Source organism: Colossoma macropomum, unplaced genomic scaffold (assembly GCF_904425465.1).
Source record: "Colossoma macropomum unplaced genomic scaffold, Colossoma_macropomum, whole genome shotgun sequence".
Lineage (NCBI taxonomy): Eukaryota > Metazoa > Chordata > Actinopteri > Characiformes > Serrasalmidae > Colossoma > Colossoma macropomum.
In genome coordinates this window covers 20,635,145-20,779,323 of record NW_023494794.1, presented here as the reverse complement: position 1 = coordinate 20,779,323, position 144,179 = coordinate 20,635,145, and the positions used below count along the sequence as shown (strand labels likewise).

General features: G+C 38.8%; 5 protein-coding genes and 1 long non-coding RNA gene across 7 annotated transcripts in view; 3 read left to right on the top strand and 3 right to left on the bottom strand.

The window, feature by feature from the left end:
- The first annotated feature begins 8,260 nt into the window (after positions 1-8,260).
- Positions 8,261-16,389, top strand: eral1 (Era-like 12S mitochondrial rRNA chaperone 1). The gene is made up of 11 exons (XM_036580543.1): positions 8,261-8,504; positions 9,434-9,583; positions 9,715-9,842; positions 9,920-9,997; positions 10,186-10,232; positions 10,447-10,508; positions 10,643-10,755; positions 12,612-12,929; positions 14,278-14,427; positions 15,153-15,233; positions 15,606-16,389. The coding sequence occupies exons 1-11, from the start codon at positions 8,408-8,410 to the stop codon at positions 15,726-15,728; spliced, it is 1,347 nt and encodes a 448-aa protein (XP_036436436.1). The 5' UTR covers positions 8,261-8,407; the 3' UTR covers positions 15,729-16,389.
- A 1,303-nt stretch (positions 16,390-17,692) lies between these two features.
- Positions 17,693-18,736, bottom strand: LOC118814778. The gene is made up of 2 exons (XR_005007759.1): positions 18,551-18,736; positions 17,693-18,149 (listed from the first exon to the last, which is right to left on the bottom strand). It is a non-coding gene; the product is annotated as an uncharacterized LOC118814778 (long non-coding RNA).
- Positions 18,737-25,705: 6,969 nt separating this feature from the next.
- On the top strand, positions 25,706-36,496 carry tbx16l (T-box transcription factor 16, like). The gene is made up of 9 exons (XM_036581028.1): positions 25,706-25,793; positions 26,712-26,877; positions 28,639-28,741; positions 29,668-29,832; positions 30,777-30,923; positions 32,882-32,952; positions 33,038-33,108; positions 34,615-34,840; positions 35,893-36,496. Exons 1-9 carry the CDS (start codon positions 25,709-25,711, stop codon positions 36,494-36,496), a joined length of 1,638 nt encoding a protein of 545 aa, XP_036436921.1. The 5' UTR covers positions 25,706-25,708.
- A 1,404-nt stretch (positions 36,497-37,900) lies between these two features.
- LOC118814777 (flotillin-2a) lies at positions 37,901-82,357 on the bottom strand. Of its 2 annotated transcripts, XM_036580540.1 has the most exons (11): positions 82,185-82,357; positions 70,718-70,799; positions 58,184-58,274; positions 49,237-49,360; positions 47,436-47,554; positions 45,745-45,858; positions 44,846-44,965; positions 44,020-44,234; positions 43,736-43,919; positions 42,135-42,284; positions 37,901-41,876 (listed from the first exon to the last, which is right to left on the bottom strand). In XM_036580540.1, the coding sequence occupies exons 1-11, from the start codon at positions 82,231-82,233 to the stop codon at positions 41,838-41,840; spliced, it is 1,287 nt and encodes a 428-aa protein (XP_036436433.1). In that variant the 5' UTR covers positions 82,234-82,357; the 3' UTR covers positions 37,901-41,837. The 2 variants fall into 2 exon arrangements, with proteins under 2 accessions (XP_036436433.1, XP_036436434.1); XM_036580541.1 differs by lacking the exons at positions 58,184-58,274; positions 70,718-70,799; positions 82,185-82,357 and adding exons at positions 59,599-59,689; positions 67,098-67,311.
- A 3,177-nt stretch (positions 82,358-85,534) lies between these two features.
- si:ch211-283g2.1 (sodium- and chloride-dependent GABA transporter ine) lies at positions 85,535-105,445 on the top strand. Its single transcript, XM_036580538.1, has 13 exons — positions 85,535-85,740; positions 89,238-89,372; positions 89,787-89,991; positions 90,975-91,107; positions 91,979-92,113; positions 93,502-93,605; positions 95,888-96,012; positions 96,158-96,270; positions 98,550-98,690; positions 99,749-99,848; positions 101,452-101,552; positions 102,954-103,121; positions 104,370-105,445. Exons 1-13 carry the CDS (start codon positions 85,608-85,610, stop codon positions 104,526-104,528), a joined length of 1,752 nt encoding a protein of 583 aa, XP_036436431.1. The 5' UTR covers positions 85,535-85,607; the 3' UTR covers positions 104,529-105,445.
- A 4,756-nt stretch (positions 105,446-110,201) lies between these two features.
- Positions 110,202-144,179, bottom strand: part of dhrs11a (dehydrogenase/reductase (SDR family) member 11a) — a 53,815-nt gene continuing 19,837 nt past the window's right edge. The window contains exons 2-7 of the mRNA XM_036580539.1: positions 118,819-119,028; positions 115,113-115,207; positions 114,842-114,971; positions 112,295-112,387; positions 111,700-111,765; positions 110,202-110,486 (exon numbers count right to left, since the gene is read on the bottom strand). Coding sequence (XP_036436432.1) covers positions 110,445-110,486; positions 111,700-111,765; positions 112,295-112,387; positions 114,842-114,971; positions 115,113-115,207; positions 118,819-119,028 — 636 coding nt within the window. The 3' untranslated portion in view covers positions 110,202-110,444. The remainder of the gene's footprint in view (positions 110,487-111,699; positions 111,766-112,294; positions 112,388-114,841; positions 114,972-115,112; positions 115,208-118,818; positions 119,029-144,179) is intronic.

Below are 144,179 nucleotides of genomic sequence, written 5' to 3'. Positions count from 1 at the left end.
CAAAAATATCCAGCCAACAGCATCCTGTGACCACTCATGAAGGACTAGAGGATGACCAACACAAACTGCAGCAGCAGATGCGCTATCGTCTCTGACTTTACATCTACAAGGTAGGAGTGTCTAATAGAGTGGACAGTGAGTGGACACAGTGTTTAAAAACTCCAGCAGCACTGCTGTGGTCATAATGTTATGCCTGATCAGTGTATGTCTCCATTTTCAACTAACAAACTGAAATATTAACATAAACATGTCTCAAAAGCACATTTAAAATATGTTCAAAATATATGTTGAGTCTGACACTAAGCATTATCTACAATTAATATTAAAGGCCATATATCATTGAATGACAAAAGTTTGAGATAGAATGTAAACATTGTTAAAGTTACAAAGTGTACCTTTCGCTGCCCAGTCCACACCTGGAAACTAAGCTGCAGTTTAGTTTTAGATTCATTGTTTCTGTAATGTCACAAAAAACCATTACATTTACCATAAGCATGGCTGGGCAGGGTGAGGAACATCATCAAGGATGTTTCTCATCCTAACCATAGACTTTTTACTCTCCTCCCATCTGGCAGGCGTTACAGGAGCCTCCGCTCCTGCACCAGCAGGCTCAGGAAGAGCTTCTTCCCTGAGGCTGTGACCCTGCTGAACTCCACACCGCCACTTTAACCGCATCGCTGCACTCACTGCACTGTTAGTGTACTTTATGTCCGAGTATTATTGCACTGTTTATATTTGTACAGTCTATTACTGCACTATTCAAATTTGCACAGTTACTGTACATGTTTTTACTCTGCATACTTGGCATTTTGCATATGCTGCTCCCAAATGTAGGTAATATGTGAGTACATATTACCTACATTTGCATTCTCTCCATTCACTCTGTATATGTGTATATTTTATTTATACTTGCAATATCTATATCTTTACCACTCTACCGTACTTAATGGTACATATGTAACCACAGCATCACTTACCATATTTACTTTCCTGCACTTTATATGTAATTATTACTGTATTACTGTATTTCTGATTAGATGCTAACTGCATTTCATTGGCTCTGTACCCATACTTTGCACAATCACAATAAAATTGAATCTAATCTAATCTAATTTGAATCTAATCTAATCTAATCTAATATGTCCACAGTTTCAGCCTACAACAGTTAAACCCTGCCCCCCTCACAATGAAGTTATAAAAAGCTGCGTTCCAAAGCCTTGGCTGCAGCTGAGGTAGGCTGCATTTCTCGGCCACTACGTCATAGCAGGCTGTTCCAAAGTGAAGGACCCTTCGTACACAGCCTAGAAATGCAGCCTATGTTCTAAGTGATTTTGAGGATGCAACTGATGTATGTTTCCAGGCCTTTGGTTACCCACACATGAATGACACAAAGGAATAAAAAAAATTGCATCACAAAAATAGCAGAAAACAAAGCCGTTGGAGCAGAGCTTGTTTTAAAATGCACATTGTTCCCGTACTTGAATTCGTCTTCATGACCTTAAGTGTAAAATGATTGATTAATTAATGCATTCATCCATATATTGTATTTTAGTATTTGTATATATGTAGAAGTAGTTGTATATATATTTGTATGTATATAGTTTATCGTACTACCCAAGCTTGTTGGCATATTAGCTACCATAGCAACAAACACAATGCAACAGGCTCCATTTTCTCTCAACAGTTCCCTTATGAGTTTCGTGCCGTTCTGGTGACGTCACCACACAGCCTCGTTAGGACTGGTCCATTTGTGTGACCAATAGGCTACTAAGGAGGAGTCTTCATAGGACAGTCCTACCGAGGACCCGCACTACCTCAGCTGCAGCCTAGGCTTTGGAACGCAGCTAAAGTGTATCAGCTCGGAATGTTTTTTTGAACAAGACACAGTACAGGGCAGCCAATTAAAGCAGAGATCAATTACATGCATTACTCTTAAAGGCACAGTAACCTGAATGTAGAGGTTAAAAATGTAAAAACAAATTTTGACTGTTTCTGGTGCATAAACCTACACAAATGTTAAAAATGGACCTCAGGGAAAAACAAATACAAAGCTAATACTGAGATTCGGGTCTTTTAACTATAACTAAGTCACTGTTTTAGTGTTTTCACATTTCTTTCCACAGAAGACGGCAAATGAAAGATGTTCAGAGGACAGAGAGGCAAGCATCAACAACAGTTTAAACTTCTACACTGTTCTACTATTTCGCAAATTCGTTTATCACCTGTTTCTATACAGTATCCACCATTATTGTATAGAAAACGCTGAACTAGTGAACAGTGAGTGAGATAACTAGTGAACCATTCTGAACACAGCATTCAGCAGGCTTAATATCAGCCCACAAAGTAAGGAATTTTGCCTTATTCACCCACATGACAGCAATTTTCCTGAAAGCGTGGCATGCAAGTTGGTGTTGCACAAAAATGGTGTGGCGTATTTGTGAAGGGGGGGAGGGAGGCTTTTTTTTGCACAGATGTATTTTTAATCCTGAGCACCTAAGTAATCTAGCCCTGAAATGGCCACTGCACCATGAGATGATTAAATGGTCCCCTGAAATAGTCGTTTGGAGAGAGAGAGAGAGAGAGAGAGAGAGAGAGAGAGCGAGAGAGAGAGAGAGAGAGAGAGAGAGAGAGCTGTTTCCACTGGTTTAAAGGGGAAAGTTAATGCATTCAAACGGTTCACCAAAAGCACTTTTGTACTCTCCACTTTTTTCCTACATGGAGTGGGCATGTTGAGTGAGAAACCTACCTTGTATCTATACATATTGTCCAGTTTATCAGCTCCACTTGCCATATAGGTGATATAGGATAAAGGAATTGTAAAATTACAGATTGCCTTCCTTTATCTTATTCTTCAATGGTCAGGACCCCCACAGGACCACCACAGAGCAGGTATTATGCGGGTGGTGGATCATTCTCAGCACTGCAGTGACACCGACGTGGTGGTGGTGTGTTAGCGTGTTGTGCTGGTGCGAGTGGATCAGACACAGCAGTGCTGGTGGAGTTTTTTAAACACCTTAGTGTCACGGCTGGACTGAGAATAGTCCACCAACCAAAAATATCTAGCCAACAGTTTCATGTGACCACTGATGAAGGACTGGATCATGACAACAAATGAGCTACTGCCTCTAACTTTACATCTACAAGGTGGACCAACAAGGTAAGAGTGGACAGTGAGTGGACACAGTGTTTAAAAACTCCAACAGCACTGCTGTGTCTGATCAACTCGTACCAGCACAACACACATGAACACACCACCACCATGTCAGAGTCACTGCAGTGCTGAGAATGATCCACCACCCAAATAGTACATGCTCTGTGGTGGTCCTGTGGGGGTCCTGAAGAACAGGGTGAAAGGGGGCTGACAAAGTATGCAGAGAAATAGATGGACTTCAGCCTGTAATTGTAGATCTATAAGCATTTCACATCATACCCCTCTGAATCTTAAGCATAAACTTATGCAGAAATTTTGAAAAATCAGCAGAATTTCCTTTGAACTCCTGCTTCAGTTGAAACCTCCTAGCTGCACTACAGTCTGAATGTTCAGCTTTTTTTCCTGCTGTGCTTGGAGCCTCTCTGTTGCCGCAGCAGAGTCTCCATGATGACAGATTGCGAGCCACCTGATATCCTTCATCCTCCCCAGCGGAGATGTGTGTTCCGCCCCGCGCTGCTCCTGGTGGACCAGGCGAGCAGCCGGCGCGTTTGATGGGCGATAGGAAAACACATCTGCTCTCCCTGGCTTCGCTCTCGCGCACCAAAACAACATAAACAACCTGCACTCGCCTTCCTCTGATCACGTCCCAGCAACTCTCCCAAAGCCTGAAACTTCTGATCGCCCCCAAAAACCCAGCAAGAACTGGCTTCCCATCATCACTTGAACCCGCTGAGGTTCTGCCACGGGAGTCACCGGAGAGACAACTGACTGAAATGCTTCGATAAACATGTTTAAGTAATCTGACACTGATGGGAATAGGATGATGTACCTGTTCCTTTCTCCATGCCAATGAGCTCAAACATGTTTTATGTCTGAGCTTTTTAAAATGTCTGCAGAATTCATCATTGTTGAGATGTAAACAAACTCATTCAGAGGGTTTTATGTGAAATGGTTCACTGTAGAGAAACTTACCAGCTTTCTTTACAGTGGTGGTGACAGGAACCAGGGGTTGTGATGTATTTAGCCATTTAGCCATTTTATTTATGTCCAAAATGACCTGTGAACCTACATATGTCTTTATGTGTGATGTTGATAATGGTAAAACAGTGGAAAGTAAGTTTTCTTTGGGGACTATTGTACTTCACATAACTCTGCATTTAAAGTTATGTTTTTGTACAAAATCTATCTCAAAACCATCATAAAACAGTGTTGAAGGAATCAAGCAATGTATTCATAGCCAGTTTGTGTACTAGCTTTCTATGATGTCACTTTTAAAAAACATGAAATGATAGGTTGTCTGGTTCCTATCACCACCACTGCACAATTCTGACTTAACCCCCTAAATGGCCAGGGCCCACAGGTGAGCCAAAACCTAACCTAAGAATAGCTCAACCAGTTTGCACTGAAGTCCCAATAGTTAGTGAAAAATAAGCCTTAGTATGTAAAAAGCCTTAAATTTTGAGGGGTTAACAAACTGTTAACTGTTTGAAAGAGATCAATAATACAGCCTGACTTGCTGCAGTGACCGATGCTAGTTTTATTACCATGTTATGTATAGCTATACAGTCATTTTGCTATTTTTATAGTGATTAATGACTTAAATGGCAAAGTTTTATTTATCTTCTCTAACCTACAAATTGATCAGCCAGTTTGCATTGAAGTCCCTGAAGTTACTGAATAATAAGCCTTGGTATGTAAAAAGCCTGGGACTTTAAGAGGTTAAGTTTCTTACATCAAAACAAATCTGAATAACTTTGTTTACATCCAAACGGTTTATTCATTTAACATCTAAGCCGCTTATCTTCCTGGGTCACGGGGTGGGGGCGGTTGGGGAATTGCTGGAGCCTATTCCAGCAGACATTGGGTGGAAGGCAAGAAACACCCTGGACAGGTCGCCAGTCCATCACAGGGCAGACGCACAGACATACACAATCACACACACATACACATTCACACCTAGGGGCAATTTAGTGTGTCCAATTTGCCTGACCGCATGTCTTTGGACTGTGGGAGGAAACCAGAGCACCCAGAGGAAACCCACAAAGAAATTCAAAATGTAGAATTTTTTAGAATTCCCCTTTTCAGTTCCTACACACTTATGAATATGATTCTTCAAGGTTTCTTTAGTAACGGCAATGGTTCTTTTTAGAACCGTCAGTTCTACATAGAACAATTTCATGCTTAATGGCTCTTTGCATGGTGAAATGTTTCTTCAGATTGCTGGAGAATGTGTTGTACATTGTTTTATATCGAACCTTTTTGAAAATGGTTCTATGTAGCATGAAAAAGTGTTCTGCTATTGTTAAGATGTCAAGCTTGTAACAATAGAAGAACCCTTTTTTGGTGCTATATAGAACCATATAAAACACATTCTCCATCAATCTAAAGAACCATTCCATTATATCCCTCTTGTCACTGGGGTGGTACCCTCAAGGGTACATCTCAGTACCTTTAGTCAGGGAACATAACTGCACCATAATCCATTGAAATTATATTTTCTAAGTTGTACTGACTCCACACACCCCGTCTCGCCTCCAGGCCTTTTATTTTATTGTTCTGTTTTAAAACATTAGGTTATAAAAAAGGTACAAATACGTACTTTTCACCTGGAAAAATGTATTTAAGGCACACAACTGGACCTTAAAACCACTGCTGTACCTTTGAGGGAACATTTACATTGTTTGTACCTTGATGAACGAAAAATGACAGTGTTCTATCAGTCTTCATAGAACTCATATTGCTGAAAAGAACCACTGCTTTTACCAAAGAACCTTGAAGTGTGTATAAATAAGCCTCAAGTGTGTATGCTGATAGATGGTTGATATGATGATGTGTTACTATTATTGTGATCAATTTTGTCATGATACATTTTTCTGAGTATATCGTGGGTAAACACTGCACTTCTAGAACATTAAACAACTACATGAATCACAAAAAAAATTGATTTAGACCAATTAAAGAGAGCCTGTAAACAACAACAATCAGTGCATAGTAACTGCATAAACTGCATAGTAACACGTAGCTGACTGGATGTTAGCCTATCATCTCAAAAGTCATTATTATTATTATTATTATTATTTTACAAATTATTAGAATTTCCTCCTGTACCTTTTAAGTTAATTCTTGCAAACACTGAAAGAAAATAAATGCTTTAGTACTTAAAAATAGTTTTTATTGCCATTTAAAAATGCCTTACTGTTGCGGTTTGTCCACTCCAAATTGCTTGCAAAGCTCAGAAGAGTTAAATATCATGATGCATATTGTAAATAGTGTCTTCAAGTATCACAATGTTATATTTTTTGCCGTATCGTCCGAGTACCCGAGGAAGTTTTCATACCTTTTTTATTTACTCACATTCTTTCTGCACTTTCTGAACTACTTCTACTTCATTGAAGTACCTATACTTTTACCTCAGTATGATTTACTCTGCCCACTTCTGACTGTATGAACATCCCTCACAGTTAATGCATAATCCTAGCACACAGCTGCATTGGTTACATTTAAAGCACTTCAAGCTGATCTTGCCCACAAATCCATCTCTCCAACCCATCAGCTACACCTGCGCTCTGCCCAAAATTAAAAGCAGCCCACAGATTTTGTGTTAAAAGTGTCATTGCATTTTATATTCATGCCATTTTATATGTGTTTTCCCTCATTTCCAGGAATATTTCCATCTCTTATAAAGATATCAATCATACTGCACGTTGTCAAAACCTATATCGCCACATCTTTACACTTGGTTTGCAAATGGAGAGTTTAATATCCTGCTTCTGTGATATCAGGCAGGCACATCAAGTGGGACCTTTTTTTTTCTTCACCACAGCAATTTCAAGAATGTCCCAATGAATTTTGTGCCAGCAGTGAAAAAAGGGAAGTCTGAGATAAGTGATAAGCACATCCATTGCCATCTTAAGGAAGCCTTTAGCTTTTAATTCAGAGTTTCTCAATGTCAGAAGTATGATTAAGTATGATTCTTATTAGTAATAGTAAAATGTACAAACGTATAAAATGTTTGTAAATTCAAATTTCATTGTAAGACCTGTATTTAAGCATGTGAGATTTCAGTTCTTAATAGGGCAAATTTGTGGTTTTTCACAGTTAACTTGAATGGATGGAGCATTTTTTGCTGGTGTGTAATTCAAACCTGTAATGACTACAATTGAAACTTGACAATTATAATATTTTTACTTAAAATGCAACCAATGCTAACAGTAATTGTTAGTAGGTGCTCTCATTAAAAGGGGACTCAACTGACTTTTCCAAATCTCTGCATAATTAAATGATTAACATGTCAACAAAGTCATTCAGAGCAGTCTGGTGTGAAATGCTCTGCTCTAGAGAAACTTACTGAGTCAGAATTGTTCATAGTGGGGGTGATAGGAACCAGACGTCCACCTCTAGAAGCTCCCTCACAGAAAGTTACTACATGAAATGGTTATAAATACATTGCCTGATGTCTGAGACATTGTTTTATGGTAGTTTTGGTCTAAGACATATTTTAATGCTTTTATTTTAATTTATTCATGGTGGAGGGATACAAGGGTGTTCTAAGGCAAAATAGTCCCCAAAGAAAATTTATTTATTTATTTATTTATTTATTTATTTTATTGACAATTATTTTACCGTCATCAGCATTACATATGAAAACTCAGAAGATTCGTTGCTGGTTTTGGACAGTAAATGAACTGGCTATATTTGCATTGTAGACATTGTGACCCCTGGTTCCCATCACCACCACTGTAAGGAAAGTGTCAGTCAGTAAGTTTCTCTACAAATGAACCATTTCGCATCGAACCAATGACTTTCTTTATATCTCAGCCACTGAACTATGTAGAAATTTTGAAAAATCGGTGGATTCCCCCTTTTAGATGAATTGGGGAAAATCCACGAATTCTTACTAGTGAGAAGAGTAATCCCTCCTAGTAAACACGGGCTGCGTCCAAAACCGCATACTACCGTACTAAATAGGATGTCAAAACATTAGCAGTACACTCATTAGTATAGCATGTAGAGCTTGGCAGGCTGTGGTTTGGGACGCAGCCTCCAACTGAAGTCCGTTCGTCCACTAGAGGGAGAGAGAGTTTCAGCTCCTTCTTCTCTCGGCTCCTCTTTTCCGTCTCACCTGCTCTCTTTGACTGAAATAACATGGCTGCGTCCTGAAAACACGCGTCAACAAACACAGCACGCTCGTCGGGAGTGATTTTTAGAGAAATACCTCTTCTTCCAGCGGCTGATAACGTCGGTCGGTCATACCGGATGGCTCTTCGTGTGAGCGAGTCCTTTCTGAGGAGATGTCTGCGCTCTTCTGCCCGACCGTTACTACTGGAAACCGCGTCACTGCGTCCGCGAGCAGGTCACGAGCGCTAACGCTGTCGCTAGTGCTAATGCTAACAAGCCCCGTACATTCACATAACATTCAGAATATGTGCAGCTCAGCGTCGTATATCTGATTTAACCACTTGACTAACCGGACTCTTAGGTCAGGATTAATATTAACCTGGTGTAGGCTGGGTTTACGTGGTTTAACATGTTGTAGAAAGTTTAAAGATAAGCTTTAATCGTAGCTTAGATTCGTTTGTGTCTATAAAGGAGAAGGACAATTCCAGCAGTTTTTCAAAATTTTCAAAAGTCCTTGAGATGTAAAGTCATTCAGATTGGTTTGACGTGTTCATTGTGGAGAAACTCTGTTTTCTTTACAGTGGTGGGGATAAGAACCAAGGGTCACGATGTTTACAACACAAATACAGCATTTCATTTACTATCCAAAACCACTAGTTTTGATATCGTTGATAATGGAAAAATAGTCATGAATCTGAAAAAAATGTTTTCTTCAGGGACTGTTTTGCATCACAATGCCCTGCCTGTATCTCCCTGCCATGAATGGGTTAAAATAAATGGATTCAAACATATTTTAAGCCAAAACATTATCAAAATGCTATCATAAACAATGTCTCAGGCATCAGGCAGTGAATTCATAACCATTTAATGTGATAACTTTCTGTGAGGGAGCTTTTAGAGGTGGACGTCTGGTTCCTATCACCTCCACTATGAACGATTCTGACTCAGCAAACCACTTTGCTTACATCTCAACCATTTATTTAAGTAGAATTTTTGAAAAGTCAGTGGAGTTCCCCTTTAAATTTTGGCTTTGCTAACTGGTAAACTGACAGACTGTCAGATGTTTTGGAGACTTGATGTTTACTATGGCATTGCTGGTTGCTTTAAGTTACCTGTGAGGCAGGTCTGGTTGCTGAAACCTCTCTTTAACTTCTTATCCTTCAGCCCTTCATCCTGGAGCACTAAGCGGAGGTGGTTTTCTTGTCACTCCAGCCCGTTCTGTGTCCTCCAGCGCATTTTTGGACAGGCTGCTAAAAGGAAAAATGCCTGGTGTGGATCAGGGACCCTGCCAGCAACCTGTGCCTCCGGATAGAGGTAATGAATTTCTATGTGCACTGTAAAGTGCAATTTACAGTCTTTAGAAACAGGTGTTTGGATGTTGAGATGTTACCTTGGCACTGTGTTGTGGTCATAAAGCTTGATTTCCCTTCTTGTTTTGCTCCCAGCTGGGCAGCTTTCTCTGTTACTGAGGGCCCCAGATCAACCAGAAAATCCAAAGTCTCTGAGAGTGGCTGTTATTGGGGCTCCAAATGCAGGGAAGTCAACACTAACCAACCAGCTCCTTGGCAGGAAGGTACTGTTTCAGTTGTTCAGAATTCTTAAAGTTTGTGATGGTGGTTTTGATTTTAACCTTTTAAATTTTTTCAACAGTTGTTTGCAGTCTCCAAAAAAGTGCATACAACAAGGTCACGTGCACTTGGAGTGATCACGGAGGACGATACCCAAATTGTAAGTGTTTGTGTTGCACTCAAGAAGACACTTGTTATTGTTGGTTTATACAAGACTGAGTAGTTTCAGAATGTAACCAGCAGTACTGGATATTTTCTTAATGTTTACCAGAGCTTAATGTATGACTATATGATATTGAAGTGGGACAGCTAGTGATAAATATCATCTTTCTGTCTCCAAATGATCAGATTCTGCTGGATACGCCTGGTCTTACTACTCCCTTCAAAGTTCAAAGGTGCGTTGCTTGATAATAAGGGAAAAGCCTTGAAAACGTATTGATTTATTTTATTAGGAAAGGGCAAGAACCTTGTTCAGAGGTTAGAAGTAAAAGCTGGGTATAGTCACAGCTCTTTGAATAAATGTATAATTAGTATAATTCGTAAATATTATTATGTACACCACTAATAACTTCTGAAAAAATCTGATAATCTCCAGTTTCTTCTCTGCAGGCATCAGTTGGAGAAATCCCTTCTAGTGGATCCACTGAAATCATTGCGAGAAGCTGATTTAGGTAGCTATATCTACGCTGAGTTCTACAGATTAGGGGATGGTTTTAATATACATGGCATATATATTTTTCAGTGGTCGATGGTTGAGTAAGTGGCAGGTAGCTCTCTATTAACTGCTGGGATCTTTCATTGGCAGTGGTGGTGTTGGTGGACATCTCTGACAAGTGGACCCGCGATAGGCTGGACTTTGAGGTGCTGAAGTGTCTGGCCCTGAATCCACATATTCCTGCTGTCCTTGTCCTCAATAAGGTAAACTATATTACACATACCCACAGTCAGGTGACAGAATAAAGACTTTGATAAATGAGTGAAGAAGCAAAACAAGTGCAGACAAGTGTACCTGCCAGGCCCAGTTGATGTCAGTTTTGGATCAATGTCATAAAAGGAAAACATCTAAATGGCTTCGAAAAAGGGTTCAGTCATTGGGGCATGGATGGCAGGAGCTTTCAGTCACAAAGACTGCTAAACTCATTGGTGTTTCAGTAGGAACGGTAAGAAATTAAGGTTCTGTGCAGGTACATTTTTTGTTCGTCAAGGTACAAACAATGTAAATGTTCCCTCAAAGGTACAACAGTGGTTTTAAGGTCCAACTGTGTATCTTAAATAAGTTTTCTAGGTGAAAAGTATGTATTTATTCCTTTTTAAAATCGAATGTTTTAAAACAGAACAATAAAATAAAAAGCCTGGAGACGAGACGGGGTGTGTGGAGTCAGTACAACTTAGAAAATATCATTTCAATAGATTATGGTACAATTATGTTCCCTGACTAAAGGTACTGAGATGTACTCTTGAGGGTACCACCTCAGCGACAAGAGGGGTACAGCCCCAGTGACAATTTACTACCTTTATTTCTGGGAGTGTAGGAAAGACATCAGCAAATACGTTAGTAATTGTGAAACCTGAAGAGCAGCTGTTCCTCAGGTGACTGAGAACGTCAGTGCAGGACATGATCAGACGGTCAGCAAGAACAGTCCATCCACAGCTACATAAAGAGGGATATAATAGTAGGACTGCAGCAAATTATCATTACAAGGAAAAATGCAGATTTGAGAGTATAACGGTGTAAAAACCATAGATACTGATCTGCATAGGTGTGAGTGAAATGGTCAGATGAGTTATTCATGATCATATTCACAAGTAGGATAGTGCATGTGTGTATACCAAGGGAACAGTACAGGTCTGAATGCTTGAGTGAAGAGGTCTGGTGGCTCTATCATGCTGTGGGGGGGCATTTTGCTGGCATGCTTTGGATCCATTTGTCCCTTAAGACTACAAAGAAACATTTCTATCATGATCAGAGCGTTCTCTTCCAGGATGACATTGTCATGCATGAGTGAATGGTTTGATAAGTATGAAAACGATGTAAATAATATGGCCTTTACAGTCAACAGATCTCAATGCAGTTGATCATCTCTGGAGATTTTGGACAACCTTGTTAGCCAGTGCTCTTTACTGCCATTATCTAAACACCAGCTGAAGGGAGATCTTTCGTATGAATGGTTTTCTGTCCCTCCAGTACAGTTTTAGAGACTTGTGGAATGTATCCCAAAGCGCCACTGTTCTGGTGGTTTGTGGGGGCACATACCTTTGATCTGTTGTCAAAAACCACATAAGCAAGTCTGTTTGAGATTAATTAACGACTCCGCATGGTTTGAGGCAAGTGTGCAATGATTTAGGCATGCAGTTTGCACATTGCTAAGTGGTGGTACTAAATTAGTCTCTTAGTTCCAGTGCAAAGCTAGAGAAACACACCTCAGATACTGAATATGTCTTGGCTGATTGACAGCATTTAGAGTAAATGCAAACTGTGGGAACTGTGTACATTTGATTTTTGAATCATTTTTTTAAGTAGATACAATAGATACCAGGTTTCAGTTGTAACTGATGCATCATCTGTTGTAACCATGGCACTTTAATCTTATATTATCAGAATTTGTATTTGTTGTAAATTTAAAATTATTGTAATCTATTTTTATTTAGTAAACCTGAAGTGGAGTTTAGATTTTCACTCAGAACAAGTCTGTGAGTAAACTGGTGTGGTCAGATATTCAGCATTTAAATATTTGTTCCGTATTTGACCGTGTCTCACGTGCGCATACACACAGGTGGACCTCCTGAAGAACAAAACCTTGCTGCTGGACATCACAGCCAGGCTGACCGAGGGTGTTGTGAATGGTCAGAGACTGAGAGTCCGCGATGTGGTGAAGAAGTCGCAGAAGGAAACAGATGAGATGCAGATCAAGCACAAAGCAGCCCTGGAGGCCCAAGCTGGAGGGGAGCCATGCCCAACCCCAGACACTCAAGCCCAGAGAGGCCTGAGCAGAGAGCAGCTGAGAACCCTGAAGAGCCGCAAAGGATGGCCCCACTTCAAGGATGTGTTCATGCTGTGTGCTGCAGATGGGGAGGACGTGGAGACACTGAAGGTAGAAGGCAGCATGGCGCTGTAGAGCCGGGTTCTTCATGCATATTGGAACACATTTTATCTTTGCTATCATTCAAAGTTTGGAATCAGTTGTTATATTAATAATTGAATTCATTCTGTAACCAGTTTTACAGTGTTCAGAGCTGTACATTTTTTTAGGTTTTTGAGAACATGAAGAACAATAGTAGTGGGCTAATGACCAAAAATGGCCAGTAGCCAAAATTGTATATCCTTGTATAATAAAAAAAATACTGTGTGTGATGTATACATACACTATATGGACAAAAGGATTGAGACACGCCTATTAATCATTGAATTCATGTGTTTTATTCAGTTTTATTGCCACAGGTGTATAAGATCAAGCACCTAGCTATGCAGTCTGCCTTTAAAAACATTTGTGAAAGAATGGGTCGTTCTAAAGAGCTCACTGCATTAGAGCGTGGTACTGTAACAGTTCGCGAAGTTTTTTCCCTCCTAGATATTCCACGATCAACTGTGAGTGGTGTCATTGAAAAGTGGAAGCATTTAGGAACCACAGCAACTCGGCCACGATGTGGCAGACCACGTAATGCAACGCAGCTGCATGCCAGCCTTACATCACCAAGCGTAGGATGAATTGGTGTAAAGCGCCGCCACTGGACTCTGGAGCAGTGGAAACATATTCTGTGGAGTGATCAATTACACTTCTCTGTCTTCCAGTCTGATGGATGAGTCTGGTTTTGTGAATGCCAGGAGAACATTACCTGCCTGACTGCATTGTGCCACCTCTAAAGGCCCTTTTTGTTCCAGCATGACTGTGACCCAGTGCACAAAGCAAGGTCCATAAAGGCGTGATTGGGTGAGTTTGGTGTGGATTAACTTGACTGGCCTACACAGCTCTGACCTCAACCCCTTTGAATATTTTTGGGATGAACTAGAACAGAGATTGTGAGCCAGACCCTCTCGTCCAACATCAGTGTCTGACCTCACAGATGCTCTTCTGGATGAATGGGCAAAAATTCCCAAAGACACACTGCAAAATCCCAGAAGAAGCTTTCTACAAGTAGAAAGCTGTTACAGCTGCAAAGGGGGACGAACTCCATATTAATGGCTATGATTTTTGAATGGGATGTCATAAAAACTCCTGTAGGTGTAATGTGTAGGTGTCCCAATACTTTTGTCCACATAGTGTGTGAGTGAGTGTATGTATATATTTTGTTTTTGTTTTTGTTTTTTTGTATGGATTGCTCTAGATCATGTGTTGGCTTCTGTTATGGATGACTTGAAAAACCTATGAGCTGGATTAGTTACCACTTTCTTTGTCACGTCTGCTAAATGACAATGTAAATCTATGCCTGTTGGTTTGACAGAGATATCTGATGGTGGCTGCAAAGCCAGGCCCATGGCATTACCACAGTGACGTACTGACAGATCAGAGCCCAGAGGACGTCTGCGTCAATGCAGTCCGAGAGAAGCTTCTGGAATACCTTCCTCAGGAGGTGCCTTACACCATGTCTCAGGTAATGCCTTTCTCGGCCCTCCTGATAATGACGTTTTCACACAAACTCACTCTGTCACAGTCCTAACTGCCTTTAGTCCAAAGATTTGTGGACACCTGTTCATCTAACATTTGTTCTGAAATCAAGGGTATTAAAATTAATCTTTTGGGAAGGCTTTACACTAGATGTTGGAACATTGCTGTGAAGATCTGATTGTATTCAGCCACAAGATTTTTAGAGAGGTCAGGTACTGATGTTGGATGATAAGTTCTGGATCACAAACGCCATTTAAACTTATGCCAAAGGTACTGGAAGGAGCTCCATCACTCTAGAGAACGCAGTTCTAGCTGATACTTGGCATTGGGCATGGTGACCTTAGGCTCATGGATGGCTGCTTTAAAGCCTCGCATTCTTATAGTAAGGCATAAGTTATGAGTGCCTATTTCAGCCGTGGGTGCAACCCTAAAGTAGCAGAGCTCACTAATTAAAAGCGATGTCTGGATACTTTTGGCTATATAGTGCATCCATTTTGTTTCTTCAGTTTCTTTTCCTTTACTACACATTCTCTGCCTGCTCTGCCTTTATAACATTAAAGGTGACCTTCACTGGAGAGAAATAAAGGTTTTGAATGTCAGCAAAAAGGGGGGGGAATCTTTGCAACACCCCACCTTTGTTCTCTCAGAATTTTTCGCATTGCTGGAACAGTCTTTGTGCTGACTCCCGTCGTCTTGCCGTCTGTTTTGTAGCACATTGAGCTCTGGAGAGAGACCGAGGATGGCAAGTTGGACATATCTGTCAAATTACACGTGAAGAAGAACAGCCATATGGTGAGAGAACTGCTTTTTTTTGTTCTTTTTCTTTCCACAAAAGCACTTTCATCCTCTGACAGTGCCGTTACCTTGATTCCAACAAGGCTCCCAGAGAGATATGCGGTAAGAGAAAACATTTGAATGGAGCTCGGTAAAGAATGGTAAATATTTGAGAAGATTCCTTTTGTAAGTCATGCAATTTTAACAAGCAGAAGTCAGTGAAAGTGTGCTTGGTGTTGTTAAGTCACTGTAGAAAGGAATTGCTACAGCTTTTTTAAAGTCTCTGATGAATAGCCATTGACAACTGGGGATTCAGAAGAGCTTTATGTTGTGTTTTTTTTTTTTTCTTCTATTTATTTGACTCTTCTTTTTTTCTTCTTTCATAAACAGACCATGGTGATTGGTCCTGGAGGTCAGGTAATGGCCAAGATAGCCCGAGAGGCAGGCGAAGACCTCACGAATGCTTTCATGCGCGAGGTGCGTCTGAAAATATCTGCCACTCTGAAGAACTGAAGGGGACGGTTCAGCTGACCCAAGGATCTGGAACAGGACATTTTCTAAAGGATGACTTCAGATGTCGTTACTCAACCAGCTCCCTCATCCTGTTTATAGGACCTCAGCGTATATATATATATATATATATTCATTCCCTCATCCAGAGTGGAGTGAGTAAATCATTGTTGAATCTCTCTCCCTCTCAGGAAGGAAGAGGTCTACTCAAGGCTGCGGTTTGTCTTGCGAGTTGCATGCGAACTGTCTGCCTGTTATCTCAAACACTGTTCATTGTGTAACAGTTCAGCCTCTGAGTTAGAGGTTCCTCTCTGAACTCAAACTGCTATTTTCTTTAGTGTCTTGTTGCTTTTCTAGCAGTTATATACAACTGCTTCATTTTGATAACATTATTCAGGGCTGCATCATGACCACGTTAGTCCCCATGAAAAAAAGCTCAGGTTTTTTGGGGTAGATTGACAGTAGTGGTTACAGTTGTAGGCCTTGCTGTACCCAAACTTTGTTTTTTTGGATTAGAAACTGGGCAACTGTGTATAGTAGTGTGCAAAAGTCAGAGACCACCCTTAATTAATTTAATTTCCAGTCCAAATGGCCATTAAGCACAAGTTATTCATTTTTCAGCATGGAAGGAAGTCTTCGCAGAGTGGAAGGATGGACAGAAACACCTGTGGATGTTTTCAGATCTGAAGCAAGAGTGGAGCTTGATTTTCTCCTCTCTTTCAAAGATGAAAGCTTTAAGTGTTGTTTATCTGATGAAGACAATTTTGGTGGTCTACCAGGTCTTACGCTGTTGTTAGGAAGATCTGTTTTTAAAAAACAGTTTAGGAATTTTTTTTTCTTCTATTTTCTTTTGACTTATGAAATATCTCCTGAAAAATAAGTAAGTTATATTTAGCCATTTAAAAAGAAAAATAAATAAATGAAAAATGATCTCTGACTTTTGCACAGTGCTATAGATGTGCCATTATTGTTTATTACAGAAATTCTTGGGTTACTGTACACTTTTGGCATAAAGGGTTCTACATAATATAGAAAAATGGTTTTATGACTTATGAAAATAGCCCATTTCTGTTAGAGATGTTTTTCACAAGGTTCTTTAAAGAACCATATACAGCAGGTTCTTTATCATGGGGAAGAACCATTTAACCATTCAAGAATCACACAATGATATCGCTGCTGTCCGGACAAAAACCTTGTATCTCCATTTTTGTTGTTGTTTCAGTTTTTGACGTAATTTGAAAATGTCTGTTGACCCTTACATTGTGTGTTAATTTCATGATGAATGGACCAAAAGAAACAGCCAAAAAAGTGGGAAAAAAGTCTGGTTCCATTGACTTACATTAAAAGTAAAGTGTGTTTTTTCCTGTAAAGTTACCATTTTGGAGATACAAGGTTTTGTTCCGACAGCAGCGATATGGTTCTTTGACTTGTCTAATTTCTATGTAGCCTCCTACTTTGTTGTTTGTAAGCTCTTTGCTGTGTTGGCTGCCTTTCTCCATCTCTTCTCTCACTCTCAGACTCTGTTTGAAAGCTGCTGGAGCTTAACTAAAGGCACAGTCCCAGAGGGCTAGATTACCCCTCTAATGGAACACAAAATGGAGCACTAACCTGCCGCTAAAATTGGCACAAAATGGCGATGGGATGCATTTGCGCATTTGTTCTTGTAATCCCCCACTCCCCAGTCGAGTTTTGCTGGTGGTCACTCTTTATCCAGGCCATGATGATGGATCAGCTATGCCAGAATTCTGTCTCTCACCCCCCCCTTTTCCTCCCACTCTCTCTTTTCTTGCTGTGTCACTTCTGAGTTCATTGAGGTCTGTGAGGAGAGGCCTTTTTAATTAAAAAAAAGGCAACACAATTTAATACATTGAGCCAAAAGCTCAGAAAATCACTGGTATTTATTTTCTCATTAATATTTAACAAAGTCAGTTTGACTGTATATTGATATGTAAATAAATTGTCAAGGGTTCCTGATTCAAGTACATGTTTATTGAACATCAGAACTTATTAAAAACAGCTGTACTGAAGTTGGAAACATGTTCACAAACAACATTTAAATTATTTAAAAAACTTTTTTTTTTACTCTTTCATTTGCTCTATTAATTTCTCCATTATACTATGCAGTCCCCACGGTTCAGCTCCACACTTCTGGCCTGAGGTCGATTTCCAGAACGATGGCAGTGAGAAGAAGCAAGAGAACCCTTACCATTACTAAACTCAGTAATGGTAACGGTTTAACCGCCTCCCTCTATCACAGAAAGTGCATGCGTGTGTGGTAGACCACAGAGGAGGAATGCCACCCTGGATAGTACATCATCTATACTGTAGTGTCTCCATAATGAACTTACAGTATATGATGATATCCTGTCCAGAGGACAGTATTATGACTCAGGATGGCTTGGGAATCTGTAGAACTGGAGCATTCTGTGAAGAAAGCATAAGAACAGAAATGAAAAATTTGGTTCAGGGGGGTTGAGTATACTCAGAATGTCCTCAGAGTAAACAAAGCTGTATATATATTTATAATGTAATTACATTATAATTTCATTGTAATGTTATAACAATATTGCAATCAAGCTATGTAATTATAATGTAGTTACTTTATAATTCCATTGTAATAATAGTGTATAACATAGTACATTATATTGTAATTATATGCATGCGTGTATCTTTATGGGCCCTCAATTGTCCCATGTTCAGCAGACGTGTCCTACCAGAAAATCCCTTTCCAAACATTTGCAAAGTCACACTTGCGGTCAGATTCGTCACACTTAATTGGCTGCCTGAACTAAGAGCAGTTGTTTACTTCTTGTTTCTGTACTCACCTTTAGGGTCACTTGTCCTTGCTCCTCTTGAAGAAGGTGTTAATGAACAGCTTAATTACTCTCGTTCGACACCTTCCCTCGTCTTCTTCCCTTTCTTTATTTCTCGTCTATAGGCTTGGTGTCTCCGTTCTCTTCCCAGACCCCCCAACAGCTCTCTAGAACTTCTCCCCCCACTGGCTCACCATTTTAATGGCCCTTACTCATTTGCATATGGTGATGACACAAGGGCAGTCTCGCTCTTATCTGGCTTCTCCTGTCTTGCCTTTCGCCCAATCGGGTCACTCTGTTCTATCAGCCTCAAAACAGTTACTCCAACCCCAGCTATCCCGCACGTGAGGACACGCCTTTGGGTCACCCAACTTTAACTTGGAATTGGATCAAAAACTTGAACATTATAAGTTAATGCTGAATTTGTTTAATATGGCTGCATTATGTTAGTTCAATGCCTTGAGCTGAAAGTCCCTTGTTAATATTTATATATATGCTACGCTGGCATCAAACTGCATTATGCACTGCCTTCTTTCTGATTACATTAAAGCCCATATTAAATAAGTTATCTTTAAAGCAGAGCAAAAACTGTTCTTCTGTGAGTTAGAAATGAAATGCTTGAATGACTGTTTATTCATTCTCCTTGTTTCCTGATGGAATTTCCAGCAGAATTGTGGTCATATTCAGAATGATCACCTTCAGTTCTTCATTCCAATGATCACTTGTTTGCCTTGAACTGGACGTTTCTAGTGAAACGTGAAATTGTAATTGAAATATTTTTCTTGCTGTTTCAGAAGCTTGTGAAATTATTGTAGTACACTTACATGGATAAGTATGTACCCAGTGTTTGCTGAGGCACAGCAGGGTTCTGTAGAAGCTGCCTACCTTCACCACAGATCTACAGTCAGTTTTGAAGGTTCTCCTAATTGCTGAAGTGGGCCTATTAAAAAAGGTTTCTGAATGATTCTGGCCTTGGATTTGGGGGTGAACAGACTAAAGAACCAGTAATGCCATGTTTACTATCAAAAACTGTCACAGTGACTTTTATTCATCATTTCACGCACTGCACTAAATCCAATTAAACAGGACTAATCATGCTTTCTTTGTAATGCAAAATGTCCTTTAAATACTGACATCATCCATGATATGCCTAGAAAAGCATGTTGTACCATAATATGACATAATGTATCACTTTAATGATAAATATTGTCATATTGTCCAACCTACTTTAACTATGCTACAACTTATTGGTGGGCAATATAACAAAAGTCAAATATCACAATATGTATCACGATATTTATTTTTTTCTTAGATTTGATGACTGAGAACTGACAAAAAAGAACTAGTCCTAATAGTACTAGTACTAATCAAAAGCTGAATTTACTTATTGTTTCACATACTTCACAGCATCTAGAACTAATTAAAAAGGCTAATTATTTTGCTCTCTTTCTAATCAAACACACAGTCAGTGTTCTGGTCAGAAAAGTGTACAATAATGTGACACGATTTAGCACAAAACAATAACATTGCCCCCCGACACTCTTAGCAGCAAAGGTTCTATGACATAACAATAGCAGAACCCCTTTGGGAGCTACAGTCATATGCAAAAGTTTTGCCACCTCAAATTACATGTTTTGTTAACACGTCCTCTACAGAGAACACACTTCTACACGTTTTTATGCAGAATTGCTGTTTACTTTCAGATTAAACATATTGGAGAAAACAAATGAACATAAAATGTGGCCTGAGAGAAAGTTAAGGTACATTTTATTCATTCATTCATTCATTCATTCATTTAAATAGATTTTTCCAGGTATGTTAAACTCAGCAAACAAGTACAAATTATTCACAAAAATTTGCAGAAAAATGTCATTCACTGTTTGTTCACTGTAGAAGATGTTAACTTATTTTCACTTAGAAAGTCAACAACACGTAATTTTATGAGGGAACATTCAAACTTGTGCGTACAGCTTCAGAACCAACTTTTAAAAGGCTCTTTTAAAGAACCATATACATGTTTTTCATCATGGTGAAGAAACGTTTATGCATTCAAATGCTTCTTTGTCACGGTTCTATAGATAATCCTTGCTTTTACTAAAGAACCCTTGAAGAACCACTTTATAAAGGGTGTACTAGCAGATCTCGTTTACAAATATGGCTCTTTGTAGAACCGTCCACTGAAAGGTTCTTCAGGATCCCAAACGTGGCACCTTTATTTTTAAAGAGTCTAAACCTGAGCACAGTTCAGTATGTTATCTCAATGTCTGTTATTTCCTCAAAAGCAAACCTAGACAGTAGTCTAGTCCTCAACACTAGTTTAAGTTTGCCAGTACTTCATTCTTCCAAACACCACTTCTCCTTCAACTGCACTTTGTACTAGAAATTGTAATCTAATTGCTTCAGTTCACATCTGCAATATAAGTTGAGGCAGAGTTACTCTGAAGCTGCCTTCACAACAGTTCTGTGATCAGTTGTGAAGGTTCTATCTGATCACTGTAGCGGGCCTGAAGCATCTAGATCAACCTATCTCTGCATCTTCACCTAGCAAGCCTATGGGCTGGTGTAGCAGTGACCCCAGTTGATTGTCTTAGATTCAGGCTCCCCAGTTTGGGTGGGGTGAGTAGGGGGTGTCGTGCACGGCCAGACAGAACAGCAAGATAAGGACTTGGGAGCTCTATCAGCCGCGCCAGTACGCAAACCCGCTGGCCATGCTGCTCTTTATCTGCTCCCTCGTATAGGTGGAAGTTTCCACGAAGGGAGGAGATTCTTGTGGCCAGTCAGACATGAAGACAACTGGACACGGCCTTGCAGAAAGTGCCTTTGATGAAAGGACATGGTCTAAGTTTACATGTTATACAGCACTGAACCTTACCGCCGTTAACCCGCTGCCCCTGCTAATTTGATACTGTTGTAGTTTCAGACACAAAGCGCTAGTGAGTGCGGGTAGATACAGCCACCATGTGTTATGTATTACCGGTGATGTATATTATTTAGCCCTGTTATTAACAAAATGAGAGATTCTTTCAGAAATTATGCACACAGATACATACAGTGCAATGCAACCATCCTGATTTTGTCTATTATTGCCTATTTATCACAGACATGCGTTTAGATCTTGAAATAAAATGAAATATTAGACAGGAAAAGCCTTTTCAAATACAAAACACAGGGTTTGATTATTATCTGTTTTATTTAAGGGCATAGCTATCCAGCATGCAAATCACCCACGTGAAAAAGTTACTCAAGAATCAAACCAAATTGAATAAATATTCAGCCTCCTAGGAACATTTCTCCCAGTGATGGCTGGCTGACCAAATTCCCCCCAAAGGCACAGAGGCAAAACATCCTGGAAGTCACCAAAAGTTCCAGGAGAACATCTAAGGAACTGCAAGTCTCTCTAGCCTCAGCTAGGATCAGATGAAGACTCCACAGTTAGAAAGATCCTGGGCAAAAGTTGGCATTCATGCAAGAGCAAAGCACTGCTAATGTTTTGCTAAATCGAGACCTGGACAACTTGCTGTTATTGAGGGACCCATGTTTTCTGTTCTCATCTGAAGCTGAAACATAATTAGCTTATGCAGCGAGACTATGGTCCAAAACAGAAAAGCTGACCCTGAGAACAATACAAAAAAATTGAAGATCCCTCCTGAAGCCAATAAGGAAGCATGGTCATCTGAATAGCTGAAAGGAAAGGCAGTGAATGGTTTGGAGTGGCCTTGTCAAAGTCCAGACTTAAACCCAATAGAGATGACATAGTAGGGCCTCAATTCCTGCTTGAAAAAAACCTACCAGTTAGTACCAAACATTATAAATGTCAAGGGAGCAATTACTTTTTCACAGGGGGTGAGTCACATTTTGACTATCGTTGCTTCTTAAGGGAAATAAAATCATAATAAAACGCTTCTCTGTCTAGTACTACATCTCATTTAAGGGTCTAAAAGCATTCAGTATGACAAATATGCAGTAATAGAGGAAATCAGGAAGGGGTGAACACTTTTTCACGTGTGTGTACAGAAGGGATGTCCTGAAGCTGCCTACCTTCACCACAGAGTTAGTTTTGAAGGTTCTCCTGATTGCTGAATGATCTACACTGTTAAAAGTTAAGCTTCCTGAATGGTCATCAGCTTGGACCTACAAAAGCTGAGACGGAGACTAGTTCAGGAAGTGTAGTCCATGTTCATCAAGCTTTTCAGAGCAAGAGAGCTGATCTAAGACCATACATGCCTTATTTACGACGGCCTTATTTACTGGAACAGATCCTACATTTGTACTCCTATTATAAACACAGCCCTTGGACTAAAAATGATTTTAAATGGAGAATTGCCACTGATATTGTAATTTTAAAACTAGGTTTAATTTAAAACTGAAAATGTGGGCCTGGAGTTATAAAGCTTCTAAGAGTAGAAGTGCTGATCTAGGATCTGTTCAGATTAGTTAGGTCATATGAATAAGGCTTGATCCTATGCTGTAAACCCACATAAGTTAGCTATGCTCAGAATAATTAAGTTTTGTTGTGGAACTTAAAGGTTTAGGGTTAATTACACATATATATCACTGTCAGAACAAAACCTCTTATCTCCATTTTTGTCATTTTCAGTTTTTGACATAATTTGTACCAGTTGTACCAGTTAAAGTACCAGTTGTCCCATACATTGCTTGTAAATTTCATGATGAATGGACCGACAGAAATGACCCAAAAGTACTTGGGGGAAAAAAGTCTGGTTCCATTGACGTAATGTATTAAGTTATTAATTCCATTAATTCCATTGACATTAAAAGTAGAGTATGTTTTTCCTTCTCCTGTAAAGTTTTCAGTTTGGAGATACAATGTTTTGTTCCAACAACAGCAGTATTTATTGCATAATACTTACATTTTTGAGAAAGATAAATATTTTCTGTTGATACAACTCAAAATGTTGCATGAACTTTCAAAAGCTCAAAGTCATATGAGTGATTACTTTGTGGCAACTTAATTGGCTGGTTAATGGACTGAATCACATTTCAGGAGATTACGCTGGGGTTTTGTACTTGTGGTGCTCTAAACAAATTGTTTTCCTTCTTATTAGCCAAACAGACTAGCCTGGTGGGCATCATGTTAACTGAAACATACACCTGCAAATGCACGCAAGCCTAACCCTTAGCATGAAGATAACATGTTACAAACGTTTGAGAATAACTGATTTTAAAAAATTAAAAAAGGAAGAAGAAAATTAAAAACTAACATAAACCAACAAAAGAACTAAGAATGCCGGGAGGACCCGCCTGCTAAATCAAACAGTTAAGGCCGTTAAATATGAGTTATTAACTTTTCAAGAGATATTTCTACAACAACAACAACATTATTTATATTATTTTTATATCATTATAATATTATTTATATTTGTATAGCACTTTTTACAACTAGTGTTGTCTCAAAGCAGCTTCACAGGAAAGCAGTTTAGAAAGGATCAAGAGAAAAAAGAAAGTAAGAGAAAATAAAAAGGAGTCCATGTATCGACGTAAGGGACTGAAACCAAGCCCCCCATGAGCAAGCCCGAGGCGACAGTGGCAAGGAAAAACTGTCTTGGAGTAAGAAGAAGAAACCTCAAGAGGAACCCAGGCTCAAGGGAGGAACCTATCCTCCTCCGGTCGACCCCGGAGGAAGAGAGAACGACATAGCTAAAGAGATTTCATGACAAGATACAACAAAGAAGCTTAGAGCTTGAACATCTTTCAGAAATATTCTGATTCATCCAGGAGGAAGTAATGTAGAGTTAGAACCATCTCATAGGTTCTCAGTCAAAGTGAGAGATAGAGTTCATGATCAGTGCCAGATGCCAGATTTCTGAGTAGATTAGTTATAAAAGAATCGACTTATTTAAGAAAAGGGGAAAGTAAAGAGGAAAAAACAGGAGTTTCCAAAACTGGAGGTCAAAAATAATTAAAACCAGATAAAGATGTGCTTAAAGCTTTCATCTGTGAGAAAGAGGAGAAAATCAAGCTGCTTCAGATCTGAAAACATCCAGACAACTCAGCGATATGAGTCTGAAAGGATGTGGAGCTGTAAAGAAGACAAAAAAGAAAAGAAAACAGACAAAAAAGAAGAGCATTTGCAAATGAAATCTCAGAACAATGAACTGACCACCCCAGAGTCCAGACCTCAGCATCTTTGAATGTGTTTGAGATTACTTGGATTGCGACAAGCAGAAAATACAACGAACTTCTAAGACTGAACTTTAGAGGTGTGAACTGTTGAGACTATTTCTGTTTCCGTTAAATATGATTTTTGCTTTTTCCTGATGTGAAAAATGAATGAGCTGTACTTATTGGCTGTTTTACTGAAATAAATAATGGGTCGTCTCTGACTTTTTCAGTACTGTAACAGCCCTCTTTTTTGATATGCTAATTTCACATCTCAGCTGCTTTCTGCTGTTGTTGTTGGTCATGTTGTCCCACTCACCAAAGACCTGACCTTCCCTTTGAACGAAAGTCCAATGGCACTTTTTATTGCTTGAGAATAAACTACGAGGTGTTTGTTATGGTGGATCAACGCTCTTGACATAGACATAAGTAAGCCAAAGACACCAAGGTGGAGGAAAACACTCTTGTATTTAGAGTGTCATTACCCACACTTCCTACCATTGATGATCATGTATTCTTGGCCTTCTGTCTAGGCTGGATCAATAAAGGGGCTTTGGTGGAATCCTAGATCCTAGAGCAGTTTTCAGCCTGAGCCTGCAGTTTATAAGGTGAGAGTCTGGCTAAGTGAGGCTGATCTTAGAACAGTACAAAAGGGAACCGTCCTTCTCAAAGTCAATAAAGAAGCATGGACAGCACCTCACTTCCTGCAGTAATGAGGGGACAAACTGCTGGAGTGATTAGCACCTCATGGAGCATTTGGAGGGGCTGAAGTGACCCTGAGCCTCTGAAGTGAGGTCCCCCCCTCCTCCTCAAAAACAAGAAAGTGTGGTTCCCAGACACCTCCTGAAGCAGGACGAAGCCCAAACCGTGAGGCGAGAAGATAGATCAAAGAGGATGTTTGGGATTGGTGTTCTAGCAGACATACAAACACCTCTTTCATGTGGGAAGGACGAGTATTGTCCTGAGAGATGTTCTGTCACATCCCATCTCCACAAGTGACCACTGGACTCCAGAGAATCCAGAGCATTCAGTCGCTCCAGGACCAAGGCCATGTATGTCCATGAGGAAAGGCCAATGTTGGACTACCCTTATCCGCTCAACCCTCTGGCCAACAACTATGGCTACTATCCACAAGGTAAGCAATGTTTTGGAGCTTTTCTTCTTCTGTCTATGGTTCTGAGAGCGAGGAACTGAAGTGAGGACTCGCATACAGGGCCTTGAGTTTAAGGGGTTCAAAATTATGGATCATCTACACCAGTCCTGGTTCTGGAGATCTACCACCCTGCAGAGATTTGCTCCAACCCTAATCTAAAACACCTCATCCAGGGCATGAAGACCTTCAGGTCATCTGAACATTAGATCCAGGTGTGTTGAATCTTATCTCTCCAGGTTGGGAGATCTCCAGGACCAAAACTGGACACCCATGATCTACACCAATAATGCTGTGTTATTTGTAACAATGATGCGTTTTGGTGCTATCTAGAACCATGGACAAACAGTCCAAAACTGTGATTGCCATACCAGCCCTCAGGGACCTCCAGACAGTTCATATTAGGGATGTAGCAAGAATTTGGACCTTCTGGTGGTCCCTGAATACTAGTTTGAGAACCACTGATGTAAAGAACCATATCCAATAGCGGAACCGTTTTTGGTGCTATAGAATCATTATTAAAAAATCCCTTAAAGCATTGCTTTTCAGACCAACCTCAGGGACCACATTAGGGATACAGCAAAAATGTAGACCTTCTGGTGGTCCCTGAGGACCAGTTTGAAAACTACTGATTTAAAGAACTGTATACGGTGGGTTCCCCATCATGGAGAAAACTTATTTAAGCATTACAGTGTTTTTTTGAGTTGTTATGGTTCTATATATAACCATTGCTTTTACTAAAGAACCCATGGAGAACCTTTTTTATGGGTATGAAATGGAAATTTGGGGCATTTTGAACAAGGTTTGCAGCAGAAGCATGGAGCCCATAAACATTAAGCAAAGATGACAACTGGAATTTAGGTTAAAAGTTTATGTTTTAAAATGTTCCTCTTTGTTGAATAGAATGGAAGGACTCAATCTGCCGGACTCAAGCTTGGGACAGTGGCATGATTAGCCGTGGCGAGGCAGAGTTGACCTCGCTTCCGGTGCATGTGGCGCTTGAAGGACGTGAGCTATGGGACAAATTCAGCAGTATTGGTACGGAGATGCTGATCACCAAAACGGGCAGGTAAAGCACCAAACACGCGGTGTCCATTGTATATGTATCTACACTACTCTTCCGAAGTTTGGAACCAGTTTTGTTGCCGGTAAATGTAAAGAATGATTCTTATATGATGCTAAAAACCCTTCATAGGTTTCAACTAATTAGTAGGATGCTGTAAAAAGTTTAGAAAATGACTAAGAAAGCTGTTCTGGGTATAAAATGTGAAAAGTGGTCACTTCATGTCCATTTCCAGACCTGGAAAAGTCTGGAAATTCAGAACATATTTTGGAAAAAGTCTGGATGTTTTATCGTCAAAGTAATCTAGGATTAAGATTCAACTCAACCCAGAGGAAAAATCATAAAGTCTGTAGATATTCTATTCTCTGGTCTTCATAGATGCACATTGTATTTGTCAGAAAGAAGGTCAAAAGCCTTGATGACCACAGAGCAGAGTGAAGAATCTACCTTCCCAACATGATAATGATCCAAACTCCACAAGTAATGGTTTCAAAAGGAAAAATCAGTGTCTTAGAATGAACCAGTCAGAGCACCAACCTCAGTCCCACAGAAGACCTGTAAAGTAACCTAAATCAGGCTGTGGACAGGATCATCTGGTAATCTGACGGAGCCTGAACTTTTTTCACAACAAGAGTGGCGTAAAATTGCAAAGTTCAAGTGTAAAGACTCATCATAAAGACTTCATGGTGTAATAAAGGCAAAAAGTTGTTTCAGCAAAGTATTAGCTTGCACACAAATGCAACCAGGTTAGTGTACATTTATTGATTTTAAATGATTTTTGATTAGTTTTCCTAACAAGTATCTGTTTGTTTTTCTGTTTGAGGTTCTTTTAAAGATGGAAAAATGTTTGACCTGATTTGTCCTTATCCTTTTTTAGTCACAAAAAATATGCAAATTTAATTTGCATGTGCAGACTTTTTGTATCCACTGTGCACTCTTTAAAAAAGGACATTATTCAAGGGTTCTTTGGTAAAGACAGTGGATATCTAGAACATAGATAGAAAATAGTTCTGTTTTTGAGCCATTCTTATTATTCTACATTTGCCTCTGCAACTTTATGATGGTCAGTTATTATAGCCTTGATTGCATCTATTATCATTCATTCATTCATTCAGTTATTTACTCATTTATTTATTTGTGTATTTATTGTTGTTTGTTGTTGTTATTATTATTGTATATAATCTCAATGATGGAGAATCTTTTGTATATAGTTCTGTAAAGAATCTTTAAAATTCTTAGAAATCGTTCTGAATAGCACAAAAATGAGTTCCACTGTTCATAGAGCCTTTTTTGGCCATAAAGTCTTATGCAAATGTTTGGGCACCCCTGGTCAAATGACATCTTTCTTAAAAGTAAGTTACACATTTTCTACAGAAAACACATTTTTGCACATTTTAGTACACAATGACAGTTTATTCGGTGAATTTAACAAATTGGAGAAAATAATAATGTGCAAAAGTTATGGCACCTTTTATATTTTGTGTTATTTTCATTTGTTAAACATTTTTATAGGCTAATCCTTGAGTTCTTTGTGGGGGCTTTTTAATTATAACAAATTTACCATTTGCTGTTTAGCATTGGCAATGTACCACTTAGTCTCTTTCTTTTGAAAAAGAAGTGTCTATAAAGACTGACTGTCACATAGCCAAATGGATGGAATAAGCTCAGCACTTTCTGCTGTGCTTCCTACGTTGTAATTAAACTGTAAAGGCTCTCAATTGAAATGCATCTAGTTCAGGCGTCTTTCTTGTGTCTTGTGTCTTTCAGACGCATGTTTCCCAGCTGCAAAGTCACAGTGACGGGGCTAAACCCTAAAGTCAAGTACGTGGTGATGATGGACATGGTGCCGTTTGATAATAACAAGTACAAGGTACCTCCCCTCCCTCCCCCTCAGAATGCACATATATACACATTTACTATGAACATAATGTTTCCGTTTGTATGTGCATTTCTAAATATATTTGTGTACACTATATGCCCATATATATATATATATATATATATATATATATACACACACATATATATATATATATATATATATATATATATATATATATATAAACAGTAGTATATATATATACATATATATGTATATATATATATATATATATATATATATGTGTGTGTGTGTGTGTGTGTGTGTGTGTGTGTGTGTGTGTATGTATGTATGCATAATGGGTGCATTAACCCCAAAAAAAAACAATAGAACAGTTTTAAGCACTCAGCTCAAATAATCTCCATAGAAAAGCATTGACCAATAGCAAGGAATGACACACATGAGCTTAAGATCTCCATGCCCAATGCCAAACTTCAGCTAGTGGGGTATAAAGCCCCCCAGCATCGGGCTGTGGAGCAGTGGAACTGCGTTCTCTGGAGTGATGGAGCTCCATCCAATACCTTTAAGATGAGTTGGAGTGATACAGAACTGATCATTCAACATCAGTACCTCACATCAATAATGCTCTTGTGGCCGAATGCTATCAAATCCTTACAGCAATGTTCCAACATCTAGTGTAAAGCCTTCCCAGAAGAGTAGAGGCTGTTTATGCAGCAAACAGGGGGCAAACTCCCTATTAAAACCCTTGATTTTAGAAGAAACATTAGATGAGCAGGTGTCTACAAACCTTTGGCCATGTAGTGTATGTATGTCTGTGCAGAGACTATCAAATGGCTATGACATCTTTCACAGGTTTAAGAAATGTCCTAGACAAACAAGTCAATGAATGGATGAATGAGCGAATGAGCAGCCAGCTGCTTTCTGTTCTGACCAATTCTGACATCTCATTACTATAGTGGAACAGGGACCACTGGGAGCTGAGCGGTACATCTGAACCTCACCTGTCCAGCCGCTTCTTCATCCACCCTGACTCCCCCGCTCTGGGCGAGAGGTGGATGCAGTACCCCATCTCCTTCCACAAGCTCAAACTCACCAACAACACACTCAACTCCAACGGCCTGGTGCGTGCAATCATGTTATCAGTGTTAAAAACAGCTCTGCAAAAATGATAATGGAAAATTTTTTCCTTCAACCCAAATGTAGTCGATTAGCCAAGAGCTAGTTTTGCACTGGAGCTACAAAGCTAATTTAGCTAAGAAGTAATGAAACTCCATCAATTCATCCATTAGCATCCTGCTAACTGCATGCCTAAATCATTACATATGTGCCTCAAACAGTGTCCAGTTGTTAAGTAATCTTAAATAGACTTGCTTAATTCATTTCGGACACTGTATGAAATATTGTTATCTATAAAAATGGACTTTAATAGAGTGTGTCATAGGGCCGGGCAATAAGACAGTACATATAGTCATCGTGATAAATGATGTTACAACAGAATATTCTTCTTTGAGCATATCGTGTATACTGACCAGCTACCTGTCTCATTATAAAGAGAGCAAAATTAGCCCCATTTAACTGTTTTTTGATAGTATTTTAAAAATGTTTTCTCAGTTCCAATTGATCACATATCTGAAATGTGTGTACAAATAAATATTGTGACATATCGTTATCACTGTAGAACACAAACAAGTCTGTTTGAGATTACTTAGCATCTCCGCACAGCTTGAGGCAGGTTTATGATGATTTATGCAAAGTAGTGAAATATAAACTTCCATTACTTGTTAGCTACATTAGGCTTGTTACTCCAGTGCAAAACAAAAGAGGCAAACTTCAAGCACCAAACATGTCTTGGCTACATTTGAGATGAAGAGAGTATTCAGCAAGTTCATGTGAGACTGTGTTGCATGTGCTGCCATTTTGAAAAGTTCAGACTGAGTTAAGTGGCTTCAAAAGGGCAGTAATATAGTTTATAGTAATAAAATAGTTTTATTATAACAAAACCTGCCTTCTTATACCTGCCTACCTTATATCATTTTCTTTTTTTTCTGCCCTCCTTGACCAACAGGTGGTCCTACATTCCATGCACAAGTATCAGCCTCGTCTACACATAGTCCAGGCTCCTGACCCCTGCAGAGCCCAGCCCGGAGCCTACCTGCGATTCACCTTCCCAGAAGCAGCCTTCATAGCAGTCACAGCCTACCAGAACAACGAGGTGAGCACATGCATTTTATAGGCAAGATAATCATTTAATATGATGTTTATTGCTTCAGGAATTGCTTACACAGGAGGGATGGGAATCTTTACAGGCCCCATGATAAGATATCATCACGATACTTGAGCAATATTAGAATTCTGTTGCAATTTTTAAAGATTTTTGATAAGCTAAGTAATGAGATTTATTGTACAATATCTATTAACCATCCACTGGCAGCTCTGGATGAGGTGAGCTCTCATTTTTAAAATGTTTTCCAACTATTTGATTTTCATACAATCATAAATGGGCCCAGACGGTTGGCATGTCTCTTATTTCTGGTTCTTCCATTTTTATTTAGCCAACTTTCTCTTAGCAATGCAACCTCTTACAGAAGCCTTGATCCAATCAGAAAGAAAACAAAACAAATACTGAGCGCCATCTTGTGGACCAAGAGAACAACATTAAAGTCAACCTGACTTGTTACCTTGTTAGTTCTCTCGTCATGTGAAACACAATCATCGCTGTTTGAAAAGATTCTTGCTTTTCTGAAATTTTAGACTCAAGTGTAATGACGTTTGCCCACCTCAAGAACATCTTTAGAGTTTTGATTATGTCATCGATTATGTCACCAGCGGGCAGGGAAAAATATTAACCAATAATATCCAACATGTTTAACCTTCCACTCTCTGCACCTATCTGAGCGAAAATGCTCGGCTAGCTCAGAGACCCTCCCTGGTACCATTTTTGACTCAGAAATACATCATATGTTATGATTATTACTTAATTAGGTACTTTGGTAATTAAGCTTATGTGTGTTAATGTTACATCAATATTTTTAGCCCACCCCAATTATACAGTGCCATAGACAATTCAGAACTGTAACTGCTGTGCTTAGGCCAGATCCTTTTTTCGTTTTGGAGGGTCCGAATTTAGCAAACTTTGATCCTTTTCCTGCTCAAAAACAATGTTGCTTCTAGGCAACAAAACATATTTCTGCAAACTCTCATAACAAAAACAAATGATACTGAATGTTAAAAAAGAGGTTTAAAATTGTCCACTAAGATATAGTTTGACCAAGGGTATGCTTTTTATTGACATATTCAAACTCTTCCCTTTATTCTTAACCCTGTCATTGTCTTTAAATATGGATAATGTTATGATAAAGTGGAAAGTAAAGGAAAATGGGTTTGTTGCCCTGAGGCAACATTGTGCAATAGAGTTCAATCCTTTTGTTTTGAGTGACCCTGTACCTTCATTATGTCTATTTTATTAAAATAAATGATTAAACATTTATTTTAATAAAATACAAAAACAATCACAATCATAACTCTAGTGAAACTTTACCAAATGTTTAAATAGTGACTGTTTCGGTGGTGACAATTGTAGCTAATTTTTAGCATAACTTCAGGGCGGTCATATATATATATATATATATACATATATATATATATATATATATATATATATATATATATATATTTTAATACTTATTTCTGCACTTTGAACTAAATCATTACAGTGGTCTAAATATGTTTGGTGGGGACCTCTGATCTTATTTGAAAGCCATTTGCGATCATTGCTGGTTGGTGCTTTAAAGTGAGATGCTTGTTAGCGAAGTGCCCTCTAGGGGATAATGTGAGATAGTGCACATTAAATTGACATGGTTTTTGAGGTGCACAGGGAAAAGCAGCTTTCTGTAAGAAGAATTTGATCATTCAGTCTTTACAAAATGACCGTAAAACATCCGAAAGATTTACTTTGTCATTAGTAAGTAGTTAAATTCATAGTCAAAGCTGTCAGATCTATCAGAACCACTATGATGTTGATCACAGCAAAGAGCCTTTCTTGAGGCCTACTCAGTCGGTGCCAGCAGACCAATTTCCTCCAGCCTTTGTTGTGATTGTTCACATTCATTAGTGAGAAGGTGATGACAGATGTGTTCGCTGACAGGGTTTTCTCTGTCTTTCCTGCTACAGATCACAAAGCTGAAGATTGACAACAACCCCTTCGCCAAAGGCTTCCGTGACAACGGGCTAAACAGGAAAAGGTGACAGACGTATGAGATTATTTATTAGAAGATGGTTTAAAATAGAAAATCAGACAGTTCAAAATGTATTTTTAATCCTCATTAGGTTCAGGGAAAAGGATGTCCAGGGTAAACAAGGATCTGGACAACAACAGAACAAGACACAAAACCATCAAGGTAGCAGTTTGATTTATATATGCCTTTGTATTCACATATCCATAATATAAATGCCTAAAGATGCATTCAGCAATATTCATTAATCATTCATTTTGTGGTGGTTGCTTAATGTTTGCTTAATTCTCTCTATCACCAGTATATTTGCTGAGAAATCCACATTAAGTCCATTTCTGACCACAGAGCCACTCTTGGCTTCCGGGGAGGGGGGGGGTGGTTGGGGAGGTCCCATGGCGCAGGGAGGTCTGCGGCAACAAGGCCTGCTAAAACCTTCATTGGACCCCTCATATAGATACTGGCACAGCTGTACCCCCCTCCCCCCATGACTCACAGGCAGATCCAATTTCATAGCAACCACACTCGTACGCAAATGTTTAGGTGCCCCTGGTCACATTACATGTTGTGCTGAGTGTAAATAGTCAACAAAGTCAACAAATCCTCTACAGAGAACACACCTCTGCACATTTCAGTGCTGTTTATTTACTGAATTTAACATATTGGAAAAAAATGCCCCGTGCCAAAGTTCTATACATTTTATTTTTCCAATAAGTTAAACCCAGCAAGTGAATATAAGTGATTATAAACATATTTAAAGAAAATCAACAAAACATGTCATTTGACTGGGGGTGTGCAAATTTTTGCACCACTGTAACTCACCTGCACTACACAGACAGCTCTCACTCTTGTTCATAATGCATCTTATTTAAGGTAACCAATTTTAATATATTTGTTATTTATAATTGTAAAGGCTTAAATTTAAGTTGTCTGACTTACATTAAGGTTAAAGTTAGTTTGTTTTGTTACTTATTGAAAGTAATTTCGAATGAAGGGCCCATAAAATACAAATCTCACCACTGCATAAACCACAGCGACACCACTGTGCTAAGAGTGATCCGCCACCAAAATAACATCTGGTCAGCACTGGATCTGGGGTCAGAAAATGACCAGTGATTAATAAGGTAAAGGGTTGTCAATCTTGATTTCAGTTTGTAGCTGTGCACCTGTAAGGTAGGTGGAGCTCATAATGTGGCCAGTGTGGAAGTACAAGGGAGGTATTTCAAATCAGGTGGACAGAATGAAAGTTGCAATGCCATTCAGCAGGGGGCAGTATTGAGTCAAGTTTCATGTATGCAAAAGTTTGAGCATCCCTGGTGGTGGTGTTTTGTTTTGTTTTTGAAAATAATTGAGCACATGCTCTACATAGAACACATTTTAATGCACAGTAACTGTTTATTTGCTGAATTTAACATATTGGAAAAAAAATAAAACATAAATTGTGGTTGGTGCGTTTCGTATCATCTGTTTATTTTTTCTAATATGTTACACTCAGCAAAGAAATAGAAACTAAACTAAAATTGGCAGAAAAATGCATTATTTAAGTGTGTTTTCTTTATTATTAAGCTTGTTCCGTGTGAGAATGATGTTTTGGACAGGTACAAATCTGCAACACCACAGTAATTTGGTCAAATTTGCTACCAACTTAACTTGAATTCATTTTGTGCCCCTCAGCAGGGCCCTCCGACACTGATGAGGAAGCAGATGAAACGGTCTCCAGCTCAGTGGAATCCCGCAATGTGTTACACCCACATGACATGAAAGCTCCACCCACGGCCACCTCCAACCCTTTCATTTCAGCCTTTATGAATGGAGGTGTTGGACAAGAGGTCTGGACCCAAAGCCCGACGTCCCATCAACCTCAGCACACGCTTAACACCAATAACAGAGACTCCAGCAGGTGAGGTTGCAAATCTATAGGCTTATGGTGCTGCTCATTTAAAGTGCCTTCTGAAATTTAGAATGCAGTACAGCTGTATGCAAAAGTTTGAACACCCTGGTCAAACTATGTTTTGTTGATTTTATAAGAAGAGAAGTTAATACGTCCTCTACAGGGACCAAACGGCTGCAAATTTTCTGCACAATTTAGATTTATTTGCTGAGTTTAACATATAGTACAAAAACCATGACAGATAACAAAACATTAAATGTGCCAGTTCTGGGCTCAAGCTCTCCTGAAATGGACTGATGCACAGTGGAAACATGTGGTCTGACAAATTAATTAATTTGTTAATAATGGACATTGTATTTCTGGGCCAAAGAAGAAAAGGACCATCCAGATTATTACCAGTGTAAAGTTCAAAATCCAGGGTCTGTCATGGTACGTTAGGGTATTAGTGCCCATGAGTAACTTGCACATCTGTGAAGACACCATTAACACAGAAAGATATATACACATTTTGGAGCAAAATGCTGCCTTTTAGATGACGTCTTTTTCAGGGACACTCATGTTTATTTCAACAAGACAATGCCAAGCCACATTCTGCATGTGTTACAACAGCATGGCTATGTAATCAGTGTGAGTGATAGACTGGCCTACATGCAGTCCAGACCTGTCTCACATTGAAAATGTGTGCAGCATTATGAAGTAATACAACAAAAGTCCGGTACAGCTGAAGACTTGTATAATGGAAAAACGGCAAAAAATTCTGCTTTCAAAACTTGATTAGTTTGGGTCTTCAGTCCTCAAATGATTATTAAAAGAAAGGATGATGTAACACAGTGGTAAACATGTTAATAAGGTAAAACATGCAATTATCTGCAAATGCAAATAATGAATAATATGGCATTTTATCATAGTACCCCAGTATCGGTCAAATCTAAGCATCGATGCCGACAGTTTCAACAATTATATGCGATACCGATATGCATCTATTTAAATTGTATAAGCTACTGCTTTTTATTGGCTAATCTTAAAGCTAATATGGTTTCTACATCGCCTTTTACACCCAGGCCTGATGCAGCCAGACTCTCCAGTCTCCAGTACATGTGTGCCTCTTTACCAGCAGCCCACATCACCCAATCCCACTCACCCATCACAGAACTGAATTTGCCTGGACTTCCAGGCCAGGGTGGCCGTACACTGGTGGCGCCCCAACAGCAGCAGCACATTCAAGGGATCCACAGCCCAGCTGCCCACCAGGCTTACCCCATCCAGGCCAAACTTCACCAGCCACAGCCACAGCTACAGCCTCACCCTCGGCCTGACCTGGACCAATCCCTCCCTCTACCCCCCAAGCTGAGCCGAGTGAATCTGCCTGAAAACGCCCTACGGAGCCTGGAAATGGGCTCGGTCTTGGACCACCTCAACCCACGGCCACTGTCCAACATCCTGAACCGGATCCATGCACGGGCTGAGGCCTCTGGAAACCCAGGCAAGGCTGTGCAAGGTCACCCCCAACATGACCAACTGCCCTCGGGGTTGGAAAGGGACACGAGACCTCCATTTTTCCCATCTGCCCAGGACTGTGGTACAACACCATATGCCGACCAATGCAGCAGACCATCAGAGTGGCAAGGTTTCCACGGGGACACGAGTGAGAGACAGTTCCGCTGACCCCCAGATCAGTGCCGTTTTTGCAGATGGAGTATCCAAGTGCAAGTTTTTTTTTTTGTTTTGTTTTTTATGTGGTTGGTAAGTTGCAAGGACTAAGAGGAAGTTTGGTCCTGAGTGCTTTATGAGCTGTGAATACAATATGGATGTAATTTTCTTGAAATGTCAATATTTGTGTTTTTTTATCCATTTTTTATTCTTAGGACATATTATTTTATGCTTTGGCTATGTATCAATCAACTCAGTTGAAACCTCACATGAAGCCAGCTACCTTAGCATGAGGGCTACCTCATCTAGGCTTGGTTTCCCAGACCCAGATTATGGGTCTGGGAAACCACCTTGGGAGCCACAACATTGTATGTCCATTTTACTGTCTTGGCTGTAAATATGTCTCTGTATGTTCTACTAATATAGGCTTAAAAATATAAACAAAAACGCTGACTTACTTTGCTCTGCTTTAAGCTTTAGCTCACCTATATCCGCTTTTCTCACATCTCCGGCAGGAAACATTTCTGCAAAAGTAGAATCGTTTCTTGTAAAACGTCTCTCAACATTCGAGTTTTTACGAGGCTGAAGTCAGCTTGCCATTCGCCAGCTTCAATTTCCCGTTCCATCTTAAATGGTGCCTAAAGTGCCAGAATGTAACTGCTGAACCTTCTAAGGTGGAATGGGAAAATTCAAACGAGAAGCAGACTACATCTTCACGACTTTTTAGTGTTTGAGAGTTTCTTGTTGCAGATTAAACGTATCAGGAAACCAGCTGGAGTGATTATAAGTGCATGTAAGTCCATTTATCTTCAAATTATCGATGTTTGTATTAAATCTTTGTCTTTTCGTTAGCTACTAGCTAGGCAAGATTGCTACGATGACCAGCAGTCTGTGCACCAATATTAAGGGTGAATTACCAGTTGATCAGCTGAGCTTTATTTTACTGCAAAGGAGGATTATTTTATTTCCACCTAAAAATCTAATTCTGCGGTTTAGCCGCAACAGGGCAGTAAAAGAGCCGCATGTTGCCGACCCCTGGTCTAGGCCTATGGATTTTCAATGGTGATTCATCATTGGCAACTTAGTCTGAGACTAGATTCAACCCAAGACCATCAAACTGGCCTGCAGACTTTGTAACATTCCACTTCTGTCTAATGTTTTTCTATTAAATTAAAACATTGCCATATTTTGTGGTCATGTTGGCTTCACTATTAAGGAAAATGTTGCTTCAAACACTATATTCACACATTTAGGTGACAGAATAAGTATTTGGCGACCCTGTTTGTAAATTTATATAAATGTTTATCCTTCCCTGCGGTTAACTGGATATCAATTTATCCGACTCCTATGGATACTCGAATATCAAAATTAGTCAGAATGCACAGCCCTAATCAGTGATCAAGAGAAAGAGGACACAAGTTTCCGACAGATTCTTTTATTATCATAAGTGATCAGACATAAATTTCTACATTATGTGTTATATATCCATTACATATTCATTCTATATGGGAGAGGTATAGGTATACAGTAAGTAACTAGGCATTTCACGTTTGGTCATCTATTGCAATCTCACATCAGCATGAGCTTTGTAAACTAGACAACACACCTGAACCTGAACCGGAACAACGCTCCATCAGTACTACCAGAAGGTATTGATAAGGCAGTCAAAAGTATGAGTTTGTATGAGTCAATTTCACGAAATGTTGCACAGTCTTTCTCGGTATTTATACAGCATCTAGTAACAACTGGCAGAGGACTGCTAATGACAAAATGATTATCATTTATTCGTAAGGATACATAGGTACAATTTTTGCTAGAATTCTTCAAGAATAATCAGCAAAGATTCAAATACCTGGTATAATTTACCAAAATTTCCTCCAAAATTTATAAATTTGTTACAGGAAAAGAGGAGGTTTCCACTATCTTGGCATAATTTCAACTGATATTAACCGTTTACTGCATAAATTATTAAACAGACATTCTTTTTGGAGATTGCTGTGGGTACGTCACATTTTGTTGCCATATGGCAACAGCGTACGACAATGGAACTGCCATCTTCAATACATACCGTGAGTAAACCAATACACCACCATAGCAAACTGCCCCATTCAATATCCGGGCATAAAAACATATGCAACAGCCATAAACACATAAATGTTTTGGAACCCTGAAATATTTGAAAACAATATACTGCTAAAATCAACTTGCAAAATAAAAAAAAATAAAAAAATAAAAAGTTGTGAATATGGCATATTTCCAATGGCATCATACTGATTTACTCTCATTGAATGCATTCTTATTGCAGTTCAATTGTCGCATGCTGTTGCCATATGGCAACAATATTTTATTGTTTTACATAAAAAACCCCAAACATCTAAACTGGTTTAACTTCTGAAAAAGAAACTAATTTCCTACTTTGCCTTATGTTTGTTTATAAATACTGAACTATAGCTCACTGTATGATGTGTGTGAAAAAAATGAATATGGACTGCAACAGGACGGCATGTAATCAGATTATGGATACTATATTACCCATAAAGCCTACAGTTCCATAAAAGAACAGAAAAAATAGTTTTATTATTGTATTGTAGCCAGACAGAAAACTAGCTATTGTTGCCACATGGCAACACCATGCAGTAAAGGGTTAAATTCAGAATTCTTTTTGTCCCCAGTGCAGTTTTGTCTCAACAGCAACAAACTGTTTAACACAAATCTCAAGTGTTCTCAATTAGTCCTCATTCTGTGTTTTATTCCAGCTCCTAAGCTGTTGATTATCAGGTTACCCCTTAGAGGTCAAGTTATTTTGTTTTGCCATACACTATTAAAATGTAATTATATATTGAATTTTATAGTAAGTTACACAATTAGTAACATTTAGTCCTCCAACTTCCTTCTGTTTGTTTCGGTATAGTTCACTGTAGGCACAACAATAACTTTCGGTCATTGGTGACTGGGATTGGTCGTGTGGTTTCTACTTCGAACCACAAATGTGGTATTGATTGTAAGATAAGCAACAGAATTTCCTGCTTGTTTCATGGAGCTACGAATGGAAAAAAAATATGGAATTACATCTTTTCATTACCAACAGTAATAACTGAGACTTCTGAGGGTTAAGATATACTAGGATCTGGAACAAAACATGGGAGCTGAACTGAAAATCTCCACATCTGAATGCTAAAAGGTCCCTTGTTTACTGAATATCAGTACACATTTCTCTGTTACATAGTGTAAGGTATTTAATGAACAACCCCAGGTGCTAAGTTCAGTATATCTGATTTTCACATTGTATAACTGGAGCATAACAGTAAAGACCAAAAAAGACCAAACATGAATACAAGAACAATATTCTTTCATGTCAAACATATATGCAATTATATATAGCAACTATTATCAATATCCAGAAAAGAATAAAACTATTTACTTACTATGGCTATTTGATAAACTTTTAAATTCTTCTGATGTCCTTGTCTTGACCCTTACACATAAACCTTCAACGTCAATAACAGCAATCTTTAAAACAGTCCAAAAGTGGCAGCCAGAGGTAAGTACTAGTGTATACCGCTGAGTGGACAATATTAGAGTTCACCATCACGTTCATTTTCCACTCAGCTCTTCCCAATCTATTCTATAAACACTGCAAGCCAAACTCTAACTCTACATACTGATTGCTTAAAGTTGCACAAACCTGCTGAATTGTAGTTGAAATTCCTTTGGCTATTTGGCAAACAGCTTGTATTCCTACTGGCCAGTGGACATATTTGGTGACAATATATTTGTTGTTAAAATGTAACTAAATGAACTCTGACATTTGTCGGCACATAAGATGGTGGTATGAAGAAAAGCTAAACCTGCTGAAATTACATATATACACTTCAGAGCAACAATGGATGCAATCATCTTCAAAGTGGACTTCAATATTAAGATTTCATATTTAGAATGTCAGAACTTCTGCAGAAGAAGAGTGAAAGCGTACAAAAACCAGCGACGGACAGGCTGAAGATAAAGACACAAAGACATACACTAAAATGTACATTCATTTACAGAATGCTCACAAAAACAAACGTAAAAACTCTTATTTTGGAGTCTTGCTTCTACACGAGTGGACACGTTCAAATTCTATGCAGGGACCACTCAAGGGGACAGACCCTTAAACATACATTACTGTTACACTTCTAAATCTTACATGCATATCGCTAATCTTGCTGCCATATCGGCTACGCTTTGCATATTGGTCGTAGTCTAGGTAGATTGCACTTTTTAATGTGACATTATGCAGACCATGCAAACCAAAGATGAGAAATAGCAAAATATTAAAATAGCTGATCTTAAACTAATCAATTATGAATATATGTGAGCTTTACGGTGTTTCTGCATTGAACCTAATGCAGTAGTAATGACAGACTAGCAAAAACAAACAACAGTAAATCTGATTCCCTTTTTGAAAATGTAAACCGCAAATGCACCTTGCTGATTAGGGCTGGGTATCATTCAAGATTTTTCAAAACTGATATCAATGCCTAGATTTCGCTAATTGTGATACCTCTTTCTAAATTTCAAACTGAAAATATGAGTGGTTAAAACCAGAAATGAGTGTGAGGAGCTGGAAGTGGGCAGTATTTACTGCAAAGAACTGCAGACTAATCTAGAAATGCTAATGTTAATAACACAAAATTTAAACAGCCAATCACCAGTCTAGACCCTCTGGAACAAGCATGCTTATTGGCTCTCTGACGTAGCTGAATTAAGTATAGAAATTTGGTACTCAATCAAACCATACTCTTTAGTATTGAAGTATTTTGAAGTTGGAATTTTGATACCCAGCCGTAATGCTGATTATCCTTTTCGCATGCCAGTAGATCAAACTTTTCCTAGCTCAAGAAATGGGCCCGGTGGTTCTGTATCTGTAAGTAGAAGCACTGATCCAGCACCCTGTCCAAACCAGCATATTGTTTACGAGATGATGAAAACTGAACCTAGACACTTCAACTGTATGTTCTCTATCCTGCCAGGCCAATACAACATGCCTTCTTTGCAACTGGAAATTGCATGAACTTGTTTGTAACAATATGAAACAGACAACATAAACAGATATGCTTACCAGTAGAAAGAGTGAAAAAAAAAATCAGTAAAAAAGATCAGATATAGCATGGGATGATAAGATCAAATAAACTGTGATTTAAACTCCAAACACAATGGGCACATGCAGTGATGTCTGGTCCTATAATTATAAGGCACCAGAGGTCTGGTCAAATAAAATCTCTTTCAGAGAGAGTTCTGTTTTCAAGTGTTCCTTTACAAAGGCATTTAAGAGTGCATTGAAACTGATGTGTTGCAAAGGCCAAAGAGTGGAGGGTCTTCATGCTTGAGCATTGGTCATTTTCTGCAGCAAAGGGATCTGCAACATGAAAAGCAGAATAATTAACATTTTTTCCCTGGTAATATCCAAACTTACCTTTAACTCAACTGATGTCAGAGCTTTAGCCTTAGACAGCTATTTAATTTCTATATTTGTGTGACTAATTCCTGTCGAATGCCCACTGCTATTCTGTAAGAACTCACTGTATTCATTATGCTAAACATTGACTGGCATCTATGCACAGAACGTAATACACTAAACCTATTGATCCCCTTGTTGCCCCAGTCAGTACTTCACCTTTGACAGGTCCACTCCTGTGAGGGCATTGACAGAGACAGGCAGCTCAGCCAACAGGCGATTCACTTCTCCGGTCACGCGGCTGCCCTCACCGCTAAGAATGACAATCTCATTGGTTCGGGCCAAGGGTGCTGCCACCTTCCCAGCAATCTGTGCAGAGAAAAATAATTGAATGGTCAGTGGAGGTTGAATGGAGATGCACCTGTTCAAGCCTTTTCTAAATTACAGGACATAATAAATTACCTTGTCTTGTAAAATTTCAATAAACTAAAGCAAAAAGAAAAACCATATTTATGCGCATTCAACAAAATCAACAAAATACATTATCTGACCAGGTCTGGTGGAACCAGTGGGTTTGGCGAAAAAAGGATACAGGAAATACAGAAAATAACCTAATTCTCACTGTCCCCTGGGAGGACCTTATTAGAGCACATGGCATCTTCAGTACCAGAAGACTTTAAATGAAAATCTGTCTGCCTCTGCCAAAAGCCTACAACTGAGTCTCAGACTACTTGCTCTGTATTCTGTTGAGAAAGGGAGATTGCACAAATGCTAAATGCAAGGGTGCAAATATTTGTGATATGGTTTTGTTAAAAAAAAAATATATATATACTTTTTGTCTAGACTAGATTTAATTCAATTCAAGGTTAAATTAACCACAAAACAACCTTTTCACACATCTTTACCAAGAACACCAATAATCACAGAGCAAACTTTAGATATATTTCTTAGATAAAATGGTGATACATCAGTTATATGCCAGCCTACTTTGACACATACGAAGTTACAATTCGGCAAAAAAAATTCAATGTACACAATTTATCCCTTACCAGTTTTGCACTGCAACTATGAGGCTAATGTACTCACTTAAAAATGATGGTTCTTCGAGGGTTCTGTAGTAAAGAAAATGTTTCTATATAAAACCATGAACATTCAAAGAACCCTTTCCATAAATTAAAGGTTTTTTTGCATCATGAAAGCGTTCTTCAGATTGATGAAGAACGTGCTGCAGATGGTTCTATATAGAACATTTTTGAAAAGGGTTCTATATAGCATTAAAAAGTGTTCTTCTATAGTTACGATGTCAGGCTTGTTACAAAAGAAGAAACGCTTTTTGGTGCTATATATTCTATATAGAACCATTTTCTTTATTAAAAAACCCTTGAAGAACCATCCTTTTTAAGTGTGTAGCTAAGAACTAATGGGAATTTATACCAACCAATTAGCACCATGCCAACTGCACTGCCTTAAATCCTGCCCAGTTCTTGAGTAAACTCAAACAGACATGCTTACAGACATTGTATGACATACTGCCACCTATAAAAATGCATGAACATACATTGCATAGCTAAAGTACAGCAGTAGCAGGCATCTCAAAACCTAAAATTTATACTTTTATCCATTTTCCAAATTGAAGCTGCACAACTGCCACTATTCTTCATATTAGCATGGAGCACAACAGGATATCCGCTATGAGAAACTTAGCTGATGCTTCCAAAATCAAATGTTCAGTAAAAACATTTTGATGGCAATTAAACATTTCTGATGGGTATTATTCATTATCCACCCATCCTTCCATCCAATCAGCTGTAACCCCATACCTTGGGCAGTGCCTCCAGGACCAGAGCGGTTTTTGCCGCTTCTCCATACTGCTGGTAGGCCTCGGCCTTCATCCTCATCTTTTCTGCTTCAGCCTTGCCCACTGCTTCAATGGAGGCAGCTTCAGCCTCACCTATACGTCGGATCTTCTCTGCTTCCGCCTGCGCTGTCAGCACTTTCTTCACTCTGATGGAAGAGAACAATGGAGAATTCTAGGCTTGTTCTTTTTCTAGCGGGTAATGCCTTCTGCCCCCATCTTACACCTCACTTATCTCTTTCTACGTACTTATGTCCTTCTGCCAGCTGCTTCATCTTATAGGCCTCTGCCTCGGCCGGTCGCTTCACTGTGGCAATCAGCTCTTTATCAGTGCGAACGATTTCCTTCTCTTCTATGGTGATCTGTTTCTTCCTCTGCACCACCTCAATCTCAATCTCCTCCAAACGGATCTTTTGCTGCTCCTTAGCTGCCTGCAGTTCATAAGCCAGCTGAGCTTCAGCTTTCTGAGAGAGAGAGAGAGAGAGAGAGAGAGAGAGAGAAAGAGAGAGAGAGAGAGAGAGAGAGAGAGAGAGAGAGAGAGAGAGAGAGAGACAGAGAGAGAGAGAGAGACAGAGAGAGAGAGAGAGAGAGAGAGAGAGACCACACTTCAATATATTACATTGACCAAAATATCTGATTTTCAAATTGCATTTAAATTAGTTTGCACCTTAAATGGAAGCTTTCACTTCACTATATACACTATGTGGCCATTGGTAACCTTTGCCATTGGTAATTGGTAACCTATATAACCTTGGCCTACAGGTTAATTAAGAAGGAAGGTTTGCTACAATGTACCATGAAAATGCCTCACACACACATTTTTAAGAGATATATTATATTCAAAGTTGTACTGTGGCCAATAAAATGCCATTTGAAGAGTTTACATTTCGCATTGTTTTTCATGTTGCTCATCACTCAGCTGAACAATACACCTAATGAAACAGAATGATAGCTATGTTTAAATAGAAATTCAGTAGCTACACGGTCCAAATAACTAGTTTCACCTAAAATTTCCTTGTAAAATTAAACAAGCAAGTAAATGACCAACCGTATTTATTCTCATGTTAGATAATACCTTTGCATTGACTTCCTGGTTGAAAGACGCTTTCTGCATCTCGAGCTCACGCTTTGAGTCGGCCATCTTAGTGTCTGCTAAGAACTTTACGTCCATCATTTCCTTCTTGCATTCTGCCTCCTGCAGAGAGTGAAGACAAAATCAGTACAAACCAAATCAACTTGACTCATTTGTTTATACACAGTACACTATTGCAAAATATATCTAAACAATACTTAAAGGGAAATTTCTGCATAATTAAATCATGATGATGCAAACAAAGTCATTCAGAGTCATCTGATGTAAGATGTTCTGTTTTAGAGAAACTTAGGGTCAGAATTATTCACACTGTTGATGATAGGAACCAGATGTCTGAAATCTTTAATGCCTCTAAAAGCTATATCACAAGATGTCATTACATGAAATGGTTGTGCGTATGTTACCAGATGCCTGAGACATTGCTCTACGATAAGCTTTTGGCCTAAAACATATTTTTTATATATATGTAGAGCATTGTACGGCAAAACCAAAGAAAACACACACACACACATACATATATATATAAAACAGATTTACTTCTATTTTAATATTATCAAAGTGACATATAACTGGGAAGACACATGTAGATTCAATGGTGGTTTTGGATAGTAAAGAAAATGGCTATATTTGTGTGTTATAGACATTGTGCCTCGTGGTTCCCGGTTCCTGAGTGACTTGAATTTTGAACTGACTGAATTATGCATTAATGTCCCCTTTAAACAGAATGTGGTGGGTGAACACACACAGAACACATCAGATTTGTAGCAATGGTATTTCATCTTCCTTTCTGTTTTTTATATACTGTGTGGTTGAACACTCAGTAGTTGATTAAATGTGGTCGTCTACTGACCTTTGTCATTACAGCACAAACAGAAACTCACTCTGATTCCTGCATCTCTCTCAGCCTCTGCCACTCCAATATCTGCATCTCTCTGCACAGCTGCTGTCTGGGTCTTTCCCAATGAGCTCAGGTAGTCCACTTTATCATAGACGTCCTATAAGGATAACACACACCCACACACACACACACACGCCATAAATCAACATTATATACATGGAATGTCTCCCATTCAAACTATAACTGAAAAAAAAGGAAGAAAAACTACACAGGCATGACACACCCCTTTCCAAACATCATCTACTGGTCAGTAAGATTATAGTATCCAGAATGCATCTTGATGAAGGGCAGCAATTTACTATATTTCAATCCTGTTTTATAAAATAGATAGATCTAGTTCTAAAATTTGACTGGCTGAGCCCCATTCAAAGCCTGTAAAATATTCGATATACGCACATAACGCTACTGTTCAAAAGTTAAGGACACTTTTTCATTAATATAAAACCAATTTGTTGAAGATACATGCATAAATTATTACATAACTACTCTATAACTAAATTTTAGGAAGCTGAAAAACAAAATTAACTTTCTCTTAATGACTGAGAAAGCTGTATAACGAGAATGAAGCTACAATGAAATTAACATCCAGAATGTCTCATATGTGAGAAGTGGTCATCAAATCTCAAAGTAGATAAGTTACCAAATAATGACCATAAACAGATCAAACAGATCAAAGCATGTTATTTATCATTTAATAACTTTTTGGTGTTCCTAAAAAGCTTGACATAACTTCTAGTATATTTCAATCCACACTGTATTAAGATAGAACTGAATAAAATGGCTTCTGTATTAATGTGCCATTAAAAAAACTAAAACTGTTACTATATTACTTACTGTTAGAAACATCCTGATCAATATCAACAATCATCCTAGTCATTAAGTTAACGGAATAATCTTGGACTGATATGTTGCCTGGCATTCATAGACTCCTGTAGTTTATACAATGACTGTTAAAAGAACTGTTTTTTGGCATTTGTGTCAAACAACTGAACTGAACTGTGGTAAAATCACTGTAATGCACAGCCTCTTGTGGCTTATTGCTTTAATAACTACACTATATGCAAAGAAGGGGTGGGAACGTTTTAGGCACAATAAAATTCAATACGTTTTTGATTCAGTGTGCCAAGATGTAACTATAAAGAACTATTCTTTATGCACCTTCATTTTTAGTGTCCATAATTATTTTAGTGTCTAAATTATGATTTTTGCCATTTTTGTCCATTTCCACAAGTAGTATTTGCTTAGTTAAATCTCAATGCAGCCTACATATGCAGCACTTTTTTTGTCTATGCACCTATGCATCATCTTATTCAGGGGCCCAATCCTTGTTCTGGAAATCTACCATCCTAGAGAGTTCAGATCCAGTGCACCTGGCTCTAATATTAAAATGCCTCTGAAGGCCTTCACTACCTGGATCTGGTGTGTTCAATTAGAGCTGGAGCTGAACAGGGTGGTATATCTCCAAGACCAGGACTGGGCAACCCTGATCTAACTGGTTTAAACTAAAAACTACAAATAAGCCTACATAAGTTTAATTGTGACAGTTTGAACATTGATGCAGAATTCATGCAGAATTTTTCAAGAGAGAATCACAATGCATTTAAGAATCGCTTATTTTTCCCACCTCAATAAAAACATCAGTACAGGGTTATGTTCTGTCTGTGCAGTGGTCACCTTAATTGTGAAGCTGAGGATCTCGATGCCCATCCTACCCACATCAGGAGCAGCCACCTCCCTCACCAGACTGGCAAACTGGTCTCTGTCCTGGTAAATCTGCTCCACTGTCAGAGTGCCTAAAAACACAAAGCTGAGGTCAGTGATGGAGTCATCATACCTAATTACACTGACGTTGACCTCAATAGCACAATAGCTGTTTTAGACTAGCTTTTAGTATTTAATGATTTGTTTTAATGGACTTTTTATGACACAGAGATCGAAACTGTGAGAATAACTCTTGCCAGACGTGATATGTCCACATAGTATAAGTAAAGCATAAGCAACCGTCTGCCCCAACTACACGGCCTTAGGTGAAAAAACATAACAGCACAGATGGGTTTGTTTTTTAACTAGACCGACTAATTAGCTTTTAACATCAGCCGTTACTGAGGTCCCACAGATTTATCTGCATCTGAGAAAATTATGCTGAGTAGTACCTGTTTATAAATTAACAAACCTGGAAAATGAGAAAAATAAAACCTAATTAACAGAAACCAAAGCTGGGAAGAAGCTGTGCCCAGTTTACAACTGATAACCTTTCAGTCAGTAAAGTATTAAAGACTAAAACTATAGGAGTGTAAAATTAAAAAATAAAACATAAAACTGTATCAACAATTAACGATTACCCGAACGCCCGGGCATTTAAAGAAATTTAAAACGTCAGCAAAGCAGAAGAATTCGACAAAGCAAGTGAGAAATTGTATCCTTCAGTTTCTGTGGGTCGATTCTGACAATATCCACACTCTGCTTTCCACAGAAGGCAGATAAACCTGAATCGTTCTTTGTTAATACTGCAGTTTATGGAACATAGTCACAAGAGTGTTATGAAAAAAAATCCCTCTGACATTTTGTGGATATGAGCAAAAAAGCACGTGCAAGACAAATGTATACAGCAACAGCTCTAATTAATAGTACAGAAGACACGCACACAGGCCTACTCTCTCCAGCAGCATTGTTCCTAGGCAAACATTTCAGTGGTTTTAACAAGAAATTCAGGTGCATTCAGAGACTAAAATACAGGGTTAATTGCTTTAGAATTATTTAGTTCGTTGAGTTCAACTACTTTGCAAATGCCACGTCACATCCAAATACTTGACTGCCTTCTAGGAATTTTATTTGCTTAAAACGCGTTGCTTACCACCCCAAGGTCTGTGTGTAGTCTACTGAGAGCCCACACTTCTTATAAATTGAGGTCATTCTAAAAACTTTGCTCATTGTTTGTACTCTTCTGGCTCCATAAGGCATGTTGTGCTTGGATCCCAATGATCGTCGATGCTATGCTTGCAATGCTATTTCAAGATGGTTGTTTAGCTTTTACAACAGTCCACGGAAATCAGAGTTTTACATCAATTTCAGACAAACTAAATGAAAGCTGGTTGTCTTGGTTGCTAACAATGACAATTTACAAATGCTAATCCTTTTTATGGCCACTGTTAGAAAGCTACTGGAGAAATCTGAACATGCTTATCTATAATTAAAAAATATTTTTAAGCAAAAACTTAAAACTCTGTTTGGGACAGTAAACTTTTCACCTACCAGCCCGATCAGGCAAGTTTGGGAAAAAGCTAAACCCCATCAGCCAAAACCACTGGTTATCGTAATTTATAGCTCCTTAAAGTTAGTTATGTGTAACAAACACTTTGTATCTGTCAGGCCGTAGTGTGGACATATGTTAGATGCGTGTCTAGTGGAGTAGAGTTTGGAGTGAACTGGCCCAAAAGATTGCCTGTTCAAATGGAGATGAACAAGTCTTACTCACCCAGAATGGAACGGAGATGACCCTCCAGTGTCTGCAGGACCACCCCTTTAATCTCCGTCACCGACTTACCCAGGAACTGCTCACAGGCAAGAGACAGTAGCTCCTTATCTGTCATTACCTTTACCTGGGAGCAGCATAACCACACACAAACAAGTGAGGCAGCAGCAGAGACATATGTTTACAAAAATACAGACATGAAGGTGTTTCCATCTACAAACCCAGAATCACCACAGTATGAACCTATTACTGAATAAGACTGTAGTAGTTAAGGCTAGCAGCCTGCTTCATTTAAGAAGCAAGAGATAATGTGATAGTTACATAAATATGCAACACAATAAAGCACTAAAAAGCTTCAAAACTGACCCGTGTGAAAAACATTTGTAACAGTGATGTCTATATAATGGAGTCTGCTAAGCTTTTTCCTGTTCATTCCTCTCTTTCTAGTCAGGCTATTGGAGGCTATTTCAGGAATCAGTACAGTAATGTTCTCATCAGGGCTCATGTTTGTGTTTATATGTAGAAGCAGCTGCTCTGCATTAGCAGAAACTGGATCTGTAGAAAGAAGTAGTGGGGCAGCTGTGGGGTTTCTCTACACAGAGCTTTCCCTCACGCACTGCTATAGCCCTCACACTGACACAGAAGTAACATGTACAGTCTTTGCTTTGTTGTATGCAGCCTTCGCAAAAAGTCACTTCAGATACAGAAGGATAAACAACTCCAGCCATTGGCGTTAAAATGGAACGTGTTGGGGTTTTTATTAGGTTTTTAGTATTGTATTCGCGAATTTTTAGGGCTCTATAGCAACTGTTAGGGCCTCTGTATGGTCTCAGCCAATCAGATGTAGCTGTTCGGTGTGGAGGCCTTTTTATGGCAGAAAAGCATTTCCTTGATTTACAATGGCTGCATTGTGAAGACCATCTGCAGACAGCAGAATCACTGCAGATAGTAAGTGAGAGAGTTGGCTGAATGTGAAAAGTCTGTGAATCCATAGTACATACCACAAAGCTGAGTTCAATGACCTGCATCCCAACTAACTGAGTTTAAAAGTATGGTTTGGTCAAAAATCTAATTCACATAATTCTCCCTCTCCGTTACCGCAAATATAGTCCAACAGTCAAAACATGTTCGGTATCTGAAGTTTGCCTCTTTAATTTTGCAACAAGACTAAAGTAGCTGATGAAAGCACACGGATCGCAATTGGCATGAGTATTGCATTACTAAGTCATCAAACAATTGTCTCAAAGCACAAGTAATCTGAAAGACTGTATACAAAATGAACAGAAGGACAGACAATTTCAGGCATAAAAATGGCTGCTACTTTTGTTTTTAGCAATGCAATATACTTTTGTCCATTTTAAAATACCGAAAAAATCAGAGACCACCCTTCATTCGTATAATTTTCAGTCAAAATGGCCATTAAGTTTCTTTTTCAGGAGATATTTCTGAACAGACTAGATAAAATAATCCACTTGCATAAAGAAGTGAAGAGTTAAAAGAAAAAATCAATGAAATAATAGGAGATTCCAAAACTGAAGTTCAAAAAATTATTTTAAAAATAGAAAAAAAATGGGACTCCTAACAACAAAACTGTCACCATCTGGTACAGAGCACTTTAAGCTTTCATTTTTGAGGGAAAAAAATTCAATAAAAATTCAAGCTCCACTCTTGCTTCAGATCTGAAAAAAATCCACTGGTGTTTCTGTCCATCCCACCACTGTGCGAAGACAATTCAACAGTATGGGCCTGAAAGGATGTTTAGCTGCCAAGAAGATGTTACTGAGAAAAGGAAATAGACAAAAAAAGAAAAGCATCAAATCAAACAAAGAAGCCGCTTGTGTTCTTAGAACAGTGGACGGACCACCCCAGAGCCCAGACCCCAACATTGCTGAATGTGTTTGGGGTTACCCTTGATGATGAGAAGCAGAAAATGCAGCCAACTTTTAAGACTGAACTTTGGAGGTGTGGGAAAATAACCCTCCAGATTTATTTAAAAAACTTGCTCATCATCGAGGCCACTTATCCTCCCAGCGCTCAGTGGGCAAAAAGCAGGAAACAACCCTGGGTAGGTGACCAATCCATCACAGAGCAGACACACAGACACATTTACACACATCCCCAAGGGCAATTTAGTATCTCCAATTAGCTCCACTGCATGTCTTTGGACTGTTGAAGGAAACCGGGGCATCTGGAGGAAACAGAAAGGACTCTGGTCACCTGGCCAGGGAATCAAACCCAGGCCCTTCTAGCTGTGAAGCAACAATGCTACCCACTGCACCATTGTACCACCACTATCTGAAAAACCGAAAGCAAGTTTTCCAAACAGAATGAAATCTGTGACAAAGGCACAGGGTAGACACACTACATACTGAAAATGTAGAAATTACATTTAGTTGTTGAGGCTTCTGTGTAATTTTCTGTAAGTTACATGCTTTCTGCTAATTTTTCTTAAGGTTGAAAAATAAATAATTTGTACTTAATGGCTGTTTGACAAAATTAAATAAACGAAAGGTGGTCTCTGACTTTTATACAGTACTGTACAAGAAAGAGTCAAACTTGATTCTTCACTAAACTAAATGTAACATATTTATAAAGCAGTCTGCTTTGGATGAAACCTTTAGACTGTAAATCTAGTACTCATAGAAACTTGAAGGCCTAATGTTGTCTATCCCTTGGTATACAGCATTGCCTACACAGATAAGGCAATCTTGTGAAACAAATACAATAATCAGATTAATCAGACAGAGTAAATGTTTCATCTTGCTCCCCACTGCTGTGAAATGGAAAGAGAGTGAGCTGGTCCTTCAGAAAAAGAGAGAGACAGATCAGAGGAATGTGGTGCAGCTTTACTTGTGGTCTTTTTACGCTAATATGGCACAAAATGCTGGACAGTGCATTCTCTCCTGTGGCCATGCACTCGTACCAGGGTACAGGGAGGAAAGAGTGGGCAGTCGTAACTGCACTGCACGGCATTTACAAACTGATTGTGTACATGTCGGTGGCGGAGTAACAACACAAAGTACGGGTGGGCAATATGGCCAAAATATCACAACACTCAAACACATTTTCACAATACACGATACGTTTCCACAATATTTAGTTTTTATGAGGTTTGTGAACTAGTTGGAACAAACAAAATGCACCAGCAAAACAGTAGCGCCAACTGATAACAACATTTTTGTTTTTGATTCAATGTTTCAAAAGTAAAAATAAAAATTAAAATAATAAAATTAAATTTGTGAAACAAGACAATGCTATAATGGTCCATCTAAACAGCTACTTGTTACTATGCAGTTAATATACATTGCTTGTTGGCTGTCTTTTATAGGTCCAAATTGGTCTTTTTGTGAAAAAAGAGGTTGTTCGGTGTTATAAAAGTGCTGATGATACTCATGACATACTCAGAAAAACACATTGTGGCATAATGTATCACAACAACAACATATCATCATATTACCCACCCTAATACAAAATCAAGGACAAAAGTTGAACCCCAAATGACTCCCTGTATGACACATGCAAAAGGTTCAGGATGTTGAAACAGAATTTTTCTTTTTTCAAACCCACATGTTTCAATGCTAATACAGTCAATTGCTAAAGCAGCAGTAATTGAGGCACAAAAGGTGTGGAAAATGTAATCTCAGAGCTCCATTTCAGGCAACTATTGTTATTTTATTATTATTATAAATATATATATATTAAGGAAATACCAGGATAAAAAACAGAAAACATATTTAACAGAATATTTCAGTCTCAACAACTAAATATTTCAGGATTCAGTATGTCCACACTTTGGCTTTATTACAGCTACCATTCTTTTCAAAAGACTTGCTTTCAATTTTTTAAAGAAACCTGCAGATATTTTTCCTCCAAAGTTCAGTGTTAGAAGTTGATGCGGTTTCTGCTTCTCACTTTGCTTTCCAACTAATTTCCAAACACATTCAGTGATGTCTGGAATCTGGGGTGGACAGTCTGTTGTTCTGAGAAAAACCTGCAGATTCTTTGTTTTGTTTGCAAATAATGTTCTTTTTTGTCTATTTTTCCGTTCTGGTGGTCTACCATGTCTTGCACGGATGTTAGGAGTCCTTTTTCCAGTATATCTTTTAAGGTTTTTTTAACTCCAGTTTTGGAAAGCTCTGTTTTTTTCATTAATGTTCCTTTAACTTTCTATTTTTTCATGAAAGTGAATCTTACATTTAATCTTCTCAGAAATATCCCCTGAAAAATGAATAACGTGTACTTATTAAATATATGAGGGATGGCCTTTGATTTTTGCACTGTACTCTGTGTATAACGTATATAATATATTTTCATACATACACGGTTATCATCGTATTATATATTGTCGCTGTCCAACAAAAACCATGTACTTCCATTTTTAATGATTTTTATTTTTTACATCATCTCAACAGACCAGCTTTTCACTGCGTGAACATTTCTTGATGAATGGACCTACAGAAATACTCTAAAATCAATTGGAATAAAATATCTTTACATTATCTTACACTGAAAGGTAAGAGTGTTTTTGCCTTCCCCTGTAAAGTTACTATTTTGGAGATTTGGAGTTTTTCTTTGGACAGCAACAAAATATATAGACGCATATCATCACTGTCATATCAAACTCTTGCAATGTGTGGATATTTAATGTCAGTATGTTAACATTTAATGACAAATGATCAAACAGAAATGTTTCAGACATGTACTTGGAAAAATTCTTATATTAAGTAGTAAAGGCAATTTGGCCAACTTATATTAGTTAATTTGTCATAAACTTTTCACACAATGTAAAGGGCTGCTGTTGTCAAAGGGTGTAAAAACTAAATTTATATGAACAGTAAAAACATATGCCTGTTGTTTGGGGAATACGTTGCTCTTAACAAAATGTGCAGTGGGGAGTCATTTCGGTTTCAACTCATCACTCATTCATGTCCATCCAACCAGCTCCAGGACACTATCAAACACTGCCTACAGGGGGAGCAATGGCCAAGCACTCAATCAGATAGCAGATGCATGCATCTACGACAACACAACTCCCCCGCCCCATCACGCACAAACATCATTCCCACGACATGCTCAGACAAAAGGAAAGGGCAAAATGAACCATGAAAAAGGAAGGGGAGGGAACTGGCAAACACAAATATAAGGCTAAAGGAAATGCTATAAACTGAAACAGAATAGTGTGTCCCATGACTTTGCTGCTTTGGGTTTTCTCTCAATTTAGCTGTTATTGGTCACAGTTTTGAAACTGGATTTAAGCACTAAAATGTTTATCCACATGACCAGAAATACTGGAGTCCGGCTGTTGATACTAGAGGGTTTTTTTATGGAAGACAAAATTAGCCAGATGTAGTGGCAATTATGTCCTTCAGCTTATTGACTACCTGGCCCTGGGGCAGGACTTTTTCTATTATAAAATGTCACATGACCCCTTGTGAACAGTGTGTAAAATGGACAGATAAAGATCACGCTTGCTCAGCTGGCTAATGTGCATGATTCAACCAGCATCACAGGGTTACGGCGTGAGCTCCACTGTCCGGAAAAAAGCTCCACCTAATGCTGCCATTAGGGCACTTCCAGGAAGCCTATAACTCACACACAGATCCTTGGTCTCCATGGAAACTCTCAAGGCTTGCCTAGCCTGGTCCAATCAAATTCGGGCCAGAGGCCTTACTATGGCAGAAAAGCATTTCCTCGAGTTACAATGGTGCTACTGTGAGGATAAACAGCAGACAGCTTGCTAAATGTGAAGAGTGTAAATTCAAGGGACATGCTATAAAATCGGGTTCAATGGACTGAGCAGCAACAGGCTGAGTTTTACAGTTTGGACAAAATTAATCTGGACATTTGGTGCTTCTTTATTTTTGCACTGGCTCTACAAGGCTAATGCAGCTAACAAGTAATGAAAGCTTATAGCCACTAGTTTCTCAAGCTCCAGCCGACTTGCTTATGTGTTTCCCAGCACTGCACAACATGCTGTTTTCTATAAAAACAAACAAAATCTAGGGTAAGGAGAAATTTGAGTAAATTTAATCTTTGGACAAACCATTGTTTTAAGGTAGTCCTGAGCTGAACCCAATTTCCATCATTTGCACTTAGCACTGCTTTAAAGTGAGCCAAAGTTGCTAATGCAAGACTCCAGTGGCACAGTCCTCAGGTTTCCATGGGGAGGCTCTGCTTTTAGAGAGCAATTAACTGGAGGCCAGGGACCTGTCTCACCAAGCACGTTCAACCTTCTCCTTAATCCACCCCCCCCCACACACAATAATTTTATTTCATTTTATTTGGCTGATTAAAATCTTAATTTCTTCATTAGGTCTTAATTATATTATGATTATTAATTATAATCGTTATTGTTAGAAATTTTTGTCTGCCTTATTTATGCTTTTGTCAACTTATTAATGTTGAAATGTATTAATGTGTTTTAACTACATCTTGGTTTTATTTGTTTTATTGTTCCCCTTCCTAATTAAATCTTCATTGTTCTTAATTTTTTCCCCTTTTTATCTTGGCGCTGTAAATGCTCGGCTGCACTGAAAATTAGGGCCACCATCCATATATTTTCAAGTGAAAACTAAGGTTGACTGAACTCTCCTGACTAAAGCTGGCAGTATACTTTAAGCAACTAAAGAACTACAAGAAACTGAACTGCTGAAAATGTTGTCGTAAAAGGAATCCCAACTGGTAAGACATGTATGCCTTAAAATTGTGTTGAATACTATTAACATATGATGTATAAACCACATGGAAATGTTTTGTTTATTAAAAAAAAGAGGTAAAATTCAAATTCAAGAGAATCAAAAAAATGTTTTTCTCTTGGGTGATATCATGCTCTAGCTAAAGTTGTAATGGCTAAATGATCAGTTCAGTTAGATCTTTACCTTGCTGTTCCTCACTCAGTGGACAAGAAAGCATTTAACGCAACAAAAATGGCAACCTACTAGTACAGGCATTTTGTCTATTTGTACAAATAAATAATGTAATTTGCTTGGTTTATACAACACTTTTTTAATAGTATTGGACATGTACACTACATTCAGGCCTACATGTCTTAACACTCAGGGTTTCCCTTAATAATTCCATGTACGTCTTAGTGTCACTAGAAGCTCACTCCGTGCAGCAGACCAACCGAAGTCAGGGGAGGTCTCAGAACAAACGATGCAGTGATCAGCAGTTCTGCCAAACAAGCTGCGCACGCCCCACCGTCCTAACTCGACCCACCATCTTTCCGCCTCAAAACATTGTTGTTGTTTGACGTGTACTGCCGACTTAAAATTTAGCTTCACGAACCTAACAATGCAACTGCAGTGAACACGTTTTGTGTTAACAACTTAAGCTGCCATGGCAATGTATCCTGGTAAAAGTGATCCACTGTCATGAAACAGAAAGTCAAATTAAGCAATTTTAGCTGGCTAAGCAAGAAAATCCTGCTTCATGAGACACAATCAATCTGTTAAGACAATGGAGGACACTGCTGATGGCAATGCTGCCCTCCTAAAATTCATAAATGGTGCTCTAGATGTAAGAAACAAGAACCATTAACTTGACACAATTCTTTTGTTTACATTATTTATAAACAGTGGGGTTAAAAAAAGTCCTGCAACAGCTCATGAACAAGTAAACTCTTAAGCTCTTGGGGAATCTGAAAGGAACTGTCTTCCAGAATAAATATTTGTAAGTTAGATGTAAAAAAAACTACCCTACAGGCTGTAACGTTCAAGAAGTGCCAGTAATTCTACATCTGACCGTAAAACCCTCGCTTGCTCTTTTTGACAGTCAAATCAGCTGCATATTTGTTCAGGTCTCTGAAGAAGGTTTAGTTCCACATGGGATAGAAAACTTTTCCTTGAAATAAACAAGCAAACCAGTGTTCTGCAAGTCTTGGGACATAAATTATATAAAAGTAAATCACATATTAATAAAACAGAACAGTAAATAAAACAAAATTAGTTATTATTATATAGACCGCCCCTGGGGTACGTCCGTCAAGTATCCTGACCGGGTTCTGGATTGTGGATTGGAAAGATTCTTGGAATACCTAATGAAGTCGGTAGATTGCTGGATAAAATCCAATGCATAAGATCTTTGGCAGACCTGCTGGCCTGATAAAACTTTTGAAAAGCCTCCACTTAAAACTTGCATTATGAAAAGAAACAAATTATTTTTTAAAAAGAAGCTGAAATCCTGCCTTCAACTTAAATGAAAACTCCAGCATTTTTCAACCTACCAGCTATCTGCTGCATCTCTATTGTATGAACAAATATTGACACGTTTCCCCATACAAGCCTAAAGCCATCAAAGCCAATGAGCTGTTGTTTCAGTACTTGTCCACTGCCTTCTATTATTATTATGCCCTCTATTATAAGTGTTTTTTGAGAAAACAGGTTCTTTTGTAAGTACAGGTAAAGGTGTCCTTAGTAGTCCACTGTATGAAACCGAAACGGCAGACGGAGATTAGGTTAAGAGGTGTCTCTTTTAATGGATCAGTGATCCTAATGGGTATAATGTTAATCAATGTCTTATTGTAGTCTTTTATATTTATTCATAGTTTGATTTTTCAAGAAGTCTACTGAGTCTGCAAGAGTTTAAAATTATAAATTATTACCCAACTCTGAACAACTGCTAATCAAAATTTACTTTGTTTAACATTCATGGTTTGTAATCAGCAATGTCTACTGGCTTGGCGAGAGTTAGCGAGCTTAGCATCTGCAATAAGAAACTGACTCACTGAGCGTCTGACTAATCAGAAAGTGAGAGTGAGTGACCTTCAAACGAATGACAGAAGTTTGGCACTGTGTGAACTCTTGGCAGGAACTAGGAAACAGTGTTGGGGGGAGAATGGGGTCAAACCCAGGAAAAAAAAACAGTTATAAAGTTAAAAGGGAAGGGTGCAGGTTCTGAGGCGTCCTGGGACGAGCTGGAGTAGGAGCTGGAAGAGGTGTGATGAATTTACCTGTGCCACCCCTGTGACTGTAAGAGCCACACCCTCGGCTGTCTCAACATCCTCACACTTGGGCTGCAGGGTCATAATCTCTAGGGTTATCCTGTTGGGAGACGCAAAGAAAGGGAAGAACAAAACGAAAAAAAGTTTGGCTATGGTCTAAGGGAAGGAATGGAGGGGACAGAAGGAAGGAAAGAAAAGAAGGCAGATAAAAGAACACAAAAATAACACAAATATGGAAAACAACACAAATCTGGCGGCATAGATTTTACAAAAAAACAACAAGAAAGCAGTCATTCACTCCAAACAGTTGATCCACTGTGCACTGACTGTAGACTTTGATGGAACGACTGGGTTAATATAAAGTGATTTAAATGCTTATATCACCAAATTAGGCAGTAAATTGTACAGGAATGCACCGATATTGAATTTCTGAGCCAATACTATAAGCGATAACACCGAAATTAAATGATAATTGTACTTTTTAACTTTAAAACAAGTTCACACTAATTCATCGACTTTAGAATAGGTTATAACTCTAAAGGTTGATCACTGAGCTAGTAATAGGACACTAAACTATCCAATATAATTATTGGCTATAATTTCAATACATTTTACCATTTATCAATTTATATTTTAGCTACTGACATATCAGGCAGCACTAATTTTATATTAAACATTTATGAGTAGAAAAAAAAATACATCCAATTGTTTAAGCCAAAAGACGTCTCTTTAGTCTAGTGAATGTGATCAATATCAATGAGAAATTTATTTTTTAAATCACACTATAATCCACTGAGTGTGAGACAAGTTAAAACTCAATGTATTTGGCATACACTAAATTAACTTTACATACAATAAAATTATGAGATGTAACTGCCAGCCATCATAAAAAAGTCCCATTTATCGATTAATATTAAACCGTTGATATATTGTGCAGCCCTTTATATTAAACCTTTGAAAACCAACTTGAAAAACTAATAGCCAATTGTTTTAACCAATTCACCCCAATAAATGTGTGTGATCAAGCAAAACTGACCACCAAAGCCGTTTAGCCAGTGCACAGGGAGTTCAGCACAAGTTCAGCATGAAAGTGCACCAAAAGCCAAAAGCAGGTTAGTGACGGCTGACTCTCTCTCCACTTCACTGCAGAAGAAGACAAACATATAAAACAGCACTCGTATGTGACCGCGTGTGTGTGTGTGTGTGTGTGTGTGTGTGTGTGTGTGTGTGTGTATAAATGCACAGACCAGGGACACACAGACCAGCACACACTCGAATCAGCGAACAGATCTCCAAATACGACCTCTGATGCTTTGACTTATTTTGCCTTCAACTACCCTATCTCTACCATCACTTAGTGCGGAGTCAGTTTGTCTGTTGTTTTTTGGTTTTTATTTTTGGCTAGCTTGGACTGGTTGCATTACCTGAGCCACCCCCGTCACATCCAGGGGGACGCCCTCCGAGGTCTCGATATTTTCACAGCGACACAGGATGGTCATTACTTCCAGAGAAAGTCTACACAGGCAGGCAGGCAGGCGGATAGGAAAGGAAGGAAGGAGGGGTAACAGGAGAGGCATGACAGCACAATATTATCAAAGAAATAAAATAATCATTTTAGGGTGGGGGAGCATAGGGGGTTAGGGGAGTAGGATTGCAACTGCTGTCCTATATCCATCATCATCGTGTATCTCCTGAAGCAAAAGATCAACAAATTTTAATCTGCGCTGAAAAATGTGCCATGAAAACTAAAGGTCCTGTATTACGACATTACATATCGCGGCGTTCGAGGCGAGGCTCTTGATTTAATACGCATGGGCATCACACAATACATTCAACTGACTGGAAGTAAATAAAACACTAATTTTAATACTGCTTATATTGTACACTAAAAACATTGAACAAGCAAGCCCAAAACCCCACTTTACCTCAAAATCTAATCTTGGACTGTTGGGTTGGGGGGCTGCAGGGGGAGGGGTGAGCACACTCCTTGTACCTCCTCATACCTAGTACCCTTGAGGGTATTTTAGCTCCCGGCTAGAGTGTTAGCCTGGGGCTAAAGTATTAGCTCAATGCACCCCTAATGAAAACCTAATCCAATATCTCTTAATAAGTCTGGTTGATGCCTCAATGTTAACAAGACTACTTGCAATTAACCAAGCTTGGCTTGAGAGTAAGGCTCAATCAATATGGACATTTTGACACTGATGCCAATTTTAGGGAGCCAAACATTTTTAGCCAGTATAATTTATGTGGTTAAAAATAAAAATGTTTAGTTAATCTGGTTTTATCACCTACACAAAGGTTGGTGTTTGGTTGGTGTTTGATAATGATGATACTTGATAATGTCAGCTTGCACATCTTTAAAACAACAATTAATATATTATTGTAGGTGATATTTATCGCACACCACTAGTTCAGACTACTGAACATGGCTTAATTACGACTGGGTTTATCGTTCAAATCATAAACTAATCAACAAGTTCATTCATTGAGAATGTGCATTTTAATCAATTAGCATTTTTAACCATGTAATCCATTTTAATCAAGTGATCCTGACAGCCCTAATACTGAACATAATCAATGCATAATCTCTCTTTAACCACACTGGTTAAAACAGCAGATGTCTCCATAACACACACAGTCATACACACCTCCACACCATGACCAGCATCACAGCAATACAAGTACAGATCCACAAGAGACATGAAATTTTAAGGCACAGATACAACAACAGCTCCCTGTCACTCTGCAGCTCCCACATTAAAAAAAAAATCTACAAAAGTAGTTGAAGCATTGCTTAGTGGTGCTGAGCTGCACTCCACAGCTGGAACGCAGGTTTGAGTTGCAGCTTTGTCATGTGTCAATCACTGGCACAGATGGGCATCTCATGGTCACGCGGAAGAGCTGAGCGTTTTCTAATTATCCTCCATGCACAGGCGCTGAGGAGCTCGATAAGACTGGCTACACTCATATGTCAGTACAACATTCTTATGAATAAACACCCATAACTAAATCAGTAATACATAAGCAAAGTAAAAGTAAAAGTAAAAGAAAAAAAAATAAAATAAAATAAATAAATAAATAAATAAATAAAAATATATATATATATATATATTTATATATATATATATATATGTGTGTGTGTGTATATATGTGTGTATATATATATATATATATATATATACACACATACACACATTTTTTTTTAAGCAGGTATTACATTTGCTTTGCTTATGTATATTCGGAACTGGGGGTGCATGATATATTGGCAGCCTGTATACACACTTAAAAATGTTGGTTCTGCAAGGGTTCCTTACTAACAACAGAAGAACCCTTTTTGGTGCTTTAATCATGCAAAGGGTTCTTCGAGTGTTCATGGTTCTATGTAGAACCATTTTCTTTACTAAAAAAAACACTGAAGAACCATCATTGGTAAGTGTGTATTGTTTGCTGCTAAATGAGGACGTTTTTATCAGTCTGATATTGGAATTACGGCCTATAATTACAACCGATAACTTGGTGTTCTATTTTTAGCTTGCACACTCACTGATGCACATACTCCCACTAGTGTTTTCCATTCTTTACACCTCACTCAAATGGTGTAATACACCCCAACCGCCCCACCCACAGAAGACCAGAGTTTGATTCCTGGTGTATAATCGTTTAAAATTTCCATTTCAATGCCATACTCATATGTTCCATATATGTAAGGTTTGGAATCACTTGACAAATTAACCGTAGTTTGTAATGTTATACACAGTGATACCTTAGAGATTTAAATATAACAAACCAGACATCAAAATGCATTTTGATCAACAAGAATACTTTAATTGATAAGTAATACACGGTAATTTTCTGTTTACTGTCAAGTTATCTGTGAGACTTGATCATTACTTTTGAAAAATTAGGCATTCTGGATATTATTTTTATAAGTAAAGATGCACAGATCAAACATATTAGCATCATGTAATGCCTTTTTTCTGCAACAAATTTGGTTTATTTATTGAAAACATTGCTTCCAGACTTTTGAGCTTCAGTGCACAGCAATTAGTTCAGGAGGAAGTGAATCTGAACACCTGCAAATCAAATAAACTACCACGAGTGTTAGCAGATTTACTTGGTGCTTTTCTTAGATCAGTCACACTGTGTTTAGACACACTAGGATTGGATTAGAGGGCTTTCATAAAGAGCAATGCAATGTTTACTCATCATGAATCTTAGGTTATCAAAAATTACCCAGACTAAACTGGGAATCCCTAAGCAAGTGTGAAAGATCACTAAATATCAGTGTGTAGAGCACTAAATACTTGCTTCAGTCTCATGGTAACAGTATATCAGAGTATAGCCTAACCATGGTGACAGCACCACAATGAGTCTAAACTTGTGTAAGGTTACTGTTTAAGGAAAACTGGTTAATCATTATCATTCCCTACTAAAGGCAGCAGTTGCTCTCACACTGCTTGAGTGCCATTTCATGTCAAATAAAAGGGTCTTTAAGACCACACCACAGACTTACCTTTTATTATCTGTCACTTCTGCAGATATTTAGCTTGGAAAACATTTGAATATTAGAAAAAATATATCAGATGGCATAAATGCCTGCTTGAACTATGACTACCTCAAATATGAGTGATTATATGATTCATTTTAGCCACATTTTATTTGAGAACTGAATTTCTATTTGTCTTATTTGTTCTAATTTCTTCATAACCTAAGATTCACAATGAGTAAACACTGCATTGCTCTTCACGAAAGCTCTCTAATCCAAATGTATGTGTCAGTGTGACTGATCTAAGAAAAGCACCAAGCAAATCTGCTAACACTCGTGGTAGTTTATTTAGTTTGCAGGTGTTCAGATTCACATCCTCCCTTATTTTAACTGAACTAATTGCTATGCCATACAGTTAAAAAGTCTGAAAGTAATGCTGTCACTAAATAAACCAACTTGGTTGCTGAAAAAAATTATAAAAAGATTCTAATGTGTAAGCTACAAAGCTCTAAAATAAAACACAATTTTACAGAATGAAGAAAATAAAATACCCAGAACATCAAATTTTTCAAAATTAATGATCAAATCTTACAGCGGATAACTTGACAAGAATTTACAATAAACAGAGAATTACAGTGTATTATTTATCAATTAATGTATTCTTGTTTATCAAAATATCTTTTGATAATAACAGACCACAAACTTATTTTTTATTATCCATCACATCTGCAGATGTTTAGCTTGGAAAACGTTTAAATATTAGAAAAAATACATCAGATGGCACAAATCACTGCTTAAACTAAGACTACCTCAAGAGTGATTATGTCATTTATTTTTGCCGCATTTTATCTGAGAAATGAATTTCAATTTGTCTTCTTTGTTCTAATTTAACCCCAAAGTAAGTTTTCTCTCTTAAAAAAAAGGTGGTGCATTTATTTATAGCTTTACTTTGGGATAAAATAAGCTTCATATGGAATGCATTTATTACCTTCAATAATTCAACTTAAATTTGAACATGATCGCATGAACGCAGGGTGAACATTGTGCATTTTAATCGCTGCCATCCAGTGAGAGCAACAGTGGCTGCATGTCAGCTCCTCTGCATTTAAAGCATTCTCACTCTAAACTCTTAAACAGACTTCTTTATGTGAATACTTTTCCAGTGTTTTTCAGTGCAAAAAAAATTATGCGCCAGATAACGTGTGCGCCCATGTTTAGGTATAATTTTATGTTTAAAACTTTTAAAATCTTAACATGTTGTAAAACAGGACAGTTTTAAATGTGTTCAACCAACTAAAAACGTTATTGGTAAATTCTAATTTCCCTAAGTGCAGTGCCGAACTGTGAATATTAAAGCTGGCCTTCAGTTCAGATTTTGCCCCATAACAAAGACCCCTAGTGACCTTTGTGGTGCAATGCCAACATTAGAAGCCCTTTCACAGATATGGTTAGGCTGGTTCAGCCTTCCAAGTCAGGTGTTATGACTCCAGGAAAACTGAAAATGTGTTATTACAATAATGATGTTTATTTATTTGAAAATTAAAATTAGGCATAACTTTAAGCCCAAGGATAAAGGTTTGTATGGGTGTCCAAATACTAAGACTAGTTTATTCATATTTTCAGTAGCTAAACATGTTCAAATATACTTTTATAATGTGTTGTTGGGCCCATTGTTTGATTCTATTCAACATATTGGGTTCATTCTGCATTCTTGCAATTTTTTGAACAAAATTCAAATAAAGAAAATATATAATATAATGTAATCTTATTGTTGCACAGCTTACTGACACACTAGAGAAGCGTTTCTCAAAGTTTTTCCAGTCACGGCTCCATTTAAAAGGTATGCAAAATCTCAAGTCACCTCAGTCTAGAATGTATTAAAAAACATACACTCTGCATCCCTTGGCTGCCAACACACACACAATAGGTTTTTATTTGTGTGTGTGTGTGTGTTGTTCAATGTGACTTACTATCAATGGGAAACCTGAGCCTGGACTGATGAACACAACCTCCCTATTCTGCCAGGGATGGATGAGAGGCAGACACGGAGCTCCTGCTCCACAGCCCTCAGCTGCTCTCTGTAGTGACTCTTGATGTACGTTATAATTGAAACCACTGCTTGGTTTGGCACATAGGGAAAGGGCATAATGCATCCCCAGTAAAGATTAAACCAGACGAGAAGTAGCTGTCGTCATACTGTCTTTGCTTTGTCTTGCTGTTGGCCTCTATTCTCACTGCTGAGCTACCACTAGATGATGAAGTTGCTGGCTCAGATTCAGAGCTATCTGATTCTGAAGTTTGTGTGCCTCACTCAACATTCTCGTAATGCATCGCATAATAGTGAAAAAAGGAACACAAGAGTAGGCTATTACATCAGCCTTTACGGTCATATGCTGACCACGGGGGACATGGGGAAAGGGACATGTGAGACAAAATTTAATGATGGTAAGTTGTGTAACTATTGTTTGGAATTTTAATTCATTTTTTTATGACAGCAACATCAGAATATTTTTCGACAGCACCCCTGGCGAAGAAAGACGGCACCACGGTTGAAAACGACTGCATTAGAGCAGGAGGATTGCTGAAGTGAGGTGCTGATTGGTGCAAACTTGTGTTCAAACAATGCAACTGCATAACATAATTAACACAAACGCACACTGTCACAGTCCTGCACTGCGATATCACAAAGTCACAACCTACTGTTAAACCACTACTGAACAGATTCTTGCAGATGCTGAAATGCACATCATATCTTTTTAATAACAACAAGCTTTATTTGCCAATGACCCACATATGTAAATCTAAAAATCTCAAATAAAGGTTGGCTATTAAAACAACTCTCAAACAGCCCCATTACATCTCCTCTTATTAGCGACTCTGCGAGTTGGGTGGTCTCAAAATCTCTTCTGACACAGGAAATGGCCCATTTATCCACTAACGTCCATGGAGATATAAAGGCCCTATCAGGGTCAAGCAATGTCAATGGCGTATGTAATGGAGGACATGTCCCAAAGGCTTATAATTTTTTATTTTTTGCTTGTAATTTTTGCTCACATAAGCACAGGTGCATCTAAATGTGCTTTGCCCCAAAAACAAATAAATAAAACAAATGAATAAAAATAATTGGGTGAAAATGACTCATTTAGAGAGGCAGGACCAAGAGTGCTTCATGGCTGACGAGGTTGAGGTGCTTCTGCATGAGTAAGTATTTGTATGTAAATGTAAAATGTAATGTAACTATTTCAAACTACAAACTGCTGTAAGACTGCTGGTAGCTCAATTATTAGGGATGCCAGCTTTCAAATCCATGCACTGCTACACAGCATCACAACTATAAACTATGATAAGGCCATTATTCCACAAGCCATAGAAATCCTGCACATCTCCAGAGCCTAATGCTGACAGAATCACCAAACAGTGCTGAGTTTAGACAGACTGCTTGGGGTTCACATCACAGTTCTTACTGATACTTCACTGAACTCTCATTTCATCAGGCCACTTGATCTGTGGCATGAATGACTCAAACGCACACCAAGAGCTCATGAAGACTCCCATGAGTGCTGCATGTGACTTTCTATAAAAGAGAGCTTTGCTGTTATGCAAACAGACATAATGTGTATTTAAAATACATGTTGTTTTTAGTATTTTCAATTCATTACCTTCCAGTGTGAACCGTACCAAAGATTGATCCATGTTAAACAAATTAGTTCTTTAGAGCAGTGGTCTATAAGAAAACAAACGTGGGAATTTCTCTCTCACGGCCACCAAATCTGGTTAAAAATGTATTTTTTTTATTATTAATTTACATTTTCAAAAGAATTAACTCAGTAAATACTGAGTTAATATTTCAAATGATAACTAAGGAATCAATATCAGCCAATATTTAAGGGTTTCAATACTGTATGTGTACTGGAAAAGAAAAAGTGGTATGATGTCCTCTAGTTGAAAATTCAGCATTAGCTAATTAACAGATGCTAAGGTAGCCTAGCTGGCTTTAACAGATGTTAAATAAAAGCAACATTTCGTTAGGCCTGCTACAGCGGAGACGTTTTATTTCGTATCATGACGTTTTTCTCAGAAACAGATCATGTATGTATATAAACAACATCAGCGTAGGCAATTCTTACGTTTAACGTGGAAGACCAATACAAACACTTAATGTGATGTTAGATAAAACTTACAGATGTGATAAAACTACAAAGATCAATATTAGCACTCCTTAACATCAAATAAACATGCATTTAAACAAAGCTGAGGCTGTACTTGTTGTAAGAATACGAAAATTAAGCATCAAGGACTGTAAGGAAAGCCCCAGCAACCTGAAATAAATGCGCATTAGCGCTGTAGCCTTGTAAACCACGAAGCAATGCGAAGCAAGTCACTAAGCAACAGCTCCAACGCTGGTGGAATGGAGATGACGTAAGTTTCACTTACTTTGTGTTCTTTTTTTTGCATCACATTTTCTTTTTAAGGAATTTGTGTCCCTATCTGGCTCGGAGTAAAATTCACTCATGCCACCATAAACGTTCCTTCTGCTGTTGTTGCTGAAACGATCTAATATCGTGCAGACCACTGCTCTAAAGCCTCGTCTTTTATATCCGCTACAGCAATGAGCCAAGCACAGGCTCTCTCTCCTCTACTCCATCTTGACTAATTACATCAGTGTGACACTAACAGCAGCCACTAAGCAGATTGCTTCTCTCAGGCAGGGAGACCGGGGAAGGAAGGGGCTTTCAGCCCCACCCAAAACAGAGGCCTCAGTAGCTCAGCACAACCAGGAACAAGCTCAGCTTTCCATGCTCTCCACTCTGCTGAGGCACCACAACCACACAGCAAAAGTTCTACACAAAACCAGAGACTAAATCCTTCACACTGCAGTGAAGTTTTTTTGTTATCTATCAATACAAGGGATGCCCAGATTCAATCCATGCAGATTTTAATGGATCAGATATCATCAAATTCCTATCTTATGTTTCTTGGTTTTTGCATTCTACTTCCAGTCGTAGAGGTGCTGTAAATGAGCGCTATCCACAAACTGAAGCAGTGAGGTGCATTTTCAGAAGTAAACAAAGTGATCTCAATGTCTGCACTATAAAACTAATTTACAGTCGAATATAAAACCTGTACTATCAGCAGTGATACTGTTTCAACTGTGTTTGAGCCACATTTCGCCTGGAATGTAAAATGTAAGCCAGAAATTTTCTGCCACTTGCTGTGAATGCCATGCAATCAGAAGGATGTATGGATTTTTCCACTCATGACTCACAACCAGTTGAAAACAAAACTATGCTGGAAATTTTCTAATTTACTGGCTCCATCACTCTGCTTCCGGTTTAAGACCGCCATTAGCAGAAACAGCTAATTATTTTTACTTATTTCCGACAGTAAGCTCAGAGTGTATACCATGTGTGCATATCAAAAATGTAACTTTCAAAGTCATTTTAAAAGTTTTTAAAACTTTTTAAAGTGATTAACTCCAAAATGTTCAAGAAAGAGGTAGCCAAATCACCACATTACATTATGCACATATTAAAAATTTATTCTACCAAATTATGCGACTGTATTATCTATGAAAACAAAAAATGAAAGTACTCTGATTTTGGTGGGGTACAAAAAAACCTGGATTGAGACATCTCTAATCAATACAGATGAAAAAGATCACCCAGCACTGTCTGCCATATGGAATTCCACGAATGCATATGATGCTTCTCAGTCATTCAAGCCACCTTCCGCCTCACTGTTAACCTTCAACACATTCCATTCTGCTGTTTTTTTAGCACAGTGAACCACAAAGATCTCTTTCACCGAGCGGTAAGCCTAGGATCCCAGCGAACGCGCATGAGAGAGAGAGACAAGGGTGAGTCAAACATACAGCAAGCCAGGTTAGCAAGGCACAAAGAGGAAGACATTTAGCAGGCATTTAGAGAAACTTCAGAAAAGTGGAAATATTTCAGATTCAGCGGTCGTGTATAGGAACATTTCAATAAATCATAACAGTCATGAAAGCATGTTCTATCTGTGATACATATAAAATACAGAAGATATGCAGAAAATCATTTAAGGATTGGCTGTTGACAGCAAAAAAAGATACTCTCCTAGTTAGAGAGATAACCTGATTCCTGCTATATATTATTGATTCACCCCCTTTATGCAGATGCTTGTTGTACTATGGTAGTGTCTCATACACAGATTAGGCCTGCATCCATGTTTATTAAACTTATCAAAGTAAAAAATCTGATCTGGAATCAGTTTATGCATTTCACACAAAACAATTAACACTATCACTCCAAAACACTTTATGAATATGGGCCCTGGGCATGGACTACCATTATCATTGATTAAAACCTATTTAGCAGCCATATCTGGTCTAGCTAGGACTAGCTTAAGGCTACAGCTGGAAGGCCAGTCCAAGTAAAGCTACAGTCACACTACACTAGAAAATGGTGGTTAACATGTGATAAACAAGCTGGGTAACTTGAAAACCATAAACAGAAATAAACACAACAGTAAAGATTAAAGAAATAAAGATTAGTGGTGTACAATTTGAGTCCAGCATAAATCGCAAATTTCTGGCAATTTAATATTTTTATTTTGGCCAATGTGTTGAAATTTTATGACAAAAAGTACGTGGGTACGAGCACTCACACTGTGTTTGAATGCTGCTGCTCCACCAAACCCAAAATGTCCCACCGTAATTATTCAGGACTCATTGTGCCAGATATACTGTTGTCTCTTACTTTCGATGTAGCAATTATGTTGTTTGCCTTGTGACTGGCTGTTAGGATATGCAGAAAAAATCATGTGTAGACTGAGTGTTTCCTTCATTTCGCGTCTTCAGTGCTGCTGTATGAAGTACCATCCCTTCAGCCAAAGCAACTGTGCTCTCGGTCAACGACATGAATTTGAGCATCAAAGCTCAACAAAGTTGAACCTTAAATGAAACTTCAAACACAATTATATTATTATACTATTTTCACTTGCGAAAAGGTACTGATAGAATCTAGTGTGACTGGGCTTTAAACCGAGGCTGAACTCCATCAGACCTTGCGGCAATATTAATAGTGTTTGTTTTTCCACACTTTGGTGAGTGTGTGTGGGAAGAGCAGCGAGCCGATGTGCTGATGAAGTGTGTGTATACACTATCTGTGGGGGTCTGGACTGGCTCCAGCTCTCAAACTCTTAACACTCCATCAACTGAGGGCTGGGTATCGCTCTAAATGTTCTGATATTGGTGCCAATAGCAATTCCTTGACTTCAATACTGATTCCTGAACTTTTACTGACACTTTATTAAATAAATTACATGATATGTATTCTTTGTATAAATGTTGTAAATGTTTTTAAGCTTTTTTTGCCAACTACAAAAATATCTATCACAAAAGTTTCGGTCACAGTGTTGTACCCAGCAGTCTCGGATTCTGACTCCTTGTATTTGGTATTTGTCATTTCATGAACAGGTTACTAATCACCAATCACCACTCTAGATTTTGGAATAAGCATTCTTATTGGTTTACTGGCTCTGAAAAGACGGAATACTTCAGTATTTAAGTTTGGTATTGAATGATATGGACGTTTTGGTATTCTGTTTATTTACTGAGTAAATAATTAGGTCAGCATAATTAAAAAAAAAAAAAATTTAATACCCAGCATTACTAGCTTCTGCTCACTGCTGATCACACTAACTTCTCCTGCTACTCAACTACTGCTTCAATGATGAGGGAAAAAAAGCTTCCTGGCTGCTTTGTATGGTCTAACCGTGTGTAGCCAGACACTTCCTAACATTTACTAGGGGTTTGTCAATATTTGCTGACTAAAAAATGGATGCAGGGATAATGCGGATGAATGCATAATAATAATAATAATAATAATAATAATAATAATAGCAGCATGATGCAACTGAACAACATAGCATAAAACAAAACAAAATAAAAAGGTACTGTGCAAAAAGCATGGCTCTATGGGTTTAAAGCTCAACTTTACCCAAGAGTTTAAGATTTAAAAATGACAGCACATAGATAAGGGTGACAAACTGCACTTTTAACAAAAGGTTCTTACTTTTGTATATCGGTCAGAAGCCACCACGCCCAGGCCCATCCTCCCACTGTGTAGGTCTTCTGGTCGGACCCACAGCAGCCACCTACAGAACACATCAGTGACACAATGTAAACATAATCAACAGTCTTCTGCTAATCTATCCTCCTTATCAGTTTAATCATTTCAAAGCACATTTCTACTGCTTTCACTACTGATTATATTAGTAATCAAGCAATCTACTGATTAATCTACTGATTAATCTACTGCAATTCAATACTTTTTTGGAAAAAAGATAAACAATTAAGCCCTTAAGGAACTTCATTATTATGCAAATAAATGTCCATCAACCTCTGTTTAATACCATACAGATCAGTACAATCATTAGAAATTTGCATATAACACAAATTGCCAATGACTGCTGATTTATCAATACAACAAATGTGAAATTTTACAGTTATAGGGGATATAAAAAAACTACTTGTCAATTCAAGCTTGGTCATTAGCACACAGAAAATAAGCTGTTCTTCACAGAGGAATAAATGACAAGGTAAAACGTATCACATAAAGACAGAAATAAGATTTCATTTTGTTTTAAACACTTCACAGCTATCAAGGACACCACAGATCTTCTTCATGCCCTCAAAAGCACCAATTTACTCCATGTGAAAGGTGCACAAATAGTAAAAAAACAATGCATAAACAAATTTTACGTGGCAGTCCAAGCACTATTATGGAGGTAGTTTGATTCTACAAAAACTCTGCAGTGCTATTCAAATGGTTTCTCCCTTAACCATCAAACAAAAATAAATAAACTAGCTGGTGTGGTCAATAACATTATTTTCAAATCTGAAATTAACACAGAATAATGAATGTCAGACACGCAGTATCTTAAAACATGAACACAGACTTGAAACAGCAATGAACACGCATGTGATGTTCAAAAATATGCATCCAGATGAAAACACAGAAAAAAAAGACTTTTAAAAATGTTTACCCTGTAGAAGATTTTCTAGAAACCTAAAATAAAAGTCTTTACATGAGTGGGAGACCAAAGCACAGAGAAAAAGGGTTTCAAAAAACATCTGTGAGGGCGAGCAGGTCTGTGTGCATTAGCGTACAAACACTCTGACAACGGAAAAGTATACTTTAGTGCAGTTTAGATGAAAACGCAGGTCATTCCTTTAGTCAATTGTGTTTATAATGCTAAAATAAATAGGAAGCTATCTAAAAAGCAGACAACAACATTCTGTTTTTAACTTTTGACCACAGTTTCACTGAGGTTTCAGATGTTACTCACTATGCCATTTTCTGCCATGAATCAGTTTTCCTCTAGATGCTCCCCCATGACAGTTGAGCTTCTGTGCCAGGTGAGCTTAGTTTTTTTTACACAATTTACAGAAACCTGTCTTTCTCAGATGATGTTAAAGTGAGGTGTTCCCATTATTTTGACTATGTGAGTCGTGCATAACCCTGCACTGTAGTCTCTGCCACTGGTATTTTCCCTCTTTCCGTCAGTTGATGTAAATGAGAAGTACAGACCAACTAAAGCAAACTAAATACTAACAAGATTCTTTGCCAACAGGGTTGCAATGATACCAATTCCGTACCTTAAACATTTAAGCACTTGTATGCAGTATCGGTAATGGTGTTGGGGATTCTGATAGCTATGACCAATACTACGAAGCAATTTCTGATGCACGTGTGCTAGTAGACAAAGACGAAACACATCGGTAGTATGGGTTGACAAGCAGCACTGAAAATGCTCATGGCAAAAAATCTGTAATGCCAGTATTTCGTGGAAAGTAGGGCTGGGCAATTAATCAAAAAGTAATCAAAACCGACATTCAGAACCTCTAACCAACGTAATCTTGCCCATGTCGGTTATTTAGATTTTTTTTTATTCTGTAAATCCTTTCCCCACTCTGTGTGTTCATGCACTGACCCCTTAAAAACTTACTACCACGTGTATAGTCACGGGACTCCACCATGTCCACTCTAAGCTAAGGCTATGTTCATACAACAGGTAAAAGTGGCCCAAATCTGGTTTCCTCACCAAATCTGATTTTTTTGTTTGGCTGTTCACAGTATCTTTTAAATGTGACCTATTTGCGACATCAGTCTGAACAGATCAGCTCCTAAACTGACCCACATGTGCAAAAGAACAACGTGTCACGTTGCTCATCCGGAGGTAAAGAATCCTGACTATGAATGAACACCAGTTACTCCCAGAGCTTTCAGTTTCATCTTCGCCAGCGTCACAGGAGCGATCGTGAAGCTTCACTGACTGACAGCTGGGCTCATCACCCAGAATGTGTTCGAGCTTGCTGTAAAAAGGGCGTGGTCACTTCTTTGGTTTGCGTCCTCGGATTCTTTAAACTTTGCTTTCAGACTTAGCCCAGTTGGAATTCTTCCTAAGCTATTGGTTTGACTGATAGGTCACAAATACACCCAATAATCTCCTTGCAGACTGATGGGAGCCATCCCTCGACGAGTCAGAAACTCTACGACCACCTCTTTCAATTGGTATGTGATTGGTTCCTAGGCACCTCACGGTTGTAAAAATATGGCGTTTTGAAATCGGATGAATATTTTTGAATCACCCTGTATATTACACACACACACACACACATACATATATATATACATACATACATACACACACACACGTATGTATCTTTATTGCCAACAGAATTGGGCAATGTGATGATATTTTATCGTTAACATGATAAATTACAACACAATATGCTTCTCTGAGCATATGGTGGACATCACCAGTACTGACTAAATACATGGTTCATTCCAAAGTAAGCATAATAAGGCCTGTTTAACTGAATTTAGTACAGTGCAGTTTGAAAAACACTGAATAAAAAACACTGTGGGTGTAAATTTATTATCATTACAGTTTTATTTGTGGAACTACAGGTTCTATTTTGTCTGTTCCAATTTATTATATATTTTAGAATAACTACTTATTGTGATGCACATCGTGTATCGTGAAAATGTCTTGAAGTACTGTGATTTAACATTTTTGCCATATCGCCCACCCCTGTCAACGTTATTAACAAAAAACAAGTGAGGAAATAGGCTAATGGGGATTAATCTGTGTATACAATGCCTATATTGACAACTAAAAACATTTCCAAGCTCAGCAAAGTCACAAGCAATTAAACCACTTTCAAGCCCCCTGCAAACTTTCCCCACCCACTACCACTTGTTCTTCTAATTTCAGAACCACATCGGCATGTGAAAGTAGGTCTCCCCAGAGCTCGTCTCACCGCTGCAGAACCACAATGTTTGGAACACCACAAGTTTCATGTGCAAAGAAAAGCAGCTTACAGGCCACACATTAACCTTTAGTGCCAGTGAAGAGCACTGAAGTTGCGCTCTTGCCACAAATGTTTATTTCTCCAAAACGACAAATGCAGGTAGGCTGGGCGCAGTGATGATGTTACTCCAGCGCAAAACTACAAAAACCTCACATACTAAACATGTCGTGGCTTGGATTTGGCGGAAGCGGGAAGTTGGGAAAATTGGACATTTTGCCAAACCATTCTTTTAACTGTGGTGTTTTACTTCAGTGACAAACTCCACAGACATGCCCAGTATTTATCAGGCTATATGATCATCTGTGACTTAACACCCACAGAGCGTTCAGTGAATACCTGAGATCAGGTCATGCCAAACAATACAGTTTACAGTGATTCTGTACATGCACTCATGTGATCACTGCTGCGACTCACTTTCATGCTGACATCAGATTCCAAGCAGTACAAACCCTCCTCACAACCACATCCTTATTTGTTAGGCTGTAGAAAAACAACATTGTTCTGCTCTTCACCTGCAGGTTAGAGAAATTAACGTTAGTAGAATTTCCCCTTTTTGCTGAGCTGAGACCTGTTTTGACTAGGGATGCAAACTGGAATCAGCAGCTTCATATATATTCTACATACTGACTGGGAAGTAGGCCTGAGCGATATCTAGAAATAACTACTACAATATTGTCTAGTCATCACAATTAGCGAAAAATCGTCTGTGGCAGCTTTGATTTGCTTTCTGTTCTATTTTAGTCTTCATGCTTTTTTTTTTTTAAATATTAATTGTTTTAATGAAAATCTCAAGCTTCTTCTGCCGCAGATATCTGCGCTCCCTGCTGGAAAAACTTCAGCTTGCAAGCGATTTCCAAAGCTACGTCCACGTGCTTTCCACATTGAAAAAAGGCGTTTCTCGTCATTAGAGGAGTGTTTTTATAATTCAGCTAACCAGGGGTGGGAAAGAGAGACGAAGAGTACGGAGGAGACAGAAAACGGTTGGTGGGGGTCCTCAGGGGCAACCTGGCTCTCCCTTTCTTCTGCACAGCAAAGCAATGTTGCCTACTTATTATTGCTGTAATAGACTATTGTATTTTATGTACAAAGATGTTGAATGTGTGTGTGTATATGTGTATACATATATCTTACTAATTTATTTACTTTGTATACTGCCTGTCTGTCATTATTACTATTATTATTATTATTATTATTACTACTATTATTACTACACCTCCTTTTTTTTTTGTTTGGATTGTCTCGTCTCACTTTGTTATTTTGCCTTATGTACTGTCTGTCTGGTATGGGAATAATTTCTTTTTTTTCTTTAAAAAAAAATAAATAAATAAAATAAAAATAATAATAATTCAGCTAACCACCGGGACCATCGTCACGGTTCACTGGTTTTTATTGCAGCGAGTCACTTTGAGGTGACCTGAAGTTCCAAAGCACATCAGCATTCATTTTCGATTCCACTCATGTAAATTAATGGCAATCTGTGCAGTAAAGCTATCATAACAGTGCGTAGCAGAGAGAAATAACACAGGCAGTGTCTAAACAAACCTCTCTCTGTGAAACTGACAACTGGAGTTAACTTTATGCAAATAATGAGCGAAGCGATGTGGCAATTACCAATAGGAATTGAGCACTGACTGAGCAGCACAGTACACGCTTTATCTCCGCCACTGTGAAGCGGTACACTCCTTCTTTGGTTCCTAGATAAGCCTAGGTTCCTACTACAGGCAGAATAATGATGGCAGCGCTTTCGCCGCAAACAGACGATAATCGCAAAGACCAAATACTGTTTGCTCACTAACTGACTGCACAGATGCAGTGATTAAATAAAAATAAGCACACAGGCGATGTCTCACCGGGATTTCATTTCTACTGTGAATGCATCTGATTTGTGCTTGGTGTCAGTGAAACCATGGCAACCAATAGTCCACCCGAGTTCAGAAATGCCCACAGGCAATGAGCGACCAGCGATTTGGGTGATAAGAGGCAAAAAAAACCACTGCTGGTGCGAACGCAGGGTAAGTCTCTCTCAGTTCTTTTACCAAAATGGCGATTACCACATTTTACACATCGCTTTTGGGTTACTTCTCCATCATCGACGACAGCCGACTCACCCTATCGCCCAGGCCTACTGGGAAGTGAATGGTACAGTGTTTACATCAAACACTTACTTTTTAAAAACTCAATTTTCATCATATGAGCCCTTTAACATAGGCGTTCCATCCCATTATGCTCTTATTTGTTGGTTTTTGACTACATTTTTTTACCATGATAGTGATGATTATCATGACACTGAATCAGTATCAGTAACGACACTAGCCTAAACAGATGGAATATGAGTCAGATTGGACTGATCTACATTCCATATTGTTTCTTGTCTCAGTCGTTTTTACAGTGCAATTAAATTTAACAGTGCAATTTTAAAAACTTTCTAAAATTAATCAATTTCAACATTTATACAATCCTAAGAAGAATGTTGGTGTATGATATGTTGGATTATGGTCCATTTATGTACTCAGCTACTATGAAACATGAGTGCCTGACAGGGGAACTGACAGATTTTACAAAACTTCTGTATATTCAAACGGTTGAGATGTAAACATCAGATAGTTATTCAGAGTGGTTCGATGTGAAACGCGTCATTCTAAAGAAACTTGCCAAGTCAGAACAGCAACGATACTAGTGATAAGAACCAGATGTCTGAAGGGATTAATCCCTCTAAAAGCTCCCTTATAGAGCTTTATTACATAAAATGGTTACAAGTGCACTGCCTAATGCTTGAGACATTGTTTTATAGTCCTGCTGTAAGCATAAACTGTTTTTTTTTTTATTCATTTCTAGTGGAGAGGTACTTGTAAGGGAAAACAGCTCGCAAAGAAAACATTTTTTTTAATAAAATAGTACAATTTGTACTGTGACCACCGGTTCCTATTGCACAGAAATCTAAACAGTTTCTCTACAATGCACCATTTCAACTTAATCCATTCTGAATGCATCTGAACAACTGAATTATGCAGAAATTTTAAAAGATAATAAAAATAACTGCCCTTTGACAGAGCACTGGTATCGGACTGATACTTGGCGATGGCCAATATCCTAAGTTCTGATTATCAGAATCAATATCAGAAGAGAAAAGGTTGGATCTAAGCAGCCTGAGGTGTACTCTTTCTGTTTGCTCCACATGCCTACATAGCATTATATAACATCTGGCATTAGTACTTCCAAACCATAAGGTATAATGTAAACATGCAGATCAACTGCCTCATTTGAAAGTACAGCTGGTCCGGAGCCAAAGGGGGGAGGGCACAGTGTGATTGAGGCTTGTCTTGTACACAGAGCCCTCTATAGTATTCGGCTTTCCACCCCATTTCACTTTAGCAATAGTGGCGGTGGTCTTCAAAAGACAAATGCGTCAAATGACCTTCAACCGCCATGCTTGTCGAGACCTGCTTTGCAACTTGGAGCTACATGAGATCCTGCACTGTGTTTAGCACATTATCATGATCATGATTAACCTGATTGAAACTGATTAGTTCAACCACTGTTACCAAACTGGCAAATTGGATCAGCTGGCAGTCTGCATGGTGATAAAACATATTATATATTCAACTATACTGTCTTACAGTAAGAAACAGAGCCTGGTGGACACACCCATTCATATGCATTCACTGCCATTCAAGTCATTTTGAAGGCTTCAATGTTTATCTTTTTCCAGTAAAGCATTTTGGACGTTTGAGAGGTTCTGCACAGTTTGTTACTGACCACTTTTGTACTGTCTTTTTTCTACTGTTTGGTAAATTTCTTTTTTATTGTTTGGCCTTTTATTAACCCAATATTCATTGCAATAATGGGCAGGTTACTTAATAGCTAACACGATGAGTTAGGCTACTTTTTCGAACATGAAAACTAAGATGTCTACAAAGTCAAGGACCTGATGACAAAGATTAATGGGATGGTCCTGCTTTCAGTAAATTCAGCCTTGCCTGCTTAAACATCTCGGTGGCTGAGCTTCACTCACTTTGAAGTCTCAGCGCTTGGCTATTTCAGGATGCCATGTGACCACACATATGTATATATATAAATGCTCTGCAGCGCGAGAAAACTCAATTACACGTGCTGCTGTTCCAGACAGAGGGAGGGGCCAGGTCCATTACTACAATCACAATGGCATATATGTAACCTACAACTCAACTGACGAAAGAAAACAAACACTGAAGACTGAAAGAAGGAAGGAAAAAAACAATTGAACATGCTGACATACTGCATACTGTACATGACAATGAATATTACCTCTTGCACATATTACCACAAGTAATTCAAATCTCTTTAACATCTTTTACATTATTACACTCTTTTCATTTATAATAAATATATACAGTACAAATGATTAAATTTTTATGTAAAATTATTAGGCAGCCATTAAAATGTATATAAAACTACAGTAAAGTGTGTTTTTGCCAGTAAAAATACTAAATAGCTTTAAAATACATAAAAATAAACAAATAAAGAAAAAAGATATTTCTGTTTTTAAGAGATATTAATATGTTGCTTAAAAGATTACAGCTAGAATAACAGATTTAGTTGTATTTTTAATTAAGTACAGTATATTATTTATCATTTAATAAATGGTGCCTTTAATTAAACATCTTAACACACCTTCGAGCTTACAATATAAATAAATACAATCTAAAATTCATTTTAGCTTACAGAATTTCAGTCTACACTGTGTAAGCTAAAAAAAAAAAATTAATTCTCGTTACATCAAGCATGTAGTTTCAGCGTCGCTCCAAAAGAGTTCTGCTGTCGTCTCGGGGCAACACTGCTTGCTTATTTCTGGTACTGCGGTCTGTTTTTGCACTCAGTCTTTGCAGACTGAGAAATCCAAAAGAAATCAGTTTACATGAACTGAGAAACCTGATTACTGAGCTAAAATCCAGCTCTCTTTACGGGATTTCTAGACCTTCCTCCGATCTAAGAAATCAAGTAAGTATTTTCGATGACTGCAGAAATCCGATTATGCTTGGATTATTGAGTGCATGTAAACGCACTCCGTGAAAGCCTATTTTGCTGGCGAATTAACATGTTGGTACATCGTCCACCTGTAAGAAAACAATGACTCCTCATCAGCATCCTGCACTGTACTGGTCAGCTGTAGTTTTTGCTCATCAGCTCATCTGATAAAGGAGCCTGTTACTCATCCAACATGAAAACCTATCAATTTCCCTTGAATATTTTGTGCTACACCCATGTTTTCAAATGAAAAGAAAAAGATTAAGTCTGTTTTTTTCTTCTTCTTTTATGTTGTCAACTGACTATCCATTCATTAACCCTTATGGATACTCAAATACAAAACTAGACAGAATGCACACCCTTGATGTCTACATTGCTTTGTTTGTCTCAGATGAATAACAGCAAACAGAAATCTCAAAGTCTATTATTCTCACTTTGAGACGTTAAATGGACCAAAACAAGAATCTATTGCTGGAATGATGGTGTAAAAAGCTACTGTTATCTAAACTTTACACCTTATATCAAAATTTAAATTAATTACCAGTCCTGACACAACGTGATGTCAGCTGACAGACCCCGAAAAGACACATTTTAAACCTCACCAGATCTGATCAGTGACCAGGTTTTAGAACTGTAAAGGATTCAGTGTAAACACAGTAAGCTCTCAAAATGTATGAATGAATGTGAACCTCCTGACTGTGGTGTTTCTTGTGAAATGCTTCGGATGTATGACCAGGATCACTGACGTCTGTCATGTGACTGGATTCTGAAAGAAAGGAACTGAGTTCCCAGTACTGTCAGAAAACAATCGCGTGTTTCCAGTATCCTTTCAGTTTTGTGAAAGCCCTGAAGGTTACCTCAGAGAGAAACCAAAGCTATTCAGCTGAAAGGAAGAGAACTGAAATATTCATTGTACATATACATCCCAGGTTTGTTCTTCTGTTTTATATATGGGGTGTCTATGCTCATTCCGTGCCCATGATGAATGTATAACTACATCTATAAGTTCTATATCTGGATTTAGTTTACAAATGCCTTGGCAGCTGTGCATTTCTGTAAACTACAGTAACTGACTGACCTAAGTATAGGTTTCCTGTAAGCATCCTGTAGATACTCCTGTTGTATTAGTATCACTCTATTTTACTAGTGTTATTTTCTCATCACAAATTCTATGCTGACCATTTAATTAAGCCAGAACTGATCCAAGACGTATCCACAATCCTTCACATTTCATTTCTACTGGACCTCAAAGCTGAGCCAGTAGTTTCTTTTGACCCAAAACCCCCTGATGAACATGACGTTGGTCAATCCTGACCCAGGAGATAACTCTAATCATTTTACACAAATGGGCAGTGACCATTAACCGGCAGCCTAATCACTACATACATGAAGTAATGGACATTTTATACATTGCATATTTCTATCACCCTTACTAAAAAGATCCATAGTTACACTATGTTTCCTATAGTGCTGTATAATCCTTCAAGCCTACAGTATTTTAATCTAAGATGCCTTTTAGCTTACAGTATTTTAATCTACATTGTATAAGATACAATTAGTCTTGTGACTATATTCAATTTTATGAAGAAATATGATATTATATTCAATATTGTGATGTGCCAACAAGAAGCCAGAAACCCTTAGACATTCAAATGGACAGCAGATGGATTTTAGCACTTGGCAGGAGGATGTATAATGGGTTTCAAGCTGACATGAATCTCTCTGCTACAAGTGGGAGGTTAAAAATTACAGGCCTCTGTAAATTTAGGCAAATATTACTTAGGTGCTACTTGTGATTTGATGTCTTCGTGATTTTATTGCTGTAACTTTTTTAAAAAACATAATGATGTTTGGGTGGTGTAGGGCTTACAGTCTATTTTTTTCAGCCTTATGTTGTCCATGCATTATTTATGTGCAGTTGTATATTATGTTATATTCAGTTGTGTGGGTCGTTTGACGCCATTCACACTCAAATTCAAAAACTCCTTCCCATTTCATTTTTAGTGAACCTCAAAGCTGAGCCAGTAGTTTCTTTCAACCCAAAAGTCCCTGATCAGCATGAGGTTGGTCAACCCTGACCCAAGAGATAACTGTAATCATTTTACACAAATGGGCAGTGACCAGTAACCAGCAGCCTAATCACTACGTACATGAAGTCATGGAAAATTTATACACAGCATATTTCTATCAGCCTTACTACAAAGATCCATAGGTATCCTATATGGTATTTATAGTGCTGCATAATCATTTGATAATGGCCTAATTTCCATGTCATATAATATCCCTGTAGCTGTTTTATAGCAATCTTTAACAGGAGTATAGTATGCAGCAGTAAAGTATACACAGGCAAAATATAAACTTTCAAATAATAGATATGTAATTATGTGTGTGATTTTTGGTATAATTGATCAGTGTACAGATGTGATAGTGTTATCTACAGACTTCAAGGCAACATTTTTAGGTTTTTTGCTGACTTTTTAAGATATATGACAATAAACCTGAGAATACGTGGAGTATGTAAGTAAGACTATGTGATATGATTAGCTGATATGCAAATTGTATGTCTGTCTGAACGTGTCTGTGTCTCTGTCAGCAACACTGAAGACAAATTTCCCACAAGGCACAACACAATTCAGTTCAACAACACTCCCGACATTCTCCAGGGACGACTGTTCTCGTGATCCTGTTGCAAAACGGTTATTTTCAATATTTCGACACAAATTCAAACGCTCACTGCGAAAGTAACACTTATCTTGGCAAACGAGCCAAACGTGCTCACAGTCTTTCGTCCAAACCAACAGGTTCAGCTTCAGCTGTTGTTCGAATTTCCCCGTTCCACCTTAAATCTCATACGCCAGAACGTAACTGCAGCACCATTTAAAGTGGAACGGAAAAATCCGAACGAGAAGCTGACTTCAGCTCTACAGCTGAATGGATATTCCTCATTGCTGTGGACCTGAAGAGAGAAAAAATACCTCCAGAAACAGTATATTCAAAACTGAAACCATCATAATTCCCACAAAACCAAAGAAATGAGCAGTAATTCGCTGTTTGTAAACCGTCGTTTGGTGTAAATTCGCCACACGCTCCGCAGCCGCGGCGCCGTAAACAAGAGCAGTTAGCCAAAAGCCCAAAGCAGCTGCTACTACTGACGATACCTGAGACGACCAGCGCTTCGTTTGGTCCGACCGTGTAGCAGTTTCCCATTTTTATTATCGTCCCGACGCTTTCAGGGGAGATATCCACAGCTCTGTTCAAGCGGTCCTCCTTTAGAAACGCCTCAAAAAAGGCTACAACATAGAAAAATGGCGAGATAAACAGACCCTCCTCCACAGCCCCGCTGCGCTCAGCCACCGCACGCGCTTCACTTGGACCCGCCCATCAGCTCGCGTGACCTCAGCAAGCATAGCGGAAACACCGCCGCGTGCTGTCCGCAAGGGGGCGCACCGGGAATACTTTTCTGTCTTTCTTTCTTTCTGTCTTTCTTTTTAATAAAACGCAGTGCCAGCTCCCCTGTCCTCCCCACTCTAAACGTTACTGGATCGATAATTAGGGTCCAAGCACGTAGGCTACAGATAAATAAGAGGTGCCTTGTGATTCACTTCACTGATCGGAATAACTTTGTAATCACATGTTATGCCATAAATTGAACTCCTTCTCTGGTATTTTGAATTATTCGTTTAAAGACTACAGCTTATTATACCAAGGTCAAAAGGTCAATCTGAACAAAACTCGGTGAACATCTTTGACGAAGGTCCCTCATCAATTATCATAACATATGGAGACCTTTGGACCAATTCTTACCCACTTTCACTGAGCTCCTCTACGTCAAAAGGGCCCCATATGAGTGCATTGGGTCTCATTATGGCATGCATATCAAAGGCTTTGACATGGAGAAACAAAATACTTTGCAAACACAACTAAAACAGAAATGTTACCATTATTTGTGTATTTATGACTAAGTTGACAATATTTTGCATGTTCTACAAACCTTTGTAGGTCAGTACATAGAAATGTAAAAATATATTACGTTTGAAACCCCCCTGCTCATTGTTCATGGCAAATGAAGGCCTTTTGATGAACTCTGACTTCTTTTCAGCCTCTCTGTCTATAAGGCCCAAAACTGCATTAGGCCTTACTAGGCCTGTTTGGGTCAAAGTGCATGAGAGCTTCTTGTGCTTATGCGCTCTTGGACCCGCTCATTGCCACTTGCGACTATATTTCTGTTTTGTTATTGTTATGTTTTAATAGGTTATTGGACATTTCTGACTTTTACAGTATCAAACAAATCACACTGACTTCATTGTTGTAAAGCCAGAGCCTTAAATTCTAAATCTAAGTTCAGCCTTTTTTAGTTTTAACAGTCCCTGGCATTTTATTTATATATAAATGCTCAGCCACCGCACATATATATGTATACACACACACACACACACACACACACACACACACACACACACACACACACACACACACTAAATGGCCAAAAGTATGTGGACACCCTTGTAATTATTGAGTTCTGATGTTTCAGCAACAACCACCCACTGCTAAGAGGTGTATAAAATCCAGCACATATCCATGCAGTTAGCACAGAAAATCTAAAACCAAAGTCTGACAAAGAGTTATAGGAATTGAGCTAATTCATTTGGGAACTATGACAATAAATTCCTTTACAGAAAAACAAAAAATGAATAGAAATTTGGAAGATCAAAATCTTTACTTTTACAAGCCATTTCCAGTAACACCACATTACTCAATGAACTTCTTCTAGGGACGTCTCATGTACACACTTTATATTCATGGTGATGCTTAATTTTTTGGAACGTTGCTGTAGCTACATGGCTCAGATTTTTTAAAATTTGTGGATAATTAGTTTTGTGCATCCAGAACGAATGAAAAAAAAAAGGTTGGTGTGAAACGCTCCATTCTAGAGAAGCTGACTAAGTCAATTGTCCTGGCGGTCATGAGAACCAGATGCCTAAAGTGTTTAATTCTTCTTAAAGCTACATGATGGAAATGATATATTATTTGATATAAAATATTACTTGAAAAGGTTATGAATACGATGCCTAAAACGCTGTTTCACGATACGTGTGAGATAAGGTTTTATTCTAGAAAATACCCCCATTTTGCCATTATTTACATTACACATCTTTCCAATGCATTAATATTCAGCTATTAATTTTATTATGTATAGCCAGAGAGGATTCCTGAAATGAGAGCTGCCATGTCAAAATATTTCTGGAAATATGATTATATGGTTTTCATGAGAGGGAAGTGGGACTCATTCCCCATGTAAGCAGACTAGAGGACTTGAGCCCCATTGAAACCAGCAGAAATTATGCCGATATGTATTTCCCCCAACCTTAAGACCATAGCAAACTTTTGGCCAATTTTGTTACTTTTAGGGTCTTATAAAACCACTCCAAATTATTTTGTTTACATCATAACCACTTCATTATGCATAAAATTTGAAAAATTGGTGGAAGTCCCCTTTAACACCTATCTTTGAAATATCACAAAGTGAGTATTTGTATATAAGTATTAATCTAAATTGGCCAAGGAAAAAAGGTAAGGAGCATTTCTATTGGACAGAACTGACTTCACAGGGGAATCCTGTTTGTGGAATAGCTCTTTAACATTCTCATCAAAAATTCCAGTCACTGTAACAGTGTTTATGGTTTACTTAAGGCCTGGGAAAGGTGCAGAATATCATGATTAGCCAACAGAAGTTGATAAACACACATTCCCACCTCATGGACTGGGGTTAATGGTTTACTTTCTGGCAGATGCTTTGTAAAAATATTGTCTTAGGTAGAATCTGGATTTCTGATTGCATTTTTTAGGCCTGCATTTATTCAGACTTATAGGCTTGATGTGAGCGCTAGGGCTTGGCCATTACAGTTCTAGGGGAAAAAAATCTAAAGAACCTACAGAACATTTATATGTGGAAGTCCTTTAAACTTGCAAATCTCATTTACACAAATGATTCCTCAATTAAACGGTTCTTTAGGATACCAAAAGTGCTTTATCTATGGCCTTGCTCCAACAGGCCTTTTGGCACTTTTATTTTGAAGAGCTCATGTTTAGAATTTGATTTAAAGAGAGGTCCAAAGATTTTTCAAACTTTCTGCATAATCAAATGGTTGAAAAGCGAAGCCATTCAGAGTGGTTTGATGTGAAATGCTCTGTTCTAGAGAAACTTGCCAACATAGAGCTGTTCACAGTGTAGGTGATAGGAACCAGACATCTGAAGAGTTTAACGCTACATCACATGAAAGTGATTACATGGAATTGTTATAAATGCTGCCTGAAATGAGGCTTTAAAATGAGGTTTTAGATTAAAAAAGAGGGGTTACATATTTAGAATGAGAAACGCTCCTGCAACAATAATACTTTTGCACTGCTTCACTGATCTGTCACCTCTGCTGTGCTTCCCAGCTAATCATTAATACCCATAAAGAGTGATTATGTGACCAGCCTTCTTTCATAATCTCAGCTAGGCCAAGCCCATCTCATTCCCTGTCCTGGACCCTGGCGCTTTAGCAAGAAGACAGCGACAGAAGAAACCTTAAGAAGCCATGGCTGGGGAGCTTGAAGCAGGGAGGCCCACATGGAGCAGGCAGATTGAGTTCACTTTGGCTGGGATAGGCTGTGCTGTGGGCCTAGGCAACATCTGGAGGTTCCCTTACCTTTGCTATCGGAGTGGTGGAGGTATGAAACCCTGGCAGAGTCATTCTCCTCTGTTCTGCAATGTACTGATACTGCTTTCGTGTGTTGCCGCATAACTACTGCTAATGTAGTTGAGAGGACAGTTGTTCATTGTAGAAATTCAGTTTATCTAAGGGTGACAGGAGGTACAGAGGTAAAGGTGCTTCAAAACAGAAACAGCGATGGCATATCAGTAGCAGAAAACTGATAGATCAGATATCGGAGGGGAAAAAAGAATGAACCCGCTCCAATCCTGTAACAAATCTATCCTGAAACAGCACTCACTCGCACTGTGTGATGTGATTGTGTAAGCTGTATATTTCTTCCTGAGGTGTAGCAGAGAGTTTGAGTAGTTTGAGCATTATAGCCTACTTTAAGATGGTCATCTTCAGTGAAGCGCTTAAAATATAACTAGCTCATTTTAAAGCTTTATAATTTTTAAAAGAAAAGTATTGTATCAATGTTGGTTTCAATATCGGCTGCAGGGTAACAGCATTACATAATCAGGATACAAAAAGGTAACTGTAATATGCTAGGCTGGCTTAACTCCATGAAACTGTCTTGCAGTTAGTTGCATGTTGTGAGCTGCCTGCAACATTACTTCCCTGTAACTTAACAGTTACAACAGTAATCCATAAACGATAAACTTTGCCTTCACAGATTTGATTACCTCACTAGACAGCCAAATTAGCAGCTTTATAATTGTGTAATTATGTAATTTACTTAACGCAGCATTTTTATCATCTTCATATATTTTTTTCTAGCTTCTACATTCTACCTATTTAGGGTTATTTACTAAATATTTGAGTTTGTAATCTGTTGTATGTACGTTGGTCATGCTGGTTGACCAGCATACCAGCATTCAAAACAACATATGCTGATTTGATGGTGTTTAAAATATTAACAGCTATTGCTGCTGACCAGAATTGTAAACACAACATAGGGTGACCAGCTCTACGCTGCTTTACTGGCAAGAGAAGCTTAATTTAAAAAATGAATGTTTAAGCAACCATTATGCCCTGCTAGAAAAACCAGCAAAGGCCAGCATTGCCGGCCATCAGCAAAAGCAGCATATGTTGTGTGTAATGGAAGTTGATAAGCTGATTACCACCAAAACCAGCATATCGCTGTTGTTGGAAGAAAACCTTGTTTCTCCAAAATGGTAACTTTACAGGAGAAGGTAAAAACCTACTTTACTGTTGATGTAAGTCAATGGAACCAGACTTTTTTACAAGTCATTTTGGGCCATTTCTGTTGGCCCAGTCAACATGAAATTTCTATGCAATGTAAAGGGTAACATGCATTTTCAAATTATGTCAAAAACTGAAAAACATCAAAAATGGAGATACGAGGTTTTCTTCTGACAACAGTGATACGTTATGTTTTAACACTGGTATGCTGGTCAAACACTATGACCATGCTGGGGTGACCAGCTAAACCAGCATCTGACTGGCATAAACCAATCATAGACCAGCTTGAAATGCATGCTGGTCTGTATTGTTTTTTCAGCAGGGTGGTTATGGCCTATTTGACGTCTCATTCATTTCATCCTAGAAGTTCAACAAACTCATCAATGACTGCGTCTCACTTTCCTTTTCTGTAATAATTTTCAGAATTTGGAAATCAATCTGAGCTCTGTGTAAAATTAGAGGGGTTCAAGAGAGGAGAAAATGAATAATGTAGCTTCTCATTGACTGCGGGCTAAAGAAGAACAGAGACACAAGCAGCCTTTAGGGCTAGCTGGCTAGTTAAAGCAGTTAGTTATAGAAGTATTAGCTTTGAGAAACTCCAGAGAGAGAGAGAGAGAGAGCGAGAGAGAGAGAGAGAGAGAGAGAGAGAGAGTTCAGAAGATCAGAAGCAGTAAATCTGCGGTACGTAATCATGAGACACTTGGCCATGATCATTTATGGGCTCATATTCAAAGTGTGCTGGAGTGTCTCAGAATGATTAATGCAAAAATGCAATATTACAATATTATACAACTCAGTAAAGCTTAATATAAAGTAAGATAAGATAAAACATGTTAGCCTCAGCACCAGACAATACACTAACTGACTGTGCAAACAATATAATAAAAGTCCTACAAATCTGACACTGTGCAAACAAAGCAGTGTGTGGAGAGCAGAAGGCAGAAAACGGGCAGCAGTTTAACTGAATAAATGCAGAGTCACGTTTAGGTAAACAGTAGCAGATTGCTGCACGGGTATTTTTTTAAAGTGTGTCTGAAATTCTCACAGAGGTGTCCTTTCACCACATTCCTCATCAATTATTAAAGGATCATCATTCCAGGGAGTGTTTCTGGGAACAGAGAGAGGAGTCAAGAGCACAGCTTCAGTATGAAAATCAGTTTGTCTGTCAGTCACCTCAGTGATTTATCACCTTCTTCTTCTTCCTCATATTCTTTTTTCTTCCACAACTTCTTGTTGTTGTTGTTCTTCTTCTTTTTCTTCTTCTTCTTCTTCTTCTTCTTCCTCATATTCTTTTTTCTTCTGCATCTTCTTGTTGTTGTTGTTCTTCTTCTTCTTCTTCTTTTTCTTCTTCTTCCAGTTCTTCTTCTTCCACTTCTTCTTCTTCTACATCTTTTTCTTCCTCTTTTTCTTCCACATCTTCTGCTTCTTCTCTTCTTCTGTCACATATTCTTTTGTCTTCCTCTTCTTCTTCTGCTCCTGCTACTGCCACATATTTTTCCTTTTCTTCTTCTCCTCATCCTCCTTTTTCTTATACAATTTTTTCATCACATTTTTCATCTTTTTCTTCTTCTTACACATCTTTCTCTTCATCGCCTCATCCTTTCCTCCTCCTCCTTCTACTCCTCCTTCTTTTTCTTTTTCTTCCTACACACTAAAAAAGATTTCTAAAGGCTTTTTTAAGAAAATGTTTTGCATGATTAAAGGGTTCTTTGCAAGGTGAAATGGTTCTTCAGAGTGAGGGAGAATGTGCTGTAGATGGTTCTATATAGTAGCTTTTTGGAACAGGTTCTACATAGCATCAAAAAGGGTTCTGCTATTATTACACGTTTGACATTGTCACAATAGAAGAACACTTTTTGGTGCTATATGGAACCCTTTTCAAAAAGCTTCTATATAGAACCGTCAACAACACATTCACATCTGAAGAACTATTTTCTCTACTACAGAACCCTTGAAGAATCGTCTTTTTAAGAGTGTAGTATCTTTTCAAAATTCCAATTTTCAAGTGTTTTTTGGGGAAATACAGTTTTCTTTTTCAAACTATTGTTAAAAGCATGTAAAAAAATGTTTTGATACCTGGAACAACTGGAAGGTTTTGTGTGCTGGCATCACAGAACAGGTCTAAAATGCCTACGATACAGTATTATTCCTATAGCACAGTCACCGATATTATATTCCTCATAATAAACCTGCTTAGTCTTATATTTTTTCAGTCCGACAAAGAAAACATACTGATTTGAATTAAAGACGTTTTGAAAGTCTAGGTGGGCCCCACATTTTTGATGACCAGATTATGTGTGTCATCCTTAGGTGCGTTCCTGGTGCCCTACCTGCTGATGCTGGTTTTGCTGGGCATTCCTCTTCTCTACATGGAGCTGACCGTGGGTCAGTACCTGAGGAAGGGACCTGTCCATGCTATGGCCAAAGTGTGCCCTCTGCTGAAAGGTACTGCTCTACCACATGCTATATTACATTCTAAACCTACTGTCCACTTTTTTAGAAGCACCTGCTTGAAACTTCCACTCACTGGTCACTTTATAAGCTGCACTTACCTTATAGGTCCACTATATAGGGGTTCACTCACAGACTGTAGACTATATGTTTCTGCACAATTTGGCCTGGTCCAGTACCCAATCATATCCAGCAAAAAGTGACTCTGTGATCAGAAACTGACCACAGATGAAGGGCTAGAGGATGTACACCAGCAAGATTAACCTAAATAAAATTGCTGTTGAGATTACATTAGCATTTAGCAACCACTACATTTGAATTAAGATTTGAATTAAAGTCCGTTTTGATATAAATGTTGTGACCAATTCAGTGTGATTGAACTGTATCTGCCTCGATTTTTCTCCTCAGGTGTGGGCGTGGCCACAGTGGCCATCTCGTTCATCATGTGCACGTACTATAATGTGATCATCACCTGGGCCCTGTACTACCTGTTCAGCTCATTCCAGAGCCGGCTGCCCTGGCAGAGCTGTAATAACACCTGGAACAGACCCAACTGCACCGACTACGCCACCACCAGCTCCTCCACGTCCACCGCCAGCCAGCAGTTCTTCAAGTGAGTTTCCTGGCCTCCCTCTTTCATTTATTTCATTTCCCTCTTCTCTTCTCTTTTCTCATCTTGTTTTCTCTTCTCTTCTCTTCTCTTGCCTCATTTTGTTTTCTCTTCTCTTCTCTCATCTTGTTTTCTCTTCTCTTGTCTCATCTTCTCTTCTCTTCTCTTGTCTCATCTTCTCTTCTCTTCTCTTGCCTCATCTTGTTTTCTCTTCTCTTGTCTCATCTTCTCTTCTCTTCTCTTGTCTCATCTTCTCTTCTCTTCTCTTGCCTCATCTTGTTTTCTCTTCTCTTCTCTTCTCTTCTCTTCTCTTCTCTTGTTTTCCGTCATTTTGTTTTCTCTTCTCTTCTCTTATTTTCTCTTCTCTTATTTTCTCTTCTCTTCTCTTCTCTTGTTTTCTCTTCTCTTGCCTCATCTTGTTTTCTCTTCTCTTCTCTTCTCTTGCCTCATCTTCTGTTCTCTTCTCTTGCCTCATCTTGTTTTCTCTTCTTTTCTCTTCTCTTGTTTTCTCTTCTTTTCTCTTCTCTTGTTTTCTCTTCTCTTCTCTTCTCTTCTCTTCTCTTCTCTTCCCTCAGTATCCATTACAGTGTAAGACAGTCCACTAAATCCACTAAACATATTAGTTAAATGTTCAGTTCTTTGTACAGAGTAACTGTTACTCAGCAGAAACCAGCAGCAGAGGGTCAGACCTTTACCTTCATTAGCAGAAGGCCAGAGTTTATGGGCCCCTTTATGTTTTATGAGCCTTTACATTAGCTCTGATTAGAGTACAGGAGACACTGAAGTACAGAGGGAACACTGTGCAGCTTCACCCTGTTTTGATGTAATTTGTTTGCAATGTATATGAATGGTTTTGAATATGCAAGGCTCTCTTACTATGATTCAGATCCAAACGCTGCCTTTGAAGCTAAACAATTCTTTACTTGCAAACACAGAACAGTCAGATAACATTGAGTTGACTGCATTTGCCAATGTGTTTGCCTCAGTTATAAAATGCTGGAGAGGACTTCAGGAGTGGAGGAGACTGGTAGTATGAGATGGGAACTCTTTCTCCTCCTGCTGTTGGCATGGCTTCTCGTCTACTTCTGCATCTTTAAAGGGGTCAAGTCCACTGGAAAGGTAAGGAAGTCAAGCATGGAAATCCAGTAATGAAAAGGGGATTTGGTTTAGAATTAGAGAAACATGGGGAAGGCACAGCAAGGTGCAGCGGATACATGGCATCACAATAAAAGTGGATGAAGTTCATTGGGCCTCCACTCCAAAACAGTTTCACTATCCCCTCTGTGTCACAAACTGCTTGATAAATTGTTACTTCTAGCTAGGAAGTTAGTAGTTTTCTTAATAATTGGCTAAGGGGAATGGCACCTTATGTTAGTGGTATAGGAAAATATTTAGGATACTTCCTCATGAACAATTACCTGCAGTACTCAGGGGCAGCGACCTGTTATTTATGAAAATTTGCTGACCATTCATAGAGCATCTGCCTCCTGAACTCATAGATACTATCGTAAAAGGTCAGTACTCTTTACAATGGAAATCTGCTATAAGAACAGTTGGTAGGTAGTGTATGTGGGATCCTGGTGAAGTGAAGGGCAATGAATGGGATCAGCAAATCCTTGTTTTAGTAAATTTGTTTTTCTATATCTCTTCTTTTTGAAATATTCCTTTTTCTTTTTTGAGGATGGCCTTGTTTTGGTTGGGATGGGGGGGGTCATATGTATATGTACTTGTTCTCATGGTACCACATACCCACTGCTCATGAATGTAATTGCTAAAAATCACCAAAAATATTATGTTTAAAAGGAAAAAAGTGGGTGAATATTACAAGGGCCTGCTTGCTAACTTGTAGGATAAATGGCATGGGCACTAGGGGGCCTGTGGAAAGAGCCAATTAAAGCTACAGTGAAATCAAATTATATGTGGAAAAATAAAAAAAAGCAACGTGTTAACCTATTTTGATACTATAATTCATTTGTACTGTAATTTGTAGGTGGTGTACTTCACAGCTCTTTTCCCTTACGTGATCTTGGTGGCCCTGCTTATCAACAACGTTCAGCTCCCTGGGGCCACAGCAGGTATCCGGTTCTTCATCGTGCCTGAGTGGGAGAAGCTACTGTCTGTGGAGGTAGGAGAGGAGAACGACTGGAAAGAAAGAGCTTTGGGAAATGAAAACACTTTGATAAAGCATGAATAAAGAGAGGACTATAAAAAATGTAGAGGAAGAAAGAGACTAAATTACAGCAATGATAGAGTGGAGACAGATCGAAATACTACTACACTGTGTCCAAAAGTTGGTAGACATCTGCTCATCGTACATTTCTTCTGAAATCAAAGGTAGTACCGCTGTTCTCAGTTGCTTTAGCACATTTTCTGAAACAAAAACCACATTTACAGTTTATAACTCACTCAAAATGTATCAAATGTATCACTTGTATTAAAGTGAATTAAACCCATCAATCAGTATAATCACTGTTACCACATAAATACACTGAAAGTGGTGTTTAAGGAGCTGAGACAAAACTATACAATGTGCTACATTAACACAGTTCTTGGTAAAGTAGTATACTTATTGAGACAGCAATTGTATATGTAACATACTGTATTCATTTCAGACTGTTTAGCTTATTATTATTTATATTATTTCATTATGAAAAATTCAAAGCACCATTTTTCAGTGTACCAATTTCAACAACATTTATTCACTATTTTTATTGCACAATATACCTTTAGAGGGGCTTTTTACCCCTCTGGTTCACATTCAGCATTGGGCATGGTGACCAGGCTCATGTCTGACAGAGCATCCCGTTCTATTGGCAATGCTTTTTTGTGGAGATAATACAAGCTGTTTGCTCAGTTAAACACCTTTATCAGCAAAAGCACCTCAAAGTAGCTGATTCACTAATAAGAAGGGGTGTCTGGATACTTTTGGACATATAGTGTAGATGTGTAAGTGGAAATGAGGATATAGATCCCACGTGTCAAACACAAGGCCAGGTCAGGCCAATGAATAGGACACGGTCCTATTCTGCCCACGAAATGATTTTAATTTTCTAATCTTACTAGCCCGTTTTACCCTGAGATGCACTACAGTCCCCAGCATGCACTGCAACATAGTGTGTGTTCTGACCCCCGTCCCCCAACAGCAATCTATGCGCCAGCGGTTACACTAAAAGAAAAGATGCCTGGTGTCTAGTTCAGGCAAATAGGCAGTTTTAAAAGATCTACCTAAAACAATTTTTATTTAATTTTTTTTTTATTTTTGAATAAGTATTCAATGCCTATTTTGCTGTTGCAGTTTTAGTATATTTAAAAAAACTAGGGCCCGTTCAGGTCAGGGCAAAATGGCAAAAACACAGTTAACAGCCCACAGATTTGCTGAGAATTTTTTAATATGGCCCTTTTAGTGGTTGAGTTTGACACCCCTGATATAGATCCGTGATCCAGGGTATTGCTAAGGGAAACACTTGTGTCTTGTCTTGGCTGTTTCAGACAGCGTCTTTGTCTTGTCTGTAGGTGTGGGTGAATGCAGCTGCTCAGATCTTTAACTCCATTGGGATCGGCTTTGGCTCACTCATGGCCATGGCAAGCTACAACTCCTTCAACAACAACGTGCTGAAGTAAGACTGGAATTTGTTCACCATACTGTCTAGAGAACAAATACAAAACTCCTCAAGTACTGAGTCCCTTATAGAGATGCAAAGTAACTTCTTACATTGACATCTATCAGTGTAGGAACTGACGTTTGTAAAGTGCTGTTTGTCTCTCAAAATCTTTATTTGTTTAGAATGAAATTTTAGCAGAGCAGAAATCAGTTGCTACAAAATGTTTTTATAGAAATACACCTTCTGTAGATTCAGTCATTTCATACATTCTTAAAAATAAAGGTGGCTTAATAGTTCTTGGCTTGGGTGTACGGTTCTAAGAAAAAAAACTATAGAACCTTTACATTATCTGAAGGTTCTCCAGAGTTTAAAAAGGTTGTTCACGCATCTCTTTAGTGTTTACAAAACTGGAGTTGACAGTGCTGATGTGCTGGTGAGTCCAACTTTCAATGTAACATCCTAGAAATGTTCATCTCTACTCGCACCTCATCAATTCCCCCTCCCCTGTTCCTCAGTCCTTTCTCTGTCCATGAAGTGGATGTCCGGCTTTCTAGCTTAAAGCAGAGGCCGTCCAAAACTCCAGCCTAAGCTCTCAGAGTTCTCTCCCCTCTTTCAGTCATATCGTCGCTGTCCAAAGGAAAATCTCCAGAATGGTAACCTTACAGGAGAGGCCAAAAACATTCTTCACTTTCAGTGTAATTTAATGTAAAGAGGATTTATTCCTAGCAATTTTGGAGCATTTCTATTGGTCCATTCATCATGATTTTTTTCCACAATTTCTGCCGTGCACAAATGATGTAGAAACTCTAAAGAACCATCCACTGAAAAGTTCTCAAGGGAACCAAAGTCATTATTCCATGGCAGAGTATCCTTTTGGCACCTTTATTTTTAATAGTAAAGGCCACTTTGTATTTCTGTTCTATTGCTGTTGGAACTTATTAGGAGCTTCAATTTATCATGATCTTTTTTTATGAAGAGTGGAGCCATTTATCTTTCACAACCTATGCTGGACCCAGTTTCAAACATACACTATATGGACAAAAATATTGGGACTATCAATATGGAGTTGGTCCCCCTTTGCAGCTATAACAGCTTCCACTCTTCTGGGAAGCTTTTCTACAAGATTTTGGAGCGTCTGTGGGAATTTTTGCCCATTCATCCAGAAGAGCGTTTGTGAGGTCAGACACTGATGCTGGACAAGAGGGCCTGACTCACAATCTCTGTTCTAGTTCATCCCAGAGGTGTTTGATGGGATTAAGGTCAGGGTTCTGTGAGGGCCAGTCAAGTTCTTCCACACCAAACTCACCCAGCCATGACTTTATGGACCTTGCTTTGTGCACTGGTGCTCAGTCATGCTGGAACAGAAAAGGTTCTTCCCCAAACTGTTCCCACAATGTTGGAAGTATACAACTGTCCAAAATGTCTTGGTCTGCTGAAACGTTAAGATTTCCCTTTACTAGAACTAAGGGTCCTAGGCCAACCCCTGAAAAACAACCCCATTATCCTTCCTCCACCAAACTTTACAGCTGGCTCAATGCAGTCAGGCTGGTAACTCCTGGCATTCGCCAAACCCAGACCCATCCATCAGACTGCCAGATAGAGACGCATGATTCGTCACTCCACAGAATATGTTTCCACTGCTCCAGAGTCCAGTGGTGGTGCTTTACACCTCTCCATCTGATGATTGGGATTGTGCTTGTTGATGTAAGGCTTGCATGCAACTGCTCAGCCATGGAAACCCATGAAGCTCCTGGCGCACAGTTTTTGTGCTGTTGTTGATACCAGAGGAGGTTTGGAACTCTGTAGCTATTATGTCAGCAGAGCGTTGGCGACTTTATGCACTATGCTCCTCAACACTCAGTGACCTGCTCTGTAACTTTACATGGTCTGACACTTCATGGCTGAGTTGCTGTGGTTCCTAAACACTTCCTCTTTTCAATAATACCACTCACAGCTGATCATGGAACATCTGAAGGGGGAAGAAACTTCATGTACTGAAAAAATGGCATCCTATTACAGTACCACCAAATTCAGTGAGCTCTTTAGAACGACCCATTCTTTCACAAATGTTTGTAGAGGCAGACTGCATGGCTAGGTGCTTGATTTTAGACACCTGTGTCAATGGGACTAAATGAAACACTTAAATGTGTCCCAATACTTTTGTCCATATAGTGTATGTTTAGTGTACCTGCTGTTTTCACAGTATGTTGTGTCCTCAAAAATGCAGACGTCAGGTTCATTTTTTGACATTCATTTTGTGTGACCTTTATTGACATGTTTTTCATTGTGTATTGCAGGGACACCCTGGCCATCGCCATCACTAACTCATTGACTAGCATTCTGGCTGGGTTTGTGATATTCTCTGCGTTTGGCTACATGTCTTACCTGCAGAATATTCCAGTCAGCGAAATTGCAGTTGATGGTGAGTTGCAGGTTCTGGGGCATATTTCACTGGAGACATAGAATTCACAGTTACTGTAACAACACAATTAATAAACATTTCTAGTGTAGGTTGTCTCTGGTGCCATCCTAATAGATTTTTGAAAGATGTCATGTATGTCTTGCAGGTCCAGGCCTGGTGTTTGTGGTTTACCCACAGGCTTTTGTGACGATGCCAGTGGCCCCAATGTGGGCAGTGTTCTTCTTCTTCATGCTCCTCTGCCTTGGCCTGGACAGCCAGGTACAATCAGACCTGTTACATTTTAAAAAACACATTTTAAAGTTCCAGCCTGCCAACACACTGGCACACCATCCAGAAAGCAATTTAATGAATAACATCACGCCTGTGGTTTGGTTGTGGCGTGTTGTAGATAATTACATGGAGCTAATGGGCTGTAAAACCTCATTCCCTACATATGCTACTGAGAGAGAGTGAAGCAGAGTACAAGTAGCCAGCTTTGTGTCTAAACCACAGTCTTAAACAAGGCAGTCTCAAAATGAGATGTTCCATCAGGAGCAGGCATGATAATTTCTCTGAACTAAACAATACATGTCTGTAATTTGTAGTTCATCTTTAGAATGACCACGCTTGCTGTGTTTAAATTTTGCAAGTATTGTAGTAATACTTTTAACTTACTAAGTTTTGGTTGGAAAGGGGCTCATTTCTTGAAACACCTAAGGTTTTTTTCCCCTTGTTTAGGACTTCAGGAGCTGAACTGAAGGCTTAATGCTTTAGATGAACCAACAATGTAATTTCAACTGGAACTGGCCAATCATGTTTTGATTTACAATGGGCGGGACCACTTTCATGAGAAAAACGTCTCTTTAGGCCTTTGGGAAGTTCTAGATACGTCAGCAGGGCCATAACTAGGATCAAAATTTTAATGAGGTTCATTTTGAAGAAACGTGTGTATTACACTAGGTCTGGGCGATATCTATGAATAATAAGTACAATACTTGTAATTGCGCTAACTGCTGGAGGAACTTCAAACTGTAAGCGCTTTCCAAAGCCATGCCCACATGCTTTACAAATCAAAAAAACAAAAGAAATTTCAACTAACCATTAGGACACTTAAGCTGGATGGAAAATACTGCAAATTTTACTCTGTAAATCACACGCAGCAGAGACAGTATGGTGTTTACTGTAGCATTTTAAAGCCCCCATTATAACTCAGAGTTTTTAATGCAACAGTATAAGTGAGAAAAACATTGTGTGCATGTTATTTAACATTATTTATCACCCTTTGTGATCCTCCTTCGTTGTAGAGATACGTGCATGCACAGCAACCCCAGAAAAAGCAGAGATGCAACAAATAATTTATTCTGGTTTTGTCATATTTTATCAGTGATTTCAAATTAGTATTTGAAACATTAATATGGCTTTTGGTTATGGTTTTATAGTTCTCTCCCTATTTAAAGAGATGGGAGCCTCGTCTTTCACTAATAGAAATAACTGCCCTGCCAAGATGGCCGTCGAATGGACAGACTGTCCTATAATGACTTTGCTATAACTTCAGCCAAGCTTGCTTAGGCTTTAGCTGGCACATGGCTTTTGGGCCTATATGTGCAAAGAACATAAATGCTGATCTATGAACAGCTTTCTTCTTATAATGATCTTAGTCATTATAATCTGAAACCTATAGTGACCTAGAAGCAGCGCTCCTACTCTGAGAGGCTTTATGAAGATCTCCAGATGTCTGATACGGCTTAGTAACTGACCTAAATGAAAGCTGTTTGTACTGACTGGACTGAAAGGAAGTGGGTAAAGCTGTTGTGTGTTCTTTCTCAACATGAGGTTATCAGCAGAGGAGAAATCAGCTATAAACACAAGTGAAACAAGGTGAAGGTTAGAATCAGAGCATTTGTATTAAGAAATAACTAACATTCAAAAGTCAAGTGTACAGTGCTTTAACAACAGGGATGACTTTGTTCTCTATATAGTTCATCGTCTAATTCATATGACTATTTTAGTGTTTATATGCATACATTACTGTTCAGTTTGGGATCACTTGTTATATAATACTTTTTGCTGTTTTATATGCAAAATTACACATGCAATGTATTAAAATGATAAAATACAGAACAGAAGGCATTTTTAGAGGTTTTATTCTATTTATTATTTTTTTAATGGGTCATGTTAAATTACAACTAATATACTCTGAGCATTTATTTGCAGTATTTTTATTATCATCCTCAAGATTTGATCACCACTTTTCTTTTGGTATTATGCATATTTGCTTTATCAATAACAAATTAATTATTCTCATAACTTCATTCTCTGTGATACAGCTTTCTCAGTCTGGATTCATATACATCTCTGTCCATCATTCTGGATGCATCTAAGAGTTATTTTACAACTTCCTACTAATTATTTGAAAAATTCTGAAAATATTACCAAAATATTACAGATAGGATTAAAAATATTGATGCCAAACTGTTCCATGATGTTTCCAAACTTTTGTACAGTAGTGTACATGTATATTTATACTGACACTGATACATGTGCTGTATGTGCTGTAGTTTGCAATGGTAGAAGTAATGGTGACCAGTTTGATGGACAGCTACAGCAAGCCATTGCTGAAATACCTCAGGCAAAAGGAACTGCTGGTTTTGGTAGTGTGCAGCGCGGCTTTCCTCCTGGGCATCCCTCATGTCATGCAGGTAAAAAATACTGGATTGGGATACATAAAATAGTAATGTATTATGTTACCATTCATGTCTATGGCAAGCTGATAGTAGATAAAGGGGCCCTTTTTATTGCATGGTATTTTTTCCCCTGAGGTCCACTAACAATGTTTGTCTGTCTTTATGCATAAAAAACAAGTTATTGTCACAAGACCATTTTTCACCTCTATTTGAATTAAACAGGCTGTTTTGTTACTATGTGTGTAAGTATGTATATGTATATAATTTTCTAAGTGAAAATAAGTTAACACATCCTCTGCAGGGCACTTAAATATGGCTTTTTTTGTGCAAATTTTAGCACATACATTTTATTTGTTTGCTGAGTCTGTGGGGAAATATTGGTGTGCCACAACACAGATACGGGCAACATTTTATGTTTTATTTTCCCCGCTATGTTAGATTCAGCAAATAAACACAAATTGTGCATTAAAATGTACAGAGGTTGGTTTCCTGTAGAGGATGTGTTAACTTATTTTCACTTTTTTATTTATTTAATTTCTTTTCAAAGTCAACAAAACATGTCATTTGATCAGGGTGCCCAAACCTTTACATACAACTGTATGTTGTTGGGAGTGGAGTGACACACAAGAAATATCAATATCATAATTAATACCCCCCCCTTATTGGAGAAATAAAAAAACTATTTTATACATGAGCTGTTGTTCTTTTCAATGCTCGTCTTGTTCTTCCCAATGCATATAAAGAATTTTCAGTTCTGTTCTGACTGGCTGACCCTTTCACAAGTGACATGAGGCATACATCATTTAAAAATGAGTCCAGGCTTAAATGTTTAGGACTATTTACTACAATGACTTGACAACTATGGTTAATGCAAAACTGTTCTTGCATCTTAAATTCCATTTTACGGAAGGGCCATTTTGAAACAGTGCACACTGTATTTACAAAAATAATTACAAGAAAGCAGGGAACATTTGGTACGGGCCCCTACAGAGAACTAGTGCTGCATTCTGAGTTACATATCAACAGTGAGCAACCTCTGATGATAGTTAACAACCTCTGATGGTTTTCCACAGGTTGGGATTTATGTGTTCCAGCTGATGGATCACTACACTGCCATAGTGTCCATCATGTTCCTGGCCTTTTTCGAGGTGGTGGCCGTTTGCTGGTTATATGGTACGAGCAACACACACATTCCTAACGTCCTCCTTTGCATACTGTGCCAAGCATTTGATTTTTGTTCATCTGCCTACATATGACAGGCACATACATTATATGAAAAAGTTTGAACACCACCGGTTGTTGATTTTCCAAGTGAAAATAAGTGAACACGTTCTCTGCAGCGACAAACTTAATGTAGCATTTGCATTTTCTGCAAATTTTAGTGCTGAATTTCTATTTGTTTGCAGGGTTTCCCAGAGTGTGATTTACTGTCTGAGAAACATTCACAGCATTGTTCGTACAGCTGTTGTGTCCCAGTGGTTCGAATGAGTTAAATTCGGAACATTTTGAAAATAATATGCTACATGCTTTCTGAAAGGCCACACTGTATGTTTGATTTTTTCCAATACGTTAAATTCTGCAAGTAAACAGCATTTGTGGATTATAATGTGTGGAAGTGTGTTCTCTGTAGAGGATGTGTACTAGGCCTGGGAGATAAGGTGTTGTCAACACATATTGTGAATGAGGGACAAGTAAACCGATGATGATGCTTAAAGGCGATAATCGCTGTGTTTGAAACTAACAGGGAACTGGAGAGGACTGATTTACCTTTAAAAGCTTGCTAAACAATATTAATTAATGTGCACGTTTTTTCACCATAACTGTTAAAACATTAGGTTAATATGGGACCTTAGAAAGCTGTGAGGCTATAGTAGAGGAAATTCCCCACTGACTCTGCTGTGGGTTTCCCAGAGTGCGATTTAGTCTCTGAGAAAAATTCACAGCATTTTCCGTCATTATTGTTCTATTGTAGGTCCCGGTGGATCAAATGAGTTAAATTCTGAACATTATGAAAATACTATTCTACATGCTTTACCAAAGCATCTTCTTCCTGTAAAGGTTACAGATGAAATCCAGAGTAACTGTGCTATAAAAACAGAAACAGACTTGTTTTTTCATTTGTAAAGCACTTGAGCATGGCTTTGGAAATCAAATTATTTGGAGCATGTGTAGCAGTCTGACATTTGTCCAGCAGGGGGCACATTAGCACACATGCCGCCATGAACCTACAAAACAAGTAACTCATGAACGCGCATGTTTGCAGTAACATCTATTAAAACAGGTAACTCAACGTCTTTAGTTTTCAAAAGATGTTGAGTTACTCAAGTTTATATTATTAAATAGATTTTCATGTACACATTTAATGTTTCAAAAAAAGATAAAAACTAGAAATAGAATAGAAAGTAGGTCTGAGTTGCTGCAGACTGTATTGGCAGGGCGATAGAATCGATAATCGGGATTCTTCAACTGGTAAACATTGCATATGTATTGTGTAATATGCACTTATCGTTCACTTAGAAAATCAACAAAATGTAATTTGATGAGGGGTGAGCAAACTTTTGCATAACACTGTATTTAATCTTTTCCTTAAAGTCCAAACAGAAAAAGAGAGAAAAAAAATCTATCAACTTTTTTCAAATCTGCTTTGAGAATCAAATCCTGCTCCCATTTGGAGGTAGTCAAATGACCCTCACAGTCAAATCATGAGGTCACTTTTATTCTACTAGACCAGAATGGCACCCTTTTCACCAGCTTGTCTGTCGTGTTCTGTTCTCAGGGGTAAGGCGTCTGTCCAGTAATTTAGAGGAGATGACGGGGAAAAAGCCCAACATCTTTTTCAGAGTTTGCTGGATATTGATCTGTCCTTTACTGGTGACGGTGAGTCGCATGAGTCACTGTATTTTTCTCTGAATTGTCCTACAGTTTGGAATCTCTTTAACACAGCACAGACAGACACAGACAGACAGAAAATTAAAATTCAGCGTTACTGAATACGTTTCAGAAAAGAATTATGAATAGCGTGCGAAGATTTTGATATGCTATATATGATATGCTATATATTATATATATGATATATAATTTTTGCATAATTCACTCGTTGAGTCATTCAGAGTGTTTTGAGTCACACTGGAACCAGGGGATGCGATACCTACAATGCAAATATGGCTATTTTATTTAATTTCCAAAATGACCAGAATATCTACAGGAACCTACACATTAATAATGAAAAAAGTAGTGATAAATCTGAAAAAAATGTTTTTTTAGGGTGCTATTTCCCTTACAAAATCTAAATACTATAGTAAAATAATGTCCTAGGCATCAGGTAGCGTATTCATAACCATTTCATGTAGAAGCGTCCTATGAGGAAGCTTTTAGAGGCATTAAACTCTTCAGACGCCTGGTTCCTATGACCAACACTGTGAACAATTCTGACTCTCCAGGTTGCTCTAGAACAGAGCATTTCACACCAAACCACTCTGAATGACTCTGTTCACCATCTTAACCATTTCATTATGCAGAGACTTTTGAAAAATCTGTGAAAAGAGTTTCATAGTCTATAATATATACAACCCAAATGCAGCCAATCAGCTAAAACGTTTGTCTGAACGTTCCATCTTTAGTTTTGCATTGGAGCATCGAAATGTGGCTAACAAGTAATTCAGGCTTGTACCAAGTAGGGCTGCATGATGATATCGGAATCCTTTTGGTGTTGGCAGATGTTTGCTTTAAAACAATTATCGGTTTAACTGATATTTTAAACCAGCATTTGATGACATAATGTAAGAAGAGCAGAATGTTTAGGCGATGTTGGGCTACTGCGCTAAAATATTTGCATTTTACTGTATTTGCAACCCTACAGAAATAAGTGTTATATTCCGTAATGCTAATCCAGGGGGATTTAATCCTAAAATCTATATTTTATAAATGTTTATGTATCAACTTCAGAAGATATGTTCACGAAAAATATTGGTTATCGGCCCACAGTAATAGGAAATGGCCTAATGGTTTACAAAATAGACCACTAGTTTCCTGTGGAACACCTTTAGATCCTGTTAGGAAACCATCAGATGGATTTAGAATCAGCCATTGGTCAGCTGTTAAACCATTAAAGCCCTTTATGCTTTGATATCAACTCATCAAAAAGGCCAAAACACATCAAACCATAAGGAACCAACAGAAACACGTAACTGTTTCTGTGTTTTTTTTCAACAGGGTTGGCATGATTGAGTAAATTAGATTTTTTTTTGTCAAACTGTAATTTTGTACTTTCTTCCTTAGATAATTCTAGTGTTCTCAGTGATTCAGTTCAAACCAGCACGCTATGAGAATTACATGTACCCGGCCTGGGCTCAGGGCATCGGCTGGGTGATCGCCATGACGTCCATTATCTGGATACCACTGGCAGCGCTGCACACGCTGTGGGTTCTGCCAGGTTCCTTCACTGAGGTAATAAATCAGTCCTTCTATCTGCAGCCATCCATTCATCCATCCATCCATTTGACTCTCCTCTTATTTAATTTCCCCTCTGTCACTCTTTGGCAGCTCATTCAGTCAGCCTTCAGGCCTGTCATAACAATCGCATGCAAAAGTTTGGGTGCCCCTGGTCAAATGTTTTAAATGCACATTTACTGTTTACTGAATTTAACACACTGGAAATGTGGTCTGTGTAAAAATTATGACATTTTATGTTTTCTTTTCTTCCAATATCCAATACATTCCCGGAAATAAATAGAAATTGTGCATTAAAATGCCATATTTAAGTTTGTACAGGACTTATTTTCACTTACGGAATCAGCATGCCATTTGACCAGGGGGGCCCAAACTTTTGCATACAACTTTACAGTATATTGACTGCACCTGTCTTCTGCACAGTTATGTGCTTTGTCTTCTTTTTCATCAAGGTCTTTTTATTAAATAACATTAAATAACTCACAATAAACAAAAGACAATCCCACACCCCCAAACCCACCCATCCCACCCTCCAGACCTACATCAATGAGACAAAGCTGCATAAATTCCAACATTATATAAAAACGGACATATATAAAAATTCTTGGCTTCCATTTTTTCCACATATGTTAGGAAAGGCTGCCAAATGTCAAGATCTGTACAGATCCTTGAAGAAAGTATCTTCTCTAGCTTGAGATGTTGCATAACCTCGTTGTTCCACTGAGAATAATTAAGGGGAAGAGGGTCCTTCCACCTAAGCAGTATTAATTGCCTGGCCAGCAAAGTGCCAAAGGCCAATATGTTGCATTTATGATTGTTTAGTTGGGTATCTGGCGGTGCAACACCAAGTAATTCAATATAAGGAGAGTAGCCTATTGGTTCTTCCAGAATTTTAGAGAGTACAAAAAAAAAATAGATTTCCAAAAGTGATGTAGTGATGATTTGGACACGTCCAAAATATATGTAGTAGACTTGCAGGGTCCTGCTTGCACCTATCGCATGTCTAATCTTACTCTACACCAATGAAGTCAGTGTACTACCTTGAACTGTATAACAAAATGCCTTTGACAAATGGAAGATGAGTCCATTCTTCAAATAATGTTCTGCCAAGTTTCATCTGGAATGTGCTCAGCTATGTCCTCTTCCCACCGGCTCTTAAGATCATCTAAAGCTGTCAAATTATGAGAGATGAGAAGCTCATATGTCCTGCCAGTACACTGCTTAATGTGCTTTGTCTTCTTCCAGAAACTGCGAAAGTCCATCAGACCGTTTGCGCTGGATGAAGCCGAGCTGAGCCCGTACTACCTCCAGAAGAGAGGTGTGCTGGAAGTGACGTCGAACCTCGCTGTTATCAGCTCAATCGTCCCTCTGCCTGAAAAACCTCCAATCCAGACCAATTTGTGACCTGGTGATCTCAGACTCGCTCCCAGGCTACAGCAGCTCTGGACCTTGCTTTGCTACGGGTCAGGTCTGGTTGTCATAACTGCTCTGGTGAAGTGTGGAGATGCAGAAGAAAGGCTTTAGAACATTTACAAGACTTTGCCTGATTTTGAAGTTTCTTGCCTTGATTTTCAGCCAGGAAAAATGGACTATGCAAGGCTCCAGCAATCAACTATGGATTTATGTAAATCATACTCAGTTTTAAAACATTTTTTCCCCAAAGACAGCCTACCTTCTAAAATTAGCCAGAGTGAGTCTCAAAACAGAAATGCAACTTCCTGGGCAAGAAAAATGATCTGGAATCCCGCTGAGCCATCTTGCTGCACTCCATACGCCAATCTCAAGAAACATATGCCAGTTTCTCTATATGTAAAAGTTGTACATGTGGAACCACTTTTATATCATGTTTTAATGTTATTTAATTATTTTATGCAATCGTAACATATACAATGTACATTTATACACGAGACACTAAAAGATGTTTAGAAGATTTCAAGTATTTTGGAAAAAGCAAGGAGCTATTAAATCATTTTATACTATAATTATGTACTTACAATCACATTTGTCCTACGCCAAATTCTTGGATCACCACTTTTCAAATATAAGACATTTTAGATGTTAATCTTATTCTAACTTTATTCTTAACAGTGCTCTCAGCCTCTAGACTACACTTTAGTTTCCTACTAATTATTTGGAAACTGTAAGATTGTATAATATTGGCCTATATGAGTCATTTTACGCATTTATTGACAAAATTGTTTGTATATTATTCAACACAGCGATTCCAAACTTTGCGTTTGGCGCCACTTTCTGGTCAGAGAAAATATTGCAGAATGTTTTCTAACTGTGAATTTATATAAACACTAATTTAAACATTTTAATGAACTGTTTTTTTTTTTATGTTCATCCAGTCACAAAAAAGGGAAACCTATATAAACCTGTAATAACACTGCATTGGGGTTAGAGCCTAACCTTAGCCCAAACAGCACTGTCAGTGAAGATACTGCACTGAAAAATAAAGGACTCTGGAACACTGACCCTCCTCCACACACAGCCCATGAGTAAGATACGGTTAGATAAAGTTCTTTTGTCTTAGAGTCCAAAGGGTGAGAGAACTTCAGCAAATGGTTTGAATTCCTCTTCGATTTTTAAATCATTTCCTCAGTAGCCTTTTGTTTTAAAGACAGATTATATGCACAGGGGGTGTTGTGGAATCTAACAATGAGACTCAATAGTATTTACCAATCGCACTAACAAAATAGGGCTTTTTTTTCAGAAAAAGGCTGTGTTTGGTCTAAACAGAGGACAAAGAGCAATGATTAGCTGGCAATTTGTATGATAATGCAAAAAAAAAAACAACCTCCACTCTTTACAGGAGAAGGCAAAAACATTCTTAACCTTTGTAATGTAAGTTAATGTCATTTTAGAGCATTTCTATTGTTCCATTCATAGTAAAATGTAAAGAGCAGCAGCTGAGCTCAAATGGCTTCTCTTAAAGTAAGAAAAAGAACCAGATGGGCACTCTTAACTATAAGTATATTTGGCCCACCAGTCCTTTTATTTCACTGATGTTGGAACAAATCAACCTATTTTGCCATTTTACAGTTTTTGACATAATTTGAAAATGCCTGTTGTCCTTTACATAGTACGTAAATTTCATGATGAACGGACTAAAAGAAACAGCCCAAAATGACTTGGAAAAAACTCTGGTTCCATTGACTCACATTAAAAGTAAAGTAGGTTTTTTCTTTCTCATTTTGGATACAAGGTTTTGTTTTGACAGCCACATTTTCTATGAAGAATAACATGCATAACATTAAGCTGTAACGTTAAGTTCTATGCATTAATATATATATATATATATATATATAGCCAAAAGTGGCAAAACATTGATGGGGTTTAAATCTGGACTCTGATTAGGCCACAACCTTTAGTAAAAACCCTTATATTTTCGGTTTGGCACATTATGCACGTATATATACATATGATAGGAACCAGATATCTGAAGCCTCTAACAGCTTCAGATATCATGAAAATGTTGCCTAAAACATTCTTTTACAATAGTTTTGAGATGAGATTTTGGCCTAAAACATTTTTTAAAATCCCTTCATGGCAGAAAGATACATGCAGGATGCTGTAAAGACAAACAGCCCCAAAGAAAACTTATTTTTCACATTTATCTCTATTTTACCATTATCAGCATAAGGCTGGAAATATGCTGCCATATTTGTACATAAAAATATATAATGTTATATATAAACAGGTTAATAATGGCTATAGTTGCGTTGCAGACAATCATCCTATCATCCCCACTGTGAAGAAATCTGCAGTGCATAGTGCACCACTTCACATTAACCCAGGGGTGCACAACTCCGCTCCTGGAGGGCCGGTGTCCAGCACAGTTTGGTGATTTACCTGCTCCAACACACCTGATTACACTTATCTGTTCATTGCCAGATTAAGTGGGTGTCTTTTAGGGGGGAAATCTCCAAACTGTGCTGGACACTGGCCCTCATGGACTGGAGTTGTGCACCCCTGCATTAACCCACTCTGAACGCACGCTGAATTATGCAGCAAGTCCATTTTTATTGTTTGGCCTCATTTAAGAACTCAGATTACTTCATTAATCTTCAAAATGATCAGTAGATTACTGGATTACTAATAAAGTCAGCTGTGATAGCCCTGTTGTACAGCTGGAACCCGAGTATTTTGTATTCAGCACACAGATGGACTGAAGAAACAGAAAACAACTCAGAGCGTTAATAAGCTTTTAAAATGTTTAATTCATGAGAACATCTGCCTTATCCATACACACTCGAGCAAAAGTAGGACTGCTTTAAAATGTGCACGCGCAAAGGTTAGTCACATGTTTCTAGGAAATGGTGTCAGTGTCTTACAGTGTCCTTCGGTGAGAGCCCAAAGTGCAAAACTAATTTTACACAAAGGTGACTTCATGACATCGAGGTACTTTAAAAGCCTTCGCCTGTTTGACGTCACGCAGGTTTAAGAAAGCATGACCGCTTTAACCCTTCGCTGGTGCACAACTGAGGCCCAGGCACTGAGCATCACGGGCACTTTTGACTCCGAAAAATCAGACTGGCTGAAAGTAATCAAATTAGGATCGAATTAGGTGGAGCAACTCACTGTTATGAAGTTATGAAAACTGTCTACATACAATCAAAAGTTAGAATACTTATAAAAATAATACAATAATCATCACTGTAACACTTCACGTAGCAATTATAAAGCATTATGAGGTGCCGTATGAAGGCTTGTAACACATCTGTAATGGATTCTTATAGTGTTCTTATACAATGACTTGTAAGTCATTAAATAGTCGTGTGCAAAAGTTTAAACACCCCTGCTCAAACTGCATGTTTTGTTGATTTTGTGTGTGAAAATAAACACATCGTCTACAGTGAACACACTTCACTATGGTGTTTTTTAACGACCTTTAGTGCACAATTTCTATTCATTTGCTGAGTTTAACATAAAAAAACCAAACATCAAATATAAAATGTGCAGTAACTTTTGTGCCAGCTACATTTTATGTTTGATTTCTTCCAACATGTTAAATGTATGCTTATTAAACTGTGCAGAAGTGTGTTCTCTGTAGAGGGCGTGTTAACTTATTTTCACTTAGAAATATCATTAAAATATGTCGTTCGACCGGAAGCGCCCAAACTTTTGCATACAACTGTATAAGCAAACTTGACGTAAGGGCAAACTCTGTTAATTTAAATAAAGGCTGAGGGTTAAGCTGAACAATCAGTCAAGTCTTTATTATAAGTGAGAACTGTGCTAATGATGGCTTATGTGTCGGCTTAAGTGTTGGGCAATATGATGATATTTATTGTTACTGAGATAAACTATAACACAATATGTCTCGATATGCTTTTCTGAGCATATCGCAGATATCGTCAGTGCTTAAAGAACACGAACTAACTGCATGTTTCATAACAAACAGCATAAATAGGCCTGGTTAACTGGATGTAGTTCAGCGCAGTGTGTGAAATGTTGCATAAAAACATTGTATTCACAGCCTTTGATGGTATTTTTTTGAATTTTAAAACTATTAAACCATAGAAAAACTCAGCATTGTAATTATTACCACACAAAGCGTGTTGTCGATTGTCAACGTGACTGATATAAACATTTCGTGGCCAATATTGATGCTGATTTTACGAGGCTAAAAATTCTGACACTGACAATATTGGCCGATATATTTTTATATTCATTTTTCAATTTTATACAGTTTTAGTTAAACCGTTTCTTTCCTGAATATCAGTTATCAGCTGTGAACTGTGAAATATGACCGTCTGTTCACTACTGTCACATTTCCGAAACTCAAATAAACAGCACAAAGTCATTCTGAGATGATGTAAATGTTGTAGCAGTGGGGCGGGGCTACTTAAAATTCAATGCATTATCTCTTCATTATCTTTTATTTTTCTCTTCATACTGCTTTTGTGATAAAGGTGAGATTTGGGTCCATTTAACAGACTTTTGTTATTTTCAGCAATTTTTTGTGTTCAAATTGATCAGTTCAGCCTACATAGGCATCAATATCAGATACTGTTTAACTGGTTATACAGTTGTACGTGAAAGTTTTGAACATCCTCAGCCAAACTGCATGTTTTGGTGATGTTCTGTGTGAAAATACGTTACATCCTCTAAAGGGAGCGAACCTAAATGTGGTACTTTTCTGCTAATTTTAGTGCACAATTTTTATTTATTTGATTAAAATTAGTTTATTTGAAAAAATAAAACACAAATTATAAAAAGTGCCATAAGTTTCACAAAGGCTACATTTTATGTTTTATGTTTCCCAATTAAAAATGTTAAAGTCATCAAATAAACAGTAATTGTGCATGAAAGTGTGCGGAAGTGTGATATCTGTAGAGGACGTGTTTGTGTTAACTTACTTTCACTTAAAAAAACACAACAAAACGTGTCATTTGAGCAGGGTGCCAACACTTTTTCACATGACTGTATATCAATCAGATTAAGAGTCTAACTTAGCTGACAAAACAGGGCAGTGACCAGTGGTACAACTGGACAGTATTTTTACTACTTAATGCAAATGTTGCTTAGAAAAAAATCTAGTTGTAAGTTATATGGTTTTAGTTTTTTAGCTACATATGACTTTCAAAGTAGTTACGGAATAATTGATATTCCATCATCATATCTACTGAGTAATATCTTAAGATTTATGAGCGGAATAATAGTTTAATGTAGTTTAATGGGTTAAGGGTTATTCTGGTCACTAATATAAGACATTATAGATGTGTTAGAAGTCTTAATAAGACATTTTCAATACGTTATAACTGCGACAGTGAGCGTTACCCATTACCGTTTATTCAGCAAGAGTGTTTTCCTTTCCTCGTTTTGAAAACAGATATGTCGTATGACCTAAAAAACTGGTGTGTGCGACTGACGGCGTTTTGTTCCTGTAATAGTGGCCGGTTCGGGATTTATTAGACCGTCATAGGTGGTCATGTGAGGCCCGTCCCGTTTCCAGTTTGTGTCATTCTTGCAAAAATGACTCCTTATACTAAAGAATTCCTTTCACATTGAGGCAGCAGTGTATCTGTAAATTGGAACAGTACCGATCCCCCTTCTCTCTCTCTCTCTTTCTCTCGCTCTCCTCTAGGTCTGAGGGAGAAAATGGACCGCTCTTGCACGGCTTCGGATTTTCAGATTTGTTACTTTTTCCTCCACCCTCGTCCCGTCCACACAGCAAACCCAAATTCCCTTCAATTCCATTGTTTTGTTTTAAAACTAGGTGTTATACATGTTTTGTCCAGCAGGTGCTGCCAGAGAGACACCGTCGCCACTGGCTCTGTCCACTCCTCCGACACGTCGCTGCCCGCTCCGTTGCTAAGACACCTGTTCCACTGGCCGCAGCTGCACGTCTCCGATCTGAAGAAAGAAAATATAACATTCATTTACATGAACTACTCCAAGAGCGTAATTCAATTTGATTATGATGAAAATGATTTATTACACTGTAAAATCTCACATTTTACTACAGTTCACTTGTATTATTTAGCACAATGCAGTCCGTTTAAAAGATTCTGAGTTGATCTTTTTCCAGTAAAGTATTGTGAAAGGCTGTGCAGAGTTTGTTATTGTTCAGTTAAGCGTATTTTTTGCACAATGAGTTCTCAAATTCTTTTAGATGCAACTTTGGTGCATTTTCTTAAAATGTTCTTTTAAAAACTTTCTAACTTTTTAAATAAAATTAAAAATTTTCTAATCTTTAAAAATATGTTTAAAAATACACTGAAAACACAAAGGTTACTGGAGGCACTATTTACAAAGTAGCAGAAATCAGACAATGAATACACAGAGACTTTGGACTTTTATGTTTGAAAATAGCACAAAGTTTTTACTTTACAGCAAATTCTTTTTATCCATTATAATAAATTGTAACATTACAAATCACAGATGAATCAACACCTGTATCAAATACTGCACATCTGATAAGAGGCGAGTGTTTATGATAAGATTATTTTTAAACTAAGAGAGAGAGACAGACAGAGAGGGGGGGGGGCAGAGATGTGAGAGAAACAGAGAAACGAGAGAGAGAGGGAGGGGAGAGGAACACAGATGTGAGAGAAACAGAGAAACTAGAGATAGAGAGTGAGAGAGAGAGAGAAAGGGAGAGAGAGAGGGAGAGAGGAACAGAGAGATGTGAGAGAGACAGGGAAACAAGACAGAAAGAGAGAGAGAGAGAGAAACAGTGAAAGGCAGAAACAGACAGACAGATGGTGAAAGACAGAGGGAAACAAACAAACAGAAACAGGGAGGTAAAGAAACACAGAAAGATGTGAGAGAAACAGAAACAGGAAAGAGAGAAAAAGAGAAACAGAGGGACAGAGACAGCAAGAGAGAGAGAAGAAAGGCAGAAACAGATAAGAGACAGAGAGAGAGAGAGAGGGAGAGAGAGAGAGAAAGAGAGAGATAATGAGAGAGAGAGAGAGATAAAATGAGAGAGAGAGGCTAATGGGGCGAGTAGTGTTTGATTAGATTTGCATCTAATACTTTTATACTTATAAATGTAAGAACTCATTTTATTCAATTTCATTTTTAATACAGCTTAAATAACTCAAAATGAATAAGACGTGCTCACCTGAACATGCGGAGGGGCGCTGAGAACGTATCTGACCGCGCTGGCTATATCTTCAGCTTTCAAACACTACACAGGACAAAACAGCACAGTTAAAATACACACACACACACGCACACACACACGCACACAAACATGCACACAAACACGCACACAAACACGCACACACACACACGCACACACACACGCACACAAACACGCACACACACACACACACACACGCACACACACACGCACACAAACATGCACACAAACACGCACACACACACACACACACACAAACGCACACACGCGCACACACAAACACACACACACACACATACAAACACACACACACACGCACAAACATGCACACACGCACACACACACGCATACGCACGCACACACACACGTGCACATGCACACACACACACATGCACACACACACACCCATACAAACAAACACGCACACAAACACACGCACACAAACACACGCACACACGCGCACACACAAACACACACACACACACATACAAACACACACACACATGCACGTGCACACAAACACACACACACAAACACGCGCACACATGCGCACACACGCGCACACACGGCTCACCTTTATACTTTCATAAACGGCTGCCGCCTTCTCTGGGTCGTTATTGTGATGTCTGAAGGCGAACTCAGTCTCCACTATTCCGGGAGATATACACTGCCCAACGGAAACAAACCGTCAGCAAACAGCCAGCATTAGCATTAGAGCTGTGTGACCACTAAATCTGAAGTAACACTCGAGCAAAAGGACACAATTTTCTCTTTCCACTGAATGTAAATGTAAATAACCTCATGTCTTGGGTCAGTTTGCTTCTATAGCTTTGGACTGGAGCTATGAGGCTAATGCAGCTGGCAAGTAGTGAAAGTGTATTTACAGCACTTAGCATTGTGCGAGCTGCACGCCAAATTCATCACACACTTCACTCAGCTGTGTTGTCACGTAGTCTTGAATAGACTTGCTTATGTGTTTTCTGGCAATGTAAGTGATCTATAAACATCTAGAAACATCTAAAAACATGGCTACAAGTATGCCAGAAAGCTAAAAAATGCTAATAGCCGGCTTGAAACTTGAATTTTATTTGATTATTTACCAGTTATACCACTTTTGGCCAAAGGTGAAATGATTTAGGTATGTAGTTTTTACAAAGCTAACTTGTGGCATTTTAATTCTTTTTGTTAAAGCTAAAAGAAGCAGCTTTACAGAGTTGGAATAAAAAAATATATAAGCTAAAATACAGTGTGTGTGCGCTGCTGCGAGTCATCCTGTAAAGCCTGAAAAGTCAGAGGTGTTGGGTCGGGGGTTTTTGCGACCACATCATACGTCTTTATGCGTTAACGTCACACACACAAGCTCAAAAGAAGGTCTGACTCAATGTTTAGATCTCAAATTCAAAATGAACATTATACTGATGAAGATATGATGACAACAGTATAATTCACTCACGTTCTTTAAATACTCTTTCAACACGCTCACAATCATGAGACTGTGGCCGTGTGAAGCACAACCCATGTTACAAAACATTCTTCAGCACGTTGCGTGCAATTACACATCTCCACCAGAGAGGTCTCCAAATCCCCAAAACTTACATAGCATAGCTATAAATTGATCTGTAGTTCTAACCCAGGTGGATCTAATCTTAAATTCTATATTTTATAAATGTTTACGTGCCCGGCAGATACATATATGAAAAATATCGGATACTGGCATTGGCTTAACATTTCCATGTTGGTGTGTTCCTAGTACATTCCTAGAAACATTCCTAGAAATCTTTTTGCTTTATTGAGCCAAGGATCTCAGTGCTGATCCATTCTGAGAATTTGGCCGTGTTCCCTTTAACTTGTTTAAATCTGTCGCTAGAGGAGTTACGGCACATCCACATTGGTGAGAGAGAAACATATCAACGCGTAGAATGGATGCACTCTAATTTTTTTTCAGAGCAAACGTGCAAGCGCATTCAGAGCACGATTCGGATCTGTAAGTGCTTATTATCATTTTCTCTAATCTGAGATGCGTCACTTATAGTCGTATTGATGCATTGTCTTGTTCAGAAAGGTAGTTTGTGAGACAAAGACCCAAATCCATTTCACCCCTTGCCCCTACCACTTAGCCTACATGGCCCTCTAAAAGGGGATTTTTCTGAGGCACACTCCAAACAGAGTGTTATGAGAAAAAAGAAAAACCGGCAAGATGGCTGTGCAAGCAACCGAAAAACCCCACAAATGTGAGGATTTTCTCCATTAAAAAATTACAATAACCATTGTTTTGTCTTAGGTTAATGTCATTTCAATGTATTTTGCTCCTATTCTTCATAACAAGCATAAAGATCACTAGTAGTATGCTAATGCCTCAGTAGCTACCTAACTAAATTTCTCATTCCACCTTAAATAGTCCAGCAGTTCTGACACTTGAAGCGCCAGAATGTAACTGCTGCTCCATTTAAGGTGGAACAGGAAAATTTGGACAAGAAGCTGGTGAATAGCTGACTTCAGCTTTAAATCACTGACGAATTAGGGGTGGGTGATAATAAATAATTGTTATATCCCCCTCTTTAAAAGCATATGATTCTCTAAATGTAACTAAAGCCCAGCAGTGAGGTTGATGAACTTTACCCTCCTCTATCACGGCAGACTGGCAGGGTCGCCTGCAGTTCAGCACTAGTAGCTGTTAATGAAGTAATGTTCTTTTTTATTTGAGGATTGTCCCATTTTGTAGGGGAAGATTTCAACTACTAACCAATGTAACTCAGTTCCAAGGGGCAAAATGACACTCAAAAACAAGGGGTAGGGGTAAAAATAAGAAATGGGATTGGGCCAAACTAAATAAAAATCTACAGTTTTATAGCTTTGTTAGATCTTATTCTTAACATATCAAATAAGTGCAACAAAAGCACTAAGAAATCAATATTAACTAAAATGAAATGGCAGTGATAGCCACGTCACTGCGTCCACCTTAAAGCGTTCGATGCATTTTCTGTATTTTGCAGTTCTAAAAGTCATCTAATAACTGCATGTTACATCAGTTAGGGTTTATGCATGAATGAGTGGGTGAGTGGGCGACATCATGTCAGCCTCTTAATCTTTGTGGAGGTGTCTTTATCTGTGTGTGTCTCACTGTGGCGCGGATGTGTGTTTTAGCCTCCCGCAGCTCCTGTCGGAGCCCCTCTGTGAGGGCCGTCACAGCGTATTTGGTGGCACAGTAGAAGTGCTCGTCAGCGCTCGCCACCATCCTGTGTCCCCCCATACTGCACACAGAGAAAGAACACCGGTTACATTAATGAAAATGCAGTACATATAATACAGGCCAGAAATTCGGCTGTTGGTAAATTTAAGTTCACTCTGCTGCAGCATTTCTTATCAAATGTGAGTGAGCGTCAAGAAGTGACCTGTTGATGTTGATGATGTGTCCATCGTCCACGTTTCTCTCCTTCATAGACTGGTAGGCCTCACGTGTGCAGATGGCCAGGGCGAGCACATTCACCTAAGAAGTGGGCAGTACATTTAATGAAGAACGTTATCACAGAACGCTGTTCTCATACAATGTCAGGAAGTGGGATATTTGTTATGTAATAATAAAATGTTCCATACACATGTAAGCACCATGACCATATATACACTGTCCAGCTATTTCATTAAGTACACCTCCTTGTATCTACAATCACTGTCCATTTTATCAGCTCCACTAATCATACAGGTGCACTTTGTAGTTCTACAATTACAGATGTGTAATGGTTTAAGGGTGGTCTGTGACTTTGCACAGTACTGTACAAAAACACACACACAAACACACACACACACACACACACACATATATACACACACACTTTGAGAATGCTTCCCATGGCAACAAATGCACAGGCCTGGGAAATGTTTAGCTTCTAGGCTGGAGAGGTCCTGAATGGCAATCAGTGCAAAGCTCCATGAATCACACTGTATGAGGAAAGAACTAACACTCAGACAATGAGGAGGAAATGCTGAGGCCTCTTAAGTCAGCTATTAGTGTGACGTGACGTCAGGCCTGTTTCCAGAGCCTGATCTTCAGCTGAATCTTACAGCCTAATTACACTTAGGCACTTCACACATCCCATATCCGCACAGCATCCAGATAAGATCCATCCACATTCCTTTAACACTTAGACACATAAATGTCAAATAAAGCCTGTTTACACTTTGCTTTAACATGTGTTTCATGTGTGGATCATATCTGGATAAAATGCATCCCTGGTGTGACCAGGTGAGATCTAATTGTACTTTTCTCGCATAAAAAGCACGTCAGCACATGCATCGTTTCCATTTTACAAGTGGACAAGCTTAGCTTGGAAGCTTTCACTGGCCTGTAGTGCATGAAGGCTCCTGGTTTGGGGCTAACTTCAGCCCCGCACATCCTCCATGTTTAGTTTCCTTGTTTAAAATCTCACCTTCTAGTCAACAACAGTATGGACATTTCTGAGTGATCCGATTGTAATCCGAACACAATACGTTCCGGGGGTGTTTACACCTGGCTTTTCATGCTGTCAGGTGAAATCCGGACATTGTTTGATCATCAAAAATGTGTAAACAGGCCCTTAGATACAAATAGAAATCTGCTTTGCAACTGGACTGCATTTCCTCTGTCATATGGAAACATGAGGTGATGTCAGGTGCCACAGAACGTTGTTCTTTGCAGGTATGCATTTATAAGAATTCCACATAAGGTTCCATATGTTATAATGCATTCAGTCTAAAATGCAACAGGAGCTATTGTATGTAGCTCTTATCATCAGTGATTCATCTCATTAATGAAAGAGCTCTGTGGTTGACAGTATGAGTGGAAAGGACAGTGCTAAGTTCTTTAACGAAGTCAGTGACTGACTGACTAGCTTCTAAATGCGCAGTCCAATGCTTGATTGCATACATAATAGATTGTGTATTCACTGGTCAGACACCCAAATAATATCTGGTCAGTGGTCCGGTGGTCATACTGACAAATTAACCCCTTAAAATCTCAGGCTTATCACATACTAAGGCTTATTATTCAGTAACTACAGGGACTTCAATGCAAACTCGTTGAGCAATTCTTAGGTTATAGAAGTGTGTAATAACACTTTGACCATTTAAGGGGTTAAGGAAAAGCCAATGTCAAGTGTCTTAGCATAATGTTGGGCCACCACATGCTTGGGCCACCATGAGCTTCAATGCACTTTAGCACAGATTCTGCAAGTCTCCAGAACTGTACTGGGGGGATGGAACACCATTCTTCCAAAAGATATTCCCTTAACTGGTTCTGATGGTGGTTAAGAATGCTGTCTCACATGGTGGTCCAAAATCTCCTGTAGGTGTTCAATTGTATTGGGATTTGGTGACTGCAAAGGCTATAGCATTGATTTACATCATTTTCATGCACCCTAAACCATTCAGTGACCCCTCATGCCCTGTGGATAAAGGTAAATGGTCAGAATCACTTTTATTTTGATACTGATTTGCTGATCTTCCTTCTAAGGGGATAAGTGGGCACGAACCATGCCAGCAAAGCAGAAAAATAACAACAATTCAGGCCTGTACGGTTTTCTTCCTGTACGCCAGACATGCACTCGCCCACCTGTGGAGAATATGGTGAAGGATGACCACTGCCTATGGTTTTTGCACCACTGAATGTGCACTGTTCTTTGTAATAAGGGGTCTATTTCAGTGACATAACCACAGCTAGGCCTAGGTAAGCCTGGGACTACCCAGATTGATAAAAGGCCTACCCAATCAAATAGGTAAAGAATGTCAATAAAGCCCAATTTTTTTTAGATAATAAAGTTCAATTTGTTTTCAGTGAGTGCTGTCATTGTATTACAGCCAATCACATCATTTCGCTTTACACCAAGCTCAGCCTTCTTTTCCTAAACCCTCCAATCACAGCTTAACAACCATTGCTGTCCATCACTGCCTCAATCCTTCGGTTTGTTATGAGCATGCTAGTGTTAGAATCTGAAGCTCCAGTTGTTGTTAAAGGATGTAACAAGGGGCATATAAAAATGAGATTCCATCCCATAAGTATGTTGATTTCCACCCATCCAAAGCCAAAAATAAATTTTAAAAACTTCATTGTCAGCTTTGTGCAAATTTATTATTTATAATGCTTTTTTACTACTGATACTACTGAAAATGTCAAATGTTACTCGTGCATTGAAGATAAGGCACAAATGGTTCATAAACATTTTTCAGTATGCTTTAGCCTAGGATGATTAGGTGTTTAAGCTTGTGCTGCTTTTCCTCATCTGTGCACATCTCTATCTGTCCAATTGTATCTCAGTCATGTTATCTTCTTTGGTTCCGCCCACCATGGCAGGACGCTTTAGCCTGGGATGATTATCACCAGGTTTAGGTTTTTAAGTTTGTTGTATTCTTTCTTGTGCTTGTACATCTTTCTTGTCCTTACATACCTCAGATGTCTGATTTTGACTTAGTTATGTCTTCTTCATTGGGCAAACACACCTGTGATGAGCAGATGGATGCTTTATAGTGAAGGGTGTGGCAGAGTCGGTTGGGTTTTGTGAATCCTGCATTCTGTTTGACTGCTACTGTTTTATTTTTTATAGGGTAGAAGTGTTGGAATAGGTAGAGTAACGACTATACAGCTATTAGAATAGGCTCTAGTCTGATGTTATATCTATCAAGTTGGCTTACCCTCTATTTCACTGCAGTCCTACTACGATATATTTTGCTATGTAGTTGTGGATGGACTGTTCTTGTGGACAGTCAGATTAAACTCTGCACTGACATTCTTAATCACCTAAGGAACTTTTCCTACATACCACACAGGAGCATCATGATCACAGAACGTGTGCTTTCCACCACAATTTCTAACTGTGTTTACCATGTTTTCAAAAGAGCTAAAAGCAGATGTCACTTTAGTCACTGTCCCTACTGAAATACTAGCCAGTTAAACCGTCTTTGTGATTGATGTTCCAGCCTCAATATTAAACGTTCTTTCAAAATCACTTAGATCTTCTTCTCTTGCCTCCTTGATCCACAATCGAGGTCAACTTTTAAACCGAATAGGCTGCTGTGTGTGTGTGTGTGTATGTGTGTGTTTGTGCGTGCGTGTGTGCGCAAGAGACTCACGTCGATCATGTTCCTCCATCCGTCGGTGCGGCCGCTCAGCAGCGGTTCGTTGTGAGCCAGGCCGGCGTTATTGATGCACACGTCCACGCCCTGGTGCAGGGTCTTGATGGCCGAGAACATGGAGAGAATCTCCTCCTCGTTAGACAGATCACACTTATACGGGATCAGAGTCCCACTGTAACCCGCACTCTGACACTCTGCTGCTAACTTCTGCAGAGAGAGAGAGAGAGACAGAGAGAGAGAGAGAGTTATTAATAGTAATCTAAAATCTAATTAACTCTCTTATGTCCCTTTTGGCGTATAAGCCTTAAAATACCTCTTCTGCAGATCTGAGACTTTCAATCCATGCCACATTTGTGTTCATAAGCAGAAGAGGTGATATTTTATTATGATTTGAATTTGACGGAAAGCTACTGTTGTGTACAGTCTTGTTTTGCAGAAAAAGAAAAACATCTTTCAAATTTTCTCTCCATGTTTTTGTCTTTAGTTGCCACAGAAACAGAAAGTACAGACTTGAACCTGTCAGTACATCTAGTATAGCATATGATATAGTGGAGTTGTTTTTTACAGTAATCATGATCAGTACAAGACAAAACACTCAGACCAACACAAACTAATGCAAGACGATGAATCAGATGCTTTTAAAAGCCTCATATAATATAAAACCACATTTTTCTTGCTTTTTTCTAATAAAAGAGTTTGATACTATGTGTAAACATTATTAAACCTTCAAAACATCCTATTCACTCCCCAGTCTATACAGCTGATATACAGAAACTAAGCTGCAAAAACTGCACTTTTTGAATTTGTCTTTGTGATGTCACTAAAAGCACAGCGGTTTAGCTCTGCCCATTTACATAGACCAGAGGTCGGCAACCTAAATGTTAAGAAGAGCCATTTTGTCCTTTCAACAAAAATCAAACCACCTTTGGAGCCACAACATTTTACGTCCATTTTACCATCTTGGCTGTAAATATGTCTCAGTATGTGCTGATGTGCCAGTACAGGCTAAAAATATAATATAAACGAAAACACAGACTTACTTTGCTCTACTTTAGGCTTTAGCTCAGCTATAGCCGCTTTTCTTGCATCTCCGGCAGGAAACTTTTCACAAAAGTTGAATAGTTTCTTGTAAAACGTCTCTCAACATTCAACCTTTTACGAGGCTGATGTCGCTTCTCATTTGCCATCTTCTTGTTTGAATTTACTCATTCCACCTTAAATGATGCCTGAGTCACCAGAATGTAACTGCTGCACCATTTAAGGTGGAATGGGAAAATTCAAACGAGAAGCTGGCGAATGAGAATCTGACTTCAGCTTCGCAACTTTTTAGTGTTTGACAGTTTCTCGTTGCAGATTAAACGTGTCAGGAAACCAGCTGGAGTGATTATAAATGCAAATCAGTCCATTCATCTCCAAATGATCAAATGTTCTAGGCGAGACTGCTATGGTGACCAGCAGTCTGCACACCAAAGGTTAAAGGCAGGTTAAACGTTGGTGAATTTGCAGATGTAGGCTACATTAACTCCAGTGTTTAGAACACTTTATTAAAATTCTATAAATAATATTATAAAAGTGTGTAAGACAATCAGCAGAGCTTTACTTTACTGCAAAGGAGGATTTTTTATTTTTGCCTAAAAATCTAATTCTGCTGTGGAGCCGCAACAGAGCAGTAAAAGAGCCGCATGTTGTCATACCTGAGATAGACGCTATAAAGAGTATTTCAGTGTGGACTGCTTTTTGAATGTGGCACAATAAAGGGTGGCCAATCAGAACAGAGGTACTTTACAAATCTTATTCTTCAAGGCCGGTAACAAAAAACAGCCTGTTTTCTTCTAAGGGATGAAGAGAGGTTGGAAAATGGTTCTGTCTAAATTAATGAGTGTGTACATAAAACCACACAAAATAAAACACAAGACAAATGCACAATATGGGCCCTTTAAGGACTCGTGTGTAAGATTTAACTGTTTCTGCTAAGAAGCCATAGCTCGCAGCTCAACTAGATATTACGAGAAAAACATCCACAAAGACGGAAAGCTCTCTTCCACCCTTCCTTAAGCATTTGAATGATGAGCGCAAATCCGATTTGCATTCAGCTCCAAGGCCCTGTGAATACAATTTTAGGACATCTGAGAACAGAACAGCTTCAAGATGGGAAAATCAATGCGGGGTAAAAGAAGACCAAGGATACAGCATCAACCACTGAGAGTCCAATGTAATGTTTGCCTTGGAAGCACTTCATGGTGTACAGACCAATACAAATTACAATAGAATAAAGTCTCATGATATGAACGTACAGTAAAGTTACCACTTAGTTCAAGGTTTTATTAAGACAGTGATGATATAGTATAAAAAGTTTAGAAGAAAAATGAGCCACTTCAGTGCCAAAGGAAAAAAAAAAAGCCTGCCCTACCACTTCACTCTTCACTACACAACTTATCTGAGAACCAGAAGATTAACACTCCACTGAAACAAAGTAGAAGCAAATCTTATCACTTCACTCAATAGTATTCAGTGCCTGTAACCACCTTTATGACTAACATTTATAGACATATCAATAACGGTGATGGACCCATCATTAATTTTTAGGGCCAATTCCAAATTAATTTCTTTTCATCTAAATTGGCCAAAGGACATTTTTTTAGTCTTTTTTTACCTAAAGCTCACACTCTGTGGGCTAAATGAACACATGAAGCAAACTAACACATTTCCATACTTTTAGCCAAAATGATATATTATATGCTGTGGTGTGCTGATCTGAAGCCAGGTTTAGCGTTTTCATGCAATTCACAACCACAGCATTAGCTATTGATCCCAGACCTGTGCTTAGGACAAATCAACATCTATTCATTCATTTCACAGTTCTCAAAAGACTGAATGCTGAATGACGTCTGGTTCCCATCATCACCACTATGAACAATTCTGTAATTGTAAGCTTATCCAGAACAGAGCATTTCACACCAAACCACTCTGAATGACTTTGTTTACATCTTAACTATTAAATTATGCAGAAAATTTGAAAAACAGGTTGAATTAAAACAGTGACTAGGTGGAGAGGTGGAGACATGCAGAGAGGGAGGGAGAGAGAGTGAGAGTGAGAGAGAGAGAGAGAGTGAGAGAGAGAGAGAGAGAGAGAGAGAAAGAGAAAGAGTGAGAGAGAGAGAGAGAGAGAGAGAGAGAGAGAGTGAAAGAGAAAGAGTGAGAGTGAGAGAGAGAGAGAGAGAGAGAGAGAGAGAGAGAGAGAGAGCGCATCAGCTGGGATCTTTCTCTGTCTGGTTCTGTGTGCAGGTCAGACAGTGAGGTGATAGACAAACACGCCACAGGCTTAGCATGACCCTCTCTCTCTCTCTCTCTCTCTCTCTCTCTCTCAATTCAGGATGCCTTTTTTTTCTTAATATATATTTTCAGTTCTGATCTACTTTTCAGTTCTGAGATTTTCAATATTTTCGAGCTCTAATTCTGTAACTTTAATTACTATAAATGTGCATTTTATTTCTGATTGGGTTAATTTTGTTCTTGCAGGCAACGTCCCACTGACCAATAAATGGATGATATATTTCACCATATTTCTCTCCTCTTGATGTAAACTGGGCAGTCCTAATCTTGGGTAATGTTTTCGTGAGCATTCCCCTGACCAATCACAAGGCTGATGTCTCTTGCCCCACCCACACAAAACAGTTTCAGTCAGAAAAACTTGGTGAGCTAAACTAACCCAGCATAACCAAAAGCTAGCAAGCTAGACCACCTGTCTGTAGCTGCCTGTCGCCTGTTCGTTCGTTTTTTAATACACCAACATCATCCGTTCCTTCATTCACGCATAACTTTATCTGTCCATTTGTTTGTCTGTCCATCTGTCGTCACATCTGTTTGTCCGTGACCTTTTTCGTCCAGTTACCGTCACATAAAAGCTGGATGACTGTAGTTCTGTATGAGTGGTGGAGCAGGCTAGCAGTGTTGGACAGAGAGCAGTCAATCAACTTGCTCATTAGCCACACCCATACAGTCCCCAGAGAGGTCTGATCAGCGGTTTTTGAGCCATGTTTTATCATACATACATACATCATCTAAACCGCTTATCCTTCTGGGTCGCGGTGGGGTGCTGGAGCCTATCCCAGCTGTCATTGGGCGGAAGGCAGGATACACCCTGGACAGGTTGCTAGTCCATCGCAGGGCAGACAGACAGACACACACACACACACACACACACACCTAGAGGCAATTTTAACATGTCCAGTGGCCTGACTGCATGTTTTTGGACTGTGGGAGGAAACCAGAAACTGTTTTATCATATTTATATTATATTTTTCATTTAAGCTTTGCAGGATGTTTGATTGAGCACTCAAGTTTAGCATCACACACACATTTTTAATTTTTTACTCTGCGTTGCCTAGGACTTTAAAGCTACACTGTGTAAGATTTGGGGATTTGGAGACCTCTCTGGTGGAACTGTGTAATTGCGCACAACGTGCAGAAAAACATTCTGTAATGTTAGTTGTGTTTTGGACCCCTTTCCCCGAGTGGATGAATCTGATGATTGCGAGTGTGTTGAAAGAGTTCAAAGACAACCCAGTCAGACCTAGGTGAAGGGCGTGTCTTCCAAGAATGCAAGTGAACCCCAACAATCACAATCCACAGAAGTAATAAGCGACTTTAGACGAAAAGTCTAGTGTGGTGCATAAATATAACATAAGCCCCGCCCCCTCACCTCCCACTTTACTCTGATTTGACACCCAGATTCCTGGGTTCAATCACAGAGGTTTCCATGAAAGACGGTACATGAAAGACCCTCAGAAGAGACTGAGGTGCATCCGTAATACAGTTTAAAATTAAGTACACTGTTTCTTCCCCTTTATAGCTCAGTCTCATTCTATCACTCTCACTCTCTGTTTTAGAGAGAGGCAAAATCATTCTGACAGACAAAAACACCCCCAACACACAAACACACCATTACACTGACAGGCTAGATCAGCAGCTGTGTGTATTGACAGGACCATCAGGCTCTCTGCCTCAACACCCATGACAGCGTTTACGCTTAGAAGGCCCTAGTTATTAACTGACATGTATATGTATTTATATTTATATGTTGCTGTCGGAACAAAACCTCAAATCTCCATTTTTGTTGTTTTTCAGTTTTTGACATAATGTGAAAATGTCTGTTGCGCTTTACATTGTGTGTGACTCTCATGATGAACGGACCAAACGAAATGGCCCAATATGGCTTGGGAAAAAGTCTGGTTCCATTGACTTACATTAAAAGTAAAGTATGCTGTTCCTTCTCCTGTAAAGTTACCATTTTGAAGATATGGGGTTCTGTTCCGACAGCAGTGATGTGTGTGTGTGTGTGTGTGTGTGTTGGGGGGGGTGGTCCAAAATGACGTTATTTTGCATTCGTTTCATTTATAACTATGTTCAGCAGAATACTTTGAGTGAAATATACAATCGTTTCTTTTGCTTTAATGACAGTGTGCACTCCAGCTGGTATGAATGAACATTTCTTCTTAATTTTATTTTTCATAACTTTTCCTTTTTTAATAAATAATTGAATTTCCATTAAAGCTGAGTTATGGGTGGATGTTTAAAGGTCTCTGAGTGTGTGTTTTGTAGTTGCCAGTTTGGCTGTTTGAAGTTACTCGTCTCCCATGTGGGAGGGCAGGTTCAGTTCCAGCGTGGAGAAGGAGGCTTGTAACAGTTTGTTTCTGTGTTTATCACAGAAACTACAATGCAATAACGATTTAATGTATGTATATGTATGTATATGTAAATGGTTTTGTGTGTCACACCTTTGGACCGCACTGTGTGTGTGTGTGTGTGTGTGTGTGTATATATATATGTATGTGTGTGTGTGTGTGTGTGTGTGTGTATATATATGTGTGTGTGTGTGTGTGTGTGTGTGTATACATATATAAAATTTATGGAAAAAGCTGTTGAGGTAATGCTGACTGTTTCTCAGTGCACAAAAATGTGTTTGCAGTTCTGATGTAAGTAGTTGTATTTCATTTCTTTTTATTTTGCAGAATAGCAAATGGTACACACACACACACACACACACACACACACACACACACACACACACACACACACACACACAAACACAAACACGCACACGGACACGCACACGCACACGCACACGCACACACACTACATATGACAGCCATCACTTCATTCTCACTCCTTTACCCATACAGGATCTAAACACTCAGCCATACTGCACCAACATATTGATTATCATGTAGAGTGTCAGTGTAAACTGATGTGTGTGTTTGCGGTGTGATTTCCTCTGTCATCATACATCACCCTTGAGTGTACAAACACTGGCTTCCTGTTCATCAGAATTACACAACAGACCCAGAGAGCAGTGATCTCCCTCCACTCACGAGACATTTAACCTATATTACTATAATTTTATTTTACTATACATGTGTAATTACTTATTACAGTTAGCAATTAGTTCAGTTAGTAATTCAGTTACATATCAAGTTTTGCAGTGAATTCCTTTTAGATTCAGTTTCCATTCTGTATCGACAGGTTTGGTTCTCCACTTCTGACCCCAGTTCAGTTCAGCAGGCTTTATTGTAATGGCGCCTATTGATGTAATACAGTCAAAGCAAATTACTGTTTGTTTCTCTATTTCTCCTTCTGTCTTTTTTCTCTGTTTCCTACCATTTTTCTCTTGGTGTTTTTCGCTCTTTCCTTATGTTTTATTCTAATTTTTTAATTATTATTAAAAAACTTCATTCAGCTCTTCCACTCCACCGCAAGCTAACTAGCACACAGGCTAAACACAAATAATTAGTCAGTCAATCTGTCAGGTTACTCAAATGAACTGTTCACTCATCTCATACCAACACACCCTGCAAAAAGAAACACACACACACACACACACACACACACACACACACACACACACACACACACACACTCAGTTCCTTCTCAATCACGGAACATCACAGTTTCAACATACTAAGCATTCTGTAAAGAATCCAGATCACTATTCATCCCTTCATTAAGAAGTTATCACTTTCATTTTACTATACTAAACATAGGTTGATATGTAATTATAACTGAATAAGTTATAGTAGATACTGAATAAGTTACAGTGCATACTGAATAAGTTATAGTAGATACTGAATAGGTTACAGTAGATACTGAATAGGTTACAGTAGATACTGAATAAGTTATAGTGGACACTGAATAAGTTACAGTGCATACTGAATATGTTATAGTATATACTGAAAACGTTATAGTACATACTGATTAAGTTTTAATAGATACCGAATGTTATAGTAGATACTGAATAAGTTATAGTAGATACTGAATAAGTTACAGTACATACTGAAAACGTTATAGTACATACTGAATAAGTTACAGTATGTACTGTATAAGTTTTAATACAAACTGAATATGTTATAGCACTTACTGAATAAGTTATAGTACATACTGAATTAGGTAGATACTGAATAAGTTACAGTAAATACTGAATAAGCTACAGTAGTTACAGAATTATTCCAAAACTACCAATAATTTATAGTAGTTACAGAACAATTTTGGCCCCTAAACATTATTCTGTACGTACTATAAACTATTCAGTACATACTATGAATTACTCAGTACCTACTATAAATTATTCAGTATCTACTGTGAAACTCATGCCGGGCTTTAGGGGGTTAACAGAGTCCAAATTCCATCAGAGAGAAACAGAGCGAGAGAACGGGAATGAAAGATGAAAAAGAAAGACAGGCAGTGTGAGAGGGACAGAAGGAGGGAGTGAGGGATGGAGTGAGTGAAGAGAGGAGATTGGGTCAGTTGGGGTTGGACTGAGCTGAATGGGAGGCCTATCTTTAGGGGTTCAAGCACGCTAAAGCTGATTGGCTCTCTAAAGGGAGAGGACACTCTCTGGAGATTCTGATTGGCTGAAATAGCCACCCCAGGACACAAGGGCCAGGCTGGGACACGAGGGAGACAGAGCCAGAGAGAAAGAAGAGTCTGGCTTTTGTGCGTGTGTGTGTGTGTGTGTGTGTGTGTTTTCATACATTTTCAGGACAAAAATGTTCTGACTGTAGCAAAGCCAGGAAAAAACACAACTAGCTAGTATGTGTTTTTGTAAAAATAAAAAATAAAAAATAGGCTATTTATGTGTAAAGCCTCTGATCAGTAGATCAAATCCACCTGAGAGTCGTCTCAACACGCGTTTCGATGGAAAAGACTAAACAAAATGAACGGTTACAAAATGATAAAAAAAAAAACGTTTTGTACAAAGACCTCAACATGTTCAATTTCACAAATTTCACAAATTTCTTTGCTCCAAAATCTTCCAAGATTCTGAAACTGTCTGTTGTTTATTTCCAATTATAAATATTTTAAATAAAAATAAAAAGAACAGATTTTCAATGCTGTCTCAGACTTCTGGACAGCAGAGTCCGTCACTGTGCGAGGCTGGTAACCACAGAGGCACGACTAGTTTGAATTCCCAAAAAAAAATGCGTCTGGTGATCCTTACCAGTTTACCAGCACTGAAGATGACCGAAACGTCCGGCTTTAAATCAAAAGAGAATGAACGCAGGCCTCTGTGAACATTTCACATTTTGTACACTAGTGGAGAGCCTACGAACCACCAAGCATGTGAAAATGCATCCACTCCACGCTGTCTCCAACCCTCTCCGCCTCAGAAGCACCCACTTCTTTTGTATTTAAACAGTTTTACAGCAGGTTTAAAACTAGACAGCAGATTTTTTATTACTGTATCACAGAAGTGTAGGCTTTGGCACATGAGCTGCTCTGCAACCACACCAACATCACCACATTTTAGTAAATTACTGTTTTAATGAAAGTTTAGATCACTATGGAAAGTGTGTAGTGCAGCTGGAGCGGACTGAAATGAAAACAATGACTATTATACAAGTGTATCTGTTCTGTCAGACAAGACGACTGAACGCTTCAGATGTTATTGTTTTAAAGGGGGACTTTCAAAATGAGCATGTGTACTCGTTCAGAAATATCAACAAGTATTCAAAGCCTGTAAAATCTTGTTCAGGTTGGCTCTACTTACGGGACATATGTACGACTTCATGTCCTGATATAGTATAGAACGTGTGCTTCATTCATACTTGGCTGGGTGTTTAACTAGGAATTTCCCTTCTAATACCGATCCTTAAGTATCGACTGATATAAAGTACCGATACTGACACTAACTCCATCCAAACTAACAAGCTTGTAAAGTCCTAATATGTATACAATTACACATTATAGTGTCACAAATACAACAGACAAGTTTAAATGAATAGGATATACTTGCTGGATTAAGTAAAGTTAGTCAGCAAAATGTCAAATTGCCCTTGTAGGCTCATTAAAGTACATTCATAATTCATACTGTGTTCTCTGGGACTTTGCGTTATGGCAAAACAAACAAAGAAAACAGCTTCTTTTCTATTTGAAACATTTTAAAAAGCTAGATGTCCCAAAACATTTGAGGAACAGTGAGTGTGAAGAGATTTTTTTTTTTTTTGGTAAAAAATGATTTGCACCCAGTTGACTGACACCATTAAGTGCACCTCACTTGTAACATTATATAGACAACAACCAGCTTGAGTGGTTCAACTAGCCAAACTGGAAAAGCTGAACACCAGTTACTAGTGCTGGACTGTTGCTGGGGGTGTGTGCAAGTGCATAATGGTAGAACCTCCAGGCCCTCATACGTGTGTATACGCATACACACATAGGCATTTGTTTCACTTGCCTGGAGGGCTGCACTTTAACACAATAGGAGCTGATAATCACACTGTTTGTGGCTCTCTCTCCTCCCGGCCTCATACTACACTGAGGCTGAGAGGGTGTGTCTGTCAGAGAGATGAGGTGTAGCAGAAAATGGACTCTAGAACTCTAAAAAGGGAGAAGGGTCTTATTACATACTAAGGCTTATTATTCAGGAACTAGAGGGACTTCTATGCAAACTGACTGACCTATTGTTGGGTTATAGAAGTGTGGAATAAAGCTTTGGGCCCACTGGTGGGCCCTGGCCATTTAAGGGGTTAAAGTAAAGTTTTATTCCTGCACATGTAATGTAAGTGTACACATAAAGCCCCCGTATTAAGGGTAAGTTATTGAGCTCTATGTCTACATAACCCCTTAGTTTACCCACATCAGCTTTGGTTTGTGCATTATTTACCCTGTGAATATCTATGTGCGCTCAAACCAAAGTGTGTTTTAGCCGATAAAGCTATAAAGTATAACATTAGCCCAATGCAAATTATCACTGTATGTATTGGAAACCCACATAAAACGACTGAAATGTTGATTAGCCTAAAGCTCGCTAAAAAAAAACAAAACAAGTGTCAGCGCATACGTTGAATACCACTGGCTTGAACCTGCTGGAGTGAAACTGCTGGCATGAAACTGCTGCTCTGTGGCTCTGCAGACAGATATTACGGTGAAAAGGTGGACTAAACGGTGTAAATTAATCTCTAATCATGTTCAGATCATCCTGTGTGACAAAGCACTGTACAAATGAGAAGTCGGTTCAACTTAAAATTATAAAGTAACTGTCATCAGGAGATCGCGAGTTCTATCCCTGGTGATGCTACAGCCATCTGGGTTGTCATTTTCCTGGAGAATCCTTAGTGTGCTGCACGTGACAGAGAACGCAAGTGAAAGCGGGTTATGAATAAATTTGTTCACAAACTTAATTTATAAGCTTTTCTTGCCGTGTAAACTTATAGGAACAAACCTTGGATGTCAAGCATGTCCTGGCTGATCCGACTACTTCTGGTTAAAATGGTAAGAGTGTAAATTTGCTTTTACACTGAGCTTTGATTATTATGAAGCTGTAGATAACAAATCTCAATAAAACCCTAGTAGTTTTTTCTTTTCACATAACTGAAAAGTTACTCAATACAATTTTAAAAGATGATGTCTTTTTCTTAAAAGAAGGCCGAATTATATCAAGTCCACTAGCAGAGCAAAGCTGAAATGTGCTGTTGTGATTTAGCCAGTCATTAACCACACATTGCTCAAGTTCCCTTTTCTCTGTGCTTGAAGAAGCTGCTCGACACTAACGTAAGCTTAACGTAACTGACAGACAAAACAAAAACAAGGACTGATTTTCAAAATGATCACCCAGGACCCAGGAGGCAACACACCTGTCACTGTGTGTGTCATTCTGGATGTGGGGGAAGAGAGAGTGAGAGAGAGTAGAGAGAGAAAGAGAGAAACATAAAGAGAGACAGCAAGAGAAACAGTCAGAAAGAAGAGAAAGCTAAAAAGAGAGATAGAGAGAGAGAGAGAGAGAGCAAAAGACGCAGCAATTGAGATGAGCGAGCTAGAAGCTAAGGTGGAAGAGAGAAAGGAAGAGAGAAAGAGAGAGGGGGAGAAACAAACAGCAAAAGAGGCAGTGTTTGAGATGAGAGAGCTAGGAGCTAGAAAGAGAAGAAGGAAGAGAGAAGTAGAGAAAGACAGAGAGAAAGAGAGAGTGTGAGAGAGAGAGATATTAACAGCAAAAGACAATAATGAAGAAAGCATTAGAGAGAGAATGAGAGAGAGACAGAGTGAAAAGAGAATGAGAGAGAAAGGAATAGAGAGGGGGAGAGAGAAGAGAGAAAAAGGGGAGAGAGGAGAGAGAACAGAGGAAGAGTGAGAGAATGAGAGATAATATGAGAGAGAGAGAGAGAGAGAGAGAGAGAGAGAGAGAGAGAGATTAAAAGCAAAAGACAGTAATGAAGAAAGCATTAGAGAGAGAATGAGAGAGAGACAGAGTGAAAAGAGAATGAGAGAGAAAGGATTAGAGAGCAGGGAGAGAGAGAAGAGAAAGAAAGGCGAGAGAGAAGAGAGAACAGAGGAAGAATGAGAGAATGAGAGATAATATGAGAGAGAGAGAGAGAGAGAGAGAGAGAGAGAGAGAGAGAGAGAGAGAGAGAGAGAGAAAGAGTGGGAGAGTCTCCTTGGAAACTCAAATCTTTCAGAGGAAGCTGAAGAAAAAGCAAGAGCTGATCAGAAAATCAGAAATTCAGCAGCACAAGAAGCTCCCAGAGTCCGAGAGTGAAAACAAAGGCATTGTGCATGAGCGCCATGGCAACATCACTCACTCACACACACACACACACACACACACACACACACACACACCCCGGCACAGCAGGAGGAGGCACACACTCACGCACACGCGCACACACAGAAAGACTAAGCCTCTGTGCAATGCCGGAGTGGGTTAAAGAGAGAGTTGGAAAAAGGAGGAAACATTTTTAATTTTGAATGGAAATTAATGCAACAGGTTATTATTCCAAGTCATTTGGGATCATTTCTGTCTGTTCATGACATCATTTTTGACACAGGGGCAGCTGGTGACCTCAAATCACAAAAAACAGGACGGGCAAATCTATATATTGATATTTGTAGTTTAGGTTAAATCGGCCGCCCTCTTCTGTGGTACAGCTCCGGTTTGCTGACTGTGATTGGTCAGTTAATGAGGCTCAGAGTGGGTACAGATGAGCTTGTTCAAATTCAGGCGGTGATATGAATCTGCTACTTTCATCATTACTTACCAATGTAGCCGTTGCCTTGTCTGACTCATATGAAGACAGCAGCGGCGAAAAGTGAAAAAACACTAACGCTAAGAAGGCACGAAAAAACACCCGAGGACGATACAAGTGGACAGTGAGAAACGCTGATGGGAACTTATTGCTTAACGCTGATGGATACGTCACATTTAAGATAAAAGCTTCTTTAAGTTTTCATTCAATTTTGCCTAGCTTGATTATCTTACTGTTAAAAAGTAAAAAGAGCGGAAAACAAAGAAGAGCAAAATGCCTAGATTTTCAAAACAATTTGCCCATTTAGTTAAATACTAGCTAGTAGATAACTAGCCTTTCTCTGCCACATTTTCCATTAGCTAGTGAATTTAGTTTCTTAAGTCGGAAATTAAAGACAGTGACTGGATCTGCTGCACGTGTATTTGTAGATTTCTTGAATCTGCTCGGAAACGTGTAAGCTAACTTTATTCTTGCTTCTGGTTTGGTGGCTCTTGGTATAGTTTGGTAGTTTTTGCGAGAGAGGGCGCAGTGATGCTGTTGACGCTTCGCTTGTTTGCAGCTTATGTGTAGAGAGTCCCATCTGCAGTCGCTCTTCACGTTCTCTCACTCTTTCCGAGTCATGACGCTCAATTCCGAGTCAGAGTCTGAGTCACTGGTGTTTTAGTCGAGTCTGAAGTCTTTCTCGGTTTTCTCAAGTCGAGTCTAAAGTCATCAAATTCAAGACTCGAGTCAGACTCAAGTCCAAGTCATGACGTGAGTCCACACGTCTGATTTCCTTTACTGTTATTGCAGCCTATTATTATTATAATTAGACCATTAAAGGTGCAGTGTGAAAGATTTAGCAGGATCTATTAGTAGAAATGGAATATAGTATACAAAACCATGTTTGTATTAATGTATAATCACCTGTATCTATGAATCATTGTGTTTTCATTAGCTTAGAATGAGCCCTTCATATCTACATAGGGAGCAGGTCCTCTTCCAACATGTTGCGCCGCCATGTTTCTACAGTAGCCCAGAACGGATAAACCACACAGTGGCTCTAGAAAGTGCCTTTCGTGCTTTTACATTAAAGTGGTAGCTTGAGTTTGGTGGCGCTATAGCACTGTTGGAGGACGCAGAAAGAAGAAGAATCCATGGTTGCTGCCAGAGCTAGCTAATAGTTTTGTGTTGTGAGAAGTTTGAGACCCAGATTTTGACAAATGGATGATCATGCTTATTATTTAGCACAAGAAAAAGCAAGAGAGGGTGAATCCTTGTTGTTAAAGATGCGAAAACCTGACAAAGTTCTACTACATGCTTGGAAAGGGAGGGGTGAGGGAGGGGTATTCAGTTGGTTGCCATCTACAGCCTCACCACTAGATGCCACTCAATCTTTCGTTTTAATTAACGGTAATGTAACTACAACGTTGAAATCGGTAAAGCCCTCGTTCATGTTGTGAGAAGGAAGGTGTTCCCTGAGTGGAAGGTTGATATGGACATGGAAAGAAACACATTAAAAGAAAATATGCTAAAGAAAAACAAAGGATTACGAGACAAATATGATCACTTCTGTACACCTTAAAGCTGTGGATGGCGTGTTTCTTAAAATGTGATCGTCCAACTTGATTGACAATCGTGACAGAGGGAATCTATGTGCGATTCATGATACTATTTTCAGTCAGCTCAAGCCTAATGTGCAAGAATGTGTGTATGTTTGTGTGTGTGTGTGTGCGTGTGTGTGTGTGTGTCCTCGACCTTTGTGTCAGTGACACCAAGCTGTTTGATTACTGCGGGAGGAGATGACAAGAAGACTGTAAAAGGATTTCGTCACAAAGAAGAAGAAGAAAGGGAGTGCCAAAATCACTCCACACACACCTGAATTCTCCATAGAGTAATCTTTACAGATTTCTTCACAGTGGTGCTGATAGGAACCAGGAGTCACAATGACTACAATGCAAATATAGCCATTTTATTTACTAGCCAAAACCACCAGTGAACCTACATGTGTCTTCTGAGTTGTTCTTTGGCTAATATTGTAACATTTTAGGCAAATCTCATCTCAAAACTGTCATAAAACAACATCTCAGGCATCAGACAGTGTATTCATAATATCATGCAATATCTTTCTATGAGGGAGCTTTTAGAGGCATTACTCTTTTCCGATGTCTGGTTCCTGTCACCACCACTGTGAACAATTCTGACTCTAAAGTGAAGCATTTCACGCCAAATCACTCTGCATGACTCTGTTTACATCTGCATGATTTAGTTGTGTAGAAAGTTCGAAAGATGGGTGGAAGTCCACTTTCACACACACACTAAACACAGATTGCTTTAGTCCAAAGGTTGAAGGCAGATAATGAGCCTCATTAATTGACTGATTTTATTCCAGCATTCTTTCTAGAAAATTCAATATAGTCTAATATATTTTCTATGTATTTTGAGTGACAGTTATAGTAAAACGTCTTGTAAATCATTTATCCAGATAAAGTGTCATTGATCCAGCCTGATGGAACTGTTACATTTAGCTTAGCATTGTTCTTCTGTGCAAAATGTACTCAAACACAGTAGACTAGGTAAACATACAGGGTGTGAAGTCTTCCACAATTTCTATTTTTCACAGAGTTTAACAGACACACACACACACACACACACACATTACTTGGAGGTTCAGGTTCTGGTCTAACACTGATTTCACTGCCTTGTTTTGGATTTTACACAAGAGCGAAATGAAGCTGTTTAAGATCAGAAGCGGTGAGCACCACTTCTGCACTGCACAGCAAGCACCGTCAAAATGAAGGCTGAAGGCTGAAGATCACCGTGTCAGCTGGTGACTGTTCTTTTCAGCTTCTGAGATGATCTTTGCCAAACCCAACTGCAGGTCATCTGAGGGTCAGTCTGAGTGTCAAAACAGATAACTTGATTTATGGAGGACAGGAGGAGAAGAAAGACTGGAGGGAGTAGATTTCAACAGCCTGACTCAGAGCTGACACACGCGCACGCACACAGAGCAATGTCTTGTGGATGTTAGAGTTGACTATAAATAACACAGAGATGGACAGAACTGAAGAAAGGAGCGCTGTTTGATGTCGAGAATAGAAAGTGTGTGTATGGAACAACAAAAAGGAAGAGAGAGAAAGAGGGGCGGGGTTAAAGACAGAGCAATATAACAAGAAAGACAGGAATATGAGGAGTGGAGGGGAGAGAGAGAGAGAGAGAGTGAGAGAGAGAGAGAGAGAAAAACAGAGGGACGTATAGACAGAGCAAGAGAGAGAAAGAAAGAGGGAGACAGAAAGATATATAGACAGAGTGAGTAAGAGAGAAAGATACATACATAAAACCAACGAGCCCAGATAGAACAGAGAACGGCAGGATCCAGAAAGGTGGACATTATCACTGTTATTACATGTCATAAAATCTGCATAACCAGTTGTGACCTTTTACTCATATGAGTTTTGTTTACATCTTTTGGTTCAATGTTAAATATGTCAGTGTGAACACTAAGAGATCCAGAACTAAAATGCTACGATGTATTATTTTCTGTTTTGGTCCAGACCAAGAGAACCAAACTACAAGTACAAAGGCACTCTAAAACACACCAGCTAGGAAAAAAAACAGAAAAAGTCTGTGAATGAAACAGCTGGCAATGTTAGCATAACCAGATCATTCCTTCACTCTTTAAGAGTCTGTACACACCCACATCACAGATAAGGCTAATTTTACCATTATGTAGTCATTCGGCATCGGCTATGATACACTCCCGTTTCATCTGATTCACTTTTAAGCATGACAGGCCTAAAAAAATCATGACAACGTCACACACAGGCTCAAAAAAAACCAGGTCCAGCTCAATATTTAGGACTCAAATGCAAAATCAACGTTATACTGATAAAGATACGATGACAACAGTAAATAATTCAATTACATCCTCAGAAGACCTTCACCAAGTTTTAAGCTCTCTTGCTCTCTTGCTCTGCTGACTCAATAACTGCAGAGTTACAACTCTTTGGCATTAACATCAACACAAAAACTGCACCAGGAGCTTCATGGCATGGGTTTCCATGGCAGAGCAGCTGCATGCAAGCCTTACATAAACAAGCACAATACCAAGTGTCGGATGGAGTGGTGTAAAGCGCCGCCCCTGGACTCTGGAGCAGTGGAAACATATTCTGTGGTGTGACCAATCACTCTTCTCTGTCTGGCAGTCTGATGGACGAGTCTGGGTTTGGCGAATGCCAGGAGAACTTTACCTGCCTGACTGCAGGGTACCAACTGTAAAGTTTGGTGGAGGAGGGATAATGAAATTGGGTTGTTTTTCAGGGGTTGGGCTCGGCCCCTTAGCTCCAGTGAAGGGAAATCTTAATCCTTCAGCACCAAGACATTTTGAACAATTGTATGCTTCCAACTTTGTGGGAACAGTTTGGGGAAGACCCTTTTCTGTTCCAGCATGACTGAGCGCCAGTGCACAAAGCAATCTCCATGAAGGCATGACTGGGTGAGTTTAGTGTGGAATAACTTGACTGGCCCTCACAGAGCCCTGACTTCAACCCCATCAAACACCTTTGGGATGTACTAGAACGGAGATTGTGAGCCAGACCCTCTCGTCCAACATCAGTGTCTGACCTCACAAATGCTCTTCTGGATGAATGGGCAAAAATTCCCACAGACAGACCCCAGAATCTTGTAGAAAGCATCCCAGAAGAGTGGAAGCTGTTATAGCTGCAAAGGGGGATCAACTCCATATTAATGCCTATAGGTTTAGTATGGAAGGTCATAAAAGCTCCTGTGGGTGTAATGCGTTGGTGTCCCAATACTTTTGTCCATATAGTGTATTTTTATATAGGAAATCAACAAACACCTGTAATCTGGGGCTGTTCAAACTTTTGCATATGACTGTTATGAGGACTCATCCACTGCATAAACCTTCTTACACACCAATGGTAAAGTAGTGAGTGTATCAACAGGAGGGAAAGATCAGAGAGCAGGCCCGATGTGCTGTGTGTGGTGAGGAGGGATGAAATGCGTGGTAGTGTGAGGTCGGCATGCTTCATGTGCCAACACTACCTCATGTGACACGCTGCTATTTAAGCTGTAGAGTGTGTGTGTGTGTGTGTGTGTGTGTGTGTGTGTCTGTGTAAAAATGGTTCGCAGTGATAGGATTTGTGACTGCCCGAGTTAGTGTGTGATGACTATGTGCTGGACCAAGATAGCAACTGTGTGTGTGTGTGTGTGTGTGTGTGTGTGTGTGTGTGTGTGTGTGTGTGTGTGTGTGTGTATGTGGGTGTAGAAAAGGCACCGCCTGCAGTTTCAGCACCACTTGAAGCACGCAGGTCTGGGTCAAAGCAGAGGGTGAAGGTGAGGCAGTTGGCCAAACACACAAACACATACACACACAGAGACACACACTTGTTATACAATCTCAGGACATGGGACAACAAACAGTACTGTGTAAAAGTTTTAGGCACCAGACAGTTGAGCTCATCACTCAGAATGTGTTTGATCTCACTGTAAAAAGGGCGCGTTATTCGGCCATGGTCACTTCTTTGGTTCGTGTCCTCGGATTCTTAAAATTTTTCTTTCAGACTTAACTTTTCTTTGACGCTGCAGCCTCGTTCTCCTACGGCTGTGTTCGGTCATTTCTTTCGAAATCTCTTTGAACATTGAGGGGTGGGTTTGGATAAGTCTTCCAAATTTTTTCTACAGTAACATCACCCCAAATGTTTATGAGTCTCAGCAGTGCAAAATTATGACTAATGTCGAGTTGGATTGACGTAAAAGTCGCATGAATTCCGATCTGGCTGTTCAGACTGAGTCACATTGCTGCATTATCAGATACGAGTCGGATTTCAGTATCACATTTGAGAGCATCTCAAATCGGAATTGAAAAATGTCAGATTTAATCCAATTTTGCTGTTCACACTGCCAGATAACACATCTCATGTCACATATGAAGCAAAAGATCAGACTGACTGAACTTTGGAGCCGTGGAAAAATATCCTTGCAGATTTCTTTGAAAAACTAAACTGAAAGCAAGCCTCCTAAAGGGATGGAAGTTGTAATAAAGGAAAAGTGTGAACACACTATAAAATAATGGAAAAATACTGAAAAAAATACATTTAGTCATTAAGGCTCCTGTATGAAATAATACCCCCCTCACCCCCCAACACATGTATATATGTATTACATATATTTAAAGGGGAACTCCACCGATTTAGCAAAATTACTTAATCATTCAATGGTTTAGATGTGAACAAAATCATTCAGAGTGAAAAAGAAATGAGTGAAACAAGCTTTTCTAGAGAAATTTCTCAAATCAAAATTGTTCACCATTATAGTACTGGGAACCAGATGTCTGAAGCATTTAATAGGTCTAAAAGCTGCGTCCCATTAAGTTATTACACAAAACGGTTATAAATGTGTTGCTTGATACCTGAGACATTGTTCTGTGATAGTTTTGTTCTAAAGTTTTGGCCTAAAACGTATTTTTACTAAAAAAATATTACTCCAGGATTCCGTGTTTCCTGTCAAAACCATGTTCTCAACTAAAACCAATGCGCTAACATGCTTTTGTAGTTACTAGCCTGTAGCTACAGCCATTCAACACGAATAATGCTGTTGTTAAATCCGAATCAGTTCCCCTTCAAACTCACTTTCTCTTAGACGTGCGCATTCTCTTAACAGATAATGACGCCAAGAAAAACTGGAACTACGGAAAGCGAAAAAGGTTCAAAAAAGGTTTGTACAGCAGCTGTAGTCACCCAATCGGCGACGAACAGTACAAAAAGTATTTATCAGTACGACTGTTTACTGTTTACTCAAATTGAAAGTAATATTCATCACGAAATCTCAATTATGTCATGTTATCTTGTATTGGGGATTGGGTGAAAACAAGACGGCTGTTTAATTTTTTTTTTAACCTTTTGCTTTCCATAGTTCCACTGTCGCTTGGCGTTGTTCAGTGAATGCGCGCCCGAGATCCCTTGTCAAATTTGAGGGGGAACTGATTCAGATATAGCAGCAGAAGAACCCAGAAGGACATTGACGATGTCAACAACAAACTACTTGCTACTCTGCTCACCAGTTTATGGGGTAGGACAGCGAGTGCAAATGTGGTGGTCTATTGAAAGGAAAAAATAGTACTCAAAAAAAATTATTTTTTCGAATTTAGCCCTATTTCACTATTATCAGCGTGACATATAAAACCTTATAAGGCACACAGTTCACTGGTCATTTTTTAATAGTAGATAAAATGGTGATATTTGTAGTGTAGAAATATGGACGTCAGGTTCTTAGTACTACAGTGGTGTAACGATTTTGACTGTAAATTTCTCTAGAAAGGCACATTTCACACCAAACCACTTTAAGTACCTGTATGTAATAGCGTCCCATATTTACAAAAGAAGGAAAAATTATTCATAACTTTCAATACAAGTTCGTTCTGCATTTTTTTGGACTGTTTCTGATGGTCAAAGCACTTGTGAAGTGAAAATGGACATAGACAAATAAACACAATCTCTCTCTCACACACACACACACACACACACACACACACACACACACACACACGCATACACACATACACACAATAAGCATAAAGGTCTGGGTAAAAAGCCTTTGAGCTAAAGGCCCTGTTCTTAGAGACGAGGGAAAAAGAACGAGTGGGGCAAAATGACCTGGACAAAAAAAGGCAGCGTGAGAGAGAGTCGTTTCTTAAGACGTCTCTATAGAGGCAAATGGAACACAGTCAGAGGATGCTGACAAATGTTTGGAAGGGGCTTCGGGTGCTGGAGCTAACAGCGCGTGAAATGAAAAAGCCACATCTTCAGCCTTTACATGATTTCTTTACTAGTGCACTGTGTGAGAAAACTGAGTCAAATACCGGACCTCATTTCTGCCCTCGTTACGGAGTCAGACAGTTACACTGTGTAATGAGGCATTTCAAAGGGCTCATCTTTAAGACACACACACACACACACACAAACACACACACACAGAGGAGGAAATTCAAAGCATCATCAATCAGTTTGGCACAGCTAAAGAAATGCATCTCCACTTATGACGGGAGAATAACAGGTTTTTGTACAAATGTACCCCAACTATTCTCCACTTTGCGTGAATATTTCATGGCTTCATTGTGAACAGGTCAATAGAAATGACCCAAAATCACTAGGAATGAAATCTCATTACATTGAAACAAACTGAAGATTGATTTTCTTCTCTTATTAAGTTCCCACTTTGGGTATTTTGTTTCGGCCTTTTTATTAGACACTATTATAATCAGCATTTTAGAGATGTTGCTTTGTAGCTACAGAATGATGTTTATAGAATAAACTTTAATATTTATTAAATAAACAACAGCATAATTTATATACTATAGACGTCGGAGGTTGTACGTAATTTTGTAATCAACAACACCCAAATAAGGACTCAAAGCCATTTCTGTGTAGGCGTTTTTTGAAAATCACCCCCGCCTACACTCTGTGTTGTATGGAAGGTCAGAGAGGCCATTAGGTAGTTATAATTATCTGGATTGTTATTTTGAGATAATAAATCTTGTGATCTCAAGATAGCAAAAGTTGTTCTCTTGAGATAACAAGTTAATTACCTTGTGATCTCAAGACAAAGCTGTTATCCTGGGATAACGAGATAACTGTCCTGTGATCTCAAGATAACAAAGTTGTTATCTTGAGATAACATGTTAAGCATCTTGTGATCTCAAGATAAAGTTATCTTGAGATAGTTAACTATCCTGTGACCTCAAGATAACAAAAAGTTGTTATCTTGAGTTAATTACCTTGTGATCTCAAGAAAGCAAAAGTTGTTATCTTGAGATAATTACCTTGTGATCTCAGGATAAAGTTGTTATCTTGAGATAATGAGAATCCAAAAATGACACATTTTGTCCTGTAAACAGAAAAAAATACTTAACCCTTTAAGGCTGACCAAAAGCCTGGCTATTTCTGCCATGTGATCTGCTCTTCTCCGTTAATTACGCTGTTTCTCAGTACTGTTTTTGTATTTATTTGATATAGAAAAATGTGATCTAACAAACCTGAAAGAAAATGCATGAATAGGAATGAAAAAAAAAAAATTAAAAATCACAGCAACCAGCAGTTCTTCTATTGAACAACACCCAAATAAAAAGCTACGTCATAGCAAAGACCCTAAACATTCCTGTCAGTACACCTGGCTAGAAAATACACAGGTGAGAAGTTCTTGGAACCACAACTAATAGTTTCTGGACAGACACGACGCAAGATCTCTCAGTGCGAGTGGAGCCTGAGTCATTTAACAGCGAGTCTAAGTCGTGTTGTGAGTCATTTACAGGCGAGACTGAGTCGTGAGTCATTTAAGGGCGAAGTCCGAGTCACTGACTCGAGTCCCCATCTCTATTGCCTACTTTTATTACCTTAAACCAGGGGCAGCCAGTGTGGGTGCAGGTTCTTTCCAACGAAGTATAACAGCTGATCAACTATTTGAAGACTAAGACCAACTGAAACAGGTACAATAATGTTTGCTCCTGGATTGAAAATGTGTGACCACACCAGCCCTCTGCAGAACAGAGTGGACACCACTGCCAATTATCAATATGCCACACTAGAGTCACTTATATCGTAGACATGGTGGTCTGTGAGGCGAAAGTATGTGTGAAAATGAATACAAGTGAAGTACAGACAGTAAACTGACTCGGATGAGGACAGTACCAAAAGACCTCAGAAATCATCTGACGTGCGCTGTAAGTACAGCCTCAGTTTAGCGGTGGTCTGGACAGAGCCCTCGCTGGTTAAAGCAGCTTTTAATTAGGGATTTATTTTATGGGCACAGATCTCATTCTGATTACACTGCGTAAGTCAAAGCTCAATAACGAGGCTCCACATGGTTTTTATCTCTGATAAAAGGCACTGAGTCAGTTTCTCTGAACATCACCGCTGTTTCCTTTCTTCGAGAAGGCGAAGCCTGTGACATCATCCAAATGAAGCAGTTGATCCGGAGTTAAGGATCTGATATGTTCCAAAACAACTAGACGAAGACCAAAGAACCGGATAGTGGAGTATGTATAATGCAGCGCTGCAGGGGGCCAAACTCAGCTTTCAGAGCCACATCTGCTCTTTACTGTCTTTACTGAGCTCAGACATACAGGACATACAGAGAGAGAGAGAGAGGGAGAGAGAGAGAGAGAGAAATAAAATAAATTGACAGAGAGAAAGAGGGTTAGTAAGGAGAAAGAGGGGTAAAGAGGAGGGAGAGAAAAGGAGAGAAAGACAATGAGAGAGAAAAAGAAGAGAGAGAATAGAGAGGGGGAGTGAGGATAGATAGATAGAGAAAGAAAGAAAGAAAGAAAGAAAGAAAGAAAGAAAAAAATAATCAGCATAGACAGATAGAGAGAGAAAGAAAGTCAGGAGAGGGAGAGAGAGGTAAAGAGAAAGAAAGAGACAGGAGAGGGAGAGAGAGGTAAAGAGAAAGAAAGAGACAGGAGAGGGAGAGAGAGGTAAAGAGAAAGAAAGAGACAGGAGAGGGAGAGAGAGGTAAAGAGAAAGAAAGAGACAGGAGAGGGGATAGAGAGAGCTAAAGAGAGAGGAAAAGAGAGATAAAGAGAGTGGTAAAGAGAGGGGTAAAGAGAGAGAGTGGTAAAGAGAGAGAGAGGTAAAGAGAGAGAGTGGTAAAGATAAAGAGAGAGAGGTACAGAGAGAGAGGGGTAAAGAGAGAGAGAGGTAAAGAGAGAGAGATAAACAGAGAGAGATAAACAGAGAGAGAGTGGTAAAGAGAGAGAGAGAGGTAAAGAGAGAGAGAGGTAAAGAGAGAGAGAGGTAAAGAGAGAGAGAGGTAGAGAAAGAGAGGTAGAGAAAGAGAGTGGTAAAGAAAGAGAGAGAGAGGTAGAGAGAGAGTAGTAAAGAAAGATAAAGAGAGAGGTAGAGAGAGAGTGGTAAAGAGAGAGAGAGAGGTAAAGAGAGAGTGGTAAAGAAAGATAAAGAGCGAGAGAGGTAGAGAGAGAGAGTGGTAAAGAAAGATATAGAGAGAGAGAGGTAGAGAGAGAGAGTGGTAAAGAGAGAGAGAGGTAAAGAAAGATAAAGAGAGAGAGAGGTAGAGAGAGAGAGTGGTAAAGAGAGATAAAAGGAGAGTTAATAAGGCAGTGTTGGTGCTGAGCAGCTGGTTCTGTGCTGCTCTAACAGTGATAATAATGGGGAGACAGTCGAATCCCGCTGAGCATCGCCAACCCGTCTTAACACAGCCGGATTAAACCATTCCAACACGTGGGGGGGGTTCTTCACTGACGCGTACTGCCTGCTCTTTATCACAGATTATACCACATAAGCTCTTTAAACGCGCAGCATTTCTAGTCTTTCTGTGCAGGTTCACAGCTCTGACTGTGGTGAGGGTAAAACAGGACTACACACTCGAGCAGGGCCATAAAAGCTGCAGGTCCAGCTCCACAAAGGGGGGTTGGACTGAGTGGTTTCTCCCCCCTCCCGAGGTTCGGAGTGAACTCGGTGAACCTGCGGGTAGCTGTGATGTAACTCCGCTATCCTGACCGCAGCATCCTTTTTCTTTTGTATCGAACCATTCTTTCTCCAGTCCCTGTGCCTCTCTCGCTCCATAGAGAGAGACATTTAGCTGTCGTCCATAATAACTCGTTTTTTTCCCATCATCTTTCCCATGTGGGAAGTAGGCACGTGACATCACAACTACTGCTTTGATTACAATTCTTAAGGGAGCAATTGGGGTAAATCGTTACGCAAATTGTGGGCCGATATTTTTCATGCACATAACTGTCAACGCTGATGCTCATACAGACTTTCATGAAACATAAAATTTGGGGCAAATCCACTGGATCATCATAACAAAGGGATGGAACATTCAAGCTGTAGGTAAAATGTTCCTGGGCCCACTTATCAATAACAACCATGAAACCACTAATCAGTAGAAGGGTATTACTCCTATTTTGTAAGCATGAGCGTCCTGTGATCTTATTTGTGATCTGAAACTCCTGTCCTGGGGCCGTATTACAATCTTTTTGTCTTAACTTAAGATCTGACGAGTCAAAATAAGATTTTTCACAAATCCGTATTACATACACAAATCATATCTTGATTTAGGATAAGAATGTAAGCTGCGATAAGGATTTGGGAAAAGAATGGAAGCTGCGATAAACGTAAAGAGTGGACAATCTAAATACTGGAAAATGTTTATTTGATTTAATTATTGAAGCTCCTGTTAAATATAGGGGTCCTGATTTTTCTAATAATGAAAAATGAACAACTAGCACTTAAAGCAACACTGTGTAGGATTTGGGGATTTAGAGACCTCTCTGGTGGAAATGTGTAATTGCACGCAACATAAAGAAAACATTTTGTAATATCAGTTGTGCTTTGGACAAGAAGTGGGCGATATGGCAAAAATGTTATAACACGATACTTCAAGACAGTTTCACGATACATGATATGCATCACAATATTTTGTTGAAATTTTCTGAGATTTTGAACAGTTTTTCCTTGACTTACAGGCAAAATAGTACCAGTGCCACATATAAACAATACTATAATCTTAATAATAATAACAATAATAATAATAATCCTACAACTACAATCATTTTTATTCAGTGTTTTACAAACTGCACTACATCCAGTTAAACAGGCCCAATTATGCTCACTTTGTAATGAAACGTAGTTGGTCAGTGTTTTAAGTACTGATGATATCTACGATATACTCAGAAAACAGTACTGTGACACAATTTATCACAATAATGTTGAAATATAGTCATACTGCCCACCCCTACAAGCAGATGAATCTGACTTTTGTGAGTTGAATGACTATTCGAAAAGAACTCAGTCAAAACTTGGTGAAGGATGTGTCTTCTGAGGATGC

Bases quoted from the DNA above. Each gene is read 5' to 3' on its own strand.
- LOC118814777 (XM_036580540.1), bottom strand. From the start codon at position 82,233: ATGGGAAACTGCTACACGGTCGGACCAAACGAAGCGCTGGTCGTCTCA. The intron at 44,966-45,744 runs GTGAGTTTCTGT...CACTCTCTGCAG, and splicing joins AGAGAGATGCAGGAATCAGA to GAGGCAGAATGCAAGAAGGA. The intron at 44,235-44,845 runs GTATTATCTAAC...TCTCTCTCTCAG, and splicing joins ACCAGGAAGTCAATGCAAAG to AAAGCTGAAGCTCAGCTGGC.
- tbx16l (XM_036581028.1), top strand. From the start codon at position 25,709: ATGTATGTCCATGAGGAAAGGCCAATGTTGGACTACCCTTATCCGCTC. The intron at 25,794-26,711 runs GTAAGCAATGTT...TTTGTTGAATAG, and splicing joins CTATGGCTACTATCCACAAG to AATGGAAGGACTCAATCTGC. The intron at 26,878-28,638 runs GTAAAGCACCAA...TGTGTCTTTCAG, and splicing joins CTGATCACCAAAACGGGCAG to ACGCATGTTTCCCAGCTGCA.
- si:ch211-283g2.1 (XM_036580538.1), top strand. From the start codon at position 85,608: ATGGCTGGGGAGCTTGAAGCAGGGAGGCCCACATGGAGCAGGCAGATT. The intron at 89,373-89,786 runs GTACTGCTCTAC...TTTTCTCCTCAG, and splicing joins AGTGTGCCCTCTGCTGAAAG to GTGTGGGCGTGGCCACAGTG. The intron at 89,992-90,974 runs GTGAGTTTCCTG...TGTTTGCCTCAG, and splicing joins GCCAGCCAGCAGTTCTTCAA to TTATAAAATGCTGGAGAGGA.
- eral1 (XM_036580543.1), top strand. From the start codon at position 8,408: ATGGCTCTTCGTGTGAGCGAGTCCTTTCTGAGGAGATGTCTGCGCTCT. The intron at 9,584-9,714 runs GTAATGAATTTC...TTTTGCTCCCAG, and splicing joins ACCTGTGCCTCCGGATAGAG to CTGGGCAGCTTTCTCTGTTA. The intron at 9,998-10,185 runs GTAAGTGTTTGT...CCAAATGATCAG, and splicing joins CGGAGGACGATACCCAAATT to ATTCTGCTGGATACGCCTGG.